At 38.3% G+C, this 121896-nt stretch overlaps 1 protein-coding gene across 1 annotated transcript; it reads right to left on the minus strand.

Moving 5' to 3' along the window:
• Nucleotides 1-68216: 68216 nt before the first annotated feature.
• On the minus strand, nt 68217-121385 carry TTC6 (tetratricopeptide repeat domain 6). Its single transcript, XM_062576190.1, has 30 exons — nt 121326-121385; nt 120410-120520; nt 116029-116238; nt 115576-115715; nt 112099-112308; nt 105276-105426; nt 104701-104805; nt 101014-101076; nt 99519-99946; nt 97752-98235; nt 95613-95742; nt 92889-93064; nt 92323-92459; nt 90986-91155; nt 90379-90499; nt 88814-88964; nt 87423-87505; nt 86601-86677; nt 85635-85795; nt 83401-83535; nt 81992-82141; nt 81297-81437; nt 80574-80687; nt 78537-78656; nt 76194-76267; nt 74496-74706; nt 72068-72220; nt 71704-71874; nt 69999-70224; nt 68217-68598 (listed from the first exon to the last, which is right to left on the minus strand). Exons 3-30 carry the CDS (start codon nt 116191-116193, stop codon nt 68462-68464), a joined length of 4584 nt encoding a protein of 1527 aa, XP_062432174.1. The 5' UTR covers nt 116194-116238; nt 120410-120520; nt 121326-121385; the 3' UTR covers nt 68217-68461.
• Nucleotides 121386-121896: the final 511 nt, after the last annotated feature.

Consider the following 121896-nt stretch of genomic DNA (forward strand, 5'->3'; position numbering starts at 1 on the left):
CGGATCATCTTTGTCGTTGGCTCAGCTTTGTGCAATGGCAGGATAGGTAGGAGCAAACTATCCCTGTCCAGTTCAGAATCAATAAAGGAACCCATGATCAATATCTCCCCTTGCCATCTACAGTTCTTTAAAATGTGGACTGTGATTACTCATTCTGTTTAAAACCGTCTATATCATCTATATGTTGCCAATCAGTCCTTTCATGCAATGACAGGCTGACATAAAATGAAAATACAAAAAGAATTTTTTTGGTTAACTAACAAGCTGCTATTGACCTTAATCTTCTTGGAAGGATTACAGCAGACTCATGAAACTGTTACAGGGAAATGGCAAGGTTTTAATAAATATTAATAAGAGTAATAGCCTTTGGGCTAGATTGTCACAGATCTTACTCAGCATGAAGAGCGCAAGGTCTTTTTCATTTCTTACTCAGACCACAGTAGGTTTTTCCTTTTTTGTCCTGGATCATCTCCCTGACCTAGTTTACAGCTGCATTGATGCAAACAACGGAGCAAGAGAACAAAAAACGTTCCAGTTGACAAGATGGCAGGGGAAGGCAAGGAACTTTGTGGACCAGATTTACAGCTAAATGGATCGCAGAAGTGCACCCTGTGAGCTAGGTGCAGAGATATGGGTGGAATTTTGTTTCTGAACATCCTCTTCCAATCTTGAAAAGACCTGAAATGGCAAGGGTGGGGGGGGGGGGGGAGGGCATCTGCCAGACTTCATATGTGTCTTCCAACTAGCTATTTGTTCTACCCTAACCTTGCCAAATTAGCCTTCCCTGTGCTCTCCTGTCGGGCCTGGCTGTCCCTCATCATCTCCCTCTTCAGCTATCTCTTATGACTCTCTTCCCTTTCATTCCCTGCTCTGAGGCCTGAGTAGCAGGGGGAGGTGGAAAGCAGAGGTCCCCAAGAGAGGGACTTCCCCCTCACTGATCGATATAGGAAGGGAAGGAAAAAAGTACCCCCAAAAACACATGCTAGGTAGGAGCTCACAGAAAGGGAAAAAGCAACAAATGTGCTTGACTCTTACTCCCCAAAAAATAATTTTTGTAAGAATCAAAGAAAAATCTCTTCCTGTTTGCTGCAGGACCCTTGACTATAGCAGGAAACACACAAATGAGAAAAAGAAATAGAGAGAGCCTCGCTCAGCTTTTGAGTAATTTCCTTAAAACAGAAAATGTCAGGTTTAAACTTACATATGTGAAAATGCAGCTAGGGAAAGACTTATTACATTCTATTTATTTTTCTATTTAGAAGTCCTCAAAAATAGTTTCTGAAGTATCACAGAATTTGAAAAAACTCATATACTGCCAAATTCTCCCACCTTTATTCATGGTGATTTATTTTTCTGAAATTATGACCAGCTTCATTAATTATTTCCTATTTTTTAACCTTTAAATTTCACTCTATTTGTCCATGCCCCACTTCTACCATTGGACATGGTAGTCCTCTCTCTGAAATCTCTCCCAGATTCACAGAGACAGTGAAAGGGCTTGCATGTGTTCCTCAGCAACTGGTAGGCTTTGTCTTCACCCTACTGTGGCATCAAGACCTGCAAGTTCTATTATATTGCAAGAGAAAATAATCTAACCTGTGGAGGGGTTGGGAAGCGTTCTACCAGCACCATGGAAAACGGTACGGGTATCACTGCCGTACAAAACGACACCAAATGGTAACTAGGACTAGGCTCATAACTGAATTTCCAATTCAGCAAATGAACTAAAAAAAATTTAAGTTTCAGTCTCAACCATATTCTTTTCTCAAGTAAAGACAACCAAAATTGATTTATTTCACTTGACACTTTTGTACCCAAATAATTTCAGGACTATGCAGGAAAAATAAGCAAATGAAATTATTCAAAAGATTCACAAAGCTGCTAGAGGAAATGTTACCATCTACAATTATCCAACCATTTGTGGCTGAGCAAGCTTAACCAGAAAGGAGGAATTCTGAGTTCATCTCTCTCTGGCTGAGGAGAGTTAAATACAAGTGCTATCATCACTTAAATGAATGCCCTAACTACTAGGCACCTGGACAGAACAAGGTAGCACCCAGTCAGTGCAAGTTTTAACAATAAGAATGACAAAATTGCATGAGGGCTATAGTGCCATGAAGAAAAGCACTTGTAAAATAACAGTGATTAACTTACTGAGCCAGAAAGGTGTGGGAGTTTTTTTTATTATTATTAACTGTAGCTTTTTGAGGCTGTGTTGAGAAACTGTCTTACTTGAAAAATGTTTAATTATTTTCATATAGCTATCTAAAGTACTATATCAAATTCAGGAATAATAGTTTGAAAGTACAGCTAATATTAAGACATGTTGTGGCCATATTTTGAAAGATTTTCATCTCCTATATGAGCTGGCATGAAAGTGGAAAATGCAATTTAATGTATAATTAAATAATAAAACAAATGCATAATATTAAGTCTAAGATCAATAAAGCTAATAGATGGTATATACTTAATGACTTAACTATAGAGAACATTGACCAGAGAAGGGGTAAGGTTTATACTAGAAACAATCTTTATGTCACCATCTTAGTTCATCTTTAATGGAAAAGCAACATACAGGGTACCAGGAATCCAGAATTCATTTAGCTTCTTTCTTTGAGCTCATCAGTGATCTGGACTGCTGAAATGTGGTAACCTAAAATGAATGCCAGATCATTTCATTTAACACAGGGCCATAAAACAAACAGTTAGCAAGGCTGAAGAAAAAGGATTAGTGCAAAGACACTAAAGCAGGTCAAGAACAAGCTAAGAGGAATATAATTGGAAATATCTGAGCACGCTAGTTAAGAGGGGGTTCAGTTTGATGTTCCTCAAGAGTGGATGCAGGCACAGATTCTCTTTAACATTTCCTATAAAGACTCTGGCACAAAAAACTGAACTGATGAAATTTCCTGATAACACAGGTTTGGATGTATAATCAACACAGGAGCCAGTGGGATTATATTACAATAAGTACTGCTAACCTTGAAAATTAAATAGGAACAAGGTTAAAGCTACCTTTAAGAAATACAAGACCATGCATTAAAAGCCTGCTTACCAGAAGCTCAGGGGTCAGAGTCAGCCACATCTGTGCCTTTATGCCGTTTCCAAACTGGTAGGCACGCTTTGATAGCCATAATCAGAGTACGCCTATTCTCTTCAACCGTGGACAACACGGTGCTCCAGACAGCAGCCTGTGCTCGGAAACCTGAGCTAGCAGAGCAGACACACAGACTCAGACTCTTCCTGACCGGCAAGCTGGAACCCAACTATTGGAGTCTCTTGCTGGGGCTTTTTTGTCTTGAAGTCTTCGCTTCATACTAACTGGAAGAAGGATTGGAACAAAAGTGCCTTTTCATCAGACAGACATGCTCTTGCTTATTTTCAGGATCACACCCACTCTTTCTACAGCTCAGGTAATGCTGAATGACTGAACAACCTATGTAATATTTAATGATGATTCAACAGCTTGACTGAGAATTCCCAGCTACAGATTACTCATGGATTACAAGTAGTTCTTTCAGACATGGAGGACAGAAGATCAAGCCCATCGTTCATGAAGAGAAAGCCTTTGAATCTCATCATCTCCATCCTGGTGTTATCAGCACTGGTGAGTGCAAGATCACCAATCCTCCTCGATCACTGGTGAAAAGCTGAGCAGGTGTGGAGCAGATGTTTCCATTTTGGTTCAGAGACATCTAATTACTTTTGTGCTTATCTCCTCAGCACCTTGTACTGGCCAGCTTGGGCATCATCCTGCCCAGCTTGGTGAATTCTGTGAATTCCGGTCTTTAGCGAATCTAGGCTATAGAGTGTACAGATCTCCAAATCTGCAGAGGCATGTGATATCCAGCAGCCATGATACCAAAGGACATAGAGAGCATGCATGTCCTTGTTGCTCCTCCACTTTCTCTGCAGTTTCCAGAGCATCTGTTCAATCAATGCACCTCTACTTGCAAGTGATAGAGCGGAATAGTTACCCATTGAAGGCCCCAAATCCCTCATAAAAATCTCTATTACACTGACAAGCCGAATAAACCAGAATTAAAACACAGCATGAGCACACTGACAGGCTGCTTTGACTTTTTATCAGTCTTGCTAATGCTAATAGGATTCATCTGTATTCCTTCTTTATCTTGGTTCCTCTCTCCCAGCTACCAAATCTGCACCTGCCTTCCTGCCTCCATTCTGTCCTTCCTTCACTTCTGCACTAAAAAAGCCAAAACCTTTGCCTAAAAGTGCAAGACCATTAGCCAAGAGATCTGTAGAGCAAGTTAATCCTTAAACTTTCCACCTCACCTTTGGTCCTTCCATTTCAATTCTCTGCTGTTGTCCATCATTACCCATCTGGCTATGTATAAAAATAGAAGCCCTAGTTCACAAAAGATAGGGATGAGCAAGTCCGTGAGACTGGGTGGTGTCCCACTGTTCACTGTTCCAGGCCTAAGAAGGTGGCTATACCAGGTCTTAGGTCTGTTGAAGCTCCACATTGTGATTTAGACTCCTGCAATTTGTTTTCAACTACCCTGAAGCTAGTTATGTGTCTCATTCAATCGCAGCACAGCTTCATAGCCTCTGTCCTCCTCTAGGATCCTAATCAATAGTTGCGCTTGGCTGGTCTAATCTGCAACCTACCACAGAGTGTGGAGAAATTAACTTCTTAGCACAACTCCACAGTCAAAGGAGTCTTGTTAAGTGGATGCTCCCCGCTGTGTCCTCTAGTCAAAGGACTGGCATGCGCCCCCCTGTTCAAGAAAGAAAGTTCCTGAAGTCTCCCAGTTAGAAGGTCTGGGCATCATAGCTTTTATTCTCATCTTTTCCCTAGAAAGCACTTTGCACAGACTCTAATTGCAGCCTGAGTACCGAATAAGAAATAAATCATTATTAATGATACATGCTGCCCACCATCAGTTTTAAAATATATGCAGGTGGGAACATAAAAACCTTTCCAAAGACTGCTTCTGCTTTCAAGGAGGCCTTTAAATTACCAATTAGTCTGGAACAGAAAAAACTAACAGTTGCTTTCCAGACGGTTACCCAGGAGTGGCTGCAGGCGCTGTGGCTAGATACGCTATTGTTTTGCATCCCAAATATCTAGTGTGACTGGCAGGCAGGGGGAGGACAAGACAGCCAGTATGAGGCAGAAACAGACTTGAAACAGAGACCGTTTAAGCATGCTTATTTTCTTACCTTGGATTTAGGATAGCCTTTGGGTAGTTTGTCCAAGCAAAAATTCCCGACTGCAGGAGGAGTTTTCTGTAGAGGAGAAGAGCCAGAGTAGGAAGCGGTGGTTCAGGGGAATTCTGGAGAGAAAGGATGCCTTCCCTCAGCATTTGTTTTAGACTTGGTCTCTTAAGATTTCCATTTCACTTTTGCATGTGTTTGCGATCATGTGGATTTTTGGCAGACAGTTCCAGGAAAAATGGTAAAAGCTTATTTGATTGTTCTCTGGAAGTCAAATAAATATTGATAAAAATGTAAATGCTTTTCTGCATATGAAAATAAAGAACTTTCATGTCGTCCCAAAACTGCCCACTTTACACAGCCTTTAATTTGCTGTGTAAATGTTTCATGCATTTCCTACAACTAGAGAGCAATACGCTATGCCTTTTCCCGCTTCTCAGTCCACACTAGCTGCTCTACAAGAGCAAGAATTACAAGAAAACACAGAAGTCAAATCAGTTTGGACATCATGGAGTATTATTTATTGGTTTTAATAAGCACAAGAGTTGTGCTGATTGCTTTTATCATATCCATGAAAATAATTTTCTTTTATTCCATTATCTTTAATAAAGACAGATTGTTCTCGTTTAGTTCCTGGGTTGGCCACAGTACAACCACGGGGGCTGCTGTTAATAACTTCCATGTTTCTTTGCTGTCTTCAGTAAATGAGTAATACTGCCAGGATGTGGCAGGTACAACACTGTATTGTAAAGACAAAGCTTTACAAATCGAGTTATAGAAAAATAAAGACTGATCCTGTATTTGAGGAACTGCATTCCCGTTCAGTTTGGGCTAATCTGCTGGCCCTTCCTCAGATGCCCTGTGTGACTGGGCAAACGAGCGTAGTGATATTTCCATTCCCTTGCCACCAAGTCTCCTTCGATTTTGCACTCTGTGGCTCACAGCTGGTCTCCAGCGCAAGTACAGCCTCGCACATTACGGGGTCTTTTGTGTCCATGGGCTTCTCCGTGGTGCTATATTTGTAACTGTGTAAAATGAGAATATATGCACTCAGTAACTCAGTATTACCTACATTCAAAATACTAGTTTAGAAGGCTCTTGCAAACAGTTTCAAAACATAAAAATACAAGAGATGGCAAGGTTTCCCTTGACTGCAGTGAGAACTGGGTTCTAACACTGATTTTTGTCCTAGGTAACTAGTGAGCAGTGTCTGAAGGATTTTTTAGCAAACACAGATGTACCAAAGTATCTGCAGACTTAGCTAAATTTTAAATATGTTCCAATATTGTGAGAAAAGTAGAGCACCTGCTGAGGAATGGGAGTTACAGATGTTCAGCGTCTTTCTGGATTTAGTGCGACAGACTCCTACAATCTTCACATACTTCAAAGCCTACTTATATTCAGCAGCTTGTCTGCTCTGTAAAAGGCATCGCCTTGCTTCAGGGTTTATTCTCTCAAGGACAGATTCTGCTGCTCTTAAGAAGAGTAACCCCTCGCTTCTGGAACTGGGCAAAGACACAGTGGAGACAGATTTACGACACGGTGATTCTCACCAGGTTTCCCTTCCCTCCACCATTCTCCTGTTCCTTCAGACTTCTCTTTCTGTCTCCTCCACCACTGCTCTTCCCTTTTCTTCTTCGTCCCCGTCCACCACGTGGAGAACTGGGTTCTTTTAAATGAGTGAAGCTCCTGTGAAGCCAAGACTGGAGAGAGCCCTCACCCCTCCAGCAAATACAGGAAGGGAAATTCGCATGTCAAGTCAGGAAACAGCAAATAGGAAATCCTGATCGGCTCAGGGGGCTTTGAAGTTTGCAGTTTTAGGAAGGTGCAGAAGTGAAGACAAATGATATATTGCACAAAGCATTCGAGATGCACTTTCAGGCCCTGGAGGAAAACAAAAAAGCATTATGGTCTTGGGAGACAGGCTGAACCTAGTGTCTCAAGCTATTTTAACAGTGACTTCCTAAATACACAATAATCTTTTTATCTCTGCCTCAGCCTCAAAGCAGGATTTAGAAATCTTAAGAATTCATCTTTCGCAAACCATACATTTCCATCCAGCTAAACAGATTTCAGGGAACTGCAGATGAAAGCAGATTTTCTTTAAGTTATTAGAATGTCAGGATCCTCAGTGCTTTATTTCTTCTCAGGGTTATAAATTAAAAGAAGTCTAAATGGTCAATTAAAAAAAAATAAAAACAATAAAATATTATTATCCTGGGTGTAAGCCTGGATAAGCCAATGCGTGTGCACCATAGTTGAACTGATGTGAAGTGCAATGCACAATTTTCAGCCCCCACATGCAAGTATCTTCATGCCAATGGCATTTTTCTGATCAGACGGAGATACAGTATATATATACTCTTCCTGATTTCATTTGTGCTTTATCTCCCTCAAGAGTCCTGCTGTAGTCAAAGAATAAAAGTAATGGTGTGGGATATTAGTATAAAAACTGAAATACTGAAGGAAAAAGATAACGTTATTTGTGTCAGTCCCTCTAGCTTTAAAATTACTGTGCTCTTGGAAAAACGCAGGCCCAGCAAAGAACAAAAACAAAGTGCCTGTGAAAGGAAGAGCGATGCACTCCTACCTCTTTCTGCAAAAATCTGCTCCGAGCCGAGCGCAGGCTGGCTGGCTGCAGATGGTGCCACCCACAACAGCTACAGGGGTGCAGCAGGCCCAGCGCTAGGCAGCATTTTGCATTGGACAACATCTCCAAATAATCGCCGTTTGGAAGAGCTAAAATGGCCTTCCTCAAAACCTGCTTTGCCTTCAGCACCCTCGGCCGGCAGCGTCGCCGGCTCCGCCGCAGCGCGTGTCTCCGTGGGCACGCGGGAGCGGGGGGCCAGCCCACGTGCGCTGAGCCGGCAGTGCCCTGTGTCCCCCAGGAGCAAGCTAAAACCACCAAAGCCAGGCTGTGGAGCATTTGACCCCACCCTGTCACCATCTTCTGGTGGAAAACCATTCTGCTGGAAACCTTTTGACTCCGAAGGGAGGCAGGAGACTTACCGGTTCCTTTATTCCACAGTCTCTCTTCTATTTATAGGCACTAAAATGTACCCCGCTCTCAGCTGCGGCCGTTATACCGGTGTAGCAAAAAAGAAGACAGGCGGGAGAATTGTTTAAATTGCAGTGTGGAGTTTTGCTGAAAATAAAAGGATTCTCTCCAGAAAACCTGTCAAGTTATTATCTCTTTCCCCTCTGCTAACATATATCATGAGCTTTCGCTTTCAGTCTGGCAATATTTTAACAAGCTGATAACAACAAGAGTAGGGAAAAAAGGAAAAGGAAAAAGCAGAATAAAAGCACTTTGAAAACTGCCCTTTTGCACAATAAAACAAGCTGCTGGTGACTCCATCAGAGGCAGTGCCAAGAGGGTTCCCTGTTTTTTACTGACCTTAGCTACTAGGGAGCATTGGACTAGACCCTGATTTTAGCTGTGCTATATTGCTCGGCACAGAGCAGGAGATGGAGTTTGTCTGTGCCGACCTCTAACGCAGAGCACGTCCCATGACAGAGTGTTTAGATACCTAGTGATGAGTATCTCTGAGCAAAAAAATTGCCTTTTTTCCATTTATTTGAAATCTACTTTGGTTTAGTTCTCAGGGGAGTAAATCTGGCTATTTCTTGTGCCTTTGGGGATGTTTGTTCATGTCACAGAACAAAGCTCGTATCAAAATGCTGAAGACTCTGCACTGGAGAAGCTAATAAATTTGTTTTTTCAAGGAAGTTTAGCCTTAGAAACTTGAATTGCTCTTGCTGAGTGGGGCACAGAGGAATAAAATCATAAGAAGAGGAGGAAATAATTTTTCTGGCCTCTGATAAATACCTTCTTCTGAAGTGTCCCATGCACGATTGTGAGCATGGCTAGGAAAAAGAAATCCACTGAAAGTGAGCTCTGCTGAAGGGAGTAGGTTCTCCATGGCTTGTCTCATGAAGACTTCAGGCTCCTCCGAGAAGGGCAGCCCGAGTCCAAGCTGGCTGCTCCTTTGCGTTGCCAGGCTCAATCAGCTAACACTGGCTAAAAGGGCATGTCCCTCTGCTGGGACCAGTTTCCCCAGATATCTAATTTTTTAAAAAATTATTCTCCTATAAATCAGCAGAATACCGATATCCTGTCATACAGAGTGAGATTTAGTTCCGTATTTCATGCAATTTACGTTTTCTGAGAAGGTGAAATGATTTGCTTCTGTGCATGTCAAACTCTTTGGTGGGCCTGTCTAGCTTGCAGCATATGAATGGTTAGTATGAATGAGAAAGTTATGGAAAAACTATGGCTCTTGAGAAAAAATATTTAACATATATTACCTGGTATCTTTAGAAGGTCTGAGTTCATAACAACTCAAGAGTATAAGGTAAGCTTTTGTCATCTGACTTGTAACATAACATTTATATTATATATTATAAATAATATTATTTGTATGAATATTTATAATATTTTAATATATTGTTTATGTTAACGTTACATTGAATTTATGTTAAATATAATAATTTATAGTAATACGGTAATGCTTAATTTATAATGATTAATTACTATTTAATCAATTTCAGAATATTCCCTCCAATTTTTATTAATTCATTTCTCTGATAATAGAGAAATGGAGACCAGGACACACATTTTGAGGCGCTATTATCACACACAGATTCTACCCCATGCATCTCTGTTGCTGACACGTATTCCTATACTGTCCAGGCTGCGGTGCTTTCTGGGAAGCCTTTTTGCTATGTGTTTATGCAGTGCACAACACCACTAGGCTTTGATTCATTGCTGAGGGTCCTTCAGAACATGAGTAGAAAAATCCTGGGCATTACCTGGTAACACTAATTCATGGATAATTAATTGGTCATCAACATTATGATTCAGAAAATGCTAGTATTGAATGAGCATCGTGCCCAACCCCTAATCCTCTTAGCTGCAGTGGAGTTTATGGTCTGGGCTCAACACCCCTAACCTAAAAATCTGAGCGAGGCACCTCACTTAGATGTAGAGTTGTACCTGGTGTCCTGTGGAGTCAGCAGTGAGAGACGTGGCTCCAGAGACTCCACCCAAGATGAGACACCCGACGAAGGGTCCTTTGTCTGGGTCAACTTAGGGAAGCTTAATGAATTGACTTTCCTTACAGAAAAACCTAGGTTAAATGATCAAAATCAAATGCAATTATTCAAGGTCTTTGTTATGTTTCTGTAATATCATACAATTTAGGGCATGTCAGCTGGAATATAAACACCTCAAGCATGCTATGTCTTAAAGGACCCTGGTTAAAAGACTAATGCAGACGTCTCCACCGGCAGATCGACCCATGAGCCAACAGTGGCTTGTTCGGACCATGACAAATGCAGGCCCTGGGATGCCAGCCTTCCTCGGGCGTTAAGGCAGAGCACGGTGAACCCGGGTATGATTTGCACAACCGTCATTAACAAACACTGCCATCTGCTGTCACTGCGTCGGCTGCACCGTCACCGCCGGGATGCCACCTTCCCAGTGTTCACATCTGGAGCCGGCTGCGCTGCCTGTGACTCCTGCCAAGCCGTGATCCGAAACATGCTCGTGGCTGCTGAAGCTGCACCAGCCACAGCCAAGATGCTGTCGGCCGTTACCTCAAGCCGAGTGCTAAAGGTTGGAGCAAACGACTCCAGCCTACAGCTTTTGCAAGAATCCCTGAGGTGGTTGTCCTGAATTTCTCAAAGTGCTTTGAAGGTCAAGAGAAACCGACAGATTCTCTAGCCTTACCTCTGTTTAAATATCCGAGGATTACATTAGCCTCTATTGCCTTCCTTGGCTCTTGGCCTTTTCTGTTTGGCTTTACAGGTTGCAGACTCCATTCTCCCAGCATAGCCTGCACCACATTCTCCCAGAGACATGGCTTTGCTATAGTCAGACCTTGTATTCTGAAATGTTGGACCTAAGCCTGGCAAATTCTTGCTTGAGCAACTTCTTTCCATGATGATTCCTTAACAGAACCTATGTTTTAAAGGCTTCCAGTTAACTAATCCTATGTATTGCATGCTTTTTACACACATTTTTAAATTAGAAACCTCAGCATTGCCTAAAATTACTATCTACTGCATCTTCATCTATCCACTTTGCAATCTTCTTCAAGAGTTCTCCTGTAAGATGAGACCTATTGTCCCTGCAGCTCTACTAACAAACATTAATCTTATCCTTCTTCCTATCCATCTAACTCTATATTGAGTTCCACAACATTTTTTCTGTAAACTTGCCTAAAATATACCTACTTATTGCCTTGGTAATCTCATTTTTATTTTTCAATTAGCACAGTGCTGTCATTCTTCTGGACTTTCCTTCCACAATTTTTTGAAGTAAACATTAGTGATAGGGATTTTCTTACTCAGCTCTTTTAAGATTCTTTGGTGCAAGTTAACTGGGCCCATTAGTTTTTAGCATGTTCTCTCTTCTAATAATTATTAACACCTTCTTGGTTACCGATGTTCCAAAGAATATTTCACCATGATGAGAAACATGTTCTCGGTTCTCTCAGGAGCATGCACAGGACAAGAGCATTTACTGAACATGCTGCTTTTTCTCAATAGTTCTTAACAGTTTCACCATCTCAACGTACTTAGAGAACAGCACCACTTGTAGAATATCGCTTAAAATCAGCTCATACTGGTTGTCCTAACCTGCCATTTATGAGGGAGTCATTGTTGTTTCGAGTTTCCCCGTCAATTTTTATCAGTTTTCACTTCTAGTGTCTACTCTAGAGCCATTTTCTATTTATGATGTTTCCCTTGCATATGTCTGATTTCTGGTTTTGTTTCTCAGTTATCCAGAATAAGCTTAAATTTCAAAATTTCCCCTTCTTTGATGTGCAATCAGGATTTCTTGGTCATGCAATAAATTGGTCTTAAAAAATCCTCAGTTTTCTCTTGTCAGTTCTTTTCTTTCTCAATCAATTTTACTCAGTTTCACTCATTTTCCTCAAATTTGGCAATCTGAAGCAGCAAATACTCTGAGCTGGCTCCGTCCTTCATTTGCCCCTATCAAATGTACTCAGGTCTAAAAGGAACCCCCGACTTTCCCGTCCAGTTACCAAATCATTTTTGTCTGTTGCAATGAGGCTTGAAGCAAATGACGCTAGACACCTTTTGTATCAGATTATCTGTTTTTTTCAATTTTTGAGATCAAATAGCACTTTTTCAGCAGTGTCCGTCTATAGCTCCCAAACTGGAGTCCTCTAGGAGGGGTTTTTTCCTTCCATGCGTTGCCCAAGCAAGTGCTGACACAGTTGTCCACCCTGTCCTCTAGTGCAGTTCTGTGATCTGTTACGGCTCCCACCTGTGCTTCCTCCTGGGCATTTAAGTTAGTACATTGATTCATACGTATTCAAGATGTTGTGATTCTAAGCTATCGATGCTATCTCTAATATAGAATTTATTTTTCTCACTCTGTATTTCCTAAATAGGTTACAGATAGAGATTTTAACATTCGAGTCATACAGATCCTCCCATCAGGTTTTAGTGATGCCAGTTAAATCAAATTTCTTCTCATCAATGAAAATTGCCCGTTCCCCCAGCTCATTACTCGGACGTGTCGCATGGGTGTATGAGTTAGTGAAAAACGCCTTGCCTTCACATTCTTCGCCACATCAGACAGCTTCATTTATGACACGCTGAGGTTAAATTTATAGCGCATTTGCTGTCCTTGCACCCCTTGTTCATGTTGGTACTCGTCCTCCTACCTATTGCAGCTAGTCTCCAACTGAGAAAATCAGCTCCCTACGGGTACGTAAGACACAGACTGTTCTGCACAAACAGCATCAGGTCCCGTAAACCGAGACAAAGTTCAAAGTTCCACAGAGCTGAAACTTCCTGCTTGCACCAGCCAGCTGTGCAACCGCTCATCCCCCGGATTTTCTGTCTCCTGCTGTTCATAAAACCAGAAAGATCATTTGAACTTTTCTCTTCTTAGTTTTTCTTCTGTGGCCCCCAAACCGTCCTTGGGCTGTTTCACTTACAAGCATTTTCTTTGTCCCAATGTGCATGCTGACAGTGACAGCAGCACCTGCCTGACTCTGTCATTGCATCCAACATTACGGTTACATTTCCATGTTTTTGCACTTTGAAAACAGTACATTTGTTTTCCTTCTTTTCTTTAAGAATTTTCTTTAAATTTCATATAGAGCAAGTAACTGCTCGCTTTTAAGATGTTCTTTGTTGCTATTCATTTCCTATAGCAAGGATGTTGGTCAGAGAGGTCCCTCTAAATTTGTACTCTATTCTTCACAATGCTCTTTTCTTCATAAATGACCCAGTAGGTACATGATATTGAATCAATACCATTAGGTATTACCCTCTTAGTTGCAGATCACCAGTCCACTTCTTAAATTTGCATTCTAACCAGTTCCCTTGCCATTAACCCTTTTCTTGTAGAATCTGTGGCAAAGATTTCAAAATCTAGTTGCCAAAAAAGTGGTTCTTTGAGTCTGCACTGTGTGGAACTTGGCACTTCCAGATCACACGTTTCACCCTCTGGAACGGCCATCATCTTGCACTTCATGCATCACAAATTTCTGTGGCCTTTCAGCCCAATGGCATGGCACTGCAAAGGCAAGTCACAGCATGACTTTCTTTACCACTTACGATAAACACACAGCTCACCAACACCCTGTCCCTTCAAGCACGGGCTCTACAGCTACACTGTGAAACTACCTGTTAGTCACACCTCTTTGCCCACCAGCTCAACAATAAATTAATAATGAACATTTGCAAGAAATCATAGCTGTATGGATCCTCTTTTAACAGGAGACACTTGCAGGAGTATCAGACAGGGCTACATTCATGATAACGCTTTAAAGTATTTTAAAACATTTGAGTCAATGGGTTTTCCCATCTACGTCATGTCTGGCAGACCACCTTGCAATTAAAAACTCTGAAGTGAATGGAATAGCTACACGCAGATTCTTAGTCCCCTAGGCTGCAAGGGACTTCTGGAGGCCGTCTAGTCAACCCCCACTCCAAGGAGAGCCTTTACCTCTATTACAGCTTTGCGCGATTCTGCAGGCCAACAGCCGTGTCTTGTGGACCAGAGAGAATTTACAGGACCAGGCTTAAACTGCTGTAGCCCCTCCAATTAGCACATGTGAGACACCGCATCCTGAGGAACAGAGCAGAGGTCGTCTTGCAATTAGTCTGGAAATCTCTGCTGTAGCTGAAAAGGAGATTTTGTTGGACACACTTTTTTTTTTAAAAAAAATCCTTTTCACATAGCAATATTTTAATGCAGAGCTACAATAAAATCAAACTGTAGGAAAGGTGAGTGTGCGGTAATAGAGCCCAAAGCTTATGGTAGGAGTTCTGAACATTTCAGCTCTGACGTGACTTTACTACTTATCTCTGTTTCTGTAAAGGGGAAAAATGACCAAAACAATTAAAGTTAGCAATGGCGTGTCATCACATGGGGAGCAGCCTGGATATAGGAATCATGTACCATTGACTGCAACAGAGATCTTATCTACGTATCAAGATTTACCATTTAATTAAAAAATGAGGCCAAAATAACCTTGGGTATAATGTCAGGTTTCACTAAATGGATTTAAAAACACATCCTTAGAGGAAACCAGTATAACCAAGCAGAGATAAGGCTAGAAGTAGGTGCTGCATTAGCCATAACCCAGCAGAAAGAGGAACAGTAACTCTGGGTGTGAAAAGACTTAAGTATTAATTCCTCAAGATTGTTCTCCTGCTTTTCTGAAAACAATAAGAGAACTTGCTGCATTTGTATTCCATCTAGTATCATGGGTTTTACAGCAAGCCTGCCAGCTTACAGGAAGGTTTTTAAACTCCACATTTTCCCTCCAGACACATATGTTTATTTTGCTGTCTAATTCATTGACCTATTATTTCTTCACACTAAGATCAATTGCACCACCTAAAAGCCTTTGGTTGTAGAAGGTGCTTTATTTGCGGGCTGCTAAAGGAAACTATAAAACAACCCTTTGCTTAGTGACCACAAAAGCACGGGAAATGACTGCTCGACAGCTAACTCCCACGCAAGTTCACGTACTAACTGGTCATTGCTGTTCACAGAATTTCTTGGTAAAAAGCATAGGGACTGGGGACTGACTTGATTTCAGCTATCTGCATGTCTCGCTATGGTCGGAAAAAGTACCAAAAACTCGTAAGCAGACAATAAAACACAGCACATACAGAAATACACTCCAAATTTCGCAAACAGGATTGCATTAGAGAGAGAACTATCTCTCCCATCTGTTTCATCTATCAACAAAAATAACCCACAAGACCCCAAACGAAATTAAGTAATGAAAGCATTTTCAGAACTCAAAGATAGCCAACAGGAAATGAGGCAAGACCTGAAAGAAGGTTTTTTGAAAAGTGCTTGAGGCTTCCAAAAAGGAATTAAAGCAGCATGTGATGATTTCCAGGAAGGCCTGGGTGAGAGCCGGCAGGCAAAGAGGATCCTTTGCTGTTGAGGCAGCATTAAAACATGTCTTGACAGATTGGCAAGCCCAACAGCAGCATATATCTGGGACAGAAAAAAGAGCTAGGATTGAGAACGACTGTCTCTTCTGTAACAAAAGCCATGAGGAGCACTGTGAAACTGCCCTTCCTGACTTGCCAGAGGATTTCAAGAGGACCCAAATCGAATTCAAGGTTTTGGATGGATCCTTTCCTTGAGGTGCCTTATGGTCTAGGACCATGGTATCTAAAGTACCTGCTGAAATTTGGAAGGGCCCAGTAGTACCTTCTGCAAGTGCAGAATTTCTCTCTCGGGGGGTCCAAGCTGGAGGGAGAAGTCTCCCACAAAGTCGAAACACAGAACATCTCCGACATCACCTTCTGCTCTGAGGGGAAGATGTATTTCTTCTATTCCTATATATGTGTAAAAATCTGTCCTAACAAAAAAAGCCTATCAAAACAAGGCACTTTTTACTGAGCACATTGCAGTCTCTACGGAGAGGATCAGAGGACAAACATAACGACAGATGGCAGTTATGATGCTTAACGCATGGTGAATGGTACTCAAATACTACGGTGATAAAGGTTGTAGGAGAAACTACCTAGAGGAAAGCAGACAGGTCGAATGGAGAATGCCGGGGTGACACAATAACGCTGTGACTGCAGGAACGATGGCTGTGGCGTGAATTCAGTGCATGGAAAAAGTACATGCAAAGGATTCAGTTACCTCCACCACAAAATCACACAGCGTTGTTAAAAACAACGTTTCGGTCATCTCAATCTTAACAAGTAGGTGTTTAACAACTTTTAATTGAGAGGGCGACGTATTAGCTTACAAGCTCACATAGAGGACTCTGTCCCTCAAAGAAGACTTTCTTCATTCAGTTCCATCTGTGCATGCTGTCCACCTGGGAGGCATACGTTATTAAAGGGTAGCTGGTAATCTGGTACGTCAGGTGAACAAACAGCATGAAGTAAGTGCACATTCAGCTGTTAAGGACTTTGATACAGACAATTTTACTTAGATAAATATGTTTAACGTATCTGGAGACTGGTTACAGTGTAAAGCCGGGGGAAAGGAAAGCGACAAAGAGAAATAGCTTCATGCTAATGGACATTTCATCTTATTTCCATTGTTCAACGAAAGATAGTCTCAGCTGCCTAATTAGGAGATGGAGGCAATGCTAGAACATGAAGGGGAGAAGGTCAGGAGGTTCAGAAATGTAGTCCTGGCTAATCAAAGCCCTGTATTAGCTAACTCAGCCTTTTCCTCTGGGGAAAAAAAAAAAAAAAAAAAAAAAAAAAAAGAAGAGAGAAAGAAAAAAAACACTTTCCCGAACTCTTCTGAGCATTGTGCTCTTTTGTAATGAAGACATTTCTTTAGAATATTATATTTTTTCCCTGTAACCTCTGATGCACCTTCTGAGTCAAAGGTCAAAGTCCTTAAAACAGATACGGGATTTAAGGCTATGGGAAGCTACCGGTTATTAACAAAGCTCTGCATTCTATTAAATATGTACACTGTTATGGGATATAATCCTGACTTGTCAGCTGTATATGGATTGGCTCCCTATAGGTACTATTTTCAGCTCAGAGGGCAGCATTTCATTGAAGTCAATGGCAAGACCTCGCTGACTTTTAATACACTTCCAGTAAATTTGTTGGTATTTTGGTCCATTACCCTGTGTCCTCAATGTGGATTTATGTGATATTGCAGTGATTTCTGCTATATTTTGCATTGAGCCTCTTACCCTACTGTTATAAAACAAATGTTCCCTTTATAAAAGCACAGATTTGGAAAAGATACTGGGAAGTCATTTCAGTTCCTCCTGTCCTCGTCTTCCATCTGATCCAGCTTTACTGCAAAAAATGTAAAAGCTCCTGGTGCTTTTACTAATAAATGATTGCTAACAACAAAGACATTGACACATGACTATATCATAGAAACTAGACGTTTCAGAGGAAAAGTCAATTAAGAAACATTAAAACAAAACCGGTTTGACAGCCCACACTAAAAATAGCTTGATTATTGGTTCCTCTAACCTAATTACTTTTTATTTTGCACTGAATTTAGCACTACAGGTAAATTAACATAATAACAACACTCAGAGGACCAGTATAATTACTGTATTCCTGTGCGACTATACTGCATGTAAAACATTATGGGAAATGATCAGAATATTATCCTATGTCAGTGTGGACATGCAGTCTAAATCTCACAGTTTTCTGTCATATGACAACCTGAGAGGCTCAGATTGTTCAAAAAAAGTTTTTTTTCCAACAGAGATATTTTGCAAAATTATAACCATACTGGTTAGATTAACCTGCTTTCCTGAAGCAAATATACTAACAGTTATTTAAAATAAGCCAATCTAGGCACCATCATAGCTCAATTCAGCCTCTGAAGCAAAGTATAGAAAATATTTTGGGGTCAAACAAAATATTTTATACACCAAGAAATAGTCTGGATTTTCTTCAGGTATTTTGTGACACAAATTGTTATTAAAATGTATCTCAATTTCTAAATAAAAATTTAATCTCAAAATTAAAGAAACCTTCATGTTCATATTCAGATCTGTTCTCCAAATTGAGGACTGATTTCTTAGGTGTTTCTACTGATCTGAGCCTTCGTTCTTTGACACAGATACTATTTATCTGGAAAATTTTGCCTCGTTACACCGTGGTGTCTGGGATCCTGTTGGCATTACGTATCGCAGTAACTGCAACCAGCAATACTGCGTATAGCTAAAAGGAGGCTGTTTCTCTTCACTGAATAGAAAGGAATCTTGGACAATCATCTTAGATCAGATGCCTAATATCAAGATGGCAAAAGTGAGGTATATTGAATCTTACCTTATGTGAAAATCATGATGAAATTGCAGTGAAAACCATCACTAAGCTGAGAGCATTTAAAGAATATATCTTTAAATCAACATGCTGTTGAAGAGAGTTATAACATATATTTTTGAAAATAGCACTTCACTTTCAGACAGATTAAAACAGAGGACCAGGAATCCAAGGATCTGCGTTTCCATTTCAGATGTGCCACCTATGATATTATCCTCAGTGAGTCCCTTAACTTATAGCTCCCTGTTGCTGAACTGTTACCTAGTCATTAGAGTTCGTTCACGACTTTGAAGCTGTTCTGAGTTCTTTAGGTCATGTAAAATGCTACAAAATCACAAAATAAAATAACAAGCAATAATAATTGCTAGTGTCTGGAAAGATACGGCCACTATTGCTTTGATAGCTGCAATTGGCTTTGACCACCGCTGTATTTAAAAAGCAGACAACTAAGTCCTACTCTTTGATGTTTGTATGTAAAGCTGAATAAAATTGATCTTTATATTAATTTCTCCTCATCCAATATTAGTTTCTCCTCATCCAGAGGGAGAGCTGTGGATCAGTGATTTGTAGCCCATCACGGCACAGCCTGAAGCACCTCTAAGGAGATTTGCAAGTGGAGATTGTCTGCTTTGTTGGGTTGTTTTTAAGTACAACATTTTTTTCCAATTACCTTCTAAAATGTCGATTTCTCATGCAAATGAAACTCTGTGCTGGACAACCCAGAGGCTGGTTTGTGGGGGTGGGAAGGAGGGGGAACTGGGAAGCAAATCTATCCCTCCGTCATTTGCACCACTTATTTTACAGGGTTTGAGGAAGTAGCAATTTAACAAAAGCAAGGCAGGATCAAAGTACCTCTTGTTGTAGCACGTAAGTTTAGACCATTAGTGACAACTGGCACATACAGCAACCAGAGATTTGATAGGAAAGGCATATAAATACATATATACATATATATATATATACACACACACCCACACATGTGTATGTGCAAGTCCATGTTATTTTCTCTTCTTCTTGTGACTTTCAAGGATGGTATGCAAGACCATGAAAAAGGATGCAAAATGTGCTTGTTACAAAAATGATAATAGAAAAAAATTTCTCTTAAACTTGATAGAATTGGCATTTTTATCCCTCCAAGGCCGCAAAACAGGTCACTCTGTCCTTTGAATCACAAAATTACAGGAAACACTGAAAGCTAATGTATTTCCAGTTTGCTATCTTCATTATCGAAAAGTTCACTTTTCCACTGCTTTATACAGAATTCACTTCTTGGAAGTGAAAGTACTTCGAGAAGCTGCTGCCTTTTCAGACGTAATTTAGTTTTAAAAGCACAAAGACTAGATTTTAAGGGCACTTAGCATCTTTCTTGCTTCAGTGGGAACAAGATGTGTAAATACCTTCTTTGCAAATGTACCTGCTGATCTTGCCTTTGCGTACAACTGCAGAGTTTTAACGGACGCGCTAGAACCGTGCTGATTAACACTGGTGGAGAACCTGGTCTCCTGCCTGCAGCTGTAAAATGAATTCATTTTATGACGTTTTCTTGCTCTTTTATTTTAAATATTTCACTCTGTTGCCAGCATCTATGGTACTGTCTCATAACCAAAGCTGCTAGACCCACTTTGGTGGTGCTCGACCTCTCGCTGCTTGAGAACGACGAAGGCTATCACGGCACAGCTTTAAAGGTGGAAAAGAGCTGGGTGTAGTGGAGAACTCTCATACTCGAATTGGCTGAAGAGGTGGGGGAGGAGACACCTTGCCTTTCACATCTGCTTTTTTTCCCTTAGAACATGTAGCTTTGCACAGTTTCATTACTGAAATGGGAACCTGGCTCCAGCGTTGTCAATATTGCTCACTAGAGACAGGAGACAGCAGCTAGAATTGCTGACAATTCTCATTTTTTATTTTTGGCAGCATTAAGAATCCAGCCCAGAGAAATCAGTGATGCATTTTTTTTACTTCTTGTACATGTTCTAATCTAATATAGCTGATGATCCTTGTTTGTGAAGCAAAAACAACAGCATATTTTTCAGCTATACTTTGATTGTGGGACTTGTGAGAACATTATGAATCATTGAAAGCACAAATCCAGATATGGAACTAGATCATTACCTATTTCCTTCTATCTCACTTCCAATTAGATATGCAATATATCTGGGGATCCAGCATTCAGACCCACACAGAAACTAAAATAGAGCCGGTTATGCAAGGTGCCACAGGCTATAAGTCAGCTGTCAATCAATCATAGGCAATAAAACCTACATATTCAAACCCCAAATCCTCAGTCCCTTTCTGTGTACAGCCAGATAAAACTGTCATCCCTGTCCAGAAAAATTTCTTAGTATCTTTACAGAGAAGGGAAGGCATAAAAACTCAAAATGCACTTATTAAATTTCTGTTCCTCTTTAATTATTTATTCCTTATTCCTTATTAAAAATCTTTTTATTAATAAATTCCTTAAACTTATTTATTACTTTCTTACTTATTTACACAGAACTAACAATTATGTGATATATGATTAAATTCATTAAAAATAAAGTCAAATGTAGATAAAGTTATCCCCACTCACTTGTTATGTGCTTGCATTATTTATAGGTTTGCTGGATTAATTGTGAGATCTCCGTTTGTTACTTATCATCTGGATCTTTCCTAGTAGCCCGGTAAGAAAATGAATATGCTTACATTCTAAATAGACTTTATAGCTTTAAAATCAGAAACACTAAAGGCACATTTTAATGTCATCAGAAAGCAATCATAAGCTCACATTCACTTTTGCATTAAGAGAATATGTTACCTTACACAAGCCTTCCAAAGACCAGTATTTGCTTAACTTTTCACTGCGAGTAATACCACCAAAACTGCATTCAAAGGAAGAGGCAGAGGTCTCAAACGTGAAAAATTTGGAAAGATCTTCCCAAAAGGATGAGCATCTCTAAAATTAGATATTCCAGATAAGAAAAATCTGGCTACACTGCCAGATTTGCAGGCGGCTGAGTGCCTAGCATTACTTTCCAACATATCTTTGTGTCCAGAAGTTACCATATCACTATGTCGTGAGTGTAACCCAGATATCTGGAAAGGCACTTATTACAAATCCTAACTAACCTGGTAAGTGTTTAAATCCTACCCAGCCTATTGAGCACACTACATTTGTCGTGGGTGACATGGCACTTATTTCCTCAGTGCATTGCTACGATGCATTTAGACTATCACTCAATCCGTCTCCACTCCAGAACATCACGAGAAAGTCAATGGATACGCATCTGTCACCACTTCCTTTCCTCTCATCAGCAGCAGGACTGAGTCCATTTGTATTTTTAATATGAGCCAGGGAGATAAGGAAACAAACTGTTCTTTAGCTTATATATTAATTTGAAACTCCCATCAGCATATGCTTTATGGGACGAAATAAGCATGCAAGATGAAGCGTGTGTTATTTAGTAATCAGGAAACCTTTTAACCTTTCATAACTTAATTTATTAGCACTTAGAAATCTCTGCACTAGAGACTGAGATTCATTTGATGTATCATGGTCATGATTTTTCTTCCAAACTGTTTAACAAGGTCCTGAGAAATCTATTTCAGATTCGGTAGGGACATATAGAGAATCTGTTCTAGAATTCCTTTCTTGCTACATTTCATTGGTCATATAGAAGTTTCACTGACATTTCATTAGCATTTTTAAGACAAGTTCTGCTTTTGTTTTTTTTTTTTACATTAGACATTCTCTTTTACCTTTAGTAAAAGAGAAGTAATAACTTCCTGAGAAAAAAATGATCAGAAACATAAATATTTACCTCATCCACTCTCCTTTGCAGCAACGTGGCACATGTACAGACTTCACAGCTTGTTCCTCGTTAATGTCAAGAGCAAAATGTCATTTTCAGGTGCAAGAGTTTAGGTTTAACCTTTACTTTTCTACTGATTGTCACTGGAAGCTCTCCAGGGAGTGATTCCTAAAGCCTTCCAAACGAAGAGCTTTTCCTCTAAAAGTAACAGGTTAGGAAAGTGCCTACGGCTTGTCACTTTGCTTACACCCTTCTTCCGAGTGGATTAGCTGGGAGTCCCCACCTCAAGGAAGAGAACTAAGAAATCATTTGGTTTTTCATGGCTTGGTTCCCATCTGCCTAGAAGTACCACTCAGTGAGATCCTGGAGGCAATCTCCATCTCTGCAGAGCCAGCAAATTCTAGAAAATCCCACCCTGGGAGAGCGAGTTATCTGATTGCACGGCGGCAACGGCTCCGAGGCAGGGACACAAAGATCCCACCCACCGCAGAGCACTGCAGGTGAAGCGCTGCTTGTGCTTGAGTGATTCCACCAGAAACTGTGAGCTTTCACGTTTTCTCCTTGTTCGCGAGAACTCTGCCTCAGCATCTACCACCTCCTAGCCCAGCAGACCAGCACAGCTTGCTCTGTGCTCAAAGCACTCAGAGAAGCAATTCAGAATTATGCTATCTTTCTTAACTCTAACATAGTTTTTCTTTCTTTTCTAAATATCCTACTTTCCATAAACTATGCAGAAGTCCATAGTTCTTACAGGTACGAATTATCCTCCTTTTCTTACTCCCCCATTACTGCATAAAGACATCGTGCTGTGGATATGGATATGCAGCTCTGTAGCTTCTGCTGCGTATCCACGGTACAGCTGGATCTGGTTCCAGTCCTCCCGCTGTCAAACCATGTATTAAGACTAAAATCTCTGCAGTGATAAGTGTATCTACTTGGGCCGAGCTTTAAACTTGAAATGTGAAATCACCGAATTTTTTGCTAGAAGAGCAAACTAGATTTTTTATTAATTGCTTCCCAATACTGCCATTTAATATCTGATTTGCACATCCACAAATTTCCAGAGGTTTTAATAAAAATTTTTGATTGTCATGTTTGGACATAAAAAATAAATATTCATATAATGTAGCAAACTCCTGTTTACATTTTGCTTCTTTTCTTAGTGGAAAGGTTGTGCCATTTTCCAGGAAAAAGACACCTGCGGTGTGAGAGTGTGGAGAGAAGGACATTGCTCCGTGCTTGCTATGTCTCCCTGGAACAAGAACAAACCTAGAGTTGCAGTGTAAGATTTCTGGCTCTTGTCTGCCACAACTTAAACCCACCTGGACGCGATCCTGCGCATCGTGCTCTAGGTGACCCTGCTTGAGCAGGGGGTTAGACTAGGTGATCTCCAGAGGTGCCTTCCAAGCTCAGCCTTTCTGTGATCCTGTGAAGTAGGCTCTGTATCTGGCCAGGTGTCTGCATCACGCTCACGTGTCCTCAGCAGCAGGATCAGCGAGGTTGACTACCTCTGTCCCTTCAGCTTTTTCTCCTCTTCCTGAGGCAAGAGGAGCCCAGCCCAGGTCCTCTTTCATTCACTTCTGCCAAAAGCTGAGGAACCTTGGATCAGTGTTAGATACACATATACCGAGCAGCAGATCATGAAATCCAGCGGGATTTGCCCAGGCTCAGGCACATTCACAGACTTCTGCTGTTTTATCCATCTGGAGTGACATGGATTGATGAGAGCAAAATTAGGTCTTAGAGGTACCACCTCAACAGGGAATGGTGAGAAATCTTTAGTGTGTAATAAAACTATGGACCTGTTAAACTGTGAAACACAGTGGAACAATCTGCCTATCTCAGCACCCTCAAAGTGCCAAAACAGACATTTTTGACAGAAATGTATACACAAGTTTAACAGGAAAACAAAGGATGACACGAGTTCATACCATAACAAGATCCCTTCCTCTCACTGGTGCCTGTAGTTGGATTTATGCAGGATTATAAATCTGTGAAATACAGAATACTAACTATAGAAATAGAACTCATGACATTTGCATCCAAAATCCTGCAGTTTTGTGTACCAAGAAACCTCAAACTATTCACTGCAAAATCATACTGGAAGTTTTAAACACAATTTTGATAAAAAGAAGAAGCTTTGTTTAAATGTCACCCTTAAAATTCACTTCAGAAAAGATTGCTGCTCGTTGCGGTGGGTCTGCCTACTGCCATATGGAGCATATTCATGTCTGAGCATAGTTTAATGGCTTAATATGGCAAAGACTACATTAGTGATCATTGTCATAATATTTCCCTCTACAAGATTAAAGTGTTGCCATTCTAACATCAACAGCTATTACTGATATAACATCATTTGGGAGTTATATGAACTTGCCCCTTTTCTAGGATAATGAGCTGATAAGGGATTTGTATGGAGAGCAATGTTTTTGTTATTAGCAGTAAAAATACAGAAGTTTTCTCAACAGGCTTCATTGCATATTTCACATGATTCGTTGCTTTCTTTTCGTGTTCTGCTGTTTGCGAGAGGAAACAGCAGCTTTGCTGCGGCGGGGTAGCACTGGGCAAACTTCGCTCTCGTAACAGCTTCAGCAGTGCTTGGGCGTCAGAGAGTAGTGACGAACCCCAGCAGGGCCATCGAAACACTCATCCAGTTACTCTTCTCTGCGTGGTAACGTCCGCTGCTCCCAGTGCCTACGGTCTGCACCCCTGGCAGCGTTCCCATAGGATACTGGCTGATTCCAAGGCAAATTTGCTGCTTTATTAAAAGTGACGGACACAACCAATGCAACAGCAAGGGCACTGGATTACTCAGGAGCACAACGTGCAGTGCAAGGGACAGGTAGCAGAGCAGTTGGTTCAGCAGCAGAGAAGGCTTCTGTCTTTCTCTGTTGACTACGCAAGGAGCCTACAAGGATTACACTCTTCTACTAGCTGCCTCAAATAAATGTCTGACAAGCTCCTTCCCATGCTTTCCACAGGTGCCTGTGCCATGCTGCGCTACCGTGGTGCTGGGCTCTGTGGCACACAGCATCTTGGTCTTCTAAGAGCTTGAAGAGCATCTTACTGCAAAAGATGCAGAAAGGTCATTTTGCACAACACCTGGGGAAGATGTTCCAAGGAGAAAATTAAATTATCAGAGGGCTACTATAAACCCTTCCCAGGTGACTCAAGCAAGGATGCTTGCTAGTTTGCCCTTTCAAAAAGCTATCCAAAGTTAAAGGGAGGGGGGAAAACATGGTATAGGCCAAAAGAAGCAGTTGTAGTTTGTAAATGCGTAGTGTCCTGCACGTGTAGCAGATCAAATCGTATGTTATTAGGAGCTAGGATATGTCACATTGTCTGTTTGCTTTCGCTGCTTCTGACTGTAGCTTGCTAGATTGCTCAGTTCCCCACATTAAAGATCTAATTAAAAGGCAAAAGATATTCCCACTCTAAAACTCAGTGGACAATAGATTCAAATTCAGATTAGGAAGGTATTAAAGCTCAGGCATTACATGTTAATCAACCCTGAAATTCACTTTTGCATGGAAATAACAATATAGCACAACAATATTTTTATGAGTATTGATTCAAACAAAAATCAAAGCCTCTCTGATGGCATTCCTGACTCGTATTTGTCACCCTTGAGGGGAATACCATACAAAAGAGGTTTGGTTCTTAAGACCATTTTTGAGAAAAAAAAATACGGCAAACATACACACAAAATATGTATTTTCATGATTATTCATTTATATGGGCTTATCAATTAACTTAAAAACTGTGAATTCACAAGGAAAAACAATGCAATATGCTTTAGATGGCCAAACATAAAGTGTAATTAGTAATTTACAAGTAGTGAATGCTTGAAAGAATTGAATTATAGTGAAAAATATATACACTATGTGACGTTCCTATAAATTACTTTGAATACTGGACAAATCATGTAAACTTTTCATGGTTTGTTTTGAAGAGGAGAAAGGATATCTCAGATTTTTTCAATTGTAACTATCTCAGCTTTCTGCTTGCATCTTTAGGATAAATTACTTTCAATTTATAAAGTATACCATGCTGTTCATTTGAAAACAATATAAACAATTCATTTTATTTAATTTCAAGGTAATTGCTTAGTCTTTCAGATTTGTGCTAGCTTTGCCTACCTTCTTGATTCTCAAACTAGAGCAGTCTAAGAGTCCTATAAAGAAGTATGAACTGCCCTGGCAGAGGTAAAGCTGCAGTGTATCTCTCAGGCGTGATGCCGACGAGCCACGGGCAGATACTTGGATACAGGCTGTCCAAAGCACAGGTTTACATAAACCAAGTGGTTGGAAAGGCTTGGTGGAAAAACGCTCATTTGGCTCGGGCAAGTTGACTCATTTACATTATAAAGTTCTGCCACATTAATTTCAGCTGCATGAAAAAGCCTCGCGTCCATGCTGAGCTGTGGACTTGTTTTCTAACGTAACTGGCTTTTTCTGATGGAATTGTTTTCACTGGAAAACAGAGAATCGGTGAGCCTGAATCGATATTTTTTGTCACTGCCTTTTTTCCGTGACTTCACTAACGCAAAGCAGATAAATTTTTCCACAGAGTGGGGAACCTTGGAGCCTAGGAAATCTTCCCGAAGTCGGCGCGGGGCTCCTGGGCGCTCTGCCCCATGTCTCTAGAAGCCCGTTTGCACTGGCAGGAACCTGGAGGGGGGGTTGCCAGCTCCAAGTCAATCCACAACGTTGTTATTTTTGTTTCAAAGAGTCATTTAGCTTATTTTCCATAAACAAACAGGTCAGGGTTGCTAATCCATGGGAAAATCTGAAATGCCAAGCTTTCCGTTTGAGTTGGCCTTCAAACGCAGGTGGCACTCGGCAGAACGGGGTCCCCGTTCCCCTCCACTACAGCTAGTCGCGTCTGCGTTGAGAAAGGGGTAAGTTAAGGCAGAAGAAAACACAGTTTTGTAGCTTTAGAAATGTCTCCCTGGGACTGACGTTCTTCAGCTTTCTTGGTGAAAAAGTCACTTCCCTCGCTGAAATAGTGGCATCATCATAACTTTCCTGGAGAAGTCCTGCAACATGACACAGTTTTGAGATGCAGAACATACTAAAATGAAATACGGTCTCTTAGCCTGGTAAAGTCATTCACTCCATGCTTACCACGACTGAAGTGATTACAGGAATTGCCCAGGTCAAAGATGAAAAATACACAGTGGAAAGTACATCTTTGCTACGGAAAATTTTGCAAAAAACATATGAAGTCTGGCAGAGTCTTCAGAGGAAGAGGAGAGAAGATGTTATTCTATAACACAGTAAGTCTATAAGAAACTCTAAGTCCATAAGAAACTCTGGAAAACTTTCACGTGGGAATAAAAATTAGATTTCTCCAGCTAGTCCCAATTTAGAGAGCAAAGTCAGAACCTGAAGGTGAAAAATAATGAGGACTTTTTTCCATTCTTGCCAAACCAAGTTAAAGACATATAACATCAGCTTCATATTTAGTTTTCAAGACAAAAATTATTGCCAATGTTGTTAAAGATTGTGGGAAAGCAAAATATCCACATCATGAAATATATATCATAAATCAGGGAACATGCAATTCTCTTTCTATTTCTTAGCTCATAACAAATGAGGAAACAGTGTATGGCATAGATAACCTGGAACATCTGCAGCAAGCAGAATTGGAAAACTCTCAGAATTCTTAATAAAAGATAAAATGGCCTGCAGGGCTGGAAAGAAGTGGTAATAATAAGCATGAGGAATGCTAAACTGTTTTTGCTCTGTGCAATGGATCAGGTTTTAGAAAAAATCTATTTTACAAGCAAGTGGGGTAGAGAAACCATTTCAGTTCAATAAAAGTACAAGATAAAGTTTTTAACCATTCAGGGAAGCTAATTTTAAATACAGAGTCTGTCTAATAGTAATTGAGGTATTTGACTGAGCAGGAAGGTTTAAGTAAAACTGTCAGCAGACACCTGCGTGCAGCACACAGCTCTGGGGAAAAAAATCAGTATTCAGCGGAGATTTTCCCCTTGTGAACTTTGTACTTCAGGTACCGTATGCCCATTTCCTCCTCCCAGCCCTCAGTGCATCCTGGTCAGCGATTTCCTCGTAGTACACGCAGAGGCACAGGCCTTCTCGGGGAAACCACCGTCTGGCTGGAAGATACGTGCACTGAGTACAGGAAGATGCCTTCCTTCCAGGGAGAATTGCAGGGAATTTGAAAAGCAACCCCTGCTACAAGGAGATGAGGCGCCAGGAAATGCAGCTGGATGTTTTAAACTGGGCTGATATGGCATGTTTAGCTTTGAATTAAAAACTAAAAATTATCTCCTGATCCCCATCAAATCAGTTTGAGCTAAAATGTATCAAATCTTAACAATCTGAATGATCAAAGAACGTAGAAGGACGATGTTCCGGCCAGAAAAGGCTGATAGAAATATAATTAAATGCTGTAAATACCCCAAGGATTAAACAGGGAGAGAAAACTGCTATTGAGCTAGCAAAAACAAATCAGAATTGAAATTAGGGGAAATAGACGCAGACTGTCCCCAAATAAATGAAAGCTGTAAATCAGAAGAAAGTACGAGACGTTGACAGATTTTCAGTAAGTGCAGCAGGTATAAAAAGTAAATCTCTTTCAAGGTGGAGCGGTGTACGTATTTAGGATAGAGGTTTGCTGTCTACACCAAGAGACTTCATGAATCAAGATACAGATGTTTTGCCTACCCAACCTATTTCTTTCTTTCTTCCCCCTCCCCCATGAAAAATACATTTTTTGGTAAAATCAGCTGCACTTCCTGCTGAGAAGGCCCCTGGGACGTTCCAGCACCCATCAGCATCTACGTTTTTGAGGTAGCTTCGAAACACACAGCACACACCCTGGAGCACTGCGTCTCCGGCCCTTAGCAGCAAAATGCAGCTCGTGAATCTTTCCTTCTGCTCCCCTAACCTTTTCACACGTCTTGGCTACCTGGATGAAGATAGATTTTAGATTTCAGATTTCTATTTCCTGTTCTGCTCAATGAGAGTTAAATATCAAAATATCCCCCAAAACCTGGCATATGTGCTTAAAGCTGTCTCTTACTGTATATTCTGATAACAGTTAGTCCAGTGGAAGTAATTTAGCTGAGATTTCTAGTTTATAAAGAGAGTCTGGGGCTCTTTGAACACTGCTGAGCAGATTGCCGGTGTGTTCGCACTATCAGAGCTGCTCCGCACAGCAAATTTAGTGGAAGAATAGTGACTGCTAGTTTAAAAAAAAAAGAAAATCCTGTTTACCATCATTCATAACCACTTGAGCATAAATTCCTGCAGCTGCTTTCTGCATCCTGCAGCTTTGCTTGCTCGTGTCAGCTCCATTGTCTCAAACACTGCATAAACTCTCAGACCTGAGGAATGTAGCTAATAAATCGTTGTCGGTTTTGCTAAGCAAGTCACTTCGCTTAGTGTTTCTTCCCTGGAGAGGTAAGCGTACTCGTGTCTAATGTTTCTCTTAGAACAAGCTGTTCAGATAATGTCGCTGCTACCAAAAAGTTTCAAGGACGTACGTACTTACACACCTGGGTTGAAGCTCTGTTCATTACCGTGAGTGATCGGCTCACCTCCGAGCAAACCGCGTAATCGGTTCTCGCTTTGGAAAGCCCTCGCTGTCCCCCTTTAAGAAAGAAGCATGATCCTCTTAGTGCCCAAAACAACCACTGTGAAGGTGACTCCAATACTTCAGAGAAACTAATATTGGCTAGTACCGCCTGGCTTCGTGCTGGCAGGTTTCCATCTCCAAAATAACGTTCACCAGTCAAGGACTTGTGAGCTTTTCATTTTGAACTGTACGTAGAGCACTGACTTTATTCCACCGTTGAAAGGGGAAGGAAAAAGGAGCCCTACAGGGTAGGACAATTCAATTATACCTTTCACCTCAGGTGGAGAAAACTCCTGAAGTTCGCCCTCCAGCCCCAGAGATAAAAGCCTGCAAATCTGATTTTGAATCTCCTGACATCAGGACAAACGACAGCATTTTCGTTGACTTGAAGACGATGGAGCATGAAGGTGAAGTGACTGGCTTTGGAAACTCTGAGTATAGGATGCATGTCCTACATTTAGACATAACGCATTGCTGACTTAAAAGAATTGCCCTGGAATCAGCCCTTACACACTGTCCCGCGGGCAAGCCTCAGCCCGAACTCTCGTTAGTGCTGCATAACCAGGAGGCCCAGCCACAGGCTCCGTGGCCTTGCAACAACCGACATACAAACATGTCGAAAATTCACTGGATGCCCTGAAAAAATGTGTTTAGTAAAACCAAGCTGCAGTTTGTGGTTTATCACAATCATGGAATAGGGTCTCATCCTTCTAAAAAGCTTATGAGTGGTTTATCCCAGAAGCATTTTCTGCCTCAGAGCACCACTCGTACATGCAGGTGCCTGTCCCTCCCGCAAACTTAAAAAATAACAAAGAACAGTTTAATTAAAATTTCCGTGAATCATTAAGAACTTGCTTTGGTTGGGTTCCCAAAGGCTTCTAGAATTAAGGGTTTTTTTCAGAATGTTCATCCTTATTTTCATTATACTTTTCCAGCTGAAATCCAACTCGTTCAGAAACAGTCTTTAATGATGGTGGAAGTGATGTGCTTGCTCTGTCACTCCAGAAAGAGAGGCTTCGTAGAAACGAGTCAATATCCAGTATTTCCTGCTACTCTTTTTTTCTGTTAAAAGTGATGAGCTATTAATATACACGAACAAACTCCACTGGAGGTGTGAACTGTCCAAATATTTCCTAAGCATTTGATTATTTGACATTGAGGTGAATTTAGCCAATTTACTAGTGATCAGTTGAGCTTCACCCTCGACATTTTTCAACACTTGCTTCAGGGTTTGCTCACCTGTAGGACAGGAGAGACAGGAGCTTTGTAGACCCCAAGCTTTATTTGCACATTTCCTAGTAAAATAAAACCTTCAGTTGTGATTGCAAACAATATACACTGATAAAATAGGAAGCGTAAGTCTCGGTTTGTGTTGCTGTGCAACTACATTTATGACTATACAGGATGCGAAGAGCATCCACACAGACTCCCTTTCGGGTGTGGTGAGTCTCATGAAAACCTTCTGCTATTCCCAGCCTTTCCAAACCCGATTCGATGTCAGCATTTCAAAAAGCACAAGCATCTCATTGGAAAAGCCGCTGTTATTCCTGACTCAGCTTGCCTTCCCCGAGTAGCAGTACTGACAGCTTAGAACAAAGGCAAAACGAGGGACTGGTTAAATCAAGAAGGGCTCAGTGGGGCATGTAATTGGGAGAAAACCTCTGGTGAACGTCCGCTGTATCAGTGGCAGGAAAGGGCATTGTTTTAATGACTTACATGAACGAGAAAAGACAACTTCATAATTGCCAGAACACGTCCATGGAACAAAGCTGAAAATAAGTTGCTAGAAAAGCACAGTAGTCAACTCAGAAAGCTAAAATAGTAATCCAGGGAAGCCTCTTTCACTTGATTTTCATGAATATTACAAGGAGAAAGGTAAGAGAGCACTTATGTCCAAGCCAGGCTCTCACACTCTACAGAAACATGGTTGCACTGGGGGCCATCTTCAGCCCAGTTCTACTACTGGGCTGCCCAGTCTCAGAACTGTCTGATTTTTTTCCTCTAGTTATGAATTTCAAAACCTGGCAAAAGTTTTTAAGAGACTGAAATGGACAATTTTGTCCATATGATTTGCACAAATTGCAAATCCATCAGGTTGAAATTAGGTGGGATACAGTAAACTTATTCACAGAGCTCTTCTGCATCACCAGACCAGGAATTGCTCCTTCTATCACCGGTCTCAGAGGCGCTTGAATTTCACATGTCAGCAAAGGTATAGCACAGCTCTTAGTAACTTCAGGTTTGCTGTTCATCCTCAGTCTCACCAGCAAGGGGAAGCAATTTCATGAGAATGCTTGCATGAGGATTAGTCACAAAGTTTTGAATCCCTTGTGCAGAACCACCTGCTTCTAAAATGGAAGTAACTGTGTACAGTCGGACGGAGTACTTTTTAGACCACCTTGTTGGCTCCGACTTCTTTTAAAAGCACGGCAGGAAATAGTGCCAGCACTAAGGGCAATAGGTCTATTAAGATAAAACATCCAGTTCTAAGCAGCCATTAATAAATACACTGCTTCCTAGCAGACACCATTCTGCAGACACCACTCATCATGGGTTGCAGTAACCACCTAGGCATGATGTGTGCTTTGTAATTAGGTCCTCTTCTATACTCACTGCAGCAGCTACAGAGACAAAAAGCCAGAATACCAGTATTTTTAAAACTTTTGAGTAACTTTTCGTCACCAAAACTGCTTCTCGGACGTAGAGACTGGCTATAAGAAAGGATCTCTCCTACATTTTGCTTTAGACTTACTTGCTTCTCATGTCCCCAGTGGTGTCCTGTAAACCTTGTTGGGAGAGGGTTGTGCTTGCCAGGTTCTCCTCTGAGTCGCTCCGCAGCGCTGGGTGGTGGAGGAGGCAAAGGCACTCTAAGCCAGCCACTGCAGACCAGCAGTCACATACTCTGTGGTCATGAAGCTCTGGTATGGATCTTCCTTAGGGTCCTCTGAAAATCTGAGTGGGGAGAAGGGAAAAAGGCAGAATTAGCCACTTTTCTGGAACTACTGACTTTTTCAAAGGCACAGAGACAGCAGTTCCCAGTATGTCTTCAGAAAAGACACAGTCCAAATTGCACTGCTGTTCAGAGTGGGTGGCTGTTGGTAAGAGGAGGCACTTCTGAAAAGCAAACAGCAGGCAGCCCAGCCACAAAGGGCTCTCTCGGGCTAGTCAAGCACCACTAGTCAAGGCCATCCTGGCAGGTCTTGTGGGAGCCTGGAAAGGAGAGTGGAGAGTTCAGAGGCAGAGCCCTTCACTGATGCAGTGATGGGGACATACCCACCATTTTACAAAGACGGTAAGGGGGAACCTCACAGAACTTTTTCTGTCCACCCAAACCATTCTGCTGGTCTGGACATGACTGTATGCAGCAGACTTCAGCAATAGCTTCTGCTTTAGTTACCTGTAGTACAGTGCAAAACAGTATATTCTTTTCTGGAGATATTCAAGGCCCGTCTGAATGCAACCCTGTCTCCCATGCTCTAGGTGACCCTGCTGAGCAGGGAGGTTGGACTAGACGATCTCCAGAGGTCCCTTCCAACCTTACTGATTCTATGATATGTGACCCTTGTTATCACACACTCCCACTAGAATTGCAAGGATAGATTTCAAACCACTATTACTGTACTGTGTATTACTATCACTTATACTAATCATAAATTGTGTCTGATGATTCCTTTTCAGAACTGTTGAAAGCCATAGCAAATAACCAGTTAATTTAAAGAATTTGGAAAATACATCGTAATTTAAGCAGTTCAGAAATCTTGTTTTGAGGATTGGTTTTTTTTTTAAGCTACAAAAGATATCTGAAATGGTGTGAGATATGAAAGTGACACCAAAACAGGTCATGGCAGTTACAGAACACTGTTGTTGCTATTTATATTACAGGATTTCAATTTGTACCTTGAAGCTGTCTAATTGGCTATACATAATATTCATCTATATGCCAGTTGCTCACTGGTACTGTCCCTAGCTACAAATAACTTCTCTGATGTGCAGTAATAACCCACGTATCGCTGTTGAAAAAAGATACACCCAGATTAATGTGGAACAGGAGATCTATTATTCCATTATATTGCAGGACCTGCATTCCCATTTTGTTGGGGGCTATTTGTGGTTGTTAGAAGCAATTTTTACGGAACTGTATAGGACGGGACATTACACTTTTGTTTTACAGCACATGTACTGGACTTGACAGTAAGAAATTCTGCTATTAACCCTGGGGCTTATTGATTCGGAATGACAGAAAGCAAGACTGTGTGTCCTGCTTGGTTATCGGATGGTTATAAGCCACCAATATGATGTTACTGCGAAAAAAAGGAAATGCAATTTTGGATTATGTCAGGTGAACTATTTCCACTAGAGATAAGAAAGTTCTGCTGGAGATAGATGACTCCAGACAAGAGCGGCTGCAGAAATGGATTCTTGGGATAATGAAGGGAATATAGAGGCTTTTTAGTGAGAGCTTGGCTATTGAATCCAAAGAACACTGTTAACTCAACCCAAAGGTATAAATTGTTTGTGAATAAACACAGGCTGGAAAATAGAGATTGCTACGCAGGTTCTAAAAGAGCCTCTTGGTAGGCGCTGTGAGAACAAAGACAGCATTGGATACAGATATTATCAAATATAGATTTACAAATAATAGCTTGATCTGTTTAGGAACGTATTACGTAACTTAGCTACCATAGCAGTGTGCTTGACTCAGTAACCGAAGGGCTCCCGCTCAGTCCTACGCTCCTGCAGCTGTCACGTTACAGCAGAGCAATTATTTCAGTCGTGCATTCTGTGTTAGATGGCAGAATCTAGCATATGATGATTTGCAAACACCTCAAGGGAACCTCTATATCCATACTGGCATTTTCATGCGAGCCAAAGCTTATAATCTTGTGTGCATGCAACATTTTTACACATAGCACAGAGCTGCCAATGAGAACAAATAAAAAGAGAGAGAGAAAGATACTCAGATTTAGAGGCGACTGTTGACAGCGTGCCCAGGGGTCCTTCTCAACACAATTTGCAGATAAACGCCTACAAATCCTGCAGAAGGATCATTCCTTCCGAGAAGGGAAAGCCCTTGCAGTGGACATTCTGTCCCTGTCAAAGACAAAATAAAGGACTAGATGAACCACTGGCCAAACCCCGGAAGGATCTTATGCCCTTAAACAAGCATTTTGCAGCCTACTCATGAGGAAACTGTTGGGCACGTACTAGTCTGGGGATTTTGCTATGAGAAGATTTCCTTGCAAACAGGTATTATGCATGATGGAGTACAGACAGCTCTATAAAATCCCCAGTAAAAACAGTCTTTGTGGTTTTCCAGTTCACGATACCATGGTCCTGCAAAGCGTGATAGGTGGGAGCCTTTATTGCTACTCCACCTTTCAAGTTCTTTCAAGAGCAGAAGATTAAAAAGATAAAAAGAGTCTCCCCCCTTCCCCCAACACCCAAAAGAACTGTTCACCTATGGTGAACCTAAGAATATTTCCATGAAATCTTTTACAGAGTTAATACCTAAAAGCAGGAAAAGAGCGATTTATTTGCCACAAGGTTGGTAGCTGGCTGACTGTGATATGGCGGATCACATGTCATTTGAAGAGTAAGATCCCAATATCTACAGATTTTCTGCTCATCTTCTGCATCCACCAGTCTCAGAAGCATTTCATTTTGAACCTGTGTTGCAGTTATGGAAATACACCAAGAGCAATGAAAAACAGGTTCTCAAACCCTAGTGTTCCATGTAGGGAAGAAACACTCTGAAAATCCGTTCACAACCCGTATCACTCCACACAGCTGCACGTTCTTGGCTTCTACTGCTGGAGAAGTTCACTGTTTGGAAACAAATCCAGTTCCCTGCCTACAATCAGAAAAGAATTTGAAGACCTGAGTGAATGCTGAAGCACTTTTCTGAAGTTCTTAGTTCAAAAGCAGCATTCATAGCTGAAATATTTTGTGAACACAACCTTTGGCTGGATGTAGCATTTCTCACATCTATTTCATCTGCTCTGCTTCATTCACTTTTCAGCACAGATGTATGAGCAGTAACAGGTTTACATTTGCTCCTGAGAATCCTGACTTCTGAGAAGTGAACAAAATCAGCTTTAAGGGAAGAGGAAAAAAAAAAAACAAAAAGAAGGTAAGAGTTTCTTTACTATTTCCTTTTCTGCTTCTTTTATTATTTGCTTGCAGTAAGTTGTATTTACAGAACACGGAGAAAATGCACAAAAAGGAATTTGTGTGGGTTTGAATTTTACAACATTTAGGTACCCTTAAGCGGAGTCAGCATATTACCGCAAAGTTATAAGACCTGCACATCACGAGAGCCAATGCTGAGCTCTGCAGGTTCAATAAAAGCTTTCTAGGTATCCTTGAAGACCCAAAAGAGATCATTCACATGGTGAACAACTTTGACAGCAGAGGTAAAACAGACACAGCTGGTAGCCGGACCCCTGAGGTCTATGCTAATGATATGTCAAAACGCAGGGTGAAGTTTTCCCTGCAGGTGGTCAGGCAGATGAAACATAGTAAGTTAGCAAAAAACCCTCTGACTCAGGTCTTTTCCAAATTCCAGTCTTAACATCTCATTTGGAATTAATTTTCTGCAAGGAAAACTGTGCAGAAACAAGGTCAGAATGGCACGTCTTAAAATTTTTGACGTCTCTCCATTTATCTGCACTTTGTACAAGGAATATTTTCTCCTATAAACCTTGCTAGGTTCTTTGAGCTACTAATATCCTGGTATACTAGATGATTCCTTAATTAACTGACTTTCAAGTCCAGCTATTAAAACAAAATAATCGAGTATAAAGGACTTGAAAGGTTTTGGTTTTTTATATAGACACTTTCTAATCATATTTTCTTGCAAGCCCTGCCCAAGTACACATTTATAGTGTTACACTTTGTGCATCTCTTGGGTTATTTAAAGGCATTACTTAGGGTGAAATTGAAAACAAGATGATTCTTTTAAAAGTTTAAAATGGAACTGCGTGCTGTGAGCAAACATGGGGATCTTTTCCTTTCCCTTAGTTTTACAACTGTGGCAATGCAGTTTTGGATTGATCATTTTCTCTGGACTTTAATGGAACTTTGCTCTACTGTCTGTCTGGAAAAATAGTTCTTATAATAATTTCCAATTGCTTTTTACTCTAAAACATCCTCTGATTAATTACCAGTTGTTTTGCTTAATTTTCTGGACTATATTTTTGTTCTATAACAATTAACTTTGTTTTAAACAGATGGAGGCCAATATACCACGTAACACTGAAGACTTCTTTTACACTGGACCTATCCTAAATGAAATCCAGCTTCATTTCAGTGGTATATTCCAGGTGGTATATTGCTTTGATTATTTTTTATCAGGATTAGAAACTTATCTTCTTTACGTGCTGAGAATTGTATGGAACGGAATGAATTGAATGCAATGAAACCTGCAAAATTTCTACTTAATGTTCGGTTTATGGCTGGGAAGCTTGGCCTTATGAAATTAGCCTCTTATGCATAAACATAAAACATAAGATATATGTAATTCCTACTTATATAGAAAGCAAAAGCATTTTGTATAAAGTGGCTGTAAAAGCCATCTGTGTCCATAGGTCACTCTGAGTTTGGGAGGAATCATTCAAGAACAGCCTCAGATCTGAGTTTATTCTGTGCATTTGTGTGGTTTCTAGATCTTCCCAGCTCTAGGAAGCATAGGCAGAAATAACCTGGATCTTAGTTGGGGCTGGAGGGAGAGGAGCTGCACAGATGTTGCACAGATGTGCCCCTGCGCTCTTCCCGAGTCTGAAGGCAGAGGTTTGCCCCTGCTGAAGAGAGACTACGGTGCTGTGCAGCAGTGAGGGAGCACGTGAATTGCCACTGACTCAGAGCAAGATTCAAGAAACGGGGGCTAAAGTCCACCTCAAAATGCCTTCCCCAAAACATCAGTGCCCGATGGAAGTCCAGGGTTGAGAGGTTTACACTGTGCCTAGAGCAGTGTAAGGACTTTGGGAAATGAGCTAGCGCATCCTGCCCTTCCGAAAGGTTCTTGGTGGAGGCAGAATGCTTCCTCGTACCCCTTCGTCCACAGCCAGCCCAAAGGCTGGGCAGGTCTTCCAGCATGAACAGCAGGCAGGAGCCCCTAGCACGGATCAATACCCGCTGAACCGAACGCTAAGCAAACAAGAAGAAATATGGTCCTTTCCCCATTGCGAATCAGAGTAATACTAGTGCAAGGAAAATAATGAAAAACTGGAAATGGCCAGGTAAAATCACTTCTTCCCATAACTGATCTTTCTCAGAGACCTCAGAGACTGCAGTAAAGAAGTACTGGTATATTCAGATCCGTGATCTTCTCCCAGCCTTCGGCATTCTGCAGAGCAGAAGCTCTGTGTGCGAGGGAGGCGAGCAAGAAGAGCTGTGCAGCCCGCTCCCGTCCCTGGGGACGGCTGAGCCTCTTCTCGTCCCCGCATAAAGAGCCTGACGCACTCACTGAGACAGTTACAGAATCTGCTACCAAACAAACAGAGTTCCTGCAGGAGAGAGGCAGGACGGACACGACGTAGGTCCTTACTAAGCATCCACAACAGAACTGGAACCCCGTGAAAAACATTGTTTGCTGCTATGAAAGTCATTCACTGTGGAAATTACATGGGATGATTTCTCTCAACACTCGGGAGAAAGGAGGTGAATATTCAGCGTGTCACCTGAGCTTATGGAAAATTCTAATCTGAACAGGAAGAAAGCAGTGTTTTCTAAAACATTTCAGAAAAGGCTTGTGCCAGTTTTCACATGCCCTGTAATACCTTAAGGGCAGCGGTATAAGCAGAGTTACCCAAAGCAAAAAGACATCCGTAATTCTGTTAAAAATCAGGGTGAGTCACTGTGAATTCCCTAGATGTTTCCTCATTGCTAGGTCGGTCACACTGCTCTGCCCGGCGCTTTGCTGAGTCAGAGTCATTCGCTCTAAATCTGGAAGTGTCAGCGGATGGCATGCTAACTTTTCTTCTAAAAAGCCAATTCTAGGCCTTGACTGCCTGTGTCCTTCACTTCTCTGTCCTGGTTTTTCTGTTCCAATCCCACACAACCTCGGAGTTACGCTGGTGTGGAAGCTGCGGTCTCTGGGAGGTCCCTGCAATCTCCAGATTTCAGCATCCTTGCCACTTAGGGCCGAGCCACCTGTAAAGGAGGTATAAGGAAGGTTCATCTCCGCAGGTTACGACTGCGCATGCAGTTTACGCATTTCTATCTTGCCTCCACATCTGCTGGTACGCGTCCGCTAGGGAGGCAGTCCTAGGTGTGTCTGCTTGCAGAAGTTGGGTATGAGAGGAGAACGATGCCACCTCACTGAGGACAGGAGCCGACAGCTGAACTGGCCATCACCGACGTCCCACGCACACAGGGCACCTTCACAAAACACTGGTCAAAGCTCCAGAGAAGCAGCTGAGCCTATGCATAAACATGTTCCTGTATTAAGCGTTCTGCCGAATCTGAGCCTTGAGAAATTTCCCCAGACTCCTCCTACCTGTCCCCAAACGCGTCTGTTCACTTTCAGGGATGCAGATGGGAGAAAAGCCGAATCTGTCTTGTTCCGCAGTGCCTTAGCAATGCCACAGGCCTACCGTGTACGACTCTAACCTTTACCTAAACCGCCAAGCAGCATTTCCAGAGCCTCGCTGGCGGTGTTTTTTCCTTAATGTTCTCTTACTGTTGCCCTCACGGCTTTGCTCTTGCAAATCCTGCTAGTGTCGTTACGGTGGGCTCTCACGTGGAAGTACCGCAGGTACCGCTGGCACAAGGATCGCGCCCCTCCTGCCCTCTCCTGGCGCCCTGATTCGTAGATTTTAGTTTTTATTAGAGAAACACAGTGCACAATAAAGTAAATGATAATGATTTAAATACTTATTAAGTATTACCCAATAAATTATGCACACAGAAGCTTAACCACCAATGCAGAGCACTTGCACCTAACCAGTGTGCTCGAATCAGCACTAACACCCAGGAACACGCAAGAGAGAAGTTGTGAGGGTCCCAGTGAAAAATACATAGCACTGGGGGAAAGCACGGCAAAGAGTCATCAAAATCTTCATCACCGCGGCCGCTGGGGCTGAAATCACGGTGAGCAGTTTTCCAAGGTGGAGTCAGTCTAAGAAATACTGGGAAGTTTTTAAGGTAGCAGCAATATTTCTAGCTATCATAGAAGCAATCCACTATATACATCTGCAAAAGGTCGTTACTGCTTCCTATCTACTTTTTTTTTGGTCAAATGCTCCATTAAAATGATTCAGATGTAAATGAAGGGGACACCGTTGAGCTAAATCCGGGCAATGCCTTGCCGTGTCACTGGTTTTGCAGTTCTGCTCTCCCAGCGAGAGAGAAGGCTGCTTCCTCGGCTGCTCCAGGGCAAGCTAAAGGAAAGGTCGCATAAAGCTGTTTTGTTCAGAAGTCACAGAGGAATTGGCGCTCCACAAAAACCTGACAATCTGAAAGCTATCTTTCCGAAAAAGACCAACTGGAAAACAGAGAAGCGGATAGGATTTTCACTGGGAAGTCTCTGCTTAGCCTATGGCTTCCCCAAGTGACCATTAAGATATGTAGATAAAATCAGCTTCATTTGGGGTTTTCTGCGGTCCCTTTGGGGGGAAACAGTATAGACTCTTGCTGCAGATAAATGACGTGCCTTACTTCAGATGTTTATAAAGGAGAGGCGGTTTTAGATTAGATTTCTATAAAATCCCTCTCTGTGGGAAATGCCATATTGTAAGGCCCCCTTCCTCTGCCCCCTGCAGCGTTTCATAAATCCTTCTCTGCAGGAAACCGTGTGTTTCAGCTGTCATGCTGCAAAACCTCTCAACCGCTATAAATTTTAACTCTATCATGATATACCCAGCCAAAACTATTTCCTTCAACAGAACGTTTTCTCATCCTCATAGTTATAAATTACATTTCTAGATGTCATGTTTCACCAGTAAGAGAAATAATGTTAGAATTACAAATGATGAAAACCGCTGTGTCATTTTGTTTCCCCAAGGGATGGAAACCCAAGTCCAATAGCATGATACAGAAAATAGCCTTACAGAAAAAGCATTCCCCAAACTGCTTATAGTGCCTTATATTAGTTATCAATATATTAACACTTGACAGGTATATTGCTACCCGAGAATATTCAGGTATATGTCTACTATAACTTATATTTGAAAATATTCATCCATGAATTCAAACAGGCTGCTGTTTTTCAAACTAGCAGATACATATAAGCACAGTTAGCCTTTTTTCTAGAAATTACACTTACACAATTTAAATATTTGTTTATTTTTTAAGATAAAGGTAACCAAATAAAATATCATTTGAGAAGCTTGGAATTTTCTTTGTAACCCAAACTGCAGTTCACATTTAAGGCCTCATTCCAACATACAAATCTCTGTCAGAAAGGAAACAAACTGCTACATTTCTGTACCTAACCGCCCATCTCCTCCCCTTCTATTCCTTGAGTATAACCTATTTCTGTAAGGCTAACTACTACCTGAAGAACGTTCCACTTCAAAGCTGACGTAGGTCATGGACACACAGAGGAGGAGCCTGGAGGCACTGTCTGTGCTGCCCAAAGGAGAGGAGAACGACGCGCCATTGGTGATAGCCCTCAGCCTGTGACCTCTCCCAAAGCTTGCTCATTTTATATCGTTCCAAAGTTCACATTTTCCTGTGCAGGTTGTTCCCCTGCCTGACCCACCTGCCCATTTGCATTTGGTAGTTCCCAAGCGCAGTGACCCGCACGCTTCAGTCCAAAAGTTCCTGGTCTTAGGGTGGCTTCAGCCACAGCTTTAAACAGAACTTGTCCGCAGCACGAATGGTTGGGTCTACAAACCACAGGGCAGCCACGCTGCGAGGCACCCCACGTGCCTACCACACCGTCTCTGGGACTGTTGGCAAAAAAATCCTTCCTGAGGCTTCAGTCTCAAAGGAACAAGATTTCCTTTGTCTCTGGGGGAGGATTCCCACCCCACCACCGATGCTAATCTTCGGGAAGGAGACAGCTGAAGCTCATTGACCACTTATGGGCAGGATAGACACTATCAGCTCCACCTCATGTATGACACAGTTGTCATCCGGCCCCCGTTTTGAAGTGGTCTAGCTTCAAACCACTGACCTAGCAGTGAACCAAATGTGTTTTTCTTCTTGAAGTGACAACTTCATACTTCCACCAGATGAATTGTACCTGCCCGAACACTCCCTGCCATCGAAAATACCTGGTTGTGAGTGACTTTTTAAAAAAGTCTTTTTCACTCTGATCCCATAGTCAGAAAGCCCACTCATCAAGCTTTTCATGGTTTCACCTTCATCCTGCAAAGCAAAGTGAAGGGACATGAAAGACACTCATCTCCCAAGTGATGCTCTGGCCTGGGCTACGATCCTTGCCTGCGCAAAGGTGACGGATTATTGTGCTTTGGATTTAACGATGGTTCGAGAGAGACGGTTACTATACATTACACTCCTTCTAATGGTATTGGAAGTGCAAAAGATGACTCCAGGCTACCCCAAGGGCTGTGAATCTCATTTTAAAACAAATTGGTCATTAAAAATTAAAAACAAATCAAATTCTACAGCCTGTCAGCTAATAGACACATCAACACATCTTTCGTAACAATGTTCCTCTTGCATGAAAATGCACAGGTGGATAGCTGAGAAAATCTTCTCTGAGAACTTGGCTTTCCAAAAGGTTTTAAGAAAATTGTATCCTTTTGGTGTTTTTTAACTTCTTTTTCTTTGTCTTTCCTCAGTCTGTACAACTCATATTCATTCAAAAGAGATATCTTTTACACAACTACAGTTTGCATAAAAGTCCAGAATGCAGTCCATGGTGTATTTTCACCTGTGTTTTCAGGTTCTATAAATCATCTTTAGGAACCTGTAAATTCAACAAACTCAAAGGACTCCTCTACAATATCTCTAATTATAATTTACCTCATGACATCAGTTGTTTTTGTCTCGTGCGCAGGGAACAGTTTATTTCCCATCTTGATTCTTAGCACATTGACTTAATTTGCTGAAGCAAATCAGCCAAGTGTAAAATCAAATTATTTAAGGAAGATTATAGGATAATAAGGTAGTTCAGCATTATTACACTAATCATTGTAATGTGCAGAATATTGTACACTGCACATTTTATTGTGGAAAATGTGACCATGAGCTAGTAAGTAAACTGACTGGAATTTTCCGATGGCAGAAATATACTGGGTCCAAATACACATTCAGCTCTCTCTCTTAAGCAATTCTCCCTCTCAGACCTCACACAGAGGAGGAAAGTTCCAACATGTGATTACACCAAAAGACACTGATTTACAGGACAAAGCTTAAGTGACTGTCTCTCGCGAGTCATTCAGAGCCCAGGAAAAATAAACACAAGTCAATGAAATGGTTCTCATTGCTTTTTTGTATGCCTTAGCTCATTCATTACCTGTAGATCCCAATAAGTCTGGAGTCTGATCTTGGAGTAACCTTTCAAAGCGTCAGTAAGGCACTGTCATCACAGCAGTGTGAAACCTTAAATTTGGAAACCTTAAATTTGGAAACCTTAAATTTGGAAACTTTTGAAACTCTAGTGGAATATTCAGACTGAGGCCATTTATAGTATAAAACAGGATATTCTTAGCCGATACCAGTCGCATGTGACAGTAAGCCTCTAAGGAAGGGGTGAGGACAGAATCTAGAAACAGGAGCTGCATTGGGACTCGGTGGGATTGTCTCACTTCAAAGACCACCTACAAAAATGTCATAAAAAAAGAATTAATAAAATTAAATACAGAAGAGGGTTCGAAACACAACCCTTACCCAGGTTGACCTTGTTTGGTTGAATGCAGGCAAGATAATCCTGCATGAGAGTTAGAAGTTCTGTTCTCGCACAGATTTTTTATTTTGTCACTGATCAATGTGCCCATGCTGATGAGCTCTCCATTTTTTTTTTAATATTCAACACTGGCTTAATTTTAAATAGGAAAGTGAAGCAAATGCTAGATTTTCTTTTTTCTTTTTTGCAGTATGTTTTAAGGTTTCAGGACATGCTATTGAATCTTTTAATAGTAATGCATCTAATGAGTAAGATTCTTTACTATTTCTGATACTTCTTTAAATATTATATTTCAGTCAGGAAGCTCAGCACAGCACTGAATTTCACTGTATTTATTCTGTACTACAATATAAGCAGAAACAACATCAGTATTATCAGACAAATCTAATTGACTTCAGTGAGACCTAAGCACGTGATTAAGGCTTTCCTAAAAGGGATAGAATTACCTCGCGCAAAAATACTTTCTCCATTTGTGCTCACGATTCAGCTACTTGACCTCCAGATGAAAAGATTTATACCCACTATTTTATCCTAATATTGTGACCTGCATAGTGTCCTCCCTTTGGAAAACTGAGAACCTGACAAATGTTTAACCTTAATAATATTAAAAAAAGAAGAGTATCTGAGATGATCCTCTTTATCCCTTACTGAAAAAAAAATAAATATATTACACACACACACACACACACGTATTTTATACATACGTGTATTTTCTACATGTAGTTTACATTTATGCATATATATGTATATAAACCTATTTTCCAGGCCTTTAAATTTGACCTATCTGCATACCTGGAGTTTTCTTTCATATATTTATATGCTTTCATTAGTGAGCAATTTCCCTTTTTTTCCTCCAGCTACGGAAAGAAAAGTCTCTGCTGAAGTAGCTAGAACAGTGCTTCCAACATCGCTTTGCTCTCAGGGCACTCGTCTTCTCCCCCTTTTCTGAGCTGTTTGCAAAACATATGGGAATGCCACGCTCCAAGTTTCCTTGCCTTCTGCAGGAAAAACAACACCAAAAAAACAGGTCTCGATGCAGTGCAACAGCAACATAAAGGCTATTTAAGCCTGTCAAAAGCATCGTACCTGCCACGTAGCACGAAGTGGGAGGTCAGGGGTGGGTAGAGACAACACTTATATTTAATAACATGCTATGACTCATTGGGCTACAGATGAAATAAAGTACACTGCCTGGACAGTCAATAAGAGTCAGACAAACCACTGCACAAAGCTAATTTCTAAATAGAATTTTAAGCAATCGCTGTTTATCATTTTGCCAGCCACAGACTCCAATATCTTCAGGGCTCGTCTGGGACAAACAGAGCGATCAATCAACAGCTATCCATTACAAATTATTTGCTTTTTATTTGTAAATAACGTTTGCGTAGATGATTCACAAGTCACAGCAAAGCGGTAAATATCATGAAATTAGGTGCTACCCTTGCCACGTGCTCGATCCGCCCAAATAACAGACTTGCTCTTTCTTGTCCTCTTACGCTTCCTGTTACACTTTCAAGGTTGTACCCTCAAGGCTTGACCTCCAAACAAGCATAAACCCAGCCAGCGGGGAGACCCTGCCAGCAGGGAGCCCAAATCCTTCAAGACAGGGATCAATTCAGTCTCTTTCTCAGTCATTAAATAGGTTCCCCTTGATCTGAGAAAGAGTTAGATCAGTCCAAGAAATCGCAGCCCCCATCCGAGCACTCTTCCTCCTCCTCCTCCTCCTCCACACCCAAGTCACACAGCCGTGAAACCCTCTCTTTCCTCACCCCTTGCCCAAGCACGCTCCCAAATTTTAATACCTCTTATTGAATAATTCAGCGATTCGTTTTTTCAAAGTCAGCAGCAAATGTGATTTTAGTTCACAAAAAAAACCCAAGACAGACTACATTACACCTGTTTCCAGTGACTCTAACATGGAAGGGAGATGTCTATCCAAAAAATCTTTGCAGAAGGAAAAAATAATTTAAAGATCTCCAACAATATACATAAAAACACCACTTCCATAATAAATAATGTAACGAAACAGTACTATGCTCCCAGCTGTGTGATTCATTGAGCTGGAAAAATAAAAGGCCGTGAATGTTACCCAGAAGTGTACTTCAGATGTACCTAACTATTTCCACTGAAACTCCTGCCTAGTCCAAAAACACAAATTATACTGGTAGAGAGAAATTAAAGGAGGGTTATAAGTAGGCATCCCTCCTGAAGCAAGAAACAGCATTGCCCCACTGAGACTACTGCAATACTATATTGGGAAATAATATACTACATCAACTAAAATTACATCCTCTGATTCTTTGCATATAACCTAAACACTTGGAGGATTTTTGTACTTCATTTTTAGCTAAGTTGTAATGCGAGGAAATAAAAAAAAACAGCTGAAATTGCTATCATCATCACTAGTGGATAGAGGTTTTGGGTCATTCCTCTTGCATAACAGTAAATATCTTTTTGTGGGGGGAAAAAAAGACAAAAAGCTATTTCCCTTAAAAGCAAGGTAGGCAGGCTGCTCCCATCAGTTTTTCTCCACATACTGCACAGTTGGTGCTTGTACAAATTACGTTAAAGCACCAAACTACTGACACTGAACTTCAAACCCACGTGTGGCTGCTGGCATGGAGAGCCGTTGCCTCAGAGATTACACGTATCAAAAGCTACCACAGCGCTTCAGAAAGCAATAGGAATCAGGTACCCATCAAAAGGCAAAGCAAAAGCCGTTACTGCCTTTAGGAAAGGGAACAAATGACCAAGCTTCCCTCTTTCTCCTCCATAATGAATTAGAAAAACCTGTTAGCATCACAGCACGTACCGGTGGCTCAGGCTGCAAAAAACCTACGTCCCTTAGTCTAACGATGGAGCCACCACACGCACAGGCAGGTCCAGTGAGCCGCAGCAAAGCCAGCGGCCTGCAGCGAAACGTAACGGGCCGTTTCCAAGGCGCGTCCGAGAGGCCGTTCCCTTCTCCCCCAGACAGCTTAGTCTGCGGCCAGACTGAGGAATAAAACACGGCAGCGCTACGGGGAAACAAAAGCGCTCCAAAAACAGAGGGAAAACATTCCAGCATTGCATTTTATATCCTTACTGCCTCCAAAAAGACATCATGTAAGCATTCGAACAGAAATGTTGCAGAAGACAGACAGGGAAAAAATGCATTTCATCCTTCTGTTTGCTTACACTGTCCATGTAGTTTTCTCCAAAGAGTTTCTTCGTTTGTCTCCAAAATTATGCCAGAATGGGTAAGGTTGGAAGGGACCTCTGGAGATCATCTAGTCCAACCCCCCTGTTCAGCAGGGTCACCTAGACCACATTGCACAGGGCTGCATCCAGGCAGGTTTTGAATATCTCCAGAGAAGGAGGCTCCACAACCTCTTTGAGCAACCAATTATTTACAAATTCAGACTTGAACCTTGTCAGATAATACAGCCAAACAATAGTGTTAACTGCTATTTGGGAATTTCAGGATACTGCACGTGTGGAACCAGCAGTCTCCCTTCCGATGCCAGGAGATAGCGTTAGTGCACCCTGTGGTCTTTCAGGATGGTGGCAGCACAATTTCTGACAATTCCAGTGCAATTTTTGCAGGAGTGAATGTGCTTTGCACCCGTGTTTTATCCAAATTTCTTCACTGCAAATTATTTCTCTTTAGTCTTTCCAGAGGTTTTGGTCTTCGCTCCAAATCCTTCTGTAGCCCAGCAGGTGCACCCCTCAGAAGAAGAAGAAACTTCAGTTTGTGGGTAGAAGCAGTGCCTCCGTCTAACATCCCATCCTCCTTCTGCATCAAAGATGCAACACAAAAGCAAAACGTTTCTGTTGCAGCCAAGATGGTCTCATTTGCTGTTAAAGAAAAGCACTTGCAACTCTTTAACAAGCCAACAAGCTGTATGCAGCTCTGGTAGAGCAGCCGCAAGTATGGTTTGGAAATGATGGAAATTATACAAGTAACCTGATGAGGAGCTTGGTATGCCTTTGCTTCTCACGGCTATTTCTAAGGGCATTCGTGCCTGGCGTACGCTTTGTCCCCTCTCAGTGACCCTCTCAGGCTCTGAAAGGGTTATCACCATCCCTCCAGTAAAGGAAGCAATAGAGCAAGAAATGGTTTGGGTTTTTCTGAAATTAAATTTGTTTTATCAAAAAAGAAAAATATCCACTTTGGTGCAAGGCAAATACATTTCCCACTAATTTCCTTAGTATGGGCATTGTGCCAAAATAGTTGTTATTCTCCCAACTCTAGCCATCCTGCTTCTAAAAATAGCCTTTTTAGAGACCGACAAACAAAATAACACTGCTGATAGTTTGAAAATGATGCCCGGATTTAAAGAGTATAATCAAAGTGATTCTCTAAAACCTTGTACAAAAGGCCAGCCAGAAGTATCCTCATTTATGAGTATTCATAAATAATTTTCAGAGAACTTCACGGTATCTTAGTAACTCATTGCAGAGATGTTGCCATCTGAAGCCTGGTCTGGTTAAGCTGCATACACGGATGAAGCCGGATGACAGCATTAAGAATGGATTAGTATCTTTATTAATGATTTGGAAGATGTGTTAAACTGCCTGTTAATTTAATCCACAGAACTGGAATGTAATTCATATGCTGGGGAATATAAATGGCTAATGCAAAGCCACCCTTTCAAGTCTCAGGTATGGGCACCGCGACCTCTTGCTTCTCTCCAGCCATAACACAAGTTGCTCCTTCCTCCTCAGGTCGCCTTCCTAACCCGTGTGATGTGCAAACCACCAAAGCCCATTCCCATCATGTGAGCAAACCTGTTACCTCGTATACAAGGATTGCAACATCACCACATACTCATTCAAAATGACCATGATGGACTTTCACAGAGAAAAACAGTGACAAAATGAAAAAATAGCGATTAGCAAAAATTAGCAAAATGCAGGAAAAGGTATAATCACATGAATCAGAAATCAAGGGGAAATGACTGCTTAGAAAGCGTTGCTGCAGGAATGGGAGCTGTAGTAAATAAGTGACAATAGTGGACGTGAGAGATTCAAGTTCACTTTTCAGCTCATCTGTAGACTTTCTGAATAGTTTTGGATATCTCATAGACTGATATTTTTGAATTGGATGTCCATACTTATGCATTAAATTTTGCAGTTCCAAAGTTAATACTTCTGCATATCTAATGTTCACTGCACTTTGGTGCCTCAAATACACACCTAGAAATCGAAAGTTTACGCAGTTTCACTTGAAAAAGAGTGTCTCAGCTTTCATGCTGAACATCATGTAGTAGAAGCTAAAAGATCTGTTGTGTTGGCTGAAAAACTAATGGATTAATGATGATGATAATTGCAACAATGACAAAAAGATAAAAATGTTAAAATGAAATAATGTACCAAAATGTTAGTATTATAGCAAGCATCACACTGAGGCCCTGAAGAAAGATCATTCTTTCTGACATAGCATTAATGTGGCCATTAGAACGGTAATTTAAATTGTATTTGCAGTACAATATTTTCTGCTGAGAATATTTGAAAGTGGGAAAAATACACCAACAGATGCAATATTTATTTAAATGAACAACATTTACTTAAATGCCAATAAACTTCAGACTAATTCTCCGTGCCATTTCTTACCTAAAGAGCTATTTCAGGTTTTCACGTGTCATTTCGACTTACTGTTGATATCAGAAGTTTAAACAGCCTTGATGACTATAGTGAAGGTCATAAACTGAAATATACCTTCAGCAGGAGTAACTGGACAGAAGATGTCAAATAATGTAATGCTACAACTGAATATCATTTATTTTTTTAGTGCTTGGACATGTTATATGGAAATAAAGAGTGTACATAAAAAAAATAAGACTTCTGCCTTACTGACAGAACCATATGGCGCAGTTTCTTCTACTTCACTATTACTTGAACGATCACAGTTATTGGGCCTATTTCTCCGGGCCCACTCGCCTCCCTGCGTAACGCCAGGCACCGTACTAACAGAATCACGGGCGGCTGCAGCCCAGATCTAAACGGCTACGAGAGAGGGAGCAGGGGCAGGTGCAGCATTCAGCGCGGTGAAAACAAGCGTCATGCTTGATGAAATCGGGGTGTTACCCGAGACGGCGTGAGCAAAACTGGAGCTGGGGGAGTGGGAGAGCCCAGGTGCTCGCCAACGCTGACGTGAGCAGACTGCAGAGGAAAGAAGGGCTGGAATAGAGCGGCAGTTCACACGGAGCAGAGAAACTGCAGCCTGAACTGTTGTTTCCGCAGTGTCTTTTCATAGGTGGGTTCTTCGCAGCTGCTTCTGCTCGCTGGAGTCTCCAGCAGCCCTCTCGCTGCAGAAATTTCTGCCCACAAAGTTCATTATGAGAGAATTTCTAGGGACTACAAATATCAAATCATATATCGTAATAAATGGGTTTTTACTCACTAGGCGAAGAGCACAACACGTCAGATATTTTCTGGTTTTGGACCCAAAATTTCATAGGATTGTCCATGCCCTTCCTCAGACATCCTGCATTGGTAATGAAAAGAAATATATTAAAAATCAAAACAGATAACAGGCAAGTTTGAAAAGCTGACTAAGTAACTGCTAGAAGAAAGATAGAGAAATAACAGTTTTTCTGCATACCTTGTATTCATAGTCAGGGAACCAGGCACTTGGCTCCTTCTGCCTGCTTCTGCCAGAATTTCTCACACAAGGGGTAGTGGAAATCACAGAGATGCTCTGTTCTGACAATTTGCATTTGCAAAATGATACTATAATAGGTGTGCTGCCATCTGTCTTTCAGAGAAACTCTGAAGACACCTCCAAATTACTGCGGAGGCTGAAACTAGCCTCTTGCAGCATCAGCAAGCATGAACACACAAGAATTAAAAGTTACCTTTGTACGTCCAACCTCTTCTTTGATTACTCCATGCAAACACCAACTAAACAGAGTTGACCTAACCAGGTTGTTCAGAAGATACTAAGAAACTCATACAGTAGAAGTCAAAGTGTCTTATCTTTTTCATGAAAAAAAAATTCTGTGGAGAAGCTTCTCTGATCTCCAAGTAATTACACATGAATATTATCTACAAAAAATAAAAAAAAAAAAGGAAAAAAAATAGTTAGTTCCTGGCAGGTACTGGGTAATGCTGACACCATGGCAGATAGCGATACTGTGCGTGCAAGAAACAGCATTAGTGCACCTCAGGAGCCAACAGAAGTCTCTCTTGCAGCAGGGTTTTCAGTGGGAGCCTGGATGTTTTGGCAAACTTCTATTTCTCCTGCCATTAATGCAACAACTGATTTTTAAAAATCAAGAACGTTGGCATGAATAGAGCAGTACAGATCTGCACCAACAAGAGATCCAGTCTTTTCTTTCCCAGAGTCTCTGAATTATATAGAACATAAGGTAAAATTTCTCTTAACATCTACCTTTTCTGCAATACTCTAACACAAATCTAGAAGGTCATGCGGATATTTTATCCTCTGACTAACCCTGGATTCCAACGTTCCCATTCCCAGAATAGCTTAGAGATCTCATACACTGACTCAATTCTTGATTGTAGGCGATAGCTTTCCCTCTTTCCAACAGCACTTAAGAATCTAGCACCTGAAAGAAATGTGCTACAATTATTCCTTCTAGCCAAATTTTTAACAGTTCTTTCCAAATGTTGGGAAATATTGACTGGGATATAAGCATGGACTTATCAGAGGAGAGAGTGGGTCTCTACTCAATGTCCTCTGTTAGAAGACCTACATCTTCTTACCATTTATGTGTAAATCCTGTGCATCTGCCTCTCCACACTCCACCACTCTTCCTTTTTATCCTCCCATCGTAGCAGTCAGTGAACATCCTATACCTAGGTCCTTCTGGCACATGGACTCTACGAACTTGAGAGAAGCTCTAGTGCTACACAGTAGCTAGAGCTTCTGCCTTTAATATGAACCCACTTGGAGGCCACATACCCTTCCCATTATCCACAACGGCAACCACCTCACATGATAGAGCCACTGCTGCAGATGTGCCCATGCCTGTGCATGTGGCTTGTCTGACTTCATCTCGCTCTCTAGAGATCTCTAAACCCTTTAAAGTTATCATGTAATTTCTCTAAGCTTTACTCGGTGATGTGTAACTTGCTATTAGAACAAGCAAATTGTTTCTTTTGTATGGTAGATATCTTGTCGGTTGAGTATAGCATCTCTGGGTCCTCTTAGAATGCCTTGCCCTACCTGATGCACCGATACATCCTGATCGTGTTCTCCAGAGAGTCTCTGGAGTACTGAGATTTCTTTCTCTTTGTATCTCTCTCTAAAGAATTCTCTCCGTTATCTTCATGGGTGTGCATACTACACACAGAACATCCTCAGTTTAATGCAGAGAATATCTGTAGTGTAGAAACACATTCATTTTGCCTATATTACGAATTTCAATTTTGTTACCTATATTAATTTCCTGTTGTAAATCAGAATAAGCAATGCTGTCTAAAAAAAAGGAGGTCGAATAGGAAACCATCATAAAATTGCTTATAAAATTGTCTGTGCTAGAATGTGAGCTACATATCGGGATAAACAAAATGTTAGTTTTGAATTTGCTTGTTTGCTTTTGTTCTTCAGTTTCAATTTTATTCTTTCTCCTAGAAGATGCTGTGCATATTAATCATTTCAAAAAGACTCCAGTAAAAATCTTATGAGCATCTCTGTACAGCAAATGTCACTGGGTGGGCACTTTCATTAAAGACCAGACTGCATCCCTTAGAAACTCAACAAGAGCATAAAGGAAGCTTCAGAAATCAAGACTGAGTTATCTATATATATATATATATGTATATATATACACATACATATATATATATATATACACATACATATATATATATATATATATCAATCATTGAAGCCATGGTGAGCTGTTGAAATAAGAACACACACTCATTGTGAAATCGTGATTTTGTGTTCCCAATTTGGAAAAAGATTTTTCCCTGAGATCAAATGGTTTAACTACTTCAGAGGTAAAAATGGAATCAATGAAGTGAAACACCTGGGTTGACCACCTGCACAGTGCTTCTCTACTGGAAAATTTGTGGTAGTAAAGTTCAGGGATAAAAAGAGACTAATTCTCCATCCCTGTCACAGAAGGTCTGCAAAAAAAATGTCAAAGAGGTAGAGAGATCTTGATTCTTTTGTTTAGAGCTTAGGATACTCTCCTGGATTATAATTGCTGCTCACTAGATTCAATGCATAAGCAAGTAATTATCTCAAAGTAGTTGACGTGCTCAGTTTATGTAATAGCTGATCTCCCAGTAAAGTAATCATTTTTCACTATTCTGAGTTGGCTGTGTTTACTAAGTTTTAAAATAGCTGCTTATTTGGATTTTCCTATCAAATTCTGTCTTTTTTAGCCAGCCAAAGCCATCTTTCGTATAGTTACATTTATTGATGGCCAATTGATTTGCTACTCCCCTTATGTCAAACATCTGTTCCATTAAAAGATTTATTTTTATGTGTTATGTTTAACTAATGACACTCCTAGGGAGCAGATGTCAAAACAACTTCATCAGTTTAAATAATTTAGAATCTGAGCAAAAGCAATTCTATTGCATTTCACCTCACTCTATGTTACGGATAGCTATCACAGGCAAAAGTGGTAGTTCACATCTCAGTTCAGGGTCCTGTTCTTAAAAAAAGCAAATAAAATGTAAAAACGTGTTAAACTAGGATAGCACGGAGCGAATCTAGCAGCTCCACAGCAAACCTTTTCCCAGGTCGTGTGCAGGGAGAGGGCCTGCTTAACATGAACCCATCCCCAGGATTAGATTAGGCTTTCACTGGCTGAAGGAGCTGAAAATCTCTCTATTTTCTTTATTTTCCCAAAGAGCCATTCTAGATGTGCAATTGGAAGTGCTAATGGTCACTTATATTTTTTTTCAGCATCTATACTCTGTATTACACAAGTGGTTAAATTAACTGACACCATCATGGTCACTCTTGGTGTTTTAATTGAAAAATCTATGCTATATAGCAAACTAGCTGAGAGAAGACATTTACTGATTTCCTAAATAGGACAACGAATGGCAGAAAATCAAGTCAAAAACTGACTGGTATATAGTGGGAATTGTTCTCGTTACGCTAATGGCAAATAATGAGGAAATCATAAAAGAAAGATATACTTAAACAAATATTCATTTGCTATCAAGTAAATCTGTTGCGCTTACCTCCATGGAATAAAAAGTATTTTCCTGAAGAGCTAACAAATGTAATTTGAGACAACCACCATTCTCAGTATTATCTGAAATACATTCACGGAACAGTATGGCTTTTAAATTCTTGATTAATTCCTTTTATTGTGTACTGATAATGACCTCGTGCTTCTTTCACTCCTGCTAAAAGACAGTTTTGTTAACCTTTAGTTATACATTAACTCATTATTTATAGTAGCTCAATATCTGTACTGATTCTGTATAAAGCCAGAAAAAATTGTAACAAATTTAAACCTGAAATGTAACAACAGATACAAAGTTCATCATCTCCGTCTGTTTGTCTTACTCTTCCACTCCATCAGTGACAGATATACATCATTACTTTCACTTTATAGCTCATAATGATCTAGGATTGGGCAAATATAGCCATTTCCAGACATGATTATAAAAAATATATATATTCAATGAGTTCTGGTCCTGTGAGGACACCTAGTGAGCAATTTGACATCGAAAGAAAACACTTTCTACAACACACTAAAAACAAACATTTTCATCAAATCTTTTACCACAGCAGGATACTATTATTGCTGTTTGTACTACAGCAGCTTCTAGAGCCAGGTACCACTTGCAACGTGCTCTAGAAGCTCTCCATACGCTTTTTTGCAAGAAAAAAAAAAAAAGAGAGAAGTCCATGTCCCAAAAGCTTACAGTCTAAAGGGAAAATTAGAGCACTCTTATACCGTCTCCAGGAACAGAACTTCTTCACCCTGTGTTAAAAATTTATCCCGACAGTATTCCTGTGACGACCACAGCACCGTGATGGTAGGCTCCTCTTGGAAGAGGAGCCTTCTGGAGGGGCTCCCCGAGTGCGGCCAAGCGATTCTGCTCCCCAAGGACGGCCCGTCCACGCTCTCCTGGCTGCCTGCGAGCCGGGCGCAGCACAGACCAGAGGGACCACGGACCAGCGGAGCACACGTGAGATGGAGGCCTGAGGAAGGAGGGAGGACCAAGCCACGTGAGTGTCACACAAAGCGCACAAGACTTGACCAGCCTGTATTTATAAAAGGAGGAAGAGAACAGACTGAGACCCACAGCTTAATCTAGCGACCTTCTGAATTCAGTTACTAATGCATGTTATAAAGATAAGCTTTTGCTTCCTTGTTTTCTCTTTTTTTTTTTTTTTTTTTTTTCTGAGCAGAGCAATTCTCCATGTCACTGCCATAGTGCAATTCACTCGTCATACTTAACCATGATTTTAATCACTGCTCTATTTATTAGACTGAAAAATAGAGGCAGAAAACAACTCTCAAACTTTGAAGAGTTTTGATAAATCACTCTGATGCTTGACCCTTTCTAGCTAAAATGTACGTAAGAAGCTTTGTATCAGAAGAGCAACTACATCAGCAAATCAAAAACCAATCAACTATAGAGTAGCTTAGCTACAAAACATACCATAAAAACTTAATAAAATTGAAGAAAAAGAAGGTAAATCACATTTTGAAAAAAGGTTGCCACATTGAGACCACTTGCAGCAGCTGAGATCTGGAAAAATACCGCATTCAGCTTCTGCAGACAAAATTGCCTATTGTACAGTACATAACATTTCACTGAATTGTGTATACAGCTGTATTTCCCTAATGCTCTTTTTTGTTCTCTACCCGGACTGTGACCGTATCATTGAAATGCTGCATATGAGAGGACACCCGAGACTCTTCTGAATTAGTAACACCCTAAAGACTCTTTACGGCGGAAGTATTAAGTGATAGGGCCTCCAATTTCCATCTAATTAGTACACTAGCTGATTTCCCCAAATCCTCACTAATATTTAAGAAGTTGCCAGATAATGCGACAAGCTTAATGAAAAAAAGAAATCAGCTTCAGGAAGAATTTTTGCCACATCTCATAGCCTGAGCACAGGGAGTCCAAAATACCTGAAAATCCTCTGAAAGGAAGAGCACGAACAGACGACTGCTTTGCCAAATGCTCTGACATGAGGTAATGGTTTGTAGGTCTGCCCCTTTTTGAGTCATCCAGAGACATTTACACTTTCAAGAAACTACTGGTCTATTAAGTGGCACATCTGCCATTACACTGAAAATCACCTTCTTATAATAGTGGAACAAACAGAGAACAGAGGAATTAATTTTATGCACTTGAAAAACTTGATCAGGTATTGCTGGGAAACATCTTTCCTCATATTTTATGAATGTCATTCACAGCATAAACAGAGACATGTATATTCAAATAAACAGGCTTTAAATCTGGATATAGAAATTCTGAAAGCATTCATTATTTTTTTTCCAGCATATAGGAACTGAGTATTAAATATTCCCACACATTTCCTTACCATAAATAATTGCTGGAAAACATTTTGAGAAGCTTCAGAAAAGGGGACTTGATGTTGATTTGATTTATACAACTATGTTTTAACATCTGAACGACAATGGCCATGGTATGTTATTTTGATGTTATTCGATGAGTTATTCTGCAACTAGCAACCTAAAATAAGGTTCTTTTCTGGTATTGCTTCTATCCCACATCTTTTTAAGATTATCTGCAAACATTCATGGTTGCTTGAAGAAACTAACGGTTGGGAAAGGGAAACATTTATGGAAATTGCTGCAGAAGTACTTTTGGCATGAATTTTCACACCAGTAGTCACGATCAGTCTCAGATGACCCAGAAATGGTAAACCAATTACCAGTGTAGAACTATAATTAAATGGAAAGCAAATGTTAAAAAGAATGGCAGAGACAAAATTAAAACACATAAAATTCCCATATTGACTTCAGCATTCTGTGTCTCCTCTCAGAAATAAAATCCCCACTGACCACCACCGAAGCATCCTTGACTCTGCCCCTCTAGAGCAGTCTATAGCATCTGAAAGACACCTGACAGATTCAAACCTGATCAGCTGTCTAGGTTAAGAGCCACCTATTTTCATCAAAATTTGTATTATTTCCTAAATGGTTTTGAAAAAACTCACCCTTGACAATCATTATATAGAATGCATAAAATACATAAAGCTGTACAAAAAAATGATAATGCCTTATTTTGTTCTACAAGAAATGTTAAAAGATGATGTCTCATATAACAGAATATCATTTTTAAAACTGTTGATTGATTGAAATATTACATCATACCACCTGTGTCTAAGATATATTTTAAATTTCGCAGAACAATAAATATGAAAATCAAGTTATCTGAATAATTAAAGAGTGCTTTTTGTCCGAGTACCCAAACCATCCTACTGGGTCGGCTGAGGTGGCTCAGGTGATTTCATTTTTCTTATTGTTTCTGATATCATTGCGCGGCTAGACATCCCCATGCAGCCCGAGCTGAGCTGGATTAAACCATTACTGCCTTCAGTAATGCATCTCCTCAGCTTCATTTGAAAAGGGACGCGATGAGCTATCCTTAGGCTGTTCAAGTCAGACCGGTTTGGCTGAAATGGCTCTGTCCAGGTGGAGGAAGACGTGCTCCCACCATCTACCTGCACTAGCAAATCTGCGAGAGCTTCCAGGGCAGCTCGGCGGGGCGAAGAGCGACGGTATCATTTCCAAGCAGCACATTTCCTTGGAAAAGCATCAGTTCAGGTCAGCGAGGCTCAGCTCTGGCACGCTGCTGTGTTAATAGTCCTCTGCTGCTCCCAGGTAGGCTTCAGCTCCCTTTGCACGAGGCAGCGCCAGAGCTAATCCCACGGACTTTACACCGATTTCTCTGCACCTCGCTCCTGGCACCAGGAGTGCTGGAAAGCTGGAAAGTGCGCGGAGGGTCTGCACGGAGAGGCGGACGTCAGCGGAGATTTCTACAACCAGCCATTTCTTCAACGTGCTCCTTCGTGACTCCAGGTCCGTGTTCAGTAACGCAGGTGCAGCCACACGCTAGTGCAAGGATGCAGCTTGTGCTCGTTGCTTCGTCTGGCCTCACGCGTCTTGGTCGGAACCTGGGACCAGAGAAGAGGAGAAACCTGAGCTGGCTGTACGGGAGCCAGCCCTCGCCGAGCGTGGCTTACGCCGAAGCAGACCTCCACCAACCTGTTGAGAAACCACCACGCAGCGAGAGGGTTTATTTGCTTGAGTTGAGGACGAGCCTGAGTGGGCCACGTGTGCTCGCTCCAGCCCCATTAGCCCTCTCCTAAGTAAATCCACGTCTGGTTATAGGAAAACGTCTATATTCACGCTCCGTCTGCATCAGTGCACGAAGCTACTCGCAGCAGCCTACGCGCCTCAACACCAGCCGTGGAAGCGGAAGCCTAAAGCAGCAGTTCTCACCTCGGCTGCTTCCAGAAGCTGAATGCGTTATCTCCTCATCCAAAGCGGCGCTGAGTTCTGCCGTACAAAACAGGGGATGCACTCAACCGCCTTCAGTGCTACCTACAGTACGCACTAACACTGGTCTCCTTTGCAAAATTCATTTATGAATGTAACAATCTTAGGCTTTCATTAATTCCACTAATTTTAAGGAAAAAATCTCGCATTCAAGAAACTAGATCTATGTAAAAGCCTCAAATTTTTCATTGTCAGTGGACTTTATCAAATTTTAATACCTCTTTCGGCTGAAATAAGGCAGGCAAAATTCAATTACCAGGGAAAATAATTGTGCTGGATTTTGAAGCAGCTTTATTTGCTGATGTTCATAAATAAAAGTAAGCATTTTCATCAACATAAAAATCCAATATGCTTATCACAACGCAATTAGTTTATTTTGATACCCCATAGATATTTCTCCCTATGAAGTAAAATTCTTACTGTTTTATTTGTGCTTGTCATTAGGTCTCTTCTCAGATAATTAGGAATTTTTTCCTACTCACTACAGTTAATTTTCTTCATTAGTTCAGAGTTTGAGCTCATGCCTGAGTTTGAAGAGAACCATCTGGATCACAAGCCTGAAAAAAAGGCATGATGATAGGAGAGGAAAAAAGAAGGAATTTTCTCAAACTTCAAACAGCTTCACTTTAACACTTCTCCTTCACCATAGCTATGTCCTTGTGCAGAAAAGCCAAGTGTCCACAAAAAACACTAATGGTAAAATTATCTACTCCTAAAAATTACTAATAGAATCAAGAAAGAACTCGATGAATGCCAAAAAACCACACTCAGAATACAGAGTCAATAAAAATAAAATATTCTTTAGGAATATGGCATAAAAATTAATATGTTTGAGTAAAATTGTCAAGAGAGACTAGTCCCATAGCTGAGGGGAAAACTGGACTTTTTGTTGTTACAGAAAATTAAATGAGTTTAAAAGCTTGCTACAGTTCAGAAAATAATCAGAAAATTTAACTCCTCCCTTAGAATTGATAATTCAAATGAAATTTCATTTGACTAACAAGTAGACTAACAAGTACTTTTAAACAAACCAAAATATTATGGATTTATTCATATTTCTTTAAGCTTCTTCAATAAAGTGAAATATCGCACATCAAAACAGAAAAGAATTATCTCAAAGCAAGGTCAAAGCATCGTGTTTTGCAAACACCGGAACAGAATGCAAACGAAATCTTTTATTTTGCTAGGCTTTTTTTTTTCTAAACAAGAACTCACTGAAATGGGCTTGCTTCCACAAAATGTCTTGCTTTTAACAAAACCAACATTTTTTGATAGAAAAACCTTCTCTCCTAAAATTACTGATTAACACTAATCATATTGTCTTTCAATTAAGGTGAAATTAGTAATTATCTACATACCAGATTTTCAGATTTATGTAGGCAAACATGTGGATAGTCCCCAATTGGAATATTTTAAAGCACATATATTACTTTTGAAAGTGAGAGTTAGCTTTCTAATTCATTCAGATACTTTTGAGAATTCAAATCTACTTTTATTATTGCATTTTGAACTACCCTTATTTCCCCCCCTCTCTCAGAGAATAAGCAGCAAATTCTCATTTTAAGCTCAACAGTTTAATTTTTTTAATTGTATTTTGATTGAAGAAAAATTGTGTTGGGAAGTCCTGGCAGCCGTGTCGCCGAGGAGAAGGCAGGAAAGCGTCACCGTTCACGCTGGGCTGCTTTTCATCGTTCCTCCTCGACAGCGCAGAGTCACATCAGTAGCCGGACGAACGGATCGCTGGGGAACGACGGCGATATCGGCGCGGTTGGCTTTGCGATGCTCTTGGCTTCCTTGTTTGTTCTAAACAAGTAATCCATCTGCTGTTATTTCCAGAAGTTAGAGGAGGAACCAGCAACCGGAGCTCGTGAGCTGCAGTCGCCATGAAGCCACCGGCAGGACTCAGCTGGCCGCTCTCCAGGTCATCCTTGCTCCTGGCAGTGACGGAAACCACGGCCGGAGCTCCTAGGGCAGCCAGCTCTGCTCAGCTATCTAGGCTGCCACGTAGCTTCCATTTCTGCAATATTTCCAAACACCTCAATAATTCACGCTCCCAAGTCCCAGACAACAGCAGCAAAGACAGAAAAAATGGTTTGCAGTTTGCCAAAGGTGGTTAGGCATAATATATGTTTTTTATATATATATATATATATATATATATATATATATATATATGTATGTATTTAAAATCAACTGTCAGTACCGCAGTAACTACAAGGAATGTCACCGTGGATCTCTGCAGTGAGAGCGCGACTTGCTACAACCACCTCCTGCCCTGTCTTAGGGCACCAACCACACCAGGACTTGCAGCCCTTGCAGCCCTTTGGCTTCTTCCAAGCACCAGCGGCAAATGTTGACTACAAAAGTATAGCACAGTCACATCCACATTGCCTGGGGTGATAAATTCCATGCAGTACTTAAATCTCCAAAAAACCAATTCTCTCTCACCTATTTCTTATATGCACGCTGGGTTTTTTTTTAATGCACATATTAGAAGTTTTCCATTTAAATTTAAAAACTGACAAGCTCTTTCAAGAGTTCTCTGATACAGAAATAAACGCTATGTTACTTAATGAGAAAACCAGGAGAGAAGCTCAGAATATCACATAACGCCATTATTATAAAAAGATGCTAATGGTTCTTATACTAATTAGCTACTTATTGATACTACCTTAAAAATTCCTTCTGTTCAATACACAGCTTAGTATATCAAGGCTCGACATCAATGATTCAGGTTTCCTTTCTTTATATCATGGCTTTTGAATAGCTCTAATCACAGTTAAAGTACTACTTGGAAAGCATTGAGGTAAATGATTTTTACTTTTGTCCAGGTAACTGGTTTTTTAAAGACTCTATTATGCATTTGCCATTAAATCATAAAGCTTATAGTCAGTAATTGCATGGGCCGCAAGCTTTTCAGCTCCATCAGCAAGCACTGATGGACTGAACACAAAATTTTAAAAGTACAAGTTGTGCCTTATTTGTACTTTTTCGTCTCTGTCCTGACGGAGACTGCCTATTAAGATTATTTGGTGTAGTGATGACACCTCTTATAACTGTAGTTAATATCACACTTACTTTAATCACTGGTTACCGCAGCTCTGTGAAATTAGGACACTGGAAAAGTCATGGAAGAATGCATTCCTTTTGCAAATGAGAAATTATATTTTATCTCTCAATGAACAATCCAATTAATAGCAGTAATGTTCAATACGTGGAGCTGATTTTAAAAGAATTTCTCATCAGCTTTCTGAGGAAAAAAATCCATTACTAAATCCGGGAAAATGCAACCAAATGAGCTATACTAAACCCATCTGCTATGTTCTATATGGATTTTAAAAGAAACAGCATCAACCTGAAAGACAGATTTTTGAAAACCTTAATATTTAGTGCACCAATGTTTCACTCGGTTAGGATAGAGGAAGATCCCTGAAAAAGGGTCAATGTCCAGAGACAGGGGTGGGGGATGCACAAAGCAGCTCCCTAACATGCAGGTCTGTTTGGGGAAATTACCCTCAAGTAAAACAGCATCTGAGTTTCTAGGGTACTGTTCACGAAATACAAAACACACGTGAGACACCACCAAACGAAGTTGAACATATTGCTCAATAAAAACACAAACAACTTAATGCAAATCTATTTCCATGCTATAGACTCACATTGCGGGAACTGGAAATAAGCTCTTTACCACAGTGTATCGCTGCCAGTCACGTCAGAAACACCTGGTAAATAAAACGTCTTTTCCAATGGCAGGTCAGTTGCACCATCCTAGTTCCCACAAGCACGGGGCAAAAGTAGAGGCCAGGGAATATTTGTTACTTTTTGGAGGCCTGTACGGTTGACCCAAAATTTATTTTTTCCCCTCCCCTAGAATGCAGTAAAGTCTGAATTGGGCTTTTAATGGTCTTTGCATGCCTGTGTGCATCTCACTACAAAGCCAGCGAAGCTGCAAGACAGTCAAGGCTGTCACCCAGCAGAACAACCAGGCAGCTCTGAAAATGCCGGAGACTTGCCTGCCTTTCTTTAGGTTTGACAAAGACGCACTCTGCAAAGCCACAACCTCTACTTGCTGCTTAAAGCTGTTCATTTTTACCTCAAAGAGCAAGCACTAAGCCTCTTCTACCCGTCGCAGACAAGGAGTTGTTTCCATTTTGAGAACGGGGCGAAAAAGGCCAGGCAGGGAGAAAGTCCATCTGGTGCAGCAAGGTCTGGCCCCTTTTTTGGCTTTCCTGTTTGAATTCCAGAAGAGAGCAACGATAAGCAATTTCCCCTCGCAACAAAAAGAATTTACTGACCTTTAGCTATGACTGAAAAGGAACATGCTGTAAAATATAACCATGGGGAGCAGTTAAAACGTTCCACGCTTTGCCTTCCCTTTCTGAATGCCTCATTTTGTAGAAAAGCACCTCAAAACCAGGGGAAAAATCCGGGTAGGAAAGGAGCTGTTATTCGAGGCTTGTGCTGCTTATTGCTCATGAAGCGGAGCGCGTACGGAGCGTGTGCACGCGTGCCTACGTTATTACAGATACACACAGTCGGAGAGCTTGTGAGGCACGATAATCTCAGTTATTGCTTTAGTATCACAGAACTGTATATAGCGTATCACAAAGGACGTGAGAACAATATTGTCAATTAAACGAGAAACATCAGAGACATCAGTATACAGTAACAGCTCCTCGGAAGAGTTGCTGGAGCGCATTACGAGTTACGGAGTAGCCACACGTGAGAGTCCAGGCTGCCTTCTGCTGGAGGTCCCACTGAAATCCGCTTTGGAAGGGACTGCTAAACAGGTTGCTTAAAACATTGCCTTTATCCACACTGTGTCCTTCAAAGCACATTTTTCACGCTCGTTTATTCCTGTATACTCTTTCCCCGATTCTCTGAGAAATGACCCAGGCTGCACCGACGTTGCATTTCAAGGTTTAGTCCATGCTCGACTCAAATCCAGCCTCAACCCATGTTCACAGAAGCTCTGGCTCGAGCACTAGCTTTCCGCAGGGGTTGGGGTGGGATGGAGGAGCTGCCTTGAGCAGTGTCGTGCCTCTAAAGTTCATTTCCTACTACAGCAATGCATGGTTGGGTTTAATCTCACGTTTTTCACTTTCACCAGTGCAGCAGTCTTGTCAATCTGAGCTCACCCACGCAGTCTGCAGGGCCAGCTCCCACGGCGTTTTGTGCCTTGACCGCTTTTCTGTTGGAAGTGGCTAGTTGGGAAAGGAATTGCGTTTTTTCTCAGGTTTCCTATCTCAAAGTCCTTCTTCTCATTAGAAAACACCTCCATCCACAAAAACTATCCAAAACTAAAAAGAGCAAATGACCCTGGGGTTCAGCTGAGAATACAGTGAATTTTTCATTTGCTTTTGTTCTATTTTCTGTCATGGAAGTTTTGGGTTTTTGGAAAAGCAAAACTTATAAATCAAATAAATCCTTAAACTTATAAATCCTTAAAATTATAAATCAAATAGTTTCCTACTTTATTTTAAAAAGTACCGCCTTGTTTAACTTTTCAATGGAGGTAGTGAAAGATCTGTTTTAGCGCTTTGTGGTGCCTTCCATCCAAAAAGCTCTAAATTTTAAAATATTGAAAGGGAATATTTTAACACTTCAGCTGATAGGTGTATATATGCAGTTCACTACTCTGTGAGAGTAAACTGATTACTCGCAACTTCCTATTCACTTACTGGGAGCCGAAAACTTTCTCTTTGATCCTTATTTTCATGGCTTCCTCCCAAGACATCTAAAGTCATTCTCCACTTACTAAATAATACTACTTGCTTTCCTGTAATACTCTATTTTCAGTGTTTAAGGTAGAAGGAGGAGGAGGAAGAGAAGGAAGAATAAAACAGGTGACTCACTCCTTTAGAGATAGAGCTACATGTATGTGATAAAGATCTGTTTCAGTCATAACATCAAATTCTTTACCCAATTTGATAATAACTGTTAAATATTACTATGAAATTGCATTACTATAGATGGAATCAGTCTTGAGGAAACTTTTTTTTTTTTAATCTGTAAATCCTGCTTTACTGGCATTCATAAAATAGAATTGAGATTTCTTTGTTTCTCCATAAACAGCTCAGCTGTATTTTTGCCAAGGGCCACTTACCATCACAATTGCCATGTTTCTAAAGCAATATCTAATTTCCTTGAAACAGTATTTGTTACTTGCAACTATTACTAATTTTAAAATATTTTAAGTAAATTGAAGATTAAAACTGATATATAGATTTGTCATTCTGAATATGGAAAGACATAAATGAGAACACAGATGTCACAGGTGATTAGCAAACAAGACCTTGTTGGGGAACAAGTAGTACAATCTTTAAGAATAAATAAAGTGTTACATTAACAAATGTCATATGAAATGAGAGATGTGCTGTTGCTTACATATTTTGCATAACTTGAGAGTAACCTATCCCATACAAGGTTTAGGCAAAGTTTGGAATACCAAAGATCCTCCACAGTCCCTCCCAACAGGGAAGTTCAAGTGCTATCATTCAGCCTGCAAAATACTATTGCAACTTACTGGTTGAACAGTGATTCTTAAGAGTCACTAATGACTCTATTAAGCTAATTTATAAAAGAATTGCTGTTTGACAAAGTCTTTCCATCTGAAGATTTTTTAAAAAATCTTTAGAAAATACAAAATATCCCCTAGGAAACTTAAAAGAAAGAGCTGAATTAAATAAATAAATAAATAAAAGAACCAATAACCTATTTTCTCAAGAAAGCTATAAGTTTTGATGATGCAACTTGAAGTTTTCATGTGTTATTGTGCAAGCAGCTTCTCCATCCATTTCCCATTTTGCTTTAAAAAGCATCTAATAGGATCCCTGAACTGCTAATGAGAGTGATGCTAAATGATGAAATTGGAAATAGAACTGGACATTGTACATTTCCTTACATTGTTTAACAGCCAAAAAGCTCTAAAAGTCAATTCTCCAATCAGCCCACCTTAGAATTACTAAATTCTTAGAATTTACTAAACTAGAAGTTCTAAAGATTAGGAAAAATTAATCTACACTATCCAGAATAAAATAATTACGAGCAGAAGAGAGATGACAAAAATCCATATTACATATATCAAGTCACTGCACCAACAGCAAGTTGTAATTGATTGTATTTGTGCTCAGTTTTTAAATGTAAAGATAAAAACCTGTCCATTTCCGTCTGACATTCAAGAGAAGTTAAACTAAAGAAAACTTACTGTAGATGGTGCAAGAAAAGGATCCAGTGGAAAGGTCTGACCTCTCTTCATACTGATTTAACTTTGATGATGCGCTATACATGATGAGGGCATCACTAGCTCACAACCCATCAGCAAGCAAATCATAAGGAGGTCAAAGGAAGGAAAAGGCCACAGAATCATGCATAATTTAGCAGTTTCATCAATAAACAATTCTTCAGGTAATATAGAACAGCACTGAAAGATGAATGCGTGGAAGCACAAAGGGAACAAAAACTTCGTATTTGTGCATGACACTTAACACCATCTTGGAAGCAAACTTAGAATGTGTGTATACTCCAAAAATTAGTAAATAATTCCCCAAATTGCATCAAAGGTAATTATGCATTAAAATATAGATATATGTATACTTATACTTTGTCCATTAAAGTTAATCCACTTGACTATGTCATGAGGCTCCAAACTGGGAAAACAAAGAAGGTAACAGAAGAGGGGAGTAACAGTAAATTTAATTATAAATTCACTCTTGGGCTTCACAAACTTAATTTTAGTAGCAGAACGGTCAACATAAAAGACACAAAAGTAAAGCCTCTGAGGAATAAAGCTCATTATAGGAAGGTGTGCAATTACAATAGTTTAATCAGACCTGACATAGTTATTCTGATGCTTTGATTTTGTAATAGCCACAAAAAAATTCTATTGTGTATTGCAGTCTGCTAGGATTTCTCCTACTGCAGCCATGAAGTGTGGTAAAACTAAAACTTCTAAAGCCTATTGCTAGCAATATATTATCATAAATTACTGGAGAACAGAAATGCAGAAATTGCATTTTGATCTTCCCATGGCCACATTTTCTAATCCGGTTTTAAGAAAAACTGTCATGCCAAATAAATTTCTAGTAAGTAATGCTCTAATGTATGAAACTAGAAAGAAATCATAGGATGGTACAGTTGGAAGGGACCTCTGGAGATCATCTAGTCCAACCCTGAGCGTAGCCCATGCGGGATTGAACCCGCGACCTTGGCATTAGCAGCACCACGCTCTAACCAACTGAGTTAAACCTGCCCCTAAATATTAATATGCAACATCCTACAACCTCTATAAATATTTTAATTTAGTTTTTATATCTATAAACACTCATTTTCAAACATCAGAGATACTAATCATGAATGAACACAAATTAAACAGGAAGTATTTTTGGAACAGCTATTTCTAACTTTTGTAGATCTTAACTATTGTGTATCTATTCCAGTCAATCATATTATGGTAGATCTTCTAAGTGCAAAACTTCATCATGCTAGATATTATTAAACAGCAAGAAAAGAGGAGAATTAACGAGAGTAGGGACAGAGTGAAATGCTTTACTGAGTTATCTGCTCCTTAGCTATGAGATGTTGATTTTCCTTTCCATAGTAATTTTTTCATTCCAAATGTCATAAGGTGACAGGCATAGGAACTTTTAAATTTAATGGGATATTACAAATGCAAAAATTTAGATAGCCGAACAAAGCAAACATTCCGGTCACTATTTGTCACATTGGCTAAACATATATTGAACAGGCATGCAAGAAAAGCTATTATACAGAAGTAGTGTACAGCAATACGTTAAGCAGTTGGAGAAAATAAAATGCAATTCTTTGCGACAAAGCAATGATAACAACTTTACCTTCTTCTCAATAACACATAAAGGAAAATAAACACTTAAAGAGTCAAAGAGTGTAAAAAGGTCAGTTATAAAATTAAATGGACCTATAAGAATCTTAGATAATCATTTCATATGCATTAGATTATTTACTTCTGATTCTATTGTGAATTATTCTCTGCTACCTATGGATTATTCCATGTACAGAAGATTATGCAGTTACAGGCACAGATCCACGTGGGTTAGCTTTATTGTTCTGAAGGTCCCCCTCATTCTTCCTTTCTTCCCTTTCAAGAGAAAAAGTGATAACATTTTACATCTAAGCCTAATCAGAGGTTACATATCTAATTCCTATAGTGGGAGTAGGCACTGAAGTGTCATTTATACCTGTAAAAATCTTTCCATCTTTTGAAATCACAGGACTTTTCCTATTCTAGATGAGAACTTAAGATTCCTTCTTCTACTTGATTCTATGATTCTCTTTTCTGAGACAAAAAGGCATCTATTTTGCTTCACCCTTATGCTGTCCTACCATACTATATGACGATCTGGCTCAAGATAAGATAGATAACTGTTTGTTACAACTACAGCTATGTATGCCATACTTGGTGGGTTTAATTTAATTTAATATATGGATAGGGATTTTTTTTGTTTTAGTTTTTTAGGGTTTTTTTTAGTTTTGGTCTCACAGATTCACATTTCAGTCTCCAGGTTTAGATGAGCAATCATGATAAAGTCAGCTGAAACTTGTTCCTCAAGCTCATTCTTATCACTTAGAACACAAAACTGTGATCTATCATTTATACATTTTTACCTGTCCCATCAAACTGACAAAGTGTAATATATTTAAGCAAATAACTTCATCTCTTTACTCACAAACCAAACCAGGTGCTTCTCAAATTTCAGTTGCTGGAGTAGATCTCACACACTGCAACATATATACCTCGAACAAAGGCTTTGCTCTATGATATGAGTGGGAGGGAGTAGGAAATCTTGTGCAGAGGTGTAGAAGGAGGATCAGGAAGAAAGCAACCTGGTTGGCGGACACTGGCACTTGGCAGCCCTCTTAGAACTGTTACTTCCCAGATGGTCTAGGTGATACATACCTATTAATTACATCACTATAAGCACTTGTATTTGGGGAGATTTAGTCCTTCTCCTACTTTTATAACCAATACAGTTAAGGCCTTCTGCTTATAAATTCTTCTCATCTCTTCTTCATTTTCCATATGACGCAACCAGTTTTCTCTTGGCCTCAACAAATAAAGAACAACCTAATGCTCATAAAAATTAAATGCAGCATTCTATCCTTAAATAACTCTGGTCAGTTTTGCACTGAATCAGGTGCATTTAGGAAAATAAAAAGTCCATAGAATATGTAAGAATAAAGACAGACATAATTTTTTTGCATGCAATGAATTCTTTTTAACTGCAAATCTGAGAAATTTGTAAACAGAAGCCACGTGGTATTAGAATGACATCTTTTCACATGGAATTAATCTGTTCTTGAATGCTGATTGCTTGCTTGTAGTCATCTATCGCTTCTTTCTTAAAACCCAGTTTGCCACGAATATCAGCTCTAAATTTATACATCAAGGCATCATTGGGCTGAATTGACAATGCTATAAAAAAATAAGAAATAGAGATTCAGGCATTTTTTTTACATTTTTATATGATTATAAAAATAAGCATGTACCAGAAGAAAGCTCATGTCAATACCCAAAATCTTTTCCAAACAAGCTTTCACAAGAGAAAACAGAAATCAAACTAATTAACTTTACATCAAGAAGTAGACAACCTTGTTGTAATATTTATACTCCAGATTTTTTTTCCTTTTTGATGCCATTTATGAACCCCACTTCAATTTTGTTCCAACAGCAGAAACTAACCTTTTCTTGAAAACAGGAACAAAATCTAAGAGCAAAAAACTAAAACATCAACTTTAGGACATGGCAAGGAATTCTTGGAAGGTAGTGGCTGAAATAATCTGCTGTTTTAAAATTCTGTGTTAGAGGAGATTTGCTGAAAATCAATCAGTTCCCTAGTCTAGTCAATTTTCATCATCTAACAATAAAAATATTAGTCATGAAAGCTACAAAGTAAAAATACAATTTTGACAAGCTTCACTGTGAAAGTAAACAGATTAACTTCTCAAAAAATCTGATACAAGTTACTCTTTCTGCAAAGGTCATTACATGTACAGTGAAGTGTTAAACAGTCAATATCAAAGTCACATTAATATATTTGGTTTCTATAAAATTCATACAAAATATACATAGCTTTAGTAACTGTTGTTGTTGTATCCAGAGTTGCCAAATCTGATGTTAATAGCAATGCAAGTAGTAGTAATGGGAGGAACAGAGCTCAGTTGTTTTGAACAAAAGGTTTGTATTTTACTAAGATCAGGACAAAATTTTAGCTCAGCTCCTGTTCTCCTTGAACCATGCCTACTCCCAATATAAAAATATCACCCAAATCACGTGAAAGTCAGCATTCAAAAGATTTGATTCATGTCGAGGAGCTTTGTAAGAACATACTCAAAAAAGCTCAAGCTTACAGAAGCCAAAGACCGTTTCAAAACACGTTCCAAAAAGAGCACATTCACGAAATCCCGCGTTTGTCTGTGAAACAAGCTACCTGCATGCCCTTTTCCAGGCATCTAGATTTTTCAACACGTACTCAAGCTCTCCAGACTTTTTAAGTATAGTGTTTTTCTACAACTTCTTGGTACAATTCCATTTAAAAGCAGGACTCTGTTCAGCTGCTATGATACACATTATGTAAAATACTTTCTTTTCTATCCTGCATATTCTTATTAGTTTTGAGAATGGAAAAAAGTAACAGCACATTTACTTTAACCTCCTCTTTTTAATAACATCATAGTATGTTCTCAAAGTAATTAGAAAATATATTAACAAAAATAAACACCTACTTTCTGAACTATGAAATAAAGCCAAGTAATTTGTTATCATAATTGTTAGTATGCTACCAAATGCAATCGTGTCTGGTAAATAAAGATTACCTGTTGAAATGTCTTTCTCAGCTAGCTCATATTGCTTTAATCCATTATAGAAATTTGCCCTGTTAAAATACACTGCTGCAGAGAATGGACAGAGGCAAACTGCCTTCTCAAAGTCTTCTTTTGCTTCTTTAGTATTTTTTAATAATGTATTTGTAATAGCACGATTCATAACAGCAGAATCATTTGTTGGGTCAAGTTGTAACGCCTTCGAATAATAGTTATAGGCCTACAAAATATATGAATTGAAGACAAAATACACTGTTAAAATTTGACGAAATGATTTATGTACAGATTGCAAATTCTGGTTTGTTTTTTAAAATTGTTTATGTTCATAATTCCTTACTTGTTCTGCTTAATGTTCTTTGTGCATAGAAGAGAGAAGCACAGCACCAGCATGTCTATCCACAAATAGGTCAATTTATCACCACTCAGACAGACTTTTGAAAAAAGGAGTGTATCTGTTTACGCTGAATCATAATTATAGTGCAAAAGAAATGAACTATGCACTAAATTCAACATGAATTAGAGTATGAATTTATAATGCAACACCTATTCTTGAACATCTTCATAATCAGACAGCATCTGGGAGCAGAGTAAGGAATCAGAGAAGCAGAAGAAAGAGGAAGAACAGCCTCTGGAAGACCGGTCATGGAAGAATGATACTAGACACAGAAGGAGAAGAAATTACATGACCACAGGAGAAGCCATATGCAGGGCACTGACCTTGAACTCCTTAGAAATTTCTGATCGAAGCCTAACTAATGCTCAAGAGCAAGAAGGAGTCTGACTCAGAGAAACATACAAGAATATTAAGTTGTTTAATTACAGATATCTACTTCTTTTGCTACACAAAGTGCAAATTATCTACATTTAGAATCTTTGGCCAAGCCTGTACGTAATGAACACCTCAATACACGAACTGCAAGCTGAAGTGCTCACAGATGCAAATCTGAGAGAGAATTAATTTCAGTAGATGAAACGTGCTGAAGCATGAGCACTGGCCCTGGGTTTCCATAGCTGCCAGACCACAAAGTTCCAATCAAACAGGAGAGTAACACTGAGACTATGCCCAGAAAGTGTGACAGGAAGACCGAAGGACAAATCAGTGCTAGAGCCTCCTCAGGCAGAGAGAAATAAATGGTCCTTGCCTTCAAGCAATTTTCAAAGTCTCTGCAGGAGGCATTTCCATATCGAACTCTTCTATTTTTGAAGATCTCCACTGCATTTCAGCAGAATGAGGTGATTTCAAACTGAAATTACTGTGGCAACAGGGGAAAGATCCAACTTCTTGATTTAAGCCTAGTAGCAGGAGATTCTTTTCATTCTCTTCTCATGGTGCAATAATGAATCTGGGCAAGTTATTTAATCTCTATTTGCCATACTTTACAGGGCAACTATAAGGCTTAGGTTGGCTGGTTTTACAGAAAAATCAGGAGAATTCAGGTACCTCCAATTTTTATAGATTTTTGAAATGCTTATCATAGTTGTCATTAATTTCAGTTCACTGAAATTTTACATCAATAATAAAATGTCCGCTATTAGGGCAACTATTCGTTAATAATTGCCACAGATTAATTCATCTCCAGTTAGAGGACAAAAACTATGAAATTCAATGAAAGAAAAGTTCAAGTTAAACATATTTATAAGTAGCTTGATACCGACAGCATTTACAGAAGAGTTCTGAAGATGGTATAAAGAAACTTACTTGTGAAAACTGGCGATTATGGAAGTAGATATTTCCTGCATTGAAATAGGCTAAGGCATAGTCAGGGTCAACAGAAATTGCATGTTGATAGTCCCTCATAGCACAGGATAGGTATCCCATACACTGATTGATAACACCCCGATTTGTTAGCAGTGGAGCAGTGGTAGTGAGCTGAAAACAATAGCAGACATATGCTTATTTAGAAAAAGTTCACACTTCTACAGTAACTTTGTTTCTCAAAGATACATTCATTAAAAATGCAAATGCACCACCTAATACAAATTGTCAACTACTCATATACAGTATTAGCCAGCTTTACAACAACAGGTTCATTCTAGTAAAATCACTTTAAGCTAGCATTTACCTTTAATGCAGCATTTGTATCTTGAAATGCAGCAAAAGTTTCGCCCATCTGAAGACAGACTGAAGCTCGTCCATCATAGGCAGCATGGCATTTTGGATCAATGCCAATAGCAATTGTAAATTGGTTCCAAGCTTTTTGAAATTTTCCAAGAGCCTAAAATGAATTGCAGTACGTCCACAAGAGTAAGTATATGAAATGCCAAACAGGGCCCCACTCTGGGCTACGCCCCCATACCTGAGATGTCTAATTCCAACCTGTATCCTGTTACTTATGAAGGTAGTCACTATAGGTTTTTCTATTACTTAGTACTTCATAAAGCACTGCAAAAGCATTAATTAGAAATCAAGTGCATGGGCAAAGCCGTAAAAGGAAATTTGCATAAAATCTACCCAAGATGACCCAAAACAGGTCACTAACATTAGTCCCTCACTGGCAAAAATTAATTCACAACAGTCAAAATTCAAGACTTTTCAGACAGGCAGGTATAATAAAGCACAGTAGGAAAATCATAAGAATTAGACATGGAGAAAAAAAATGTCAAGCATATCACACACCTCTCTGTTAATGCAGGACTGCTCATTTTTGAATGTAGTTAAGTAGTTTTCAGAGATCATTATACATATGTCCTTTTCCAAGGGATTTTAACAAATTAGTTAGCATTGTATTTTGTAAGATTTTTTTTTTTTACATAGATTTGTCAACATTTTGGCCACTTTTTATGTCAATAAATAGCTCCTATACAAAAAAATCACTGTACTTAGTTGATTAGAGCACCATATATGTGAATCAAATGAGTGTGAGGTTCATAGAATCATAGAAGCAGTAAGGTTGGAAGGGATCTCTGGAGATCATCTAGTCCAACCTCCCTGCTCAGTAGCATCACCTAGAGCATGTTAGACGGGGTTGCATCCAGGCAGGCCTCGAAGATCTCCAGAGACAGAGACTCCACAACCTCTCTGGGCAACCTGTTCCAGTGCTCCTTCACTCTCACGGGGAAGAAATTCCTCCTCATATTCAGACGGAACTTCCTGTAGTGCAATTTCTGCCCATTGCCTCTTGTCCTGTCACACAGGACAACTGAAAAGAGTTTGTCCCCATCCCCTTGACACCCTCCCTTCAGGTACTTGTCCACATTGATAAGATCCCCCCTCAGTCTTCTCTTCCCCAGGCTGAAGAGGCCCAGCTCTCGCAGCCGTTCCTCATAGGGCAGGTGCTCCAGCCCTCGGATCATCTTTGTAGCCCTACGCTGGACTCTCTCCAGTAACTCCATGTCACTCTTGTACTGGGGAGCCCAGAACTGGACACAGTACTCGAGATGAGGCCTCCCCGGGGCTGAGGAGAGGGGCAGGATCACCTCCTTCAACCTACTGGCAACACTCTTCCCAATGCACCCCAGGAGACCATTGGCCTTCTTGGCCACAAGGGCATTGCTGGCTCATGGTCAACCTGTCATCCACCAGCACTCCCAGGTCCTTCTCTGCAGAGCTGCTCTCCAGCAGGTCAGCCCCCAGCTTGTACTGGTGGCTTGGGCTATTTCTCCCTAGGTGCAGGACTCTGCACTTGCCCTTGTTGAACCTCAGGAGGTTCCTCTCTGCCCAACTCTCCAGCCTGTCCAGGTCTCTCTGAATGGCAGCATAGCCCTCAGGTGTGTCAGCCACTGCTCCCAGCTTGGTGTCATCAGCAAACTTGCTGAGTAGACACTCCGTCCCCTCATCCAGGTCATTGATGAAGAAGTTGAACAGGATGGGGCCCAGTACTGAGCCCTGGGGGACGCCACAAGCCACAGGCCTCCAACTAGACTCCACACCACTGATGACGACCCTCAGGGCTCTGCCTTTCAGCCAGTTCTCAATCCACCTCACTGTCCACTTGTCTTACCCACACTTCCTGAGCTTATCTAGGAGGATATTATGGGAGAGAGTGTCAAAAGCCTTGCTGAAGTCAAGGTACACAACGTCCACTGCTCTGCCCTCATCTACCCAGCCAGCCGTGCCATCATAGAAGGCTATCAGATTGGTTAAGCAGGATTTCCCCTTGGTGAATCCATCCTGGCTACTCCTGATCACCTTCTTCTCTTCTGTATGTCTGCAGATGACATCCAGAATGAGCTGTTCCATCACCTTTCCAGGAATGGAGGTGAGGTTGACTGGCCTATAGTTGACTGGGTCCTCCTTCTTGCCCTTCTTGAAGACTGGAGTGACAAGTTACTTGATAAGACATTATTAAAGAACAAATCTCCAAAAAGATTGGGCACAAATGTGAAAAGAGAATAATTTAAAAAGAAAGGAGACTAAGATCTACATTAAGTGTATGGATTATTTTATCCTGTTGATCCCTTAGATGTTTTCTGTTGTATAAATATATACATACAAAAATAATATTATTTTCTTTGATTACATATATTACTTATAATGAATTTTGGTGTTACCTGCAAGTTATATCCTAAGCAAATTCTGGCTTTCAGACACTTCGGATTCAGGTGAAGCGCTTTCAAGAAATCTTTCTGTGCTTGTTTACGATCAGCCTCAGGTCTGCTTTCCATGTATGAATTTCCTCTTCCAACGTAGGCATCCACAGAAACAGGATCTAGTTTGAGAACCTGATTAAATGCTCTCACAGCTTCTTCAAACTCATTAAGTCTAAAAATAGATATATTCATGATTATTAGCTCTGTTTACCTTTTTAGTAATTTTATAAATGAGTTTCTCAACTTATGAATGATCAGCAAGTACTACTACATAATTACCTCAGAAAATAGCTCAATTCTTATGAGGTACAAAATTTTTTATTTCCCTTAGTTTTACTTTCTATATGTGCTCCTTGATGTTTATTAGATCAGTGAAGGCAGTTACCCTAAAATCTTGCAAACTCCAGTTTGAAATCCTTGGCCCAATGAAGAAAACAGCAAGTCTCACTAGCTTTTGCTGGGCCAATATTTTACTTTTTCAACATTTGTACACAGCAGATTCTAATGTAGACTTTAGCTGAGTCATTCATGCTGTCCAAATGTCATGACCACACATGCTTTTTGGTTAGTCTGTTCAGACACAGCTGTTTCAACCATAAATAATTTGCTTCTAATATAAGCTTCTCTCTGTTTTTTCTCACATCAGCTCTTGAGCACATCAAAACTATGATAATTTTGCAGGGTAAAAGCAGTTGATGCTCAGGCATAGACCATTTTGGTCTGAAAGCAGGCCAACTGTAGAATTCTGTCCTTAGATAAAGACACAAAACTTAACACATTTAGGGTATACCAGCAAGGAGTAAAAAAGTATTAAACAAGTTAAATGTCAATGAATGCTAGTAGATATCTTCACGTATAAAATTTTAATATGTCAAAGTACAAAGGTACAAAGTACATGCCCTAACAACAGGCATACTAACACAAGAATTTTGATGCTAAAATCCTGAATACATCCATCCCCACACTGCCTCAGCAGCAACAGGGTTCTGCAGTGATAAAACAGATAAAACTAAACTAGCTGGCATTTAGCTATTAAAATTTCCTTTATAGCACAGTTATTATCTCACAAGACACTCATCTATGGACTCCAGCTGTCACTATGATAAGTGGACTAAAATACTGATGTACTTAATTCTTCCAAATTGTATCTATTTTAATGATTTAACAGATTTATTTTAATCTTTCAAAATAAATTTAATTTTGATGAAACTATTCCTCAGAACGTCAAAATAAAAAAAATCATGCAAGGACAATCACTGAGGCTTTTGCTTTGCCTTAAAGCACAAACTGCAGATCTAATCCTAACTAATTCTGAACAAACTAACACAACTTTATATTACTTCCAATCCCCTTCAAGGGTAGGGATTTATATCTCTGTTTACTTCTCATAATTCTTCATTCTTCAGTCCTTCTCTTAGATTTATTTTATTGCCCTATTTCTTTCCAATTCTGCCATGAACATATAATTGCTAGTAACAGAAGTCCCCAAAAGGGGGAGAGGGAGCCTAATTTTAAGTAAACTTGAAAAATACCTAATTTATTCTTTTTCCCATTCATTTTAGCCACTCACCCTTCTTCCAGTTCTCAGTGTGCTGCAGTATCAAGTTCAGCAGTTGCTCCCTATCCCTACTCTGCATTAAACAAAACCACCCATCTTACCTGTGATAGCAGATCCCAATAGCTTGGAAGATCTGGCTATCAAATGGACTATGCAGTGTTGCTGCTTTGAAATCCTGAAAAGAAGAGATATTAAAACATATAAATTTGTATTGTTTCACTTCACTTAAAATTATGGTCTTAGCAAAACAATTTTATATTTTTATCTGAAAAGGGAGATGACTTCTGACACTACATTACACTTTTAAGAGAACAGGAAATGTATTAAATTGTAAAAACTGTTATCATACTTAATGTCCAAGATTTTAATAAAATAAAATCTTTCAAATTATGTGAGATCATATTTCCCAGGAAACTAGAGGCATCATTTTCATAAAAAAAAATCCAGAAGTGTTGTTTGTTTGTTTAATAGAAATACCTTATCTAAATTGTTATTTTTACGCATACATACTGAACACCTATTCAGCTACACACCATTTCATTCAAACTGCTCCAGTAATAAAATTATCTAGTTACTTTCATGATGGCATTTTTATTATAAATCACTGTTTTCAAGACTTGACTTTTCCTTTTACTAACATTCAGACCATTTGTCAAAATCCGCAGGTGTTTCCGAAATCAGACAGGAACATTTCAGTTATGAACAAGAAAGCACTTTAGTCTCCGCACAGCAAAGCGGTCAGTATGTAGTAAGCCGTTTATCTGATGTATCCACTGAATTGCAGCTACGAACTCAATTTTTGTTTGTTCAAATTAGTATTGTAAAGTAATATGTCTGCCTCTGAAAAACTACTGAGGCACACTGCTCCAATCCACCAAAGCCTTTCAAAAGGGTTCCCAACCAAGCTAAGAGGAATCTTTGCACGTGCAGTCTGAACTAGACACTCTGCTCTGTGTGCAGAGCAGAGCAAAAGCAGCATCAAAGTTCCAAAGACCGGGTTTGGTCTTTGGCTGCTACCCCGACAGGTTGCTCCATACTTCACAGAACGGACCAAGACAGGCACCTCCATTTAGCAATTCAGTTCTTCTACAGACTAAATCATACTCTTTCCTGTTTCTTCCAGTGCACCCAATTCATGTTGGAATATACTCAATTCAATTAGCATGAATCCATGCTTAAACAATAATATCCTAATTCAACAAGCACTATACAATATGCAGATATTTACTTCTTGCAGTAACATCTGACAAAACTAATTGGCACACAAACCATTCTCAAGCACATTTATAATCTCCGTTTCTTTTCTTAAATTAGCTAAAGTTTTCGTGTCTGTTATTCAACTACCATTTTGCAAATTTGTCTTCTCTACAATTCTCTCCAAGAACTTTTTGCTGATTCTGCTGGTTCTGCCCCATTACCGCAATTCCCCAGTCTCCTTTCCTTGCCCCTTGTGCATCACCTTGCACCATCTCAGTCTCTTATCTGAGCTATTCTGATCAAATGCATCTTGAAGCATGGGCGAGAGGGACAAAGCAACAGCCCTATTTCACTTATTTCTACGCAAGGTCTATCAACCGCAAAGGGCTTTTGTCGTGTATTTCCAATGGAACATTTCTGGGTCACTGGAATGGGATTCATATTCATTTTTCAATCTATATTTGGAGATAAGAAATATTACTCTATTTTAACTGCCTACACTGAAATTCTTGGTAACATATAACAAAGATATCAAAGTTTACAGTTGTTATTCTGCAATGGAGGCAACAAATGCCTCCATTTTTATCAGCTATATTTAAAAAAAAAAACACTCTGCTTTAAAGGAAAGAAAAATTCAAACTTTTTAAAAAGTTAAAATACTTAAACTTAAAAAAATAAGAAAAAACATGTTTGAAAGAGTGATGTTTAGCACTGTTAGGTTTGAAACCTGCTATTGCTACACCAGATGGAGTCTCAGTGAAAGTCACCTCAGTTGTGAGTCATTCAGGATCACATACATTTTTCTTACTTTTAAGAAAATTAACTCGGGGTTTTACTCTTCCTCCCCTTTCAACAAAAAGTCATTTACACGCACACAGAAGAAGAGCAAACCCACTTAATCAGAACCCTTTATTTACATAGGCTTCTAAGTATGAGTTTGTATGCATTTAGACTCAACATAAATGACTTCTAAGACTAAAAGAAAAATCAGGTTCTTCCTTATTAAATTTTGTACAACTCCCATGCTTAAATCTAGCCATACAAAATTGTTGTAAAACAAGTAAAACTGCATTTTATTTGCACGCTTTGCTGCCAGAGCACCATTAGATGTTAAGCAAATGAGAACTGGGCACAGACTACTTTAGAAGAAAGCAGAAATCAGCAGATTGGTCTTCATATTAGCAATGGATTATAACTGACAGGAAAAAAAAAATCCAGTTTTCCTGTAAACAAAGAAGGAGCCGTACCTCACATGCATTAGCATAATCGCCAAGTTCCACATAGAGTAGTCCACGATTAATTAACACTTTAAAAACTATTTCCTTACTCAGCTCAAGCAGGAGAAGAATTCCATAATCTTTCAAAGCCTACAAAAACATATGTATTTTAAGCAATAACTTATTCAGGGGAATACAATGATACTTTAGAATTTAAAAAACAAAATTTTAAATTCCTACAAATCATGTACATGTGCATTGGCTTCAATTCGACTATAACAGCGATTCAATGTTGCAGATTGAACTTAACTGCATTTGAAGCCCTCTTATGATTACATATATACCATTTCCAGACTACAACAGCAAAGAAAATATATTAAATATTGACATAATTAAAACTTTTTTGTAGTTGCATATATTTCAAAGTTAGAAATAAAATTTATTTTCTCCTAGAGCTAAATGTTATGTCCACAATTTTATTTAAAACTTTGTTTTTAACGATTCTAAATCCATTAATCGGGATTTAATATCAAAGTAAGGAACTTTAATTAAATATTGTTAATATGATATATTACTACTGAAAAATCTAAGAACTAGCTATATTAACTAAGTTTTGGTAAGTATAGAATGGAAAAGCCTCAATTCACAAGTTTATCAAAACTGAACAATATTCTAGCAGTGCTTGATCTAAAGAAGTTATATTCTTATTCTTTTTTTTTTCACTTGAAGAATGAACTCACACAGTGTAGTAAGAAACAATCAGACAGTTTAGGGCTAATATCACAAAAGCAATATTCCATATATTAGCCACTTCAGGGAAGCCCTATTCCTTGCCACTTTTAAAACCAGAATCAACTTTACAGAAAACAATCCAGTTCTTGTTAAATCTGGTAGATTTCTTGGGTGCTACACTTAAATACTACACTTTTTCGGCTACTTCCCTCGTATTTATACCAGATGATTGCATTGCTGTTCAGAGGGACCTTGACAGGCTAAAAAAAAAATGGGCAGTTAGGAAACTCATGAACTTCAAAAAATGGAAGTGTGAAGTTCTGCCCCTGGGGAGGAATAATCCCATGCACCAGTACAGGCTAGGGGCAGACTGGCTGGAGGGCAGCTTTGCAGAAAGGACCTGGGGGTCCTGGTGGACAACAAGCTGGACGTGAGCCAGCAATGTGCCCTTGCAGCAAAGGCGGCCAGCAGCTTATTGGACTGTACTAGGACAAGCGCTGACAGCAAGTCGAGAGAGGCAATCCCTCCCCTCCACTCAGCACCAGAGAGGCCATACGTGGAGTGCTGGGTCCAGTCCTGGGCTCCCCTGTACAAGCATGATGCAGACATGCTAGAGCGTCCAGCAAAAGGCCACAGGGATGATTAAGGGCTTGGATCATCTGTGATATGAGAAGAAGTAGAAAGAGCTGGGACTGTTTAACCTGGAGAAGAAAAGGCTCAGGGAAGATCTTATCAATGCATATAAATATTTGATGGGAGAGTGTAAAAAAGATGGAGAAGTCTTTCCTCAGTGTTGCCCAATGACAGGACTTGAACTGGCTTTTCTGAAAAGTGATTAAGAATGATTTATAATACCTTACAAATGGTGGAAGTATCATTTTCATATCTTAAGGTTTTACTTTAATTTACTGTAATCTACAATTTCTCTTTATCTATCTGCATCATTCTTGCTCACTTAACCACAAGGCCCTTGCCCAAGACCATGATTTGATTTCAGATTCCTTAACTCACATACTTGAGAACTAGTCTGACCTCTGAAAAAAGACCTCATAAAAAAGATATCTTGGTATGCTCTTCCTCACAGCCCAAAGATGTGTTGTGTCTGTGTGTATTCTCTTGTGCCTTTGGCATACAACAAAGCTAGGAAGTAAAAACATTTAGGGGCAGTTGACTGGCAGGTCAACAGAAGTTGAAATATGTGAATGAGAGTTGTAGGTACATCAAATCACAATTTTGATATAGTCTTCTCCTGATTAATTCTAATTGATAATCAATAACGGCTATTATGAACAATTGAGTGATCATGTGTTGTTGAAAAAAAAATGAGTACTATACCTTTCTGAAATCCTTTATTTGATGATAACAAACTGCTCTGTTATAATATGCCAAAATGCAGGATTTGTTGAGGTCAATAGTTTTGGAAAGATCTTCAATTGCAACTTTGTATGTCTGCACATGCAAAAACACTTTGTATAAATTATAATTCACAATTCACAGCACTACATATTTTTCCTTAAATTAAAGCCTATTGTAAAATTTCATTTCATGGTTTTATATTTTTGTTTATTCATCAGCACAGGAAAGCATCCTACTATTTCATGATTTTCACTATGGACTAATTACTGCAGTCCTTTTCAGTGGGAACACTTCTGTAGAAGCTCTGTTTGGGCAAGCCAAACATTCTTAGTATTTGCTTATATCATATTCATTTAATACAATACATAATCAATCCTTAATTTTACTAGCATGAACAGAAAGTGGCTTCAGAGGGGAAGTAATCAAGTTAGGGTTCAATTAAATCAAAAAATTAATCAAGTAGAATTTCTCCCTTCCACCAGCAACACTGTTTTCCAATGCTTTTACCACTATTCAAGAATAAAGTAGTAACTAGGATAGATTATCAAAGGTTCTACAGGAGCTAAAGACTCCTTCTTACACCACCAGCACAGCCTGCATCTGCAGTCTTGGCATGCATGGTGTACCATGCCACCTTCTCGAATCCAGCTTTAATAAATTGTGTGTTACATTCATATTTACAACGATAGCAAACATTCCCACCTTATTGTGATACTTCAAAGTTCCTCGATAAAAATGAGCTCTCGCACTGTTAGGATGAATTTTGATAGCCTCATTACAATTCAGAATTGCCTTAGAGTACCTGCCTTTACTTCCATAGTAAATAGCACGACTCATATATGCCTGTAGAAATTGAGACAGAATGATGATGCGGTATAATGCTAAAAAAGCTAGGTTTTTAAAGATAGGCATTAAATAAAAGTAAGGAATGACAAGCTTCATAAAAACCATACATCTTATGAACCATATTCATATGAGAAAAAAAAAGTATGAAGTCTCAATTATAATAATGAAAAGGAGCAAGAAAATTGAAACAAATATGTGTTTGAGTAAACAAGACAAAAATTGAAGTCTTTAGATTTGAAAAAAACAATATCCAAAGAAAGGCTATTAAACAGACAGACACATTCTAAACAAAAAGCCCAAGTGATGGGCAAACTATTCCTTAAAGGAGATCTTTGAAGTTGCTTTGAAGCAAAAACAGTTTGCTACCACAAGATGGAAAAGGTGCTCTGATATTCTTACATCTGACATTCCGAGAAAAAGAATATGAGCAATAAATAGAGTGCTGGCTGTTAGATTAAACAGCAGTATACCCATAAATGCAGAATACATTATTCTTTGAACTCATCCTGAAGTGCCTCACAGAAACAAGCTACCAGAATTCTTTATATTACCTGGAAATGTGATGGGCAAAGTGCAAGTGTTCGATTGAAATCTAGGATACACTTAGCTTGTCCAAGTTGCATTCTACACAGCCCCCGCTGATAGAAAGCATCCGGATAACTTGAATGTAGTCTGATAGCCATACTAAAAGCATCACAGGCCTGAAAGGATAACATACCATTTAGATTAAACATGATCTGTTTGTATGTAGTTTAAACCACAGGCAGTTTTGCAGTTAGAACCCAACATGTATCTGCATTGCTTTTTACTGTTTTCATCTGTTTACCGCTACTAAAAAATTTGTAATGTTTAATGCCCTATATAACACAATCATAATCACAGTGTGGTACAATCTAACCCATTTAATAATCTCTTCTTCACTGAGACTGCAAAGGATTAACCATGCACATGCTTTTCTATCTATAAAGAGTGGAAATAGTGAAATACTTATTATAATGGACAATGAACAAACATGGCTAACCTGCAACTCCTTTAAAATCCATCTGGATAGTTTTTCCCTCTACACTGCACATTAACTTACAAAGTCACGAGCTTTCCTGGCATATACAGCTGTAATACCGGAGCTATATTGACCCAGAAAGTCACCTCTTGTGATTATCAGGTATCACCACATTAGACATTTCAGATATTTCTTACAGCCTTCCTACAAAAGGATATCAATTATGACTGTCAGGTTTAGAGGCCAACGAGGCAAGAAATGGTTCTCCTTGCCTATGAAATTATGATAAATCAAATGTTTCTAGTTTCAACCTTGAACCTTTTAGCAAATCTATAACTGAAACATATGGAACTTATACACTGAAACAGAAACGTTGATATGAACCCACACTGGGCATTACACAAAGCTCACTGATAGGCTTTCAATATGGTTTTCAAGAAAGAAGCCTCCAATATAGTTAGAATTATTTATTTTATTAAAACTAGGTAAATATATTTTTCTTAGGTAATATAGTTTATTTATAAAAAAAATCATACATCAGATGAAGGTCAAATGGAATCAGTTAAGGGTGTTTTGAACAGCAATATATAAAACAATTATGCAATCAGTGCCATAACTAAGACAATATTCCAGGAATCCTCTTGTCCAAGTTTAGTGCCAATTTACTAAACCATTCTTACTCCTCTATGAGCATAGTTTTTTTATCTATGGCATCTGTGAAAACACTGATACATAGGTAAGAAATTCATGTTACTTTCTGCTCCAACAGGATGACAGCAGATTGTAACATTAATGCTGGAAAATTGATTCACAAACTTGCAAGACAGTCTCCTGTACATCATGAGCAAAAAAAATTGTGGAGACTGTTTAAAATATTAAAATCCTTTACTCAGTTTTCATAGCCGTTGTTTACAGACAATAAATTGAAAGACTAATACAGCCTACATAACTGATACTAACCTGCAATAAACTTACTTGCTCCATATAACACAGGCCTATAAGATAATACATTTCTGCAGCCTCAAATGTATTAGGTAGGGTTCTTGGTGAGGTAATCAGAAGCTTTATAGCTTGTTTAAAACTTTCCACAGCATTCTGCAATACAAAGAATATTCATAGTTGTAAAGCACTTGACTGAACGTCTGCAAGACTTACTAGCCATTCTTAATTCTTTTTTAAAGTTTTCCTTAGTCTTAGGAACATTAACGTAAAAATGTTTAGTCTGGTGCTCCCTTGGTGCTGGTAAAGGTAGTCACACTCTTGATCTCTGAATGCTTCATATAAACAACAGATCAGGAAAAAAAAAAAAACAAAGAAAAAACTTTGAGATTCATTTATGTTTCAAAGAAGCTACTGTACACAGTAGAGAAATAACAGATTATTCATTTATAGAGTTATTTAGAGAAATAAATAAATATAACTATTCATTAATTAATTTTACTTATAACTTATTTCCTCTTCTCAGGAAAAGGAGGTACACCTTTTGATGGTAGCTGGTGATAATGAAATACTTGCTGCTGGTTTCTTTATCTAAAGACAAACTATTTATTCCATATATAACTTGCAGAAATGTATTGCCTATTAAGAAACACATTGAAAAGATCCATCCTGCTCAGGTATTAAAGCAATTTAATTTAAGTTAGTAGCCTCTCAAAATCTTATCATGCCTCATAGATGTGGGCAACAATTTATGAATATTTAATAATGATTTGGTTTTAAAAGAGAGTTAAGGAAAACAACCAGGAAATTACGACTACTTCAAGATAAGCTATTCCTCTAACCTTTTAGGATTAGAAAGGGACAATGATACTGACAGAGACCTCTGAGCCAGTTTCTTTTTGGACCTCCAGAAACTGGCTTTGTCTAAAGGTTGAAAGTTTAAATATTAAGAAGAGTAAAAGTACTATAGCAATTTTTCTTAAATGAGTCTGTCAAAATAAAGGTGCATTTGTTCGAAAAGATCAGCCTGAAATCCCAGCGCCCACACAAGTATCCGCAAATACTACACCTGCCTAAGTTGTCATCAAAACAGTAGAAGTTTTAAATGATACAAGTCTGCATTTCCTGCTATTTTAAAAACCTTTCCCTCTCTTCATACTGTTAAAAAAGCCTGATACTTTAAGAAACAAAAAACTGTAGATGTCTGAACTCCCTCGGGCATGATCCTAATGGCACAGCTGATTCTCAGGGCAGTATAGCCTGAAGTCTGACAATTTTCCCATACTAGAAGGATTCTGAAATTCCTTTCCAGGGGAGGTAGTGGTGCAAGTCTTCACATCTGGGAGAAACACTCTGACAAATCAGGAAAGGACTCTAACACACATCCTCTTAACCACAGGAGTTGAAATGGGTTGGACTGAAGGGTATTAATGATTGCCATCTTAAATGCCACCTGGCATTCCTCTTTGAAGGACAGCAGAACCAGTCATGTTCCATTACCGTCTGAGACGAATAAAACATCCAGGCCTAACAAAAAAGCTGAGTGGCCCAAGAGGCTTTATCGGTAAAAACAAAAAAACAAAAAAACAAAACAAAACAAAACAAAAAAAAGCAGTATGTATTTTTAAGTGTACACCTGATAATCATTTAAAAAGAAGTCGCAAACATAAGGTTAAGAGGAAAAGAAAAAACAGAGCTCTATGGATAGGTAGACTAAAGGCTTTTGAAACTAGCTCTTGCTTGTTCCTATTATGTTCAGGGAAACCAGGCTCTGTACATTTTGTATAAATAAACAGGACTGCAACAAGAGCAATGGCTAACTGCAAGAGCAAAAACCCTATGATATAAGAATATTAACAAAGTTGAGAAACTAGCTATAACTGTACGCTATATATTCATTTTACATGCACAAATTAAACTTTTGTACTAAATTTTATTAGACAAAAAATGCTAGACATACTTCTGTGTCACTTTATTTCAAAAGAAGCAGAATTAGGGTATATAATTGATCCCAATCTACATAATTTAACCTTTTAATAGATGATCTTAGAGGTTTTAACATTAAAATTGCCTAATTATGCTGAACTTCTAGTGGTGCACGACTATGGTGTTGAAGTCTTATTCACCTCTTATAATCTAAACACATACTGGGAACTTTTACCTACATAACAAGGCATCTCAAAGTGCTAAAAGAACACAGAAATAAAAACATTGTCTTGCTTTACATACATATATACAATGTAAACATTACTAACCTTAGTTTTCTTGGCTTTCATTTGTATTTTTCCTAGAAGAACAAACACTGAAGGCTCAGGCTGAATTGCAATAGCTTCACATAAGTACTCCATGGCTTTATCGTGATTTTGACAAAATGACTGAATGAGTGCTTGCTGAACAGGCTGAGACTTGAAGGATCCTGGAAGAAAAACATCATGAAAAGTAGTTCTCGCTCTTCCTTCAATCTATACATTGTCCAGTATAAAATGCCTTTAAGGGAAAAGCTGAAACTTCAAAAAATAAACTTCAAAATGCTATCAAAATATTTGAGTGTCAAAATGTGTTTGCTTTAGCAGCCATAAAAATATCAACTACTTACATATAAAAGTCTGAAAACGAACAGTCAATTATCAGCAAGTGTAGTTTAAGTGCTAAGCATCTGCAAATTTTTACCTTTTTTTCCTCACATCTAAGAAGGCTTTGCTCTGTGGAAGTATCACCATGTGCTTACTTTGTTTTTATATTCTTATACCCTGTGTATTCACTGTTAGTTGCCACCAGAGACAGGACGTTTGTCTGATACAGTGTGCTGCTTTATGCCCAGCACGTAACAAGAATAACTATACTGCAATATTTTAACTATTCAGATGCATTGAGAAGGTTCAGTCATAAATCAATTTGGTATCTTGTAAGGAAAAATCACATGTAAAAACAAAATAGAATCTTTACTCAATATTTCCGTAATGTTAGAAATCAGGTGGAAGTAAAAAATGACAAGCACACAAAAGATACAGGAAATTTTGAAATCACACATGATCCTATTGGTAATAATATACATCAATATTATTTTTAAGGCTATAGACACACAAACAAAATGTGCTAGACAGTAAGTATCCATATTTTAGCTGATTTGTGATAACTAGCCTTGAGATTAACTTTTTAAACAATTCCTTGCTTACAGGTTGTTACCATGGCTCACAAATCCCTAGGCAAATTGACATTACCTTCATCCATTTCTGCAACTTGGTGAATGCATAAACTTGCTAGTTCATATTTCTTCATTTCCATTAAATATTTTCCCCTATAATGAAATATTTGTTAGATACAATTAGAAGAGCTATCTCCAAGTATTTTTTTTTCCAAAGTGCAAATACTGCTAGAGGATTAAAAAACTACAATTCGCTTTCTTTAGCATAAAATGAAAAAATAATGTCTTCCAATAAATACAGTCAAGGTTTTTTCCTCTTTGTTTCCATCACATCTCAATATTTCAAGAATTGTGACAATCTTAAAGCTGCTTCCAAAATCCATCACAGACTGATAGCTGATAGATACAGTCTGATTTCAAAGACCAGCAGAGATTTTTTCTTCTTCAGCTATAACCATTAGTAGAATAGGCTCTGTTAGCCAAACAGCTGTCTTGGAGACAGCTGAGCAATCCTCTTTTAGGAGTTGGAAAGTACAGCATTACTGACTGGAACCTAATAAACATTTTTTTTTTTTTTTATTTAAGGAATTATATCCGAGAATTTCCTCTTCAGCTGCACTAGCCTGTCAGGGTAGGAAACAGCTTTACGTAGGCACTTTTGACCTTGGTAAAGCTGGATGCTTCCCACTGGGTTGAGGATGGAGGAGAAGGGAATAGAAGTCTAAATAGCCCCAGACTCAATCTTTCCTATTCTTTGTTATTATGTGGATTCTACTGACAAATCAGGGCAAAATCCATCCACTTGGGGAAAACATTTAAATTACGAATTTTTTAAAGTTCAGATTTGCAACAGAGTCATCAACCAGTCTTCAACCAGTTGCTTCAATCACTTTCCTACCTTAATATGTACAGTTGTAATTTAGTTGGATAAAGATGAATAGCTCGATTTATATCCTTCACAGCATTCGGTAAATTATGAATCTGTAATTAATAAAATAAAAACCAGCAACTTAATTGCTAATATGAATGCAGTTTGAAGAAAATTAACCTTTCTGTGTAACTGTGGTTCTGCAGGATGCATTGCACACATGATACCAATTCATTAGGCATATATACCCTCTGCACAGGAGCTCAGAAAAGGTCCAAACATGCCTGCTCCACATTTTCGTACACTCCCACAGTGCAAAACCAAAAACCAGACAGTTCTTTTATTGTTCCAAAATTCAAATAAGACAATTCTGGACTACTGGGAAGGAGATTAGGTTATGAGATCCGCATGCACATATATCCTGATGAATCTTAGTTGTTGCAATGAACCTAACCATTTATTTTCCCAAGTGTCTGTGCATGTGATCCCAGTAACTGTCCTTCAGAAGCTGAGGCAATGGCAGATCATTACAATGAATGCTCCAAGGACTGATACATCCACCTAGGATAACTGCTCTGGAAACCATCATCAAAGAATAGTAATAATGGAATGCACGCACTCAGCTTATTTAGCTGCTTTATTTATTTCTGTTATCTAAACTCTGTTAATAAGACTACAAAAGCAATCTGAACGTTGGTAGATGACCTCCAGCACAACCTATCAGGCTTATTAAAGACAGAATCAAATAAAGAATATAATCAATCAATCTGGATGGACTTTGAGCTAAAAGTCATTTCCTTTAGATGTGCTATGGAAGCAAATGAACAATCTAAGCAATCTCTCCAACCAATTTGAAAACAAATTAAGCACTGTGAGATACAACAGTTGTTTCAGTTCTGTCAATGACAATCTCAAACTGTCACACTCCATTCTTTTCACTCCCAAGAGGATCTCAAATAATTGCTAACTGAATCTATTCTGAAATCCCATGCAGAATAGGAAACATCCAGTTTCACAGAAATTAAAATATTGGAAATGTTTTCTTTCCTATTTGTAGTGAAACAAATTTAAGTTTCCTGAAAAGAGAACTCTGAAGAAAATTGTTTATAAAAAATCGTAATTTCAAAATTTTTATACTTTAAAAATACATCCTATTACAACACAGATTGGATGTGCACTAACATAAAAAGATAACTTTAAAACACATTGTAATATGCGACATCATTGCATCACATACCAACAGTATTTTACAATAGTTACAATTTATGTAATTCTATTACAGTGGTAAAGACTACTTGAAGTATATAAGCATGTTCTAACATCTTTGTAACACCAAGGCCTAAGTGTTAAAATGCTCACACAATCGTAAATATAAATAAAGCAACACTGAATGACAAATAAAAGCAAAAGGAATGTCTTACCTTATGATATGCCTGGGCTCTACATAAATAGGCTCGAACATTTCGGGGATCAGTTTCAATGGCATTAGTAAACTGCTGAATAGCTTTATAGTATTGATCCAGATGTAACAGCAGTATCAGACCAATGTTTAGGTAAGCAAAGACGACAGATCTAAAAACAGATTTTTATTCCCCCTTTGTTAAAGGTATCTCACGAAACGTCATTGTATTTACCATGACTTACAGAGGCTTCATCAACTTTTATGCCATTTACAACATATCTATTTTACAAAGCTAGACTCTGAATTTCATGCAATAATCACAAGACATATTACTGATTACCAATTAAATTCTCCCAGATACTAATGTAGGCATATCTACACAGTGAATGACATTACCAATATTAAACTACCTCCTTCAGACAAACATTCATTAGAATAGCTTCAACACTGCAGGCTTTGGTCAGCTTGCTACATTTGGCTATGCACTAGAGGCTCTCTGATCACCAAAATCAGCACTCCAAAAGTGACTTGTAAGGAAATGGTGACAAATTTGTCACAGAAGCTGGACTAGGAATAGCCCTAGTTGGTAATTTTGTAAGAAACCACACTCATACCAAGAAATGCTGAATTCTTCAACAGTTAAAAAAAAAAAAAAAAAAAAAAAAGAAAGGCATTTTTGTTTTACAAGACTGACAAAATACAGGCGTGTTCCATCTAGCCTGCTATTCTTTTTTTCCATTTCACTCAGCCGGCTGCTGGCAGCCTGGGTTTCCAAGACCTGCAGTCTCCTGTGCACCCCTCTCACACAGACAGTTTCTAGGCAAAGTGCTAAGCTTCCTCCAGCACAACGAGCAAAGAGGAAGAGCTGAGGGTACTTAGGCCTCCCTAACACCTGAAGATTGGACATGGAAACCTTGGCTCAAGACAGGACTGTTGAGGTTGCCTGAGGCTGGAAAAGAACTTGGCATCTTCAGGGAACAGGTAACACAGCTAACTGGTATGGGAAACTTGTTGCACATTGCAAGACTGTTTGCATGGCAGGGCTGCTACAGACACAATCTAATGCATTTTTAAGCGGCAGGAGGAAATACAATTCACAAGAACCACGTCAGCTTTAGTCACCAACTGCCAAAGATCATAGGCAGTAATTTTTTATTTCAGTAACACCATCTATTGGCCTTTGCTAAACTAAATATTGTGGCATTTTATTTTGAAATGATGTTTGGCTTTTCTACCAGCATTGCAGAAAATTTCTCTCCCAAAAGACTAATAAAATTATTCAGGCATGAAAGATCAACTGTAATTAGGACTTCAATTTCATCGTCTGTCTTCCAAAACTTAATAAATTATTTGTTATGTTGCCATATAAGACAAAATAAAGTTAAATTAACAATTATTATTATAGTCACATTAAAGTAAATGAGGCAAAAAAAACTAAAATAAAATGACATTATTGTTTATGTCTGCACTAATTCTAATCTATTTTCTGAATATCAGTTGTGATTCTACTTTCCTTTATTAGTGTGTTTATGCACTAGCTAATCAGAATATACACAAAATATATTAAAATTTGAGTCTAATCACCTGTCCAATGCTAGGACACTTTCAAAGTCACAGATTGCAAGTGACCATTGACACTGTTCTGAATAAACGATCCCACGATGAAGAAAAGAACAAAAATTTTCCTGAGTGTCATTGATGAGCACTGTTGGAGGAGGAGAATAAAAATCAACTGTTCAGATATTCATATGTATTTCTGTTGCTCTACATAGCTTATTCACACATTACTTCTTAATCTAACTTTCTCAGAGTTTGATAAAATATCACAGAGATAACATTTTAGATCATAACACAAATGTTTCATGTGGCATGAAATGCCTTCAAGAACATAATGACACATTCCAGTGACCTCCACTCAAAATGTTACAGTGATGCAGGAAAGCTTCACTTTCAGAGGGGAAAATAACTGAAAGGGTAACAACAACAGTAAGAGCCAATATCTAATAGCAACCTTAACAGAAGTGATAACAAGCAAGTTATTACAAGTGCTGAGTAACTACAGTCCATTTCAGTACTTACAGCAGGAAATAACTGCTGTATTTGTGATATCAAAAAGTAGTAATTACTGGTGAACAGTCATTTCCCCTTTTAACGATAAATGCATTCAAGCATCAAAAGAAACAAATAATACCAGAAACACTGAAGTCCTGCACAGCTCTTTTCGGATCAATGTGTCGTAGTATGCAACCTCTATAGTAGAATGCTAACCAACAGAAAGGGTCTAGATGAAGTGCTGCTGACAAGTCTTGTATTGCATCTCTATACCGCTGTTGTTTAACATATGCTCTTCCTCGATACAGCCTAGTGTTTAAAAAAATTTAAAGAAAAGTTTCTCTAAATATAATTTCCCTTACAAAAATATTCCTATTATCTATAATATTAATAGGCTGAGTCAACTTAGTAGTTCTTCCATTGTTTTTGTCCTGCAATCTTAAAATTATCTTTGAAAAAGTGTTGAAGAATAGAGTAAACATTCAATTTTGTTTCTGAAGTTAATAAACCAAGTCAGAAGGAACAAAGTCCTGTGGCCTGTATCTATTTGTAGATGTCTACAACATATGTTAGATGTCTAACTTTTCATTATCGATGATGAAGACTGAGTCAACATAATCCAAAGAGATGAGAGCAATTCAGTTCATCCAAAAGTACACACTTATTGGCTGCTCAGGTGAATAGACCTTCAGAATTTATGGAAGATCTTAGATACACACTCAGTCTATCTAGTGTCTGCTGACTATCAACTAGCTCATGACTACAGCAGCAGCTCAGAAACCTACATCCCAAGGAGAGAGCATGCTGACACAAACTGAGGTATCATAATCTAGTGCTGAATCTCTACTTTCATTTTTACTTAATATTCACGAATTCAACTTAGAGTACAGAAAGAATGCAAATCTTTGCAGGAATGTTTTTAAACAAGTCAAATTTACTACTGTCCAAATCACGAATTTTTTTCGGTCTGTATAAGTCAAACCCCAAATAATTATTCTAACTGAAAAATAAAGATATTTCCCATCCACATAATAAAATTTTTTTACAGAAAACATTAAGTCAGCAAAATGCTAAATTAGAAGCATCAGGGCAACCAATGGATATTAGGCACAGAACTATGTAATCCTTAAGAACATTCTTCTCTTTGAGCATGTATTTAAATCCAGCTCATCCAAGCAAAGCACATATGCATGTGCTTAAGTCCAACTGACTCTATATTTGCATAACTTCAGTGGGATCTGAGCACATGGTTCTGTGCTTAGCTAAATTAAGGTCTAGGGACTAATCCAAAGTCATTAAAGCAATACAAAGATTCCCCAGCGAATATGATGCCCTAGAAGTCTTATTCTATTTCTATTAGACATCTCCTTGGAAATGCAGTTGCTTTATTATTATTTAATGCATATTCAATCTTCTACATATTATTTTAGTAATCCACTTAAAATTCAAATACTTCTGTCAAGCTATATATTCTACCTCGCCTGAGCATTGGTAGGGTCTTCCTTGATCACAGCAGTAAAATCCTGAATAGCTGTAGTCAAAACTGAACGGTCAAAGAAATGTATTCCATGTTTCATAAGTGCATCTGTTCTTTTTGAGTTATACTGAAAACACTACAATAAAAAAAAATGCCAAAATCATGATGTTATTCATTATTATTTCTGACGATTAAAAGTCTTATCCAACAAGCATAAAAAGTATATTCTTGCATTCTCAGATTTCCTTTTTCATGCTCTTGTCCTTTAGTTTCTTTTGTCATTTCCATTAACTATAAAAGTGAAACACAAAACCAATGACACAAGCTTACAATTGCCTCGTAAGTTGTAGACATTCAGTAACTTAACTAAATTATCTGACAAGAGGAACAGAAATTACATATTCACTTCCACAGCACTGATTTCTTAAAAAATTTATTTGAAAGGATAATCATTCTCCAAACTGCTTGCCAGATCTAACCAAATGCAGTTAAATTTATTAAAGTTACCACATTAAGTTACACAAAATTACTACATTATTGCAATAATACAAAAAGATGAGCTTACTTTGGCATAATCATCCATGGCCAATAATAAATTATCTTCCTCGAAATACAGCTCCGCTCTCTTGAAATAAATATCGTCGTCCGCCGGGCGGCACTGTATCGCGGCGCTGTAGTTGATGAGTGCCAGCGTGTAGTCGCCCAGGGCTTTGTAAATGTCAGCCTTCGACAGGTACGCGTCTGCCGCAGCCCCACCAGCACAGAAGAGGTGTTAGTTAGCAGCCAAAGCTCTCTCCACACAAGGAAATTAATACAATTAATAGAAAGAGAATAGTAAGTTATACAAAAGATCAGGAAGTGCTGTTCTCCTCTGAGCAACAGGGCTCTAAGGTTTGGAGCTACAGCCCGGTGCTCAGTCCTGGAGCCCGTACGGCTGGAGCTGATAGCTCCTGCAGGATTCAAAGGCACCAAGGATCTTTGCCCTCTGTAGAACCCCAGATACTCCCAAATGTTTTAGGCTGTGAACAGTAGGACAGAAATGGACCATCAAGCTGTTTAGCATAGGCCTGTTGGGCACAGATCAATATAAACAAGAGATCTTGTTTAAATGGGCCCACAAAATAGCTACCTCGTACAGATCACCAACCACAAAACATTTTCCAACCTCTTTTAAAAGAAACTGCTAATGAAGGAATATTATAGTAAAAGACCCAAAGTCAAACTGTAATATAGCACGGAAACAAAATAGCAGAGGTCAAAGGCATCAGCAATCTTTTAAGTCTCAACTTCAGCAAATAGCTTAAAATTTCCAGATGATCCACATCCCCATTTTCATGTTCCATAGCAGGCCACATTCAGAGACAGTATCCAATGGACCCCGACAATCCGATGAAGGAGTAAAACAGTTCTTCCTGACCCCTGACCAAGAGAGCCTAGCCCCCAAACAGTTTAAACCAAAGCATAAGCACAATATGCCAGAGTACTTGAGCAAAAGACAGAATAAAAATCTCCCTGGTCCTTGCAGGTCGTTAACAGGAACTCTGATGCATTGCATTAACATGTAACAGATGTGGTGCCAGCAACAGTGACAGTTTCCTTTCCCTCCCCTTCAGTACATTAATGGATGTGACACCCAAGGACTCTTACTATAAGCGAATTTTCAGAAACACTCTGGTGTAAAATTTCTTTCACATTATCAAGCTCTGCTTTAGGTTCCTTTGTGCCACGACCCAATTTAAAAAAAACACTCCAGAGCTTCACTACTGAATTAATGAGAAGCCATCTTGTAATTTCCAGCCTACATTTATTCATGAGAGATTTATAATGATTTGATCTTCTGGAGATGTCACCCTTCAATCTAAATATTTTTTCCCCTTCATGACAATTCCTGCCAATGTGACTTTTTACAAAAACATTTATCTATTACAGTACTGGCTGATTCTCTATAACTGCTTAAACTATAGATTGAAAGCACATAATAAATGAACTGTATTCAAAAGAGTAATATAGCAGCTTTAAAACGTAGTATGTTGCTTAGCTATCCTTTGGATGCTCTGCACAGAGAAAAGGTCTCAGTAAAGTATTATCAGCTTTGAGTTATTTAAAGAATCATTAAAAAAAAAGGTTAGGTCAGAAGGCACCTCTCAAGGTCACATAGTCCAATCTTCTGCTCAGAGTAGACTAACTTTAAAGTTAGGTCACGTTGATTGGTTGTCCAGTTTGAAAGTCTTCAACAAACATCTGCTCCAGTGCTTTAACCATTCTCATTTTTAAGTATGTTTTCCTCATATCCAGCTGAAATTTCCTTTATTGCAACTTGCACCATTGCCGTCTGTTCCTTTGCTGTGCAGCTCTCAGAAGAATTTACCTCTGTCTTTGCTACTACCACACACTATGCAGCTGAAGACAGAGTTATCGCCTAGCCAGGCTAACCTTCGCCAGGCTAAGCAACTCATCTCCCTCAGCCATTCCTTATATGCTACATGCTTCTGGCCACCGATCATCATTATGGCCTTCTAATGGACTTTCTCCAGTCTCTCTCTCTTGTACTGGAGGTCCAAAACTGGACACACTATTGCAGGTGCAGCAACATGACCAGCAAGTAGCAAGGAATCGCTTTCCTTGACCTGCTGGCCACACTTTCACTAACGCATCCAGCGTATAGTTTAACCTTCCCTGCATAGTTTAACCTTCGCTGCCACAAGGGCGCACTGGTGACTCACGTTCAACTTGTCCACAAGGCTCTCAAGGTCCATTCCCACAGAACTGCTACCTAGTCTCCAGTGGGCAGCAATCATCCACGAAACTTCTGTCAGCCCTCTTTTGGAAGCTGGGGACCAAATTCTAGTCTCTTCCTTGGTCTGCCAACTAGATGGCATCTTTCTCTTTTAAGCTCCTCCTCCTCAGTTAAAAGGTATGGCAGAGCAGGGCTGACTTAATGTACTTAATATCACACTGTCCCCATGACAGGATTGCTTATCAGCATTTCACATTAAATTAATGGATACAGTTGCCATGAAGTTTTTTTTCCGTGCACTTTTTTCCTTGCATTTTTTTAAACGCACTAAAATTAAATACCTATTTTTGTCTCAGAAACTCAGCTTCTGTCCTAAACCTTCAAAGATTCACGTCTGCTTTGTAATCTTTCTATAACACAGACAAGCCCACTGCTGTAAGTTTAAATACGTGCATAAACATTTACAGAACTGGGACTGAGGGCAAATAGAGAAAAAGCACTGTGAAAAACAAACTGCTTAAAAAGTTTGGTTATGCTTTAACAAATACTTGCCTGCTTTGTTTTTGCTCCAATTACTTATGAAATTCAGGTCATCCAAAGCAGCAGAAATTCTTTCTTGAAAGAGGTAAATCAAATGTCTATGCCAGTAAGCATTAAGTAGTAGTGGTTCTAAGCTTATAGCCTGTAACAAAATATGAGAAGCAAGTAATAATTAAATTGTGGAAAGATTTTTTTTTAATAAGTGCTCAAAATAGCACATTGGAACTATTTTTTGCATAGATTTGTTTCCAGAAAAGACCTAGACCAGCAAACTTCTATTAAACCTAAGGACCTGAAAAGTTTGACTGATGTCATTTATTTAAAGGCGTCTTGTGCTTACACACATGCAGAATCAAAGTCTATGCTACCAGTATATTCAGTGTAAAATATAAATAAGCCTGGGATATTATCATGTTTATTTCTTTAAAATAGTTATCTGAATTACTTCTAGAAGATCAAAATATCTCTAAGGGAATTCCAGGGAATAAATGTTTAAAACAACCTTATCAATTGATCTCCTGTTTGAAAGAAATAATTAACATGTCCTCTGTTTGTTATTTTCAAACTATGCTATTATGATCCTTTTAGAAAGTACTTAATATTCCCTAGCAGAAAACACTTTATTGAATATTATCATTCAAATAATGTATTCCACATATATTCATTATGCATACAATAGACACTTAATAGCCATATGGAAATAAATATAGATGAAACAGATCATCGAGAAAATTGATACCCATCTGAGACAGTAGTCTGCTACAACAGTAATTCTCGAATTTTGTCCTGTAACTATTTGTAGAATCCATAAAAAACACAGTCAATAGTGTTCATATATGTTACTGAAGAGAAAAATCAATAATGTTTTCACTATGATATGCAATAACTTTGAAATGTTGAGATCTGATCTTGGCCCATAAGTCCAAAAGGTTTGGAAGCTCTGCATTACAGTCTGGAATTTATAACCTTTCAGATACTTGACAATCTGTTCCTAAAGTTCTAGGTGAACAAAAAGATGAGATGAAACAGATCATCGAGTTGCTATGAATATTGTCATTTAAAGGTGCTTTTTGCAAAGAATGCTTTCAGCAAGACTGACAGCTGGCTGGCATTCTACTCCCCCAGAGCAACAGCAACACAAAAGGACAGTTCAGTGTCGCATTATCAGGCAGCACACTCCAAGGACCGCGCACCTCACCAAAGCAGCTGGCGAGGACCGCTCCCCAAAAGACACCAACAAAAGCTCGGTGCGAAGAGCTGATAACTGGAGATCCTGGCTAAGAAACGGAGGACATCTTTTGCTGTATGAGGTCATATATAGCACGAAGTATTTTGGAGTGTCAATCTGATTACATCTGTCTTTAATATGGCTGTCCGTTAAATGGCAATGAAAATACCAGTCCCAAAGTACAACATGCGACTTCTCTGCACCAGCTTCACAAATACATAGAATTGTACCACTGCTTAAAGATGTTTTTAAAAGTTTTAGCAGCTTCTACTTTTAAATGATACACTTTAAAAATATTCTTTTTGTTTCTGTTTTTGCAGCAATGCTTTTATCTGGTTTTGGTTCTTTTTTTATTATTAAGCTGCGCGGTCTCAGACAGAAGCAATAGCAGTTTTGTAGCACTCTAAAGGAAACTTAGAAGTGTTGAAAAAACAAACATACATACAGAAGAGAGCATTATTACATCATTATTGTACAAAATACTAGCATCAAATGATATTTTTTATTACGCACAAGACACATTGCTTTTCAATTTATTTTTTCCCTATGCTTTTGCAGATACTAAAAATCTGCTCACAAGCTGTTCCAGTAGCAGGACTTGAAGCAAAAGAGACCTTGCTGGGTTGTTTTTCATACTCTATCTCCAACATACATAGGCCAGTTCAGGTCTTGGGACTGTCATCCTGAGTAAGGGTCCCCAAAGAAACTGTATGGTGCCTGGAAAACACTAGAGTAGAACTTTTTATGGTATTCTCCCAGGACTGACCTTGGGTTTGCCATAGAAGGACAAAAGCATTCAGCTAGTTACCAACTCTTCTATGCTTCCAACTGCCTCCTTAGGAGAACTCAGATGCTTAGTTAAGAAAGAAAAACAAAGAAAAAAAAATGTTCTTGGTAAAAGAAAAAATTGGCATTAAACTTACTTTTTCCAAGTCATCCATAGCTGACTTTAACTTGCCTAATTTTCTCTGTATTGCTCCACGTCTACAATAGTGAAAAGCTAAAGGTTGCTCTTCCTTTTCTATTAGCACTGTCAGTCGTCTTACTTCTTCTTCTAAATCTCCAACACTAACTGCTGCATCTTCAAGTGGAACAGGCTGCATTGAGTCAACTAGTTCTCTCCGTAGATCTGCTTCTTGCAAGTCCTTCCTAGTTCCTTTGAGTAATTTGATATCCTTCTCCTCAAAATCAGTCCTACTAGGTGGGAAAATTTCATCAAACCAGCAATTCCATATTCCACTGACCCATTTGCGAGCAGAAGTTTCTTTTGGCATTCCACCCCTCACTCTTGCGAATTCTTCAAAATCTAATAAACAAGGGATACTAGGACTACGATATTGTCTGACTGCTGAAGATACCTTGATACTGAATTTATCATGAATAGGAAGTCTTCCCAGGGACACAGACCTGAGGGAAAAAATATATTAAAATTAAAGGTTCCCAGATACATTAACAATACCAAATTACATCTGTCAAGCAACAACTATTCAAATAACTATTGTTTACTATCTTGTTAAAAGTAATTTTCTAACTTATCAGCCATTTATGGAAAGAAACCAGCAGAATTGTGCTGAGTGATTCACGTCTCCATTCAGCACTTACTTGCAACTGCATGCTTACCACCTCTGAAAACTTCTAACTTAGATTTAAAAGGACAAGACTAAACCTAAGAAGGAACCATATTTCAGAGTGGATAATTACCAACACGGTTAAATACACAAATTATAAACCATGGATAGATAAGTACATAGATGATAGATCCTACTGAGGTTATAAGGAGGCACAACACAAACATAAAAAGCACCACCCAATTTGTAAGGTGAAAAAACACTTGAATTTACATTTCCAAAATTATAATCTGGGAAAACTCACAGCTTCTAAGATGAGAACCTTCACAAATGTTTTATATCAACATCTGCTTTGAGACTTTGAAACCAAAGAAACAGAGGTTTTCAAATAGAAACACTTTATCACAAACAATACTATTCTTGCTAACACAGAAGGGAATACTAAAAGGGAATACAGAGATAATATTTTATGTATCTATGCTTTTGTAAATGGGATCCCACTGGAGAAAAGGGGGGAAATTAACGGAAAAATGAAGCAAGTGAAGCAAGTCCTCGCATGAATAACATATACAACAGGACAAAGACAAAACCTCCTCGATCTTAGCAAATCTGATATGAAAGCTTGTCAACATAAAACATATTGTACCCCTCTCTGAAAGATGACTTTGGAAAAATGCCACCAGTTCCATTAGTTACAGCTCACTATACCAGTATGCTGTGGAAAGGTGCATTAAAAAAAAAAAAAAAAAAGACTTTGTATCACATCCTAAGTACATAAATAATAAATATTCACCAACAAGATACTTAGTGTGATACATAAAAACAGAAAATTTGTCACATAAAGTTTTTAATCATTCATTTAGATAAATCTTTTTCTGTCATTGCATGAAGCAACACTTACTGTTTAAAGTGCAATATGTACTAAATATCCTAAAAACCCTTGAAAAGTATTTATTTTTCTTTGCATTAAAAAAGAAATATTATCCTAAATAACTAAACCATAATTCCTAAATTTCAGAGTAATACTTAATATCCAGAAATACAAAATATAGAATTAAATAATATGGCTACGAATTATAATATATTCTTTTAAAAGGCAATATACATTAATTAAAAGAAAACCTTTTAAGAATCTTTGGGGGTTGACTTAATTTCTTAATCACAGCTTCTAATTTTCTAGAGTCTATTATTTTCTTTGATTTCTTTGTTTTCTTTTTTCTTGGGAAAACAGGGTGTTTAATCCCAGTCTTTTGAGATCTCTCAGCAAGAACAATGTTATTCTCACTATCCTCTTGTCCAGGCGAAGTAGGCATTTTTTCCATTGGTGTGTGTGTCTGCACTGACTGTGGATCATCACACACTTGATTCAAAGGATGCTTGGTAGAGGAGCTTTTCCCAATTTTTGTCTCAACTTCTGGCTCAGCTATCTGTTGCTTCATAAACTTCAACTCTTTCATGCTGGTTTTGAAATTAGCTGACACCTTTAACACAGTTTCATCTTTGAAAGTAGTCATCTCTGGAGCAGAGACTGACCTTCTAATCAAACTTATCTGTTAGAAAAAAGGAAACTTAAATTATTTATGTCCATTTAAAATAAGATCTGCATATTACATTTGCTGAGTTTTAATGGATTGGATTTTGTTTCTTGCCATGGGGACTACATAGTAGAAAATAATTTAATTGGGTAGTGGGGTCTGCATACCTCAGACTGTGTGTCAAAACAATGAGACCTAAAACACTAATTCAGTGTTGTCGGAAGCTGGCAAAAGGACTAAAATTAATCTTCTCTATAAAAATATAACAAGAAATTTGAACTAGAAACTCCCACTCTTCATATAAAAGTTGAATTTTAAAAACAAAAACGTACGCGCCGGTAGGGCTGCTTACCAAAAAATGAACTGAGATAGACTTTTGAAGTTCGATGAAAAGATGGAAGGACTCTCTAAAATGCTTGGCTTTACAGCTGTGTTACATGGAAGCAGAACTAAAATCTGAACAGAAATGTGTACCTCTATACTTTGTGCCCCCATCACCTGACAAAATCAAGAACTACAGGATAATTGTTATACTCTGGTGTTTAATTGTAATTAAGTAAGTTTTGTTTGTAGTTAATGTACTCTCAGTCTTTTCTACTGCTTTTTCTAGTGCTTCTCAGTCTTTTCATTTATTCTGACTCGTCTAACATGCACTATAATACTAAGGATAACACATCCTCAAAGAAATTAAAAAGCAATCTCATGTGCACTGCCTGAAATTTACAGTTCAAAAAGACAACATTGATGCTGTGTTATGTCTGAAATCTAAGGAGCTGATACTGCAAGCCTTTAAGTAAGTTATTGCACTTTTTTTCAGATTAGCTGAATGAGTATGGACAGCTGAAATAAATAAGGCCAATATCCAAACGCCTGTAAAATAAATGGGGGGTTCTTTGTACAGATCTGTGCTCTCCTACTTTGAAATTGAGAGATTCAATATTGCTAAGCCACTTGAAAGAGACCTTTCAGAATCTGATTTTTGCATTTATTAAGAAAATACTAAGTTTAATTCAATTTAGTGCAAGAATTTCTTCTACAAAATCACAGTTTGGGAATAAATACATGTAGATATAAAACAATACCTCTAATTTCTCACTGTTGGAAAAATCTGACAACGAATGGTATCTTCTCAGAATAGTTTTTGCCTATAGATTAAAAAAAAGGGGGGGGAAATAAGTCTGAATTAGTCTGAGTCTAATATGACAGAGCTTTCAGAAAAACTCTACTTTTAAAAGCTGGGACTACCAAAAATAAAGATAATCTCTGAAGGAATCTGAATTTTCCCCAGAAAGCCCTGCCCTTGTCTGAGTGGAGTAAGGAGTGCATTTATCTGTATTTCCAGATGTCTTAAGCCTATTTCCACTGCCAGATGTCTGAAAATCCCAGACATATCCAATGTACTTGTACAGATTAATCCTACAGAGCAATTGCAGTCAGCTGGACACTTCTAGGAGTGCATATATTCTATACATGTGCTGCACAGATGCTCTGTGCATGCACAGTAAGTTCAACACGCTGTGAATATGCCACACTGTTGATCACCTAGACTGAATTTCCTGGATGTGAGGAGATGTCTTTTCAATCAATATGTATTAGGCACAACAATTCCTAAAAGTGCCAGACTCGCTCATTGAGCATGGAGTTACATTACTTACATGTACAATTTTTTTTTTTTTTTTTTTTGCCTTGGGAACCCCAGACGATAATATGGCTACATCAGCACAACAGTAATTTTCAGTAAGAGCATTACTTCTGTCTGAGAAACTGAATGTGCAACAATTAGCAAAACAGATATCGTTAACGTGCTAAGAGGTCTACTTATACCACAATCATTTCTGTTTGAATGAAGGAAACAGTTTTCTTCTGTAATAAAAGTTCAAAAACAAAAACAAAAAAACAAAAAAAGCTTTCTCCTTAACAGAAATGTTCCCAAGAAGTCTGTAAGTAAATCAGTAGGTATACATATATTTTGGTGTATAATTACAACTTTCATTACTTTCAATTATTGTATCTAATGAACCAGTTTTCCTGTAGACAAATGGCTACCAGCAGTCTTCATCTCTACTGCACAATTCCAAACTAGTTTATATTTTTAACATAGCCGTAATATTGAAGTCAATTGAAGTCAATCATGATTGACTTCAGGCACAAAATTCCAAATAATTTTTATCCCTGTATAGAATAATTTTTTTTAAAGTTGCTGCTTCCTGGCTGCAAAGGATGTAGGAGACATGCAAAGTTGACCACAGAACATTTCTTTTTTGACATATTGAATAAGGTTCTCATTATATCTAGCCAATTCCTGCAGTAAGTGTTTACACTGTCATGAGTTCCTTTACCGTTATCAAATTTATCACTTTGTACTGCTCCCATGCCATCCGTAAGTCATATTCTCTTGAATGATAGATCCTCAGATACCCATAGCCACTATTAAAATCTCACGAAGGCAACATAACTTTCCCAGCATATCTCTCCTTCAAACAGAAAGCACATTATCCAATAGACCTTAACTGCCCTCATAGTCCCAAATTGCAGATGAAGCCCAAAATTACAACAATATTAAATAGGGCCTTTATTCACTAAAGTGTATCTGAGAGCTCAGTTGCAGTAACACTATGCCTGCCTCAGTTTGCCCAGGTCTAGATGCAAATACATCCACTTGTTCATTGGTCTTTCTCAGTTCCAACGGAAGTTGCAGTAGCACCTGCAGTTCCAAGGTTTCAGCTGCATTTTAGCTACAGAAACACTCAGTTGTACCTCAAATTCTCTAGTAAAGAAAGATTTTCAGCTTACTTCTCCCGGGATCTGACTAAGCTTCCACCCACTTCCACCTTTCAGATCCATTTGCTAGAAACAGCTAGTCCTGTATAAACACGTTTAACTAAACAGCATCATTTACCACTTCCATGTTCTCAGTGGAGCTTATGGCCCTTATTCCTACATTGCTTCCAAGACCTAGATCAAAAATTCAGCATTCTGTAACTGGAAAGACCCACGCGATAGCTGAGAGCCATACTTCAGTCTGCCACCCGCATGGAATTCCTTTGCCTGTCCTTTAATATTACATTCTGAGAAACTCTATATAGACGTTTCCCAGTATGCGAAATTTTTATCTTCCCCTGTTCAGCTTCCTGACTCAGCTTTTTATACGGTTGGGTAGAGTGGAATGTCCCGTAAGCCACCCTGTTGAGATGTCATGTTCCCCAAAAAACTCCTATGTCACAAATCTTCCTCCTCACATAATGCTATCATATTTAAAATCAAGAAAAATCTTTAAAATATGCAATGACTTTTTCTACAAGTATACTTTCCTAAGTCTTAAAGGATATGAATACACAGCTAATATCAGTAGAAGTTCCAACATCCTAAATTAAGTACAGTCTCAGGTCTAAAAATGGAGGTTTAGCTTTTTCTATTCAGAAATGAAGCAATTCAAAATACTGAATTTCGTTTCCCTAAAAAAAGTATATATATACACAACAAAATTGTTTCTAGAAGTCAATGACATAGAAACATTTTCTATATTACATACAGATCTTAAAACTAAGATTTGTTTTGGTAAGCTTAATTTTTATAATGTTATATATTTTTTAAAAAGTACTGCAATACAACACCAGTTCATAATTGCAGAAATCACGATCGCCTTCCTCAGGTTCTAACTCTTCATTTTCTTGAAGATCAGTGAATTCTTCAAATATAACACCTTCAGTAACATTGCTCTGAAATATTCAAATATGCAAATATATTAATACGTGCAGTACTATTATTTTAGCCAGTTATAGAAAAAAAACATAGCAACAAATTAATAAACAAAGTCTATATTTGGGCTAGAGATTTATGATGATCAAGTCCAATATCGCAGAAGCCCTATATCCTAGGCTTCAGATAGATAGACAATGGGGGCATATTCTTTAATGTGATCAAGATTTACATGGTGCACAAGAGGCAAGGACATGATGGAATCAGTTATTGCTACCTGATTCTCTAGATTTTCCCCTGTAGACTTGGTAACTTATGTCAGCTTGCAGCAGTCCACATAGCAACATTAACACAGCTCAGTGCAGACATAGTAAGGCTAGGAGATGTAGGTAGCAGAACCATACCACGTTACTCTTGCTATCAGTTCATCTATACTGAAGAATATCTTTGTCTTTTACACAGAGGAGTGAAGTTGTCATGAAACACTAGTTTCTCTGTAACCTTTGCCAAGGTGCAGAGTGCTGCTAATACATGCACCATTCAGTAGCCATGCCCTTTTACGTGAATGACTCGTCTCTTCCAAAAACGTGATCACAATGGAGATTCAAAACATTTCAAAACTCAAAAAGGGCATTTTTTCTAGAATAGAATTTGTTAAATATAAAAATTATTTTATCCCACTTTAACAAAAATCATTGTCAGCATAGCTGAAGAAAAATGTTATGTAAAAGTAACTCTCTACATAAAGACACAGCGGGGGAAAGATGTTATTTACTTCAAATAATTAAAATATAACAAGTACTAAGCAGGATAACATAATAGGAAATGGTAAATAAGAACACTTATTACTAGAAACTTAATTTCCATTTCTACAAAAATAAAGCTAAAGCAATACTATTCAAAACACTCTTACAAAGTGTGCAATGACTTACCAACCGTGCTTATAATATGCAGAAATGTTAATAAAATAGCAGGATATAACACAACTGTTAGAGTTAACAAATACATTAGAGAAAGATATGCATTTCTGCAAAAGATTGGAACACTAAAAATTCATTTAAAATATTTACCTCATATGTAGGAAATAAAATTTCCTTCATGGAAGAAATTGGAGCAGAGAATTTTGGTGGTGCTGGAGCCCAAAACATTTTTAAAGCTTCTGGATAAATGGAAGCCTTCAAAACAAATATAATTCAGTTACCAACTAACAACAATTCAGTCTATAAATGTCTGTATTAAATCTGAACATAACTACTACGTGATAAGATGCCAGTCTTTAGTAAATATGACTTTGTCAAAAAAACGCCACATGCAATGAAATCTTGAGAGGTAAAGGGCTTCTCGGCCTGAATCAACTATCTAGCTTGCTCTTCTAGTGTTTTTAGTTGTTACTAATTAGCATCTTAGCATTTATTATTATTTCAGAGAAAGAAATCAGAACTGAGGCATGATGTTTCAGAATATAAAAAAATCTAAGTTCTCCATCAACAGAAATGTCCGTATATATTTTTATATCACATATGGTCAAACACTGAAAAAAAAAAATCAGTAGATCTTTATTTCATAGGTGTTTATACAGCCAAAGAACAAAACCCAAAACTTTTTCAGATTTTGGTGTCTCACATTTATCAAAAATATTTCTTACTTTCTCTCCTAGCAGTTCCAGTTGTGGCTTTTTAAGACAATATTCAGCTGTTCTTTGCCATTCTGTTAGACTTTTTGATGCATGAGGAGGAAGGACATGAATCTCATCCTTCTGGAATTGCTCTGAAATAGGAACGCCTTCATAACAAATTCTGCAGCAACAGAAAAGATGAATAAATTACTTAGATGTCCAGTATTAAAAGCACAAAAATAGCTTGCTGTTATTTAAAGATAAAATTAAGTAAAATTTGAATCAAATTGAAAGTAAATAATGAGTAAAATGTACAAAATATTCTTTTATCTTAGAAGGGAAGAACTCAAGATAGGAATAACTTAACACACGCCAGAAACCTGGTGTCAAACTTGTAATTCTTGCAATCACATTCTAAGTAATTTCCAGAAGCCTTTCACGATCAAATTCATGGGGTATATTACATGAAGTCACGAGAAAAATGCAACATCAACATCTAAATCAGCAAGAAAAGTATTACAGACATAACTTCAAGCACAGCAAATACACCATTTAAGTACTTATGATCAGCTATATATTTAAATGCCAGTGAACTGATTTCAGCAGGAATGTCTGGCTGCTTCTCAATAAGATCTTTCGAGATTACACTGGGGATTGGATTCTGATTCTTTTTTGTTTGCACACTTTTATAAACTTACCTACTGCAAACATCATACAAAGGGAACATTTCACTTTCTAAAGTTGTAGTATGAAGTAATTATACATCCTAATTTCCCATCTACAATCGTTTCAATTTCAAAAATAGTGAATATATTTTTACACAACACAATGTAACTCATAAATACATGTGCATATGTGTATTCACATATGCACACACATATTCACAGCTATACAATTGTTCCTCTTTTTCTACCTCTGTTTCCTTTGTTCCTGGCATGTGAAAAGGGAAATTTATATCTGAAGACCATTACTACTACTAAACTGGTAAACTATTTTAGAAAATAGTAGCAACAAGTATTTTGGGTCTTATAACATTCATCATCTGAACAGGTATTTTACAGGACTTACGCACAAAATGATAATGGATATTTTTACTTTATAGACAGTAGAAATTATGTTTATATTTTTGTCCTTGTTTATCTTCTAATATAACAATTATTTAAGCTCTCACATATATAGTCTTTACTGTATCAGCAAGTACAAGCACAGAATGTAATAAACGGCAAAATATGTACTATATGTATAAAAGAATGCAAAAACCACTCAGTTTCAGGTGACCATAAGTATGTACACTAAAATACACTTTACACTCAACACTTGAGTTTTCTCAACACATCCGCACGTGCCAACAGTGACATCTACTGGCGTTTTTCAGGTTTGGGGTAGTTCTTCCTGAAAACACTGAATTAATAACGAAGTTTCCTTGTGCCTTCATGAAACTATGTTTTTTATTAGTAGTAATTTCCCTGTCCCATGAACATCTGCTAGAGTGGACCAGATTCTCATTTATATTAAGTGCCGTGTATTTCCATTTTAAGACCTATTTAAACTATCACAGTGGTGCCTAAGGGGAGGAGTGGTCTCAGCACAACCGAGAACAAGCCATCCTATTTAGCAAACAAAATGCCTTCCAAACTGAAGCGTGGTTGAATTTTAAAAAGGAATCTTTAAAAAACAGCACTAGGCCAAAGCAGTAGTTCTCACACAGGAAGAGAGATCATAGCTCTGGGAGTAATTCTTGAACTACTTTCAGGAATGTTCAAGTGGAGGTTTTGACAAAAGATCTATTACTTACAGGGAAGAAAAACAAGAACTGAAAACCTAACTTTTGGTAAGTGGCCTTTCTAGTTTTTCCTTTATGTCTAAGTATTTGGTGGTTCTGACCTTCAAGGTGGGAGTCTGCATAAAAGGAATGTCAAGTAAAGTGTACAAGATATAAAAAGGTAGAAAATAATCAGTTGAAACATACTTTAGTATTTGGTGGTAAGAAGCGACTTAAGTGACCAATGTGAAAAGGACTGCCCCTCTTCTAGAGTACTTTTGTCACAAACAGTTTTTAATTCAAGGAATCTATACTACGGAATAAAATGCAAGTTAATTTGAAGCAACATTCAGACTTTCCATTTCTGGAAGAGAGAAACAAAACAAATGAAAGCTCCAAGCAATAATATTATTCGTCCAATATTCTGATTTATTGATCTAGTCTGTTTTCATCTGTTGGCAAAAAATTGTAAAATCAGAATGTCTCAGGGAGATGCAGGTATTCCTGCTAAAAGAAATCTTACCAAACAGCATGAAGCTACAAACTCTGCAGGTTTGAATTAAAGTTATTAAAATTATTGCAGGATATTTGTCAGGAGAAAGTTTGACCTTCCAATTAATATCTTCATAAAAATATATTCTGTTTATACCGTCTTTATAATTAAGAAAGGAACATTTTTAACCTTCAGATAACTGATGCCTATAAAATATACCAAGATAAAACAGGAGAGCAAAAACAAGAAACCCCAGGAGAGGGACACTTGCAAAGTTTGCATTTTGGCAAATTGATGAACCCTGCTCTGCTGCATGTCTACAAAAAAAAAAGTAAAGCTATCTACAGGTTTAAAAAAGAAACGAACTTTTCATAGTGAAGACAAGACTTCAAAGCAAAATAATTAGTGCTTTCTCGAGCTCATTCTCCATGTCCTACCACTGTAGGCTCGCTTGCACTTTGTTACAATCAACCAAGAGTCCTTCACAGAAGAACTTAGAACTAGTACTGAAAACCTAAAGAAAATAGATCTATTGCTATTTAAAGAGCAAAGTCATTTGAATTTTACTATCCACTATACAAATATCATGCTTAACCCTACTTAGATTATTTGCAGTTGTGAAATTAGCCAAATGCAGGGAACTGATCAGTAATGAAATGCAGACAGCTACATTCTTAAAAATGCCTAAACCAGTGTCAAATAAATTATACCTGTGACCTTCAAGGCTCACATACACAACCAGTTTTTAAAAGTTAAAAGCTGATGACTGTAGATGCTGCCACTAGATGGCAGTGCGCCAAAGATTTTAGTCTTCTAAACGAATTCAGCAAAGAATTTCAGCATATGCATTTTTCTTAACTCTTTCCATCTGCAGAGAGTGAAACTCTCCACTGAAACCTTTCTTCCTAAAATCTCTACTGACATAAAGCTCAGATTCCTCCTCCACTTCCTTAACCTGTTGGCTAGCTCTTTAAAAACAAACCATTTTCTTTCGGAAATCCTGTCCTCCCATTGCTTATACAATTCATCTCGCCTAACTCTACTCTCATCTAACTGCTTCAATTTTTTTGCGTGTTTCAGGAGATTTTATGCTCTGCTTACATCTCTTCTTCCTCTACTCCGTATTTCTAGTAATGTTGTAGTAAAAACATATTTGGGAACCCTCTCCACGGTTATGGATCAGAGCACGACTCACTAATCTGTTCAGCACAAACAAAAACATCAACTTATTGTCCTCTTAGGTTGCCTGGCTGCCAGTGCTAGCTCAATAAGACTGAAATACAAGGATCTTACCAGCTTTTCCCTTTTCAATCTTCATAGCATCTTTTATTTCTTCACCACTATGGATCCCATCATTCACTCAGACTCAGAACTGGAGTATCATTCACCACTAGCTAAAAGTCTAGTGTCTAATTTCATATCTTAGTTGCTGTGTCACCTCTTAGACTCGTACTAAGGCTAGTACAAGTGCTCAGCTCACACCCATTAAAAGAGCTATTGCAAAGATCATAGTTCCTTGCTTTGAACATGTCATCTCATTCTTTGAGATGACAGAAAAAGAGAAGCTAATTCAAAAAAAATTTTTTTTGAAAGCTGCTCCTCTTCTTTCAAAACCTTCACAACCTTTGCCTTTCCTGTCATCTCTAGATCAGTAAGAGAGGTCACCTACCATTTTTGAGTGACTTGTGACTCCAACACTGACTTCCTAGGAATCTTTTTTTCCTTTTTGAACATCTTTTTGCCTTTCCTCATGCTGCCTCTCACACTTGAGAAAAACTTAATACAGATTATTCTCTCTCAGAATTTCCTTAAAACCTCTTCCACTGCTACCTACAAAATATTTAATGGCTGGGTCACTGGTATGCTAAAATCCCTGCTTACAAAGCTGATCAGTGTCCTCATTCTCATTACATCCTTATACTCTGTCTGTATCCATCCAACAGACAGAAAATGTTGCAGAACCAAAACCAAATGTTCAAATAGGGCAGCAAGTGAGATATGCACAAAATTCTTGATAGATGCAAGAAGTTCACACTGACCAAAAGGAAAGATCAGGGCCTAGCCCTGCACCCTGAAATAATACCATGCTTGATGGGTAGGCTCATCTTGATTGTATCAAAGGAAATCAAGAACTAGCAACTTTCGTACAGCAATTTTATGGATTCACAGATTTAAGGTCAAAGAAAAGCACTATGATCACCCAACCTGACTTGCGAAATAATACAGATAATATGATTTCAACACTGTTTCTGCAGCAAGCTCAGTATCTCTGGTTGAAACTCAGCATATACCCCAGAAATACGTTTCATCTTGATCTAAAGGCTGCAAGCAGTAATTCATTCATGAGTAAGCTATTCCAGAACTTGCTGTTTTTGTTATTATATATCCAAATCTTCCATCTACTCTCAATCTGTCTAGACTGAAATTTCAACTACTGGAATGGCAATGCTTTTGTCTAGCAAATCCTCTTCAGTTAGAAATAATACTATGCAGGTAACAAATTCAAGCCATTTCTTAAATCTCAGGTATAAAAACAACATAAGGATCTTTTTCAATGTCTTAATAAAGAGCAGGTATTCAAGCAAAGGAGAGATCACATACAGGAGTCAACACTTCTGTTTGCTCCCCCACAGTGTTATTTGGAACACATTAAGTATCTAGGCTCCTCACTAAGTGCACAACATACCTACAAACCTGCGTATGGAGGAAGAATCACGGATTTAACCCGCAGGAAATCTGCTGCTCCTCTCTGGAGCTTAGATTTTTCAGGGGCTGCTATCACAAACTTACTTCCATTTCAAATCCAGAACATGAGGGTAGATGCATCCATTCTTTCAAGGAAGGGCAATGGGATCTTTTTTTTCTTTTGTAAGACAGCCAGAGAAAAAAAAAAGAGTGTGGCAATTTCCATCTATTTATGATAATCCACTATTTAAAAGCAGAGAGACAGCAAAGAGAATCTGTTGCCTACCGGAGGATTCAAGCCTCATTCACCATTAGACTATTTGACCATTCTGGGTACATGAAGTTATGCTGTTGAACAGAAAAGAATGCAAGAGTCATGCAGCCAAGAGAGAACAAGTGGTGGCATGACTGTATCTCTCTTGTTAGAGCACTTGTCTGGAACAGAAGAGCCCTGTATAATATTCCTACTTCCATTTTTTTTCTGTGTTATAGCTACTATTTTACCTTCTTTACTTCAAGCTAAGCAGTTCAGAAAGTATTGCACATCCATCTTCAGTCAATTATCTATCAAGACCATGAAGCTCCTTTTGGAATACAATCTCCCTCCTACAAAGCATGACCCCTATACCCTATTCTTATCCTTATGACCTTGCATTTGGCTGCACTAAAATGCATGTTTTTCAAGTGAGCCCAATTTAACAAGCTATTCAAATTGCCCTGTAAAACAGACTATCTTTATCCTTATTTATCACTCTACCATTCTTCAGGTTACCTACAAATTTTATGAGCGATTATTTTATATTTCTAGGGCTGGTGATATACAGAAACTGTAAGTAGCAAAATGCCAGCCTGAAAAACCATCAGGAAAAACCTGAAACTATTAGGTCTCCAATTCTAAAATTTCTGACCTTACTTTACAAAATGCTAAGGCCAAAAAAGGCAAAACACTGACTCAAATAATAAGCAATAAAAAATGAATTATTCTTCATATTCATTGCCTAGCTTTATTTCACATTATTTTAACACAAAATATGCCCAAAACCCAAACAAAAAACCACAGATCTAGAAATCTGTAACAGTCAAATATAAAAATTGTAATATATTAAGTGAATAGACAGATTCCAAAACCCATTAACATATTCTCACCACTTCTTATAAAACAAATTTGCTGACAGATCATCTTGTTTGATATGCTGCATTGACATTTTTAATGTGATTTTTTTCCCTCAAAAATAATTTAACTAACATTCATTTTCTTCTAATCCAACTCCTCATACATTAAAGGCACAGGAGCCTACAGTTGTCCCATGGGCACCCTTTCTATATGCAAAGAATATAGTTGACTACAGGGAATCTATCTGAGGCTCCAATTCTGAATGTGCTTAACTGCGCATATGTTGAACTCAACAGAGCTACAATCAATTACTTAAAGTTATGCTTGTTCCTAGGTGCTTGCAGAATCAGGATTGATGCAAATTGTCTCTGTGATAAAGGGCTAGTGGGTCTGGACTTTAAACCTTTTACTCTTGCAGAATTTGACATTCACAGAAAACCTATTCTATTTGTTCAGCATCTGTGATTTCAGTGGGACTTCTCACGTGAGTGGAATGAAGCATAAACATTTATAGATTTATAATTTAATCCATGACATATCTTTTAAAATATACCTACAAAATGCAACTTATTTTAAAAATAAACAGCAGATTTTACATTCTGAACAAAATACAAGCCTTTTAGCCTTAAGGCTAGTGCTAATTATTTTAAAACATACCTGCCAAAATAAGCCAAAATGTTTTCAGTATTTTTCTTTGCCACTTCTATTGAACTACTAAATATTGAATCACCAGAAAAGTTATTTCTTAGCAACTAATACTTTAACTTACAAAATCAAAAACCTGAAAAGAAGTTCATACCTCTTCCTTTCAGCTTGCTCTTTCAAGTAAGTATATTTTGAACAGGTTGGTTCTTCCTCCTTATTGTCCAGATCCTCTGCTGTAAGTAAGACATTGTGACCTCTTCTGTCTAAAGTATGATAGATTCTAGAAGCTAATTGTAAATCAGGAGGCAACATAAAACTCGGAAAAGCAGTACATAGACAATGAATGTCTGGATAATGTTGACCTCTACAAAGAAGAAAAAGAAACAACATGCATACTCCATATGTAAAGTATGTAATTTATCTTATACTACATCATGACAGATATCAGACCAAAGGACACAAATTGCTAATATAATTACTTGGCATAATTTTTTTACAATTTCTATTACAGAGAGAGTTTTTTTTTGTCTTACAAAAGACAGACCAAAAACTAAAAATTTGGTAATAATTTTAAAGTAAAAAGTAACTATATAAGTCAAAATTTTACTTTCCTAATTTAAGAGCATTCACTTGCTGCACTGAACATTTAACCCAAGTACATAACGTAGGTTTATGGCTTAAATTGGGTATGCGAATAAATGTTATGTTAAAATGCTATATGTACATTCATTTGCAAATTCTCTCCCATGACCGAGTACCTTGTAAATACTCTTAAAATGCTGAATTAGGTTTATGACATGCTATCACTTGAACTTTTTCTTAACTTTTCAATTAAACTGTTGATTTTAGAGGAAACAGTGTCTTTGGCTATCTTTGAAAAGTTAGTAACTAAAAAATTCTACCATTTAACCCTCCAGTCTAATTTGCACTGAAGGTAATGAAAGTCTATTGACTTCAACAGGCCATGGATCAAGTTCTAAAAACAGTCTCCTGCTACTGTATGAACTCTACAAAGTTAATAAATGTCTAAAGTGCAGACAGTTACAATGTGAAGAGCAGTATATGGAAAGCGTCTGAGATGCAAAACTTCAGTAATGGCTCCCCAAATATATCCTACTTTTAATCAAAAGTTCATAAGTGCCTTCATATTTTAAGAGAAAACCCCAAATAAAAATAGTTAAAATTCCACTTTGAAATTACACTGAACAGTTTTCAGGTTTAACTAGTTTTCTAATGTTCTCCAGAAACAATGACACTTTCAACAACTTGTTTGTTTGTTTTAATGAGGACTGTGCCTTGTATCATAAAGAGATGTTATAAAGGGGAAATCAGCAAGAACTACAATGAAATAAGGCAAAATACAAAATGAATTTATTATATGATACTCTAATTACAAGGTATAGATTTCTCTAAATATATGCTTCTCATTATATAGTTAATGTATCTTAATATATCTCAGTTACATTAATGTATCTTAAGCCCCTAAATTTATAGGCACATGACAACCTAATACGAATAAGAGTCTCAGTTAAAGTCTCTATATTGTTTTAATTAAAACTGTTCATTTTTTTAAGCCATACAATTTAATATACAGAAAAAAGCCTAATTACTTTGAGTGTCTACAAGAAGTAATTTGACCAGATCTTACAGTCCAAAGTCTGCTGAAATTAGTGGCAGTTCTGCCTGAATAAGGAGAAAAACATCAAATTTGGGAAATAAAATGTAAAAGTTCTAAAAATGAAATGTCCAGTTTGAAAAGCAACTCATTGGCATAGCATACAAGACTGATTAAGAATTAAGGCATACTTGCAGCCACCAGAAGTAATGCAATGGATAATTTTTTAGGAACTAATTTCATACATTTTACATCATAAATGGAAATGAACTTATTTTACGTGGGAAATCAGAGATCGCTGTTTTAATAAGTAGATCACATTTAATTTAAAATTAGAATATTTTATACAGCTTTTTTAAATGGAGAAAGAATATGCAGTCTTCGTAAATGTATATGGTGTTTTATCTCATGATACTGCAATTCATTTCACTCTCCTTGCAATGTAATCATGTAATTACAATGTAATTAAAAAAAATAAAACTGGATGGCAAAAAGTTTCCAAAATCTGAACTTATATCAGTTGGAGTGATTTCTTAACCAAAAAAAAAAAAAAAAAAAAAGCAGACAAGATAATTTAAAATCTATCCCAGTACTTTTTCTTAACATTTTTATTCATTTAAAATAAATTACAAAAACAGTTTAAATGCAACTTTAATTGCATTATTTTCTTACTGCTCTTGTATAGGAGCTTATCATTTCACTGAATGAAGAAACTGAATGTTTTATCAATGTAAACTAAAATATTTAGGGCATGCTGCAGGTAAAGGTGAATGTTTTTACAGCACACACTCTCTTAAAACAGACTATTTATCATTCTTTGAAAGAGGGGACATGAAAAAACAATACTATGTGTGTGGCCTACATTACCTTCACTTAATGCACTAAATACAGGTTTTTTAGAAAATCATGCAGTTTCTGCACTGTTGATAATCTGACAGTAACTATTTATTGAAGGTAAAATACTCATTGTCTGTTGTCAGTATTTGTTTTAATATATAATCTGGCTAACCAAATGATCTTTAAGCAATGCAGATAAGCAATGGCATGCAAAGGGTCACTTAAATGCCAATTTGACTGTTTCATAAACTTAAGCATTCTTTTCCCGTGACTATTCTCAGCTACTTAATTGAAAGTATTATCCATTTACAAACTTTAGGCCTGCCATAAAAAGGCTCTCTTCTGTATCCAATAGACCTTTCAGGACCCTAAGAACAACAAAAGCTAATAATTAAAGCTTCTTCTTTTTTTTTTTTTTTTTTTTCCTAACCTCAATAAAGAGAGAAGTGAAGAAGCAACTTATGGTACATCTAAACAAAGCTAGCCATAAAGATCTTATTAGCACAGAAGACCATAAAACTGAAGAGTCTCACTTGACATGGGATGGACAGGATCAGTTAAATTAGAGCACAGTCTGTACTACTTTTCTGATCTGCACTCCTACTACAGAATGACAGATGCCACCTATGACAAGAGCAAGGGAATAAGCAGTTATCCTTAAATTACAGCTCTCCAAGTAAAATCTCCTGAATTTCAGACAAGCACTGACTGTAATACAAATTCAAGTTAATGAATTTTTAATACATCTTCTCTATTTAAAGATGATGGCTTACAGCTGGCATTGCTTATATTAAATTTGTGGTATTTTCTATTGTTTGTTTTTAATTATTTTGATTAGATTACGCTTGAAATTGTATGGACAAATTCAAACCCCCAATCAGCAACTTCAGTTTCTGCTGCAGTCAAGAAGTTTCATCTGCATACAGCAGGATTGAATAGGCACTCCATATCTTAAAAACTATAAATCAGAACTATTTCAAAGAGATAAACATCAAGTTAAAACTAGAGATACCAATGTGAGATCAAAAGATGCTTAACATTTTAAATGTTCAGATCCACAGTTTTGAATGTGGCTTTATTTCTACTTCAAACATGTCCAGCATGCTGAATTCATAACATTTATAACTTAATGCTTAATATTATTTTGATAATAATGAAATTAAGATTTAAAAAAATTACTTGACATTTGAAATCCGATCAGGCAGCAAAGGCGAAGATTGTTGTAAACGGTGTTCCTCTTGTAGCCATCTCTGAACTTCATGAGATTTAACTTTCACTATTGCTTTTCCTTCCACCTGCAGTACATCTGGCAATGGAGTCTAAGAAGTACATGCACAGAGGATAAAAAAACAGTGTTAGCTAGCTTATACGGGTATTTTCACATCCACTGTGGAGTAGGACAAAGAGCAATGGCAAACAAGCAAATCTGGCCATCAGAGAGCACAATTCAGCTAAACTAGACTAGTTCAGAACCACTGCCCCAATGCAGATCATCACCTGCAGCAATTTGGGGATATAAGATACGCAGTAACGTGTGATAAAGCAAAAGTTCGCGTGCGCTCCCTAAATTTCATTTCCAAACAGTATAAAACAGAAGCTTCATACAAAATTTAAACCTACTAGAAATACCACCTGTAAAGATGTTGTTTCAGTTTTCTGAGGTGGTTGTTTACTTTCTGCATCCTCTGAAGTTGCAAGGAATGAAATACTTGTTTCAGAAAAGAAAGGAACACTTGAAAAAGATAATCGAGCTTCAGATTCTTGAATTTGTGAATCTTGGGAAAGCTGAGGTATCATTTCTAAAAACAAACAAGGTTGGTCTCTTTCAAGGGATTCTTCTTCCTAAGAAAAGAAAGAAAGAAAGGGAAAGAAAAGAGTTAAAGTTTGGTAGCCATTGTATTAACATTGCTAAGATAAACATTCTGAAATATTTTAAACAGAGAATAATCAAAAGAGCACCAAAATTATGTTACCATTCAAAATTATTAAACTTAAAAGTGTATGAATGTATCTAAAATTTTATTGTATTTTATGCAAATTCAAAACAAATATAAAGCATTTCTAAAAGTTAACATTTTTCAAAATATATGTTGTTCAAAGGATGGAGCTTTCAGAAAATTTCTTCAAGGTTATGTTTATTCAACATAGGAAGTTCAGCAGCAATAGAGATGTAAGGAATTCCTACTGTTGCCACCTACAGCTGCTCGTTCCTATTTATTAGAGCACCACCTACTTATTTGCGCAAAAAGTGATTTTCACACTGCAAACCAGATCACATAACTGATCCGCACTGAAAAATCTACCAAAAAAAAGAGCCGGGGGGGGGGGGGGGGGGGAAGAAGGGAGAGAGAGACCAACACAGATCTCCAATTCACTTTGTAAAGTGCTCCAACACTGAAATTTTGTCAGGAGGCAGCTCACTGTACTCCAGGGGCAAGAGCAAATGGCAGGAAAAAGGAACATCTAAAGTTAGTATTGCTGCCAGACTCTCTGTGTCATAAAACCCAGCCTCAGGATCTATATTCTTGTGATGTTTTATTCCATATTGCTTCCTGTAATCTGTTAAAGATCTTCCTAAAACAGAGTAACAGTGCCACCAATAAAGATTCTTCTGAACTGCAGTTAAAGGCTCACACACATAACACCGCAAAGTAGGTTCAAGATAATAAACCAGTATAGTCATGGCACGACAATGAAAACCAGAAAATTAATTTTACAGTGTTCTTTCTTGAGAAACTTTTCTCTCTCAAAATTAAAATGAAGTCCTCTTTTTTGCCCAGCACTTCCTGATAGACTCTGTTTGTAGCTCAGTCAGTTAGACTTACAGAAGTCTATATGAACCCAAAGAAATCAACTGCAGAAGCCAAATGCCTTTCTAATTAGGATTTTTCAGTCACATATCTGGTTAAAATTAATCACAAAAGCACAAGATTTTGTTCAGACTCTTTGTCTGCTCACATACTTTATTTAGCCCAGAATAATGCTGGGCATATTGTCTATGCTTACTGATAACTTCAGCAATATTTAAGTTCTTCAAAGAAATCACTGCATGAAAAGATTGTGGTAAAGTTTATCATTCATAAACAAGAATATAAAACACCAATTAACAGATAACTGAGAGATATAGAAGACATCTAAATAAATAACTACCTTCTGAAAAGACTTCCTTAAAATTAGGGTGTTTAAATCTATTATTTCATTTTTTTTAATTGTCTGAAAGCACCACTACTGATTATTATTAGCACTTACATGAAGAAATTCACATGACAGAAGTCAGACATTTGACATTTCCTGGAGAAACTGGAAGTTGATCAAAATCTTACATAGAGAATAGTCTAACAAAATGAGCAATGTAGAAAGTTTGAAAATACTACCTAAAAAACACACCTGCTTATAATGAATCATGACAACGAAGCAAGAGAAGGACTATGGCTTGTGCTTTTGAATGTCAGGTAAATGTTTCTGTCATGATCTCTTGTACAATTAAAAAAAAAAAAAACCCAACACTTAGTGTACACATTCCCATCAACAGCTTTGGAAATGCCCAGATACTCAGGTACTCTGAAATTTGCCATGCAAATTATATCAGAAGTAACAGAAGATCCTCACCATTTGTCTTGATGTATTAGACATCAATGTGACTAATAAAAAGCTGCAAAACAAAGACTACTGTAGCTGCTATTTTAAAGTCAAGAGCTAAAGTTTTGTTATCTCATATTTTCTCTAAAATAGACAAGTAACGTGTAAAATTACAACAACTAAAGTCTGTATTTTTTCAGTCCAATTGTTTTTGTATAACCAAATTCCCAAGTTCATCTGCATAATCAGTCAATTTATCTTGAAATTGTATGGACCCTGCAGCCCAATAAGCACAGCAAAAATTTTTCAAAAAATAAGATATCATAAAAGCCTGCTATTGAATAGTTTTCTAAACAAATACTAAAATACATTAAATTGCTCTTAGTCCTTATATAAATTGATCTGCTAATGACGCGATAGAACATTTAGTTAATACATACGGGTTCTGAAACACATCTGATTTACTTTTTCTTTTTGTAATATTGTCTCCATTATTATTTCTGCATGTAATTTTCAGGTGCCAGTCTTGCAAACCACTTTCAATGATCCATGCACACACACGGATGGGTATTGTTACAATATCACTACTGCTACTGTATTAAATAAGCAGCATGCTGCCCAAAATAATACTGTCTAAAAAACATGATCATAGTACCATAGGGCTGTTGAATTAACTGTGAAAGTGTTCCTCTGGTAAAAAGTGTATAATTTAGATGTAATAAATAATCTGACTGTTTTAGAGTGCTATAGAGACTACATCAGTAAGACTGTACTGTTTACACATCATTTAGCATATTCATTTTAGTAACCAATAGATCAATAGATGTAAAGGTACCATCATGGAGTATGCTCTTAAAGTTACCTAGAGAAAAGATCATTATTAATATTAATTACACAGAGCATTATAGTCAAATACAGATGGCATATAACACTTTAAGCACTCAATGGAAAGTTACTAGAGGATTAAAAACCATTTCTCACATATAGACAGAAAAATACTGTATACTCAGTATTCTTCTTTTAATACAGCAGATTTTTGTTAAGTCATTTAATTTCATTTTCACCCAATTCAACAGAAGAAATCTAGGAAATCTACTTAGCAGAAATAACCGAGGCAGATACTGCCTCATACAACAACTTTGGGGCGAACAGGCTGAAGGCAGGAGTACCACCGTCCCTCCACCTCCCAATCTGTGCACCTGAAGTCTGGAGGTGAAAAAACAGGGAGGCTCTCTTGTGGCTCCCATGCTGAAACTCACACCACGTGTAACGGCAGCACGTTTGGGTTAACACAGGAGTTGCTAAGCAATCCAAATCCTCGGCTGTAGAAGAACACCAGCCAACTGGAACTGCTTAGGCCATTATCACCAGGTCACCTCGGACTCCACTGTATGTTCACTTCAGTCCCACTGCAGAATGCAGCACTGAGACTAATGCAGAGTGGATGCTGTCCCCCTGCAAATCACTCTCAGAGCTCCACTGTTCCTTAACTCTTCGGAGTAAGCTGTATGCATCTTGGATTTTGACTTGGTCTCATTTTGACCTTACATTGACTGGCCCTTGAAACAACTTACCCTCCAGCAATATTGCCATTAATACTTCCACATCTTTTTTTTCTATCCTATTTTTTGTTGTTGTTTTGTTCCTTTTATCTGCTTCTTGTCAAAACCCACATCTCTTTCCACGTGGCTTATCCAACCTTGTGCTCATCTCATTTATTTACGCTTAGACCAAGACCATCTGGTATTTCTGTACATAGAACTGCCTAATAGAAATATATCTAATTTATGGTTGTCTTTCACATACTCCTGTAGCAAATAGTATTACTCTGCTTTGCACTGAGCACATGATAACCTTAAAGGCACAGTAATCATTCATGTTAAAGTTGCAGACGGAACCAAATTAAGTTTTACTTTAGTATCTATTGGTACCCTCAAGATACCAGAACCCTAGAAACTGACAACATGCAGGAAAAGACATTACTTGGTCTTAGTATCAAATTTGTCATCAGTAGTACTGTATCTACAAACTTATACATGCTCTCTGTTAAAAAAAGCTAAGCTTAACAGAGTCAATATCTTAATGTGTAAAATACTGCAAAGCCGAAAAAGGATATTGAGTAATGTGCCTTTTGCAGGAAGGCATCCAGTTGTTAAATGTAGATGGGAGTCTATTTATGTTGTTTCACATGTAATCTTATTTCCAATCTCATAATTAGAAGCCTAACCCAACATCTGACCGAATGAACCTTAATTCGTTTTTTCCTCTAACTTAAGCTGCAGGACCAGTATGGAGACCTGTTTTATAGGACAGTCTTCTTTTACAGGGCAGGTGGCAAGAAAAATGCCTGTAGATCTCTGTATACTCTAAAGCATCAAAACCTTTAAGCATGGGAAAACTACTGCTATCTCACAACGGCACTGAACCTGCTTACCTGTTTCACTTCCTTAGTATCTGTTGATAGCTCTTTAGGCTGAGATTCATTTTCTGCTACTTGAGATTCTTTTGGAATTACTGCTATCTTTTTAGGGAATGGAAAAGTCCACTGAAGGGGTGAAAGCATAGTATTTTGTCAAAAAAAAGGAAAGAAAAAGAAAAGAAAACAACCTTTTGTGCTACCTGACAAATTATTCAGTAGGAGATTTACTGATATGAAATTATTCCTTCATTGTCCACATGCATGTTATGAAGTAGCTAGAACACGGCAACAATTTTATCTTAAGCTAAACGTTTCCTTAACAGCCAAATGTATTTACAAAAACAAATACAATAATAGCCAAAGGACCTACAATGATTAACACTAAATAATATTTATAGGGATTTCTTATAAAAAATTTGGTCTGTTTCTTCTTCCAAGACATAAGAAGAAACACACATCAGAAATGTATATCAAGAGATATATGATCCTTTAAAGCATATATTAGCACCTCTAAACACTGAGCATTCCCCAAACATATTTAAGTTTAAATGTTCAAACTTTAGAAACAGTTTGAATGCAAGGTATTAAATGATTGGCACTAGTATGTTTGAAGATACATGAACTTCTCTTGACTTCAAGGCGCTAATCCTCATACTACTTAATTTAAATGGAATTCGGCATAGACAGTAGTTGGGGAATCAAATCTCAGAAGAAAAGGAATGACAAAAAGAAAAACAGAGGAAAGAAAGAAAGAAAAAGAAAGGTATACTTACGATTAATGAAGTACTAAAAAGTTTTGAAGCACAATTACATTTCCTTCACGGTTTTATCAGCTTAAAATATGAACTACCTATCTTAACAACACTGCAAGCAAATAGAAGTACAATTAACTTATTATATTTTAACATTCCTAGATAATGCAGAATGTTACCAGGCCTGGTTGGTGAAAACTTGGCAGCACTCCTTTGCGAGCTTGAGATTCAATTTTCTCTTCCTGATGTTCAACTGGTTCCTGCTTTACAAGCAAGAGAAGAAAATTAGTGTTAAACAAGAATGAAAAAAGAATTATTCACTCTACAGAGCAAAACACCATCAAAACTAATATATATTAATGGATTAAAGACTGCAGCCTTCACTAAATAATTAGTTTGAAAGCAGCAAGCATATTCATAGACAAATGTTCTTAGGCTCATATTTTGCAAACATTTACACACATGCTTAACTCATTACTATAAATAACCTCTCCGTGGAATTGCTTATAGTTAAGTTTAGAAGCTGACTGAAATTTTCTGTTACTCATTTTTTCCACAGAAGAAAAATAATAATTGCTCCATTAGCAGAAAAGCTACTATGAAATTTAGAGTTGTTCTCAGCTCCATGAGGTACTATTATCTCTGGTCAAAAGACAGAGCTGAACACATCCCCTTTTGGTTCCAGTATACCTATACTAAAAAAAAGAAAAAGAAAAAAAAGAAAAAAAAACGCAGAAACAAAACTCAACA

This window comes from Rhea pennata, chromosome 5 (genome assembly GCF_028389875.1).
Source record: "Rhea pennata isolate bPtePen1 chromosome 5, bPtePen1.pri, whole genome shotgun sequence".
Taxonomy (NCBI): Eukaryota; Metazoa; Chordata; class Aves; order Rheiformes; family Rheidae; genus Rhea; species Rhea pennata.

Excerpts from the sequence above, each read along its gene's own strand:
- TTC6 (XM_062576190.1), bottom strand. The coding sequence starts at position 116,193 with ATGATACCTCAGCTTTCCCAAGATTCACAAATTCAAGAATCTGAAGCT. Across the intron at positions 98,236-99,518 it reads CCCCCAAAGATTCTTAAAAG|GTCTGTGTCCCTGGGAAGAC; the intron begins GTTTTCTTTTAA and ends TTTTTCCCTCAG. Across the intron at positions 90,500-90,985 it reads GCAGGACTTCAGTGTTTCTG|TGCTCATCAATGACACTCAG; the intron begins GTATTATTTGTT and ends CTCCTCCAACAG.